The 144,179-nt window shown below is 41.8% G+C and overlaps 2 protein-coding genes across 5 annotated transcripts; one reads left to right on the top strand and one right to left on the bottom strand.

Annotated features, from left to right (window-relative positions):
- Positions 1-4,960: 4,960 nt before the first annotated feature.
- LOC124275702 (lactadherin-like) lies at positions 4,961-117,626 on the bottom strand. 4 transcript variants are annotated; one of them, XM_046711338.1, is made up of 13 exons: positions 117,436-117,626; positions 74,647-74,853; positions 49,540-49,745; positions 44,256-44,378; positions 41,183-41,321; positions 35,679-35,819; positions 29,341-29,513; positions 26,851-26,928; positions 25,075-25,219; positions 18,986-19,033; positions 17,888-18,130; positions 17,427-17,480; positions 4,961-8,477 (listed from the first exon to the last, which is right to left on the bottom strand). In XM_046711338.1, exons 2-13 carry the CDS (start codon positions 74,711-74,713, stop codon positions 8,197-8,199), a joined length of 1,698 nt encoding a protein of 565 aa, XP_046567294.1. In that variant the 5' UTR covers positions 74,714-74,853; positions 117,436-117,626; the 3' UTR covers positions 4,961-8,196. The 4 variants fall into 4 exon arrangements, with proteins under 4 accessions (XP_046567294.1, XP_046567295.1, XP_046567293.1 ...); XM_046711339.1 differs by lacking the exon at positions 117,436-117,626 and adding an exon at positions 81,224-81,286; XM_046711337.1 differs by lacking the exon at positions 117,436-117,626 and having other exon boundaries at positions 74,647-75,051.
- On the top strand, positions 77,920-90,191 carry LOC124275715. Its single transcript, XM_046711355.1, has 2 exons — positions 77,920-78,544; positions 90,010-90,191. The coding sequence occupies exons 1-2, from the start codon at positions 77,920-77,922 to the stop codon at positions 90,189-90,191; spliced, it is 807 nt and encodes a 268-aa protein (XP_046567311.1).
- Positions 117,627-144,179: the final 26,553 nt, after the last annotated feature.

Consider the following 144,179-nt stretch of genomic DNA (forward strand, 5'->3'; position numbering starts at 1 on the left):
CGACGTTAAACCTAATTTCACCTCACCTTGCGGTTAAGTCATCACAATACATTTGGGAAATAATATTTATTTTAAAAAATGCAGAAAATGAAAAACGATCTGTCATTTGGTACCTCTTAGATAATAAGTGACGCGCATGAATGGATTAACGAGATTCCCACTGTCCCTATCTACTATCTAGCGATAGTAGATAATATATAAAATATGTTCAGTATAGTATTGGATGACTTGCCGTCATAATCAACATTCAAAGACTTGGATTGCTTGATTTATATTTAGACGGGGAATGTTTTTTAAGGACACCCCCATTTTAATCTTTCAAAAACATTGTATCCAGATATTCAAGCTGGCACTGTTTAATATATATTGGGAGCTGCCACTTGTGTGACCATTAAATATTAATTTTGAACCCTTTGCATAATGCATGAACAAGTCACTGTGAAAACATTAGAATAAGTTATGCCCTTATGATTACGTCATCTTAAGGGGAAAATAAACTCTGTCAAAATTCCAGAAACGCAACCCACTGTCCTCAGATATGAAAAATTCGTTTGAATGAAGTTATTGCTTCAAACTAAATGTTATTCGAATGTATTGAAATTATACACGTAATTAATGAAGATTACCATCAAACAACTGCATTTGTACGCATAAGTGTATTTTATTGCTTATTCCGTCACAACGCATGAAATGACCCTCATGGTGACTTCGCACAAAAACACATGCAAATCATGAAAATGGCAGTTAATGTAGGGGTGTATAAAAGCCCATGTGCTTTCGTATTATATTCATTCATTTGTCGCATGAAAAGCTGTGTGAAAAATGCCACGATTGAGTGCTGCCGACCGAAATATCGCCATTGGTCGTGTTCAAGCCGGAGAAAGTTTTGGAACTGTTGCACGGCACCTAAATGTTCACAAAACAACGATATCCCGACTTTGGAGCCGCTACAACAACTTCAATTTGACCAACGATCGCCCGAGAAGTGGAAGGCCAAGAATCACGACCCCCCCTTCAAGATCGGTACATCCGGGTCCATCACCTGCGTAATCGGCATGCCCTACCAACCGTGACTGCCACACAAATACCAGGTTTGAGGAGAGTGTCAGCTCAAACGATTAGGAACCGTCTGAAAGAAGCGGGTTTACGTGCCTGTAGACCAGTTGTTGGACCTGTACTACGCCCCCTACATCTCCGCCGACGACTCAGGTGGTGCAACAACGTAAGGATATGGACTTTACAAAACTGGAGGCGCATCTGGTTTTCTGATGAATCCCGTTTTCTTTTGCAACATCACGACGGAAGAAAACGTGTGTATAGGAGACGTCATGAACGTTTTGCGCCCATCTGCGTCCGACAGGGGGACAGATTTGGCGGAGAAAGCGTTATGGTTTGGGGATCCATCTCATACAACCAGAAATCAGACTTGGTGATCGTTGAAGGGAACCTGACAGCCCAACGTTACATCAACCACGTATTACAGCCTCACCTTCTCCCGATTATTGACCAACAGACACAGATTTTTCAACCAGACAACGCCCGGCCTCATACTGCACGTGCAACAATGAACTTTCTGCAGAATTCCAACGTCAATGTCTTGCCATAGCCCTCTAAATCACCAGACCTCAACCCTATTGAACACCTGTGGGATACTCTGGGTCGACGCGTACGTCAACGTCAGCCGCCGCCACAGACGCTGCAACAGCTCGGCGTTGCACTGCAGGAGGAGTGGAGAGCCATTCCCCAGGAAAGAATCCGGCGTCTTATCCGTTCTTGTCCAAGGAGATGCCGTGCAGTGATTGCAGCTCGTGGTGCTCATACGAGATACTGAGAAAGACGCCCCCCTGGTGACAAACTGGTGTCTGTGAGATGACTTTTGAAATGACAATTTTAAACATGCCCATCTTGGTTATTATTCTGCCAAATTTCAGACTTCTGTCTTAAATAATAAAAATGCTGTGTCGTCTTAAAACTTCAGATCAAAATCTCTAAAGATTTACAGGGTTGCGTTTCTTTTTTCGACAGAGTTCGTATCCCAATATAATCCCAAATATGCGTTCTAACTAATAAAATTAATGAAAAACATTGATTGTACAGAACGCAACCATCATGTTTCATTTGCTAAAATGCAACCAAAAACATTTGTATGTGTTTTGCACGAATTTTTGCAAAATTGTGATTATTGTCACATGCACCAGCACTTTTCTGACAGAGAGTATAAAACCTGTTTGTTGTGAAGACTGAACAATCACTTGACAGAAATCTAACGAGGAAATCCAAGATTGACGTCGGCGCAACGAGAACGGGCCAAAGGAATGACACCAATGGGTGCTTTCAACAGCGATATTGCAAAGACATTGGGTTGCACAAGACAAACCATAATTCGGCTGTTTAACCGTACCGGTACGTCAGGCCAGACATGTGATCGACCCAGAAGTGGACGTTCCAGAGTCACAACACCCCAAGAGGATTGCTATCTGCGGGTTATTCACCTGCGCAACTGGATGTTGACGGTGACGTCATCAGCAGCCACATCATTGGGTCATCGCGTAAGCCGATTCACAGTGACAAGACGACTTCGTCCTGCTGGCATGTATGGGCCTACCGACCGCTGTGTGGAATGGCCTTGACCTTCCAGCATCGTAGGAACCGTCTGCAGTGGTCATCACTACATCGCTGTTTATTGTTACAATGTCATTTTGCTGATAAAACACGTGTATTGCAGTGTGCTTCAACATACATTTTCCATTTCATCAAAAGGTTTTGTTATTTTTATCTTATTGGAAGAAACACAACCTGTGTACTTTCTTTTGCACATCGGTTTATTACAGGGGACATTAACATCAGATATGACACCAGGTGTTCTAAAACAAGGGTTGGCTTGTCCTATCCGACCGTTGGCAGCCGCTGATGAGTAAGTGAAATTAATTTTACGTGGCACTCAGCAATATTCAAGCTGTAAGGTGGCGGGCTGCAAATAATTCAGTCTGGACCAGACAACCCAGTGATCTACACATGCGTGGGTAACTGAAGATCAATTCTAACCCGGATCTTCACAGATGGACCCGATAATGAATGCTGCCAGCTTCAATTCACGGGTTGACCTCAACCATTCCGAGGCGTAGCTTCCTGGGCCTAGATTTTCGAAGCTGTCTTAGCGCTAAGATAGTCGTAAGTACCATACATTAACAGTAACTTACGACTATCTTAGCGATAAGAGAGCTTCGAAAATCTAGGCCCAGATGTCCAGACACTGTTGGAAGTATTCACATAGCACAGACCCAGTAGTGATTTACACACAATGGATGTGGGGCGGTGGTGTAGCGTAGTGGTTAAAGCGTTCGCTCGTCACGCCGAAGACCCGTGTTCGTTTCCCCGCATAGGTACAATGTGTAAAGCCCATTTCTGGTATCCTCTGCCGTAATATTGCTAAAAGCCGTGTAAAACTCCACTCACTCACTCACTCCACGATATGGCTGAAATATTGCCGATGTGACGATACATTTTAACTCACTCACTCACTCAAGAGCGGAATGAGGGTAGCGATGTGAAGTGGACCTGAGCGGAGCGGAGTGAGTGAGTGAGTGTGTGAGTGAGTGAGTTGTGTTTTACGCGTTGCTTTCAGTAGTATTACCCTATTCCACGGGGGAGGGCAGCATGGAATGGCTGCACACATTGCATATAACCCGGGAGGTGAACTCGGTTACGGAGTGACGTACATGCACCTCAACCACAGGGCTACTTAAAATGAGATTTACAAGTTACCCGTGTCATTGCTTCCATCATCGTCTGATTTAGACTCGTAAAGGCTGCCGTGATATTACTGGAATATTGCTCATGGTCGCTGGCAAATCTAGCTCCAATGGGGAACACCAAACATGGTCTTCATAGGTTGTCCCCATGCTGGGAATCGTTATGGTCTTCGGCGTGACGAATGAGCCAATGCCTGATTTCAATTTACCGTTCCACCGATTTGGGAAGGCTTCCATGTGGAGGGCATTTCCGAATTTAACGTGTTATTGACGAAAATTATATCTGATGCAACTGCCCAAGCTGATGGTTACATATGTTCTCGTGTTGTTGTTTCATGTGAACAATTGACTTGCCTTTGTATGCGTTTTTGACAGGTGAATCTATCCCGCCCCACAGTCTCAACAATTCAATTGAGTGAGTGAGTGAGTTTGGTTTTATGCCGCTTTTAGCAATATTCCAGCAATATCACGGCGGGGGACACCAGAAATGGGCTTAACACATTGTAACCATGTGGGGGAATCGACCCCAGGTCTTCGGCGTGACGAGCGAACGCTTTAACCACTAGGCTACCAATCGCCCCAAGAATTCAATTGACTTGCCTTTGCATGTGTTTTTGTTTTTTGACAGATCACGACGACACGGCGCGGGGGGTAGGGGGGGTGGGGGTGGGGTTCGGCTGCCTGTCCGCGAGCACATGACAGCTGGTTATGATTCATAAACTCAAGCTTATGCCAAGGTCGGAAACTCACTAACGTAAGAGGCGACTAACGGGATCGGGTGGTCAGGCTCGCTGGCTTGGTTGACACATGTCATCGGTTCCCACTTGCGCAGATCGATGCACATGCTGTTGATCACTGGATTGTCTGGTCCAGACGCGATTATTTACAGACCGCCGCCATATAGCTTGAATATTGCTGAGTGCGGCGTAAAACTAAACTCACTCACTCACTAACGATTTACCCTTTTGTAAAAATGTCCATGCTTATGGAAAGGGCTTCACCTAATATGTTTTTTAGACTCTACATCACCTTGCGAACATCACATTATCAACAGGGGCGGTCACGCCGAAGACCCGGGTTCGATTCCCCACATGGGTACAATGTGTGAAACCCATTTTTGGTGTCCCCCGCCGCGATATTGCTGGAATATTGCTAAAAGCGGCGTAAAACCATACTCATTCACATTATCAACAATGACAACAAAAAACTGTAATTTAAAGTTTTATTTTGTAATGAAGTACAATTGTACAGGTGTTAGAGTTGTCATGGCAACGATATACAGAACGAGGTTGCCATCAAATTACCATAAGATCGTATATAAACATATATCTAGTAGCCCGGCGTCTCGTCTGTCAAGCTGCCGCCGACAAACATACACATAATAATAATAAATAAACCTGGTTTCGGCATTTACACCTCTCAAATATCTCAAATATCAAATATACGAAATGCTACAATTATAGCTTTCTTACAATCCATTATCGTATTTATTACACATGATTATAATTTGATGATGATTATGAATTCAGCTTAACCTCACAGTCTAATTATTATAAAAATATTTTAAATGATTCATACACGGGACAACCTAAGGTGCATGTACTCTTTGGCATTATTTCGTACTGATTTTAAATTATCTAAAAAAGCACGTCTGGATGATTATTCAGATCGTTTTGAAATGCCTATTCTTAGTCCTTTATCATTCTCTCTAGACTTGATTCTAATTCTAAACACGTACCGTGGACAATGTCAGGGTGTGTCTTTCTAAGCTACATGTCGTAAATGCCTGTGTTTTTGTCTACAAAGAATCTGAGCTAATTTATTACTGAACTGAAGTTTCTCGATTCAACGTCCGTCTTGAAGTCAGCATTTTCACAGAATATTTCTCCGAAGTATCTACCATTGATCACAAAATCTAAACAAGTTATCCAATCATATGACATGGTTGAATACATGCGCATCAAGGTACTTTAAATGGACAAATTGACATCTCATTGGATGCGTCCATTATTTAACGACCAGGGACCATTACGCCATCAAGACCTTTATATCGAAATCGGACTTCACATGTCTTTACATTTATTAAGACACTGGGTGGAGCAGAGAGTGGGAAACTCCTTTCCTGCCTTCCACATCTTACAGAAATTCCGAGGGCATCTAGAAATAAACCTATACCTTGAGATATGAACTTTGACCTTGAGACATGAACTTTGACCTTGAGATATGAACTTTGACCTTGAGGTATAGACACCAGTTTCCGGTATTGAAACTACTAAGCAATACTCCCAGTGTTTCTAAGGTAAGCCAAGACGGCTGAGGTAGAGAATTTGTCGAAGACTTAATGGAGTTTATTTCAAATATATCATCCCCACACGTCAAGAAGTTCGTAAGTAGTGAGGACGTGTTTTTTTTCAAAGTTCATTTTGGTATTTTCATGAATAACGAACACTTACAGAGTGTTGTAACAATAACAATGAAAACAACAACAGTCATTACACAACCTACCAAGGGAACTGTCTACCTCTATATCCGTACCAACTATACGTCATGGAAGGCTGTTGCTAGGCAATGCGTGGTCACGTGATTCCGTAATCACGTGATTCTTCAGCCATTGCATCAATGAGAAAATGGCTTCTCTTGAACACCGTTTCAACATATTGACACCATTAGATCTACTCCATGACCATTCTTGTTCCGTTGTGACGTCATAAATTTATGACGTCACTCGTTGCCAAGCAACATGAAAGTATCCCTGGTAACAATAACAATCGCGGGATGAATTGCATAGATACTATACACTCACTGAATACAGAGGTATGATTTATACAATATTGGGTCAGTCCGAGTGAGGGGAAGACCTCTATTTCAAGCTGTAATATTTACACTGAAAATAAATAACTGGTGTAGTCTGAACTGCCTGAGCTCATACAACCATACACCGAGAAAAGAATCAGTGAACCGGTTTTCTTGAAAATGTCACTATCAATAATTTCCCAGCACTGACTTGAAATTGGGACATTTGTCATTTGAAGAGCAGGATTTTCAGTCCGGAACTGGAGTGGGAAGATTCAGATAAACCGTTTTAGAAATTATTTCCAAATTTTGACATGTTTATGACTTCAGATACCATTTAATAACATCATTAAATAACATCAAGTGATATTTTCCGCCTGAAGACATCAAGAACCTTCGGAAAATTCAAATTTTAGCGGTCTATCTCCAATCGTCACCACTCGTCTCTTTCCGTAATGGCCATTCGGTTCGTTCCGGAAAAAAACGAGGGGGTTCAAATAACACCAGCCTCCCCGAAGCTCCTCCCATTACATTCGTTTCGTGACAGTTTTATCTTCTAACATGTCCCGAAAATAATTCTTTTTGTAAAACCGGTTCGGTGATAATTTTTCTGGGCGCCAAGTACTAGGGACACTTAAATCGTTATATACAAAGTCAAGATTACTGGCAGTGCTATGAAATTACAACAAAATGAGGTTCCTTCTAATTTTTCAATATGAAATGCGTTACTATGGAAACGATGGCACTGCTTTGGATGAACATACATGCCTGTACTTGTTTCATAATATCTTTAAGGGGTCGCAGAGGAGCAACAACATAACCTGGATGGGACGTTGTTTTAGGGGAAAGTCCAAAACGTGTAAAAATATTTCTTAAAGAGCCACAAAATTAACTTTTGATCATTGACAAATGTTATCATAAAATATTTATGATAATTAAAAACATTTCTCATCCCTTGTAATCAAGACTTATGAGAATGTTGGGACTGTCAAAGTTCTGATAATTTCTAGTAATGATTTTTGTTTTAGAAATTTTAAAATAAACTTCAATGATGTTGCTCCACTGAATCGAAACTGTAAGTAACATTGAATACGGTATCCACTCGTCGTAGACGACGTCGTAAATGTGTCCTCTGACATCATCATCCTGCCTTGCACAATATCACAAAAGTCGCGCTTCGCTTCTGTTTGTGCAACATCTTTTCAAGCAACGTCGACCTTACCCTTCCGTCAACTGTCTGCAGAGGGACAGGTTATTGTCAGTATGTGAAATATGTTTTTTTCCAACACGATACTTAATTAAGTGAATCTACGGTACGGCTGGTTTAGAAGCGTCTTGGAACAATCATCGCGATGTGATGCACTGGAGGAGACCTGCTTTCAGTCACTTGCGAGCTGATTTACAAACCATCACGGCTTGAGAAATAATGACGCCTCCCTTGTAGCAAGGGAGGTAAGCCAGCACTTCCGTTAAGCAACCTCCGCACAGAAATGTTTATGCCGGTCGCCTGATTTGAACACACTCACTATAAACATCACGATCCGTAGAGATCACAAAAGAACAGTCTTTACCCTCTTTCTTCGTCATAGAACGTCAGTCAGCATTATCACCATTGTCTCTGATGTCACGATGACGTCATAATGACGTCACATTAACTGAAAACTTGAACCTCGCACAGAACCGCACTGAAGAGTCTACTCCAAGAATTGGGGACCCCCCAAGCCTCGATCAGAACATAACGCCCAATATGGCGTCGGATGCACTGGAGAATGAGTTTCTTCTCGAACAGAGCGTTGTTGAGGCTGCTGACGTAGTTGCACATGTTGCCGGATGCGTAGGAGTCGTCTTCGTCTTTGAGTTTTTCGTCCACGTACACAACCAACTTGTCCAGATTCTTCATGTACTCTTGGAAGGACGTGCCTTCTTGTCTCTCTGCAACAAATAGGAGAAATCAGTAACCATGACAACACATATAGGCTATTAGATGTTATTTCACCCAGCACTCCTAGTTTCCAGAGAAGCAGTTTTCCGCGAAGTTTCAGACAGGGCTCCACCATCATACTGGATAGCCGCCACACATACATAAAAATGAACTGATGTCTACATAGAGCATCAGATTCATGCGAACGTGTAGTTCACGCAACTTATTTCACTTTGCAAACGATGGGCAACGTTTCCGAAATAAAAGGCCAGAGATCTTAATTGCTCAAAAATGAGCAATAAAGACGTTAATAACTGGACGTTAATAACTAGACGTTAATAACCCATGCAGTGTGCAAAATAGTATACATTCTAGCTATGTCTGAAAGCCCACAAAATAATTCACTAACCCGAAATTTGAATGTAGAAACTAAGTAAAAGATTACAAAAAGGTGAAATACCATAAAAAACCAATGACCCCATGAAAATTCACAAGCCAGTCGGGCCGGTGACTGGAGATTTACTGGTCCGAAATGATTTTTACTAGCCACGGTCTAGCGGGCCAGTGGCTATTTCGCACACTGAACCCATGGGGACATTACACGAAGCGACAATGGCGTTGATTCGATCGTACCGCTTATACTCATACAGTGTTTAGGGGGAAGGGGCACTGGTATTTTAAGGACATTTCTACATGACGATTCAGACCACACCCCTTCCAAATGACTGACTGACTGACTGAGTTTAGTTTTACGCCGCTTTTAGCAATATTCCAGCAATATCGCGGCGGGGGACACCAGAAATGGGCTTAACACATTGTGCCCATGTGGGGAATCGAACCCGGGTCTTCGGCGTGACGAGCCAACGCTTTAACCACTAGGCTACCCCACCGCCCCCCTTCCAAATGAAGCCAACAGGTGCACAATGTGTACTTTTACTACACATACAGTCAATTAATCAATAATGACTTCTTTAAGAGGCATTTTAGAAGTTGCAAATATGAAGGAAAACCAAGTTCTAAGGATAGTCAACTTCTTTATTGCAATGACTTCGGTGTATACTGATTGCTTGTTTGATAACGGTGTTAGTGCCTACGCCGAAACGTCGCACTCATTGCAATAAAGAAATTGACTATCCATACAACTTGGTCTTCCTTAATCAATTATGGACAAACAGATTAGTTTATGTATTAGCATAAAATGAGATTTAACCTTAATGGGTACCTCATCTTTATCTAGTAGATCTCGATCTCTTTTAACTAAAAAAAAGAGCACCTGATGAGACGTTTTCTTGTACGGAATGGCCTCAAGATCGGAATGAACTTTTCAACTCCCGGATAATTTCTGTCTCCATCTTAGACATAAACCAGCCTTTAAAATTGGTATGTGTTTGAAGATGTGATACATTGCCCCTTAAGTCAGTGAGCCGGATTAGAGTATGTGCTTTCTGTAGGGGGCAAACTCGCGTAAAATGTAATCCCGAGACGTTGGATAATATTAAGCAAACAAACGAAAAGTTAAACATAGTTTCATTTTCTAACGGGATATTTAAAATGGCTTTTATAAACAAGACTTCACTAGAGCGATCATCAATGTAGGTGTCGTACGGTAAAACGTCCGGTTTCAGGTAAAATAAGGAATGTTAAAATTGTTCGGATTTTAACTAGAGTTATCTTTCCTTGTCAGTATTGAAATGGCTATGGCGGCTTTAAATACTCGGGTCAAAAGGATCAAGGAACATATAAAATATTATTCAGTTTTTTTCCTTTGATTTTACACAGAATAATCGGGCGGTGGGGTGGGGGATTTGCGGTGGCACTGAAGAAGTGGTGCAACTTCTGAGATTTTGGCGAGGAACCTCTAGCAGGATTCATTCACGAGGAACATATTCAGGATCATAGGATAGAAATTAGTCTGTCTCACAGTCCCTGAACCACATTATTTTCTCTAATGTTAAGCCCTCTCTGCAGTGCTAAAGCCCTAAATAAAGCAAGTCTATATTTCCTCAGGTTCTGAATCTCTGGTCTCCCCGGGTCTCCTTTTCAATTTAAATGGGCTTGTTTGTTACTATCAAACTTATATATATATTCAGAGACTAAGCATTAGTCTAGATAGAAATATACTTATGTAGGATATAAACATAGACTAAGGCTTAGTCTCTGAATATATATAATTTTGATAGTAACAAACAAGCCCATTTATATTGAAAAGGAGCCCTATGGAGATCTAGACTTGCTTTATTTGGGGCTTTAGCACTGCAGAGAGGGCTTGGCAGTAGGGAAATTAATGTGGTTCTGGGACTGTGAGACAGACTAGATATAAACATTACTGATTGACATTTTAAGAGAAGTAATGAGAAGAAGAAATGTCTACATTACAGACAGGCTTTACTGAAGGCAGTCCCTATTGTTCAGACGACGTCATGCAATCAATGTGTGACGTCATCAACAATACATGACGTCATATCGTTTTGTATTTCTCAACAATGAAAGACTGTGACGAGTTATGGTATCAGTCGACGAATCAGCACTGAGATTCCCTATAACGCAAAAGTGCAAACATAGGAAGGTTATTACACGAGATATTTCAACACTTATATATAACAAAATCAGATTCAAAAGAACGCAGAAACATCAATAAACAGTTCACGTCACTGCGTGCAAATTAATCCTACCAGCACACTTATTTAACGACGTTAAAAAATCAAACCATTTATCAAGGCTCAGCTTCCTGACACGGATACGTCAGAAACAATTAAGGACATTAAGGTCCAAGATCTTTGATGCAATCTAGATGACCTGTGGGCAAGAACTAATGGACATTAACAGATCGCCGTGTTTACTAGTCTTTCGTCTCGTGGCAGTGACAAATTACATAAGCAGTTATTTCATCACCATGCTCGGGGGGCTCCGGCTACCAATGAAGTGATCACAGGATTAAACGGCCAAGACTGTCAGGTGTGCTAAAGTTTACTTAAGATCCATATCACGACAGGTAAACCGGTCACCGCTTGACCAGGCCGACAAATTACTAAATTGAACTGATCAGTCCGCGACATTAATCCGAAAACAATTAATTTGTCTGGGGATTGTTTCTTTCCCTTTTAAAATGTATTAATTTAATTCACTGACCCTTGTCTGACCCCTGTAACAAATGAAATGATCATCCACGTAAGTAGGCCCCCATGCCTAGAATCTCCACCCGCCATGCTACCGGCGCCATTGTACATCCAGGGGCGTGGTCACTTCATTAAGGTGGGGCTCAATACAGGTGGGTTTTCACCAAAAAAAATTATATTTTTTTTAAGATTGTGCTTCAAAACAGAGCAATATTTGTTCTTGTTTAGACTCACATAGCCTGTTCATTCAGCGTGTGCATAACCTTCCCGCTGATTAATCATTGTACGTATAACATGAACTTAGGTAGACAAGAGGTTAAAGCGTTCGATGCCCCACATAGGTTCAAAGTTTGAAGCCATTGTCACTCGATCACATGAAAAACACTGGGATAATTTGAGATTACCGCACATGAGTGCGGTGTCTATTGTCTGAACGGCCATAGACCCAAATATATAAAGCCCATACCATACAGTGTAGGGTAGTTTACAAATAGATTTACATGTTTCATTAGGCCATCCGTATTTACCATTCCGTGTCAACTCCACCCTTAACAGAAGAGAGCGGGCGGCGAAAAAATAATTAAAAATGAAATAAAATGTTCTTCGCTTTTTGCGTAAAGGAGAACATTTTACAATATACAAAATACTGAAGATAAAAAACAAGCTGATCTATCATTATTATGAGAGTGCTGGGGAAGAGTATTTTGTATTCACACTAGGACTTAAATGTCCGATAGCCTAGTAGTTAAAGCGTTCACACGTCACACTGACGGGTTCGATTCCCACATGGGTACAATGTGTGAAGCCCATTTCTGGTGTCCCCACCGTGACATCGTTGGAATATTGCTAAAAGTGGCGTAAAATTAAACTCACTCACTCACTTAAATGTCCACAGCAGGGAAAATTGAGGTAAGAAAACCTTTTATTGTTTCACGTCGGAATGAAACTTTAAGGCGGGCGGGAGATCGGAAACACAGAAAATACTGCGGACAGCCTTAAGTGCATTTCTCTTTTGAAGGCATACTTCAAATACAACGTAACAGATTTTACATCTTGATAAATTGTGTTTGCCGTAAGGCGAGTGAATTATTAGATGACAGTCGAATTACTTACAAGTCTGGTATGTATTTCTTCCAATTGTCTCCAAGGGATGGCAATATATATAGAGAAATTATACAGATCTTTGATATCGTTTAGAGTACAATATGTAAATATTTTCTCACTTTTGGAATTCGGGGGTGTCTCCAGTATCAAGATTATAAATCCATATCGAACACGTTACAAAATATATCCGCAAAACTATACAGATTTAAGAAACAGAAAACTTACAGATACTTTCACACTGACTTACGATAGTCGTAGCCTTAGACAAACAGCTAGTCTCTTACATATTTTAGAGGAAAAAAACCCAACAATTCCTAAATTATAATCATTAAATATAATAAAAAGGAAATTGTGGAAATCTAGACTTGCCACCTAATCTAGACTTGCAGGGGATTTCTTGGATATATTTGTTTCTACAAGTTACTACGAGTTCAACAAATCTCCGCTCTTACGAGGTACATTAACACGATAGTGCCAAGTTTCAAATTAACCCCGTGTGCCCACTCCTCGTGGCCCTCCTAATGTAGCCTAACTGCATGTATAATGTATCCATTACCGTTAGCCAATAAACCCCAGGTGGTTTCCACGCCCGGCTCCAGCAATATGGCTTGGAGTAATCGAAGAATGTATACACCCAATAGCTTTTACGTTATAGGGTGGCATTCGTGACGTTCCATTGGGTATTGAATCTTCCGAATTCATGTGGTCTCGGTGCCAAAGGCAAGACATTAAAATGGTAATAGGAGTCGGTCTCGGTTCTTTTGGATTCTGAGTTTTGTGGAATATTTTGTATGATCGGTTTGTTCGCACTAGCGATAAGGGCCACGGTGTACACGTGCGGGTGAATAGGCGAACGGGTTGATTGTAAGTGGCCTGAAAGGATATGTGTTAATGTACGAAAATGAAAAGTATATTGATATTTATTAGTTTTTGAAACGTTGCGAAAACATAAATCTTAGTATTAATGTGAAATCGACAGAACAAAATATCACAAATATTTATTGAACTTTCTTTGAGTTTGGGACAGTTGTTATATATGATCGACTTGTTTACACTAACGATATGTCCCACTGCGTGCACGTGTGGGTAAATAATGTTTGTTGTTCAATGTTGACCTGAAAAATATGTTAGCTTAATGGCCTTGGTCTGTGAATAAACAATCTGGACTAGATAGTCCAGTGACTGACGATATAGAAATAGGTAATTTGATTTAAATTAAATGAGTGAGTGAGTTTGTTTTTATGTCGCTTTTAGCAATATTCCATCATTATCACGGCGGGGGAGACCATCATGTGATCATGTGAACAATTGACTTGCCTTTGTATGCGTTTTTGACAGGTGAATCTATCCCGCCCCACAGTCTCAACAATTCCATTGAGTGAGTGAGTGAGTTTGGTTTTATGCCGCTTTTAGCAATATTCCAGCAATATCACGGCGGGGGAGACCAGAAGTGGGCTTCACACATTGTACCCATGTGGGGAATCGAACCCGGGTCTTCGGCGTGACGAGCGAACGTTTTAACCATTAGGCTACTCCACCGCCCGATTGAAATTAAAGATACCAGAAAGACTGCTTACATATAATGAAAATGAAATGTATATTGATACTTATTCTGAAAAGTTACTAAAACATTACATTTTGTAAACTCGAAAACCAAAAAAATATATAAACTTTCTTTCGATTCAACAGAAATTAAGTTGTAAATGATCTAAAACAATCATGATACGGTCCCTTACAGATGCCCGATCGACAGTCAGATAGTAGGATAAACCTCACACGCAACCATGACGACAGGAACGTCTGTATTTACAACATCGTCAACACACACAACCAGCGCACTCTGTTGGTTGTTTAAGTCTACGCTTTGAAGGCTGGGTCCCCGTTCAACAGCCGACCCCTGGCTAATGACAACAGGGATGAATTTTATTGCTGTGGGGTCGGGGTACTTGGCGAACGGGGTGCAGCGAGGAATGCAGTGTTTACACTGCATGCGGGCCGAATCAGGCAACTTGATTTAGCATGCAGCGTGTTTACCTACATCTGCATGTTTAGGACAACACCTAATGGAAAGCACTGTATCATTAGAAAATATACACAAACGTGATGTAAAGGGAGGGAGTCATTAGATGGGTTACGTCCGTCTTAAGCAAGAGATAACAAACACACGGAGAACTTCCTATATTATCTTCCTAGGTGCTATGTACACTACTGCACAGAATAACCTTCCCCTCAGCCGCGACGCGAATATTTCGCGTTAGCGTCGCGGTCGTTGGGAATGCGAACGCACTGTTAATAAAACAAATTCAGTTCGCGCTTCTGTTGCAATTTTATTTTATTTTATTTTATTTTTTTTGGGGTGTGTGTGGGGGGGGTGTTGTGTATTATTTTGGCTAGTGCTGCACCATGTGTTTTGAAGAGAGCGATGTTCAATGTTGAGGGGTCGGTTCTGTCAGCAGGAAAATATAAGTTTTTTTTGAGACCTATACCGCTTCAACATTCACAATATGGTTAAAGAGGCTACCGAAGCTGCAAAAGGCCACAGAGGCTGCAAATACCATTGTATATAACTACCAAAGCTTCAACTAAACCGTAGATGAAGAGTTTACCATATTCCTACAATAGTTCCAATGATGGCCGGTGATGACCCTACGATAGTGTTGATGACAGGATCTACGCACACTTGTTGATGATGGTGCGCTCGCAGTGTTCTGGACCAAGGCCTCCGTCGAAGGTTAGTTCTAATGACTCTACCATACTCTTACCTCTTTCTCAGACCACCCATCTCACCATCTGAACCGAATCAGGGTCTTAAGTGTCATTTTAAAACAGTTAATCTGTCCCGGTCTGTCTATGGTCCTACCTACTCCATAATGTATTTGCAATGCACGCCAGCACCAAAAACACACGCACGTGCAGAACCTCCTCGCCCACGACCACGCTCGTTCTTGTACACAAATCTGCCAGGAGTTATACAACATCACCTACGGTCTGGGGCCGTGTATCGTGCACCTGCATATACTGTCCCACCCTTATTTCAGGACTGAATCACGGAAATACGCTCAAACATTGCTGCCACCAAATAGCGCGTCTTTAACCCACGTGGACAAAATAGTAGGGCGATTGTTGCGCATGCTGTCGGACACCCAACCTTTCATAAAACATTGAGTGAGAGAGTGAGTGGAGTTGTACGCCGGACTTAACAATATTCCAGCTATATGGCGGCGGTCTGTAAATAGTCGAGTCTGGACCATACAATCCAGTGATTAACGCCATGAACATCGATCTACACAATTGGGATACGATGACATGTGCCAACCAAGTCAGCGAGCCCGACCACTCGATGCCGTTAGTCGCCTCTTACGACAAGCAGGGGTTACTGAAGATCAATTCTAACCCGGACCTCCACGGGCCTTTCATAAAATTCAGTAATAGGCATATGAATGGATCACTGAAAGATCAGTAATTACACCAGGTCTTCGCAAAAAGGATAAGCGTATCGTTTCCTACCAAAACACACCTATGCCCACCGAAATATTCCACACGTTGACCTAAAGCTGGGCCCTACAATTCAGAAAGTTCGGTTTAACAAAATCCTGTTTAACGAGTGTCCGTTCACGAAAACAGGAGCACAAGCACAGCACTAGGTCTCATCTGTAATGTTTGGACTGAAGTACAATTCGGATTAACGAGTGTCCGCTTAACAAAACATAAAATTACCAGGACTCATTTGTAATGGTTGAACTGTGAGGTGATCGTATTTAGGAGGTTCTCTTATACAAGTCGTAATGTCATGAACTCCCATATAACGTCACTCTGCTATTGGTCAAACATGTCGACATCCACGCACCTGCCACGCTTGCCACCGTATGTGTTGTCGTCCCCACCCACATCGGCTAAATGGGTTTACTATGAAAATACCCCCGCAATTGTCACTTAATGAGCACAGGCTGGCCATGGTACTTAAATCTGGCAGTATTTGAGCAGCTCGTTCTGTTTATTTTCCCGAGTAAGGCGATATGGAGACAGTTTTGGTGTTAAACACATAGATGACGTCTATACAATAAGACATGAATATCACAAGGTAGAATCATACAGGGCTCCCTGAAGATAGACGTAAAACCAACAGCATGTGTTGGAGAATACTCCTTATGAAAGCAATATATAGCAGCCAGATGGTAAGGAGTGTACGGAAGGAGTGTACGGAAGGGGTGGGGAGGGGGTTAGGGGGAGTGCGAGCGTGGGTGAGGGGTGGAGCATGTTGACTCTCGCTCTATCGGAATGTGTCAAGAGGTAAAGATACACATTTTGAAACTTGTCGCGAAAACAGACCTGTGTATGTAGCGTGACCCCTGACACTGTCACCGGGAGGGCGACATGGAGACATATGCACTTGACAATCCAAATTTGTTACAACAAACAGTTTGTTTTTCATGCCTTTAACTACCGTTTGTTTGTTTGTTTTTTGCATAACGCCGCCACGCTCACCAATATTCCAGCCATATGGCGGCGGTCTGTAAAAACCCCGGAGTTGATAATCCAGTGATCAACAGCATGAGCATTGATCTACGTAATTGAATTACGATGACATGTGTCAACCAAGTCCGTGAGCCTGACCACCTGATCCCGTTAGTCGTCGCTTACGAAAAGCATGGGTTTCTGAAGACCAATTCTAACCCGGATCTTCTCGGGTACCTATAACTACTACAGAAGTATCAAGTCTTAACTACGTGTCACTCTTACCTCCTTTATGGTTCGTAAACAGTGGATCCCCACTAGCTATCCGTTTTTCAAGTGCTGAAAATAAACAAATAAACACCATTACCAAAATTATTGACAATTAATAAAAATACGTGTCTTCTTGATAAATTCGTAATAAAATGGAAAATCAAGTCTTGATAGGGGATAAACGGTTTGTGCGTCATCGGTTTAGAAAAAAATCTTTATGGTGGCAGTCTGTAAATAATCGAATCTGGACCAGACAATCCAGTGATCAACATCATGAGCATCGATCAACGTAATTGATACGATGTGTCAACCAAGCCAACGAGCCTGACCACCCGATCCTGTTAGTCGCCTCTTACGACAAGCATGGATTACTGAAGATAAATTCTAACCCGGACCTTCACGGGTATCGAAATAAAAGACTCAGCAGGCATAAAGTCAGGGTAAGGTCACGGTGACGACACAATTTGGCAACTGACCTTTTCGTCCTTGCCACGTGTAGATAATGACTCCAGCCACCGCTTGTTTGTTTCCAAGGTCAACGGTCCACACGGGGTTGTCGCCATACAGGTTGTCAAGGATGGTGCAGCTCTGGAAGTTAATGTCAAGGTTACCGTCCACCGCACGTGACGCGTGACCTTCCGCGACCTGGTTCCGGATGTGACGTTTGTAATGACGTTTGCTGTTGATCCAGGATTCCTTCTTGAAGGCAAGGTTCTCAACTGAAAAAAAGGAATGTTCAGTTAAAGCTGGATTTTATTTTTCACATAAATGGCCAAAACAGTTTGCGAAGTGTTATCAGCGAACCCCAGATTCCTTTGCAAAAAATTACATCAACAAGTCTTTTGAATGAATACATGCACGGCAAACTATAATTTTGTTCTTGCAGCAAATCTTTGAACGCCTCTGATTTTATCCCAGTCAATAGATGAGGGCACCGAGAACAAAGAATGGGCGTGGTGTGTGAATGTGAATTTACGCGGCATTCCTTCTCGGTTTGTAATAATGGGTAGGGCAAACTCGTGGTTGATAGTATGAGCACAGCGCACGCCGTCAAACCACGAAGGACACATCACCAACAAGGCCACCGATCTTAGCACCCGATCTTCCAGTCACAAACGGGTTTAACATGGGGCGCTGGGTGCATGCTATGGGCCTTGCAAGAAGGGCGCTTTTCATATTGGTACGTGGGAGCCTGTTTTCTCCCTTATAACAAAGAGAGAGTGACTGAGTTTTGTTTTGCGCCGCACTCTGCAATATTCAAGCTATATGGATGCGGTCTGTAAATAATCGAGTCTGAGGGTGTTCATATGGGTGGTAGGGGGACTTTATTGTCCCCTATCATATAACAAAGAGGGTGTTCATAGGGTAGTGACGGGACATGATATGACCCCTACAACAATAAGGTATTCATTCATACGTGTGCTTGGGGAATATTTTGATCCAAGTTGAACGCGGTGAGACCATGTGGTACTAAACTCGGACTATCAGCGCGGCGGACGAACGCACGAACCACTGGGCTACTATGTATTGAATTATATACAGATATGTTTCTTTTGTCAAGACGTAATACTTACCGCAGGGTGTGTCGTCATTAATTCTCATAAAACCGCTGCTGCATACCCCTGTGATGAAAACAAACTCCATTAGAACGTTTTACGTCACGTCTACAGCCTATAAGACAATGTTATTCTATATAGAACAGTGAATGGTGAGTTATACAGTATCTAAAGTGTCGGTTCCTAAGTGATGTGTTAACTTTGTTGTAAACGTCACACTCGGAAATACAATCCTGCTACACGACGTCGGTCTGTAAATAATCAAGTCTGGGTCAGACAATCCAGTGATTGACATAATGAGCGTCGATCTACGCCGTTGGGAAACTATGACAAGCATCAAACAAGTCAGCCAGTCTGACCACCCGATCCCGTTAGTCGCTCTTACGACAATCAGTTATCTTACGACAATCAGAGTTATCTTACGACAATCAGAGTTATCTTACGATTATCAGAGTTATCTTACGACAATCAGAGTTATCTTACGACAATCAGAGTTATCTTACGACAATCAGAGTTATCTTACGACAATCAGAGTTATCTTACGACAATCAGAGTTATCTTACGACAATCAAATTATCTTACGACAATCAGAGTTATCTTACGACAATCAGAGTTATCTTACGACAATCAGAGTTATCTTACGACAATCAGAGTTATCTTACGACAATCAGTTATCTTACGACAATCAGAGTTATCTTACGACAATCAGTTATCTTACGACAATCAGAGTTATCTTACGACAATCAGGTAGTTAACCAGAATGTCGGTAATACCAGGCATATTTCACTCACACCTAAGTCATGAAACACTACTCAATTTGACAGTTTTGTAGCATATGTCAATTAAGCATTCGCCCACTGAAGCTGTTAAAAGCCATGTTTTTTTAGAAAGCGCTTGTAAAACACTTGAGATTATTACACAAGTGTAATAGGATTTCAAAGACAATGTTCATTTGCCATTTATTTAATTTTGAGAATTTGATTTTAAAGATAATAAATAAACAGGTGGCCACTTACTTTCCACGCTGAAGTAACCAGGACACCAACAGTTTTATTATACATGCTATACTGTATGCTTAAAATGGCAATTTAATCCTTCAAACGCTAAATCTGCTAACGCCTTCATGTGATTGACAGTCCGGTGTCGACACATATATCAAACTAGCAAATATCAGGATTACTTGTGATATCAAAGTAGGATCAGATTACGTAAATGTTTGAAATCTTAGAGCCAGTTCAAGTGCGTGAAATGCCCGGAGATTGGCGGGGATTACCGATGTTTGACGAATGTAAGTGGCAGTCTGACAATGATCGATTCCCAGTTGATATAGAACGCGCTGGAAGTTCTATCGCATGGCGGTTTAATACATGCTATTCAGCTCTCAGAACGGAATTTATTGAGGGTGGACCACCAAATATAACTAGAAAAACATGGTAGAAAGGTTTCGATATGAATACCACAGACGAAACGACAACACGGTTATGTTATGAAAATATTAAACATAATATTCATAAAATGCATAATCAAAATATTCAAGCTGAAAGATCAATATACGGCATTCCTTCATCAGACATACTTTCAATATAATTTCAGTGAAGTAACTTCAATTTTGAAATTTGAGCGGTATGATAATAAAGAATGCGAAATGAAAAAAATACCAAACGAACCTTAAGTACGTCAGCAGATACCTCTGATAACGCGATAGCGAGAAACGGGATATGCTATTCCCCTAAGACTTGTTTATATTGAGTAATCCAACTCTCAGTCGTACCCGGGACAACACAAACGAGAAGTAGTTCGAGGAAGGTAGTATCAGTCGGGAAAGATCGGATAATAACAACTTGTTGTAAGGAAAATATACTATTCACACTTTGCTAAAGATCAAATCATGGATTCAACAGAAAACTATTATGTGTGGTCAAATTTGGTTTAAATATATAAGCTTATTGTAAGCATGGACCCTAGGTTTCAGTATGTCATTGCATCTTGTGGATCCCATACCTGCTATTGACAGGTGTTGTGTACTTATCAATGACTCGTTCCATGATTTGCAAAATGGTTGATTGGTGTCATGAAAAAAAGATTCACGGTTACTCATGTATCAGGTGCATAAGGTTAGATTAAAATGACTGTTTGCCTAAAGAGATGTTACTATATTATTATTTATCCAGTTTTAAATGGATACAATTTCAAATTATAAATCTACGTTTAAGTAAAGTTGTGAATTTTTGTGATCCTTAGCAAAGTGTGAGTAGTAGTGAGTGAGTGAGTGAGTATGGTTTTACGCCGCTTTTAGCAATATTCCAGCAATATCACGGCGGGGGAGACCAGAAATGGGCTTCACACATTGTACCCATGTGGGGAATCGAACCCGGGTCTTCGGCGTGACGAGCAAACGCTTTAACCACTGAGCTACCCCACATCCCCTGTGAGTAGTATATTACAACTAGCGTGAGTATTCATAACGCGAGTATTCACCGTTTAAGTACTATATATTGTGAAATAGACAATAACGTAACAGTTACAAGAGGTGGTTGGTGAGATATTTGTATCACTATTGCTTCCACAGGTTGGTAAACTAAAAACCGACAATAACCGTTGGATAAAGCCAACGTTATGAAAACGTAACAAGGCTAAACACAGCCGTCTAAACACTTCAAAATGTTGCGATGACCGTACTCAAACATCCCTGTTGAATACCGGTGTAGCAATGTCTCGTTTGTTTCATTTTCAGCCCGTAAACATGAGTGTATACTTTCTTTTGAACGTCAGTTTAGTCTGTGAAATGTCCACACGTAACATTGCACCTTACATAATGACACGAAAAGTATTTAAAATGCTTTTTAAATTATTCTTTAACCTACACAGTTACATGTAGCAATATACTGAAATTTAAAAAAACTACAACACACAACAAAAATAAAAACAAACAAGAACAAACAATACCCCGTTGTTGGTTTTATCAAGTGTTTCATTTTCAATAGTAAATATCAACATTAGCAATGTTATATTACTTGAGGTGAATTGTACTGTCTCTAAGTCATTATCAAAAGCTCTAAGTCTTTTTTCTACCTGCTCTATTAAATATCCCTTTATTTAGAACATTTAAAATTTTAAAAAAAATCTTCTGACATGTGATTCTTTCAAATAAATAATTTGCATTCTTGGCCCAAAATTTCAAACATAGTAGGGGACATACGGTTGCAAAATCATTTCATATCCACGTTTTCTTATATATTTTACAAAAAGTACCAAGTCACAGTCTACTGTTCACAAACAAGAGCAGGGACGAGTGATTGTTTAGTCAAATCTATATTTCTTTAGAATTTCAGTTACCCAGAAAACCAAGCTCGTTATACTTTCTTTTTATTTACTCAGTTCGCTATGTAAATTTCATTAAGGAAATGATAAAAGGCAGGGTATTGCGCGCTATCGTTTCGCTGTAGTGTAATACCTTCCAAGGTTGATATTCTGATCAATTATACACAGGTATGGCTTTATAAGAACGTACATCTTCTTTTTTCCGTTTTGCTTTTAGCCCATTTCTCTTTGAGTGGGGAGGTGAAAGGAATGTCAGTGGGGAGGTGAAAGGAATGTCAGGCACATACAAAACACTCGAGCGACGTTCCTCAACAATCTGTTTCAGTAGACAATGAGTTAGCTTTACCCATTTATTACTGAAGCTTAGGGGCTATTATGAGGCTGATCGTTGTGTTTCTAACTCGCTAATCCCGCCAATTAAGGGATTAAGTTTGTCAAAAGGGCCTAGGTCTTGACATAACTCTCTGACAGGGGTCACGGTTCACATAAAATGTGTACTTGGCTTAAACTTTTTCAAAAATTTGAGATGATTTAGCAAAAATAAAATACACGTAAAATGACCGTTGACACAAAGACATCAGCAAGTGGGGTGTTTTGGCTTAGTTGAAGGGTGCTTGTATCAAATATGTGTAAAATTGGAACAATGGCTTTTGAACAAAGGGATGATTTAAGCGCATGACTTGAATGTTTTTTGTTAATATTTTTTGCAACGTTTGTGTGTTTCATTGCGACGTCTTAATGTAGTTGACACGCTTGGCGTGGTGTTGAATGTATACGAGAAAACTCATGACAGCATGTGTCTGACACTCTCCTTAATATGATGGGTAAATATGTCGACCAACCCGAGTCCACCCTTCCCACAAGCGTCGGCCATCTTGGATCTGACCCGGCAAGGTCGGCCATTTTGTACGGATGAAAGGCCTACGTGTGTCAAAATATAGACCCTAGGAGAGTTTGGTGTCAAATAAAAACATATCAAACCAAAAGCTTGTATAGTTTATGATGTCTTTATTTAGATCTGATATTAAATTGATTTATATTTTGGTCATTCAAAGTTAATTATGGAGGTTCGCGAAGTTTAAATGTTTTTGGCCCTGATTGTGGTTGTTTTGAAACTTGTGAAAAAACCGTCAGGGACAATGATGTCTTGTGACATTTTATTTGTCTCGTGTAGGTTTAATCCTGGCAATACTCTCAGGTTCTTGGCTACGTCGGATATGATTGTGTGTTTGCCGTTTAACGCCGCACTCAGCAATGTTCCAGCTATATGGCGGCGGTCTGTAGATAATCGAGTCTGGACCAGACAATCCAGTGAACAAGAGCATGAGCATCGATCTACGCAACTGGGATACAGTGACATGTGTATATAGCGTGACCCGTGACACTGGCACCGGGTGAGTGACATGGAGACATATGCACTTGACAATCCATATTTCTTACAACAAAACAGTTTGTTTTTCATGCCTTTAACTACTTTTTGTTTCGTCTGGGTTTTTGCTTAACGCCGCCGCGCTCACCAATATTCCAGCCATATGGCGGCGGTCTGTAAAAAAATCCCGGAGTTGATAATCCAGTAATCAACAGCATGAGCATCGATCTACGCAATTTGGATACAGTGACATGTGTCAACCAAGTCAATGAGCCTGACCACCCGATTCCGCTAATCGCCCCTTACGACAAGCATTGGTTGCTGAAGATTTTAACCCGGATATTCACGGGTGTATCGGATATGAACGCAGAGATGTAGGTTCAACGCTACGGAGACGGGCACCAGACTCCAGATGGTATTTGTTAACTGGTAGTAACTGTTCATTGATAATGTGCGGCGTTTTGTTTGGATTTAACGTCAATAACGTTGATAACTGATATTCCCGCTTATGATCGATTCNGGGTGACAGGCAGGGTCTGAACTGATACTGGATTTGTAATGTCTGATAATGATCAGATTCTGGACTCCTCAAATTGTTGTCTGATACGAATCTGTTACTGGACTAATCGTGTCTGATACGAATCTGTTGTTGGATTGTCTGAAACTAATCTGATCTGTAACTGGACGTCATGTGTCTGATTTGTTATTGGTCTTGACGTGTCTGATACCGACTTGCCATGCCTTACAAGAATCTGGAAACTTTTGTTTCGATCTTGTAGGGCTGCGCAATATAACCGGCTTACCGGTATTTACCGGTTCAGACATGAAAACGATACGTATTGCGATACGCTGATCGAAAACCGGTATTTTGACTTGCATTCGGAAAACTTCGTAGCACACAGAAATCTTCGGATATGTCCTTGTTTCATTTGTGCCAAATATTATTCATATTTTTATTTTATCAGGATTAAATGTTGTTATTAAAGCTTAATCAAACCTAGTGATTTGGTTGTGTGTTTGCTCTATAAATCAAGAATTAACTCGATTATAAGTAGTTTCTTGTTTAAAAATACTTCATACAATATATTGCAATACATATCGCAATACATGATTTCGCATCGCAATATATCGCAATATAAAACTTCTCTGCAATACCAACCCCTACGATCTGGCCATATCAGACATCAGTCTGGTACTTATCGATACTGACCAGGCAACCTTTCAAATTTTGTTCATATTTGATCTGAATCAGGTAATACATTTTAGACATCATTTCAGGCGTTGAGTTTAATCGATTGAGTAAAAACAAATTGCAACAAGACTACTAACCACAAAGAAATGTTTTCATCACTTAGATTCGCAGACACCGCCATCTGACCCTTGATAACCAATCGGGATCCCCCAAGGGACAACTCACCTGTGTATGGGCAGCCAAGGAGGCCAACTCTCATACTGATCTTCCCGTGCCATTCCATTGGATGGAACCTCACAAACCGGGACACGAACGGCGAGTTGAGGAAGTGAGTCCTGTCTGTGTTTTTGTCAGAGTTGCCCCCAAACAGCTGTTTAAAAGCAAAACAGATCAACTTTTATGACAAGCTTCGAGGCTACTACACATGAAATGGTGACGTCACTACGTGACCTACGCTGTCGTGAAGGTGCGCCATCTACATCCTGGCTAGCCATGCCTACGGGTGACATCACCACATGCCGCGGACACCGACCCACGACTCATGACGATGGTGCCAGGGGGGTGACAAACGTGTGGTGGTGGGGGGAACAGGAAGAGCAGGAAATCACGTGGACAGTCACGTGCCGCAGGGGGTTGTGGGTTGTGATGTGTGCTGGGATGGAGGCTTGCAGTCAGTCCGATCTGTTGTGTTGTGTTGAGTACAGAGGTGTTAATTCAAATAAGTGGGCTGCATGCATGCATTTTACAAGTGAGTGAAAACGTTAGCTCGTTAATGTGAAAGTGTTTCGTGAGTGATCAGTGGAAGTGATAGAGTCTGAAGAATAAGAGTCAGACGCATTGTTAGAGTTATCTCCCTTGATAAACTGAACAGTTATAAAAATGAACTTTTTGCACATTTTTGCATTTAAAATGAAGCACATCTTCCTGAATTGCCCACTAACCTGTATCAAAGCTTGTTTGATATAGGCCAGTGAACATTATAAATAAACTTCTTGTTTTGATGTAAATATCACACGCTTAAAAGGGAGATAACTCTGTTCAAACATCTGAAAGCGCTCTTCAGGGTGGAGAGAACAACATGCAATGAGTATTCAGATGAAATCAACTCATGCTATTAAATCAAGGCACACATGCATAACATCAAACTATTAAAAGTGAAGATGGTGCTGTTTGCAATACAACATGCATATTTTATGTCAAATGGCATTGACGTAGAAAGACTCAATGCAGAAAACAAGCAGATTATAATAAAAGGTATTTCATTCAAAGTAATTAATATCTTAATGCATAACTCAATTAAGAAAGCTCGTTACATCAGAAAGAGCAGGCTTTTAGATCAACAACATCAAGAGTACGTTAAGCGTAACACAGGCCACCCACGTCACATCCTGGCTTCGTTCTCTGTACGACCTACGAATTTGTAAAACAGTAAACAAATGAAAAATATAAGTGAAAAAAAAATAGTTAAACACTCCTTATCCTCGTTCCAAATACACAGAATCCTGATCATGCACTTGTTAAAGAGATCGTGAAGATAAAACGAAAATGGACACTTTTTGAAATTTTGGCCGAAGTGTGTTGCCATACACGATGCATATCTAAAAATAGATTGGAGTTCACTACAAGACATATAAACCATGCCACGAACATGCCCACGAGATACCATTCCACGGAAAACACGACTAGCTATCGCTATAACTATTGTCAAAAAAAGGAATATTTTTAGCTTTAAAAATGTCGCAAAGTATCCTACGCTTGTCATAAAGAATGAAGTATAAAACGTACAAAGAACAACATGGCTTTGCCATTTATTTACAAGACCTGCATGATCTTCTGTTACTCAAGTTACGCCTCTTGATGCATTTGATTTATAACAGTGTTACAGTTAATGTAAACAAGTTTGTTACTGTTGAAATCATTGTACGGAAGCCCGTTTTAGCCACAACGAGAGGCCAGGATGTCGGGTATCGGTTCACACCGGGCCCCTTAGTTAGTGCTTACCAGGCCTTCCTCCGAGTATTTGTCAGGGATTAAATGCGAAGTAGATGTATTAGACGGTGGACTCCACAACCATCGACTCTACAAAATGAAGGTTGAGAGCGGTTAATCACGGAAGAAGTAGTAGTAGTTGCATAATCCTCCTCGACGGCACGTACACTGGTACTTCCGGTGGGACGTACTCAGTACTTCCGGTAGACGTACACAGTACTTCCGGTGGCACACCAATTGTCGGGAACCTGGACACTACGAAAAGGGAGGTAATCCTAGCTGGAAGAGTACATCCGGGCGATGGTGAACAAAACTGTTTGTGTTGAAGTAAGTTTGGTTAAAAACCTGGAAAAGCATTGGGACGCTACATTCTTAACTTGGTTCAGGCATGCGCAGTCACACACTTTCAAACACTAGTCTTGAGTGTTTTAGAAAATGGAGGAGCGCCTACAGGCTTTAGTGGATTCCAAGATGGCAAATTGGGTTAATAATCTACCTAATAAGGCATGTAGAAGAATTCGATGACGTCGTGATGATAATGATGATGGATGATGGTGACTAAGATTAAAATAATGTCTACATAATGTAACTTCATCACACGTTTTCTCGCACATTCACGCACTTCCATCACGTGACCCCACCCACCCAATGGACTCTGAAAGAAATAGATTATTGGTTTATTTAAGCAGTGGCAAGTATTCTATGTGGCGATAGGTATGACTCCTACAGAATTTGTTCAGGTTAAGCTCGTGCTGTCTACATAATGCGTGTCGTCATCAGAAGCTCTACTCTTAAAGTAACCTGTGTTTAGTCGTCAGTGGATAGTATACTGAATTGGCTCGCTATAGCTGCACAACGCTGTAATGGAACTGAAACGGAGGTTAGAGAATGGAAAGAAAAGAATATATGACATGGAATATATTTGTGGCGGTCTGTCGGGGAATGTCATGTTAATAACAAACATATAGACAGATGAATAATATAAACACATTCTGTAAAGAAAGTGACAACTTTGTTGTATTCGCAGTCACAAAGCATGACATACGCTATTGCGTCTAGGGCTTAAGTGAAATTGTCGAGTTTGCAAATAACCTCTTGATAAAAACACATTATATCTCAGTGACATTACAAAAATTCTGAAATATTTTTTTTAAATTTCATCTTGCTAATTCAATATTTGCTTTAACAAATAGGTAAAGAAGTGTTTCACTTAGCTCAAACATGTCATGAGGTGCAAGAAGAACGCCTCTTTTGAAAGGAGCAGGTAGCCTTAGAGGCGTAGCACAATGAACTGAAGCATATGTTTTAACCGCGATCGGTGGTATTTGCCTAACGGCATATCATAGTAATATAGTGGCGTCCGTATACGTTGTACCAAAGACATACAAACATATGATTTTGATGGAAAACCGGCCTGTTACAGCATTGCGTGAGTTATCAATGCCACGAATCGCCGTACACAGAAATTAGTGCCTTGTGTTCAAGCTAGGAACTCCCATTGGATCTAATGAATAGTATCTATCACCTTGGGGAAATTCAACCTCAGGAATAAGTTCAGTTAATTGGCTCTAAGGACATGGCTATTGTCGTTATTGGCGAAATGAGGGTCAGTATAGTGGACTGATCACGTCGTATGACCCGTTGTATTGACCTGGGTCTATGGCCATGTGTACGTCTCTATACGTACAGTGTAAACAGCGAGTACTCGGAAAGAAACACGACTGTGTGTACATGGATCAGGTTTCCATACAGTTTAACAGGAGGGCTGGGTGGCGGGGCGGGGTCTCTGACACCAACACTAATACCTTGAATCGGTGACCACTTGTACTGGTGCATGTTCTCGAGAACCACTATGATATGACGATACTGGGGATGAACTTATTGCTGGACACACGACGGTGCAAAATAGCCGTTCAGTGGCTAAATATGAAATCTACTTCGCCAGTATTTAAATTTAAAATTACATTTATTTCAGTTTGATTCATCAGTATGTCAATATTTCTTTTTCATTACCATGACAAATTTGTTGAGCAAGCTGATTCTGAAATGTCAACATAGAAAAGCAGCTGTCTGCATATTTTAAAGTGGTCTTCGCGAGACGTCCCAAAAGTTAATCTTCATTGTAAACCAACATAATAACTTAAATCTGGCAATGAGGTGACGGTTCAACTCCTGGGAAGAATAAACTTGCCTGACTTAGAAAGATGGCTTGTGTTGGGCAATGATATGGTATTGCAATGACGTCATTATTGAAGAGTCTAAGTAAAAGAACTAGTTCAAGTTTTGACCTTGAGAAACAGAAGGATCAGATCGAAAATATCTGCTAATTGAAACGTTAACAGGACAGAATAGATGTCTTTTCAAAAGGATCACACATAAGGGTTATAAAGAAACACTACATCCGTATGATAGTTGAGTAGAAAACACAATCATTTCACTTTTTCATACCGTGGATCACTCAACACTCAAAGTCTCAGTTCAAATTCACGTAATTCCTCCTACCTTAGGGTCGAGGTGGTCAGCGTCTTTGTAGAAGTACCACACCGTTGTGTCGTTGCTGTAGGAGACCTTAAACCTTTCTACCCAGTGACTCCTCTTCGTGTCTCCCCTTCCCTTGGTGATGACCCCTGTTACCAAGGTCGGAGGACCGACGTCCAGTTGAATCCATTGTTTGTCTGAAACGAACAAGACGCGTGTGATTAGGTTGATGATGTGTTCGGTTCTGATGCAACCATGGAAGCAATTGTGTTGGATGAATGCTACTTGATGTTTCAGTGAGTTTAATGTGGATATGTACTCATGCTATCCACCATTGGTGCACCAACTTGCACCAGACAACAGATAGGACGTTGTGATAGAAAATGTACTCAGGGCATAGCGTAACTCCACTCATTTAATTCTTCGTGAGTGCAATATGGTGCCTGTAAACATCCGGGTTAGAAATGGTCTTCATCAACCCATGCTTATCGTGAAAGGGGATCGGGTGGTCATGTTCGCTGACATGGTTGATGCCAATCAACCCCCATTGTAGGATCGATGCTCATGATGTCAGTCACTAGGTTGTCTAGTCCAGATCATTTACAGGCTGCCGTCATATAGCTGTAACATTATTGCAACCGAAGTATAGTCTATGAGTTGTGTAACTCACTCACTCAAAACGAATATACCCGAGTGATTTTTTGACTTTGTAAAGCAGTGGTTTAAAATACAAGTGATCAACTGTTCAACCAAGACAATTTAGAGCGTTATAGATGGGAAACGTATGCAAGCGGCAGGGTGTGTGTGTGTGTGTGTGTGTGTGTGTGTGTGTGTGTGTGTGTGTGTGTGTGTGTGTGTGTGTGTGTGTGTGTGGTGGTGGTGGTTTGTGTGTGTGTGGGATAGGAGCGGTCGAGCCCATGAAGGAAGCTCACGCATACATCTATCACCACGTCTCCGGGGACGGCGACTGGGTACACGACTCCTGACAGGCGTTGATGTCGTGTAGGGTTGTAGCCCATATCCTCTCAAGACACAGGGGTCATAAATGATGACTCTTGTCCCAATCTCGGAGCAATAAAATCACAGGAAGGACAGTCCCACCATTAAACGCTTAAAGCCCGGTGGCCATTTTAAATAATATTTTCGATACAACACATAGTTTTAAACTGATTAAATAAACAGTGTCAAAATAACACAAGCGTGTGCATATTGTGGTTACTGTAACATATTTCAACACTGAGAGCTCGCGGGTTAATCCAGGTTGGAAAATGCGAGATGTTTGGTATTCATGTTGTCAAGTTGCGATAAAAACACGCGTTGCAAACTCAGTCATGCGGGAAGTACGATGTAATAATGGCGGATCAACGTGGTTGAAGTGTGAGACCTGTCGGCGAGGAGACACGCCCAACATGCCACGGAGGACGAAGTTGGTGCCGCAGAGCATGATGGAACATGCAACAATGACGCTATTGTTCTTTGGTAGGTTGATGGAAGTCGCGGCCGACTAAAGACAACGAGATTGCTGCATTTACATTCATAGCGGACAAAAGGTTAAGCTCACCTAGGTGTGCTCGCTATCCACACATTTACATTGTTTGATGTGTTGCTCGGTGCTCATGCACTCTGCATTTCTGCATGCAGGGTCTGGCGTGCAACCTCGTTGACCTTCGCTAGCAACTATATCGGAGGGGTGGCCTAGAGGTCAAAGCGTTCGATCGTCACTAGTTCTATTCCGGGTTCTAGGACCGTGTATGATCTCTTCACATGATTGTATGAACAGTGCTAAACGGCGTAAAACAACGCTCACACGTGTTTCAAGGTTTACAAACTAAGCATTTTCTTTGGTATTTATAAAACGGCGGTTCTCAACACAACCAAACTCAGTCACAGTCCTCTTTCAATATCGGGAAGGTGGGGTGGCCTAGTGGTTAAATCGTTCACTCCTCACGTCGAAGACCCGGGTTTGATTCCCACCATGAGTACAATGTGTGAAGCCCATTTCTGGTGTCCCTCAACGTGATATTGCTGGAATATTGCTAAAAGCGGCCTAAAACTGAACTCACTCTTTCAATACCCCAACACATAACCCCTCCCCCGTTCTCTCCTAAACTCCCCCCTCCCCCCTTACACAGGTAGCGATTAGAATCTACGTTAAAATCCCCAGCATACCACAGACGGCTGAGACACACTTTCTTTCTGTAAACAACGGTGATGCATTGGTGGGCAGTAGAGCGGGACTCTACGGTGACTAAGGCCTACTCTCCAGATATCCCATCTATAGAAAAGCACTGGCAACAAGCTCTGAGAGGCCAATATATCAAAGTGGTTACAATGCCTATATAGGAGCTCGCGGATGATAGTGACATTGGAAGCTGACATCGCGCATAAAAGAGTTTTGACTTTTAATATGTCAGGCATTCGAAGCGAAGGGCGTGGGAGCTGTACTCGGCAGCGACTATCAGAGCTTTCAGCTCTTTAGTAGATGCCAGATTAGGGCGACAAAGACGGTCACAGGGGAATTGCGCATAATTAATCTGGATAAATGTCCCGAATGACTAGTCCAGGGATTTGATCATGTTCTGATCACTGCTGCGTGACCAAACAGCGTGTATTGTAAATAAATATCCAGGCATATTTGCAGTGCCGAGCCGTGTGTCGAATTAAATGAAGTGCTTCTGTTCATATTTATATACCTATGCTAAACCCGTGTAATTTATCAGTTGAAAGGCAAATGGATCATTTGTGGTAAATATGTGTTTGTGGGAGTAGGAAAACATTGGTATTGGCGGTTTGGTTATCGTTACCACCATGTATACCATGAGCCTTGACTTAACAATGGGCACCTCTCGTTGGGATTGTTCGGCTGTTTTCGCTGAATCATCCGTACAAGTCGCGGTCTCCACGACATATGAATACAAAGCATAGATATCAGTTTCGTGAAAGTATTTGTTTCTGTAGCTCTGGGTGGATCGAAGGTCTGTACCTGTCACTGATACCATGAGAACAAAGTGCTGGAGTTCGTGAGTGAGTTGAATTTTATTCTGCTTTTCATACCCTCTACACAAATTCAGGGATACTAAAAAGGGTTCAAAATTGAACTGATAATGGGAAATCGAACCCGGGTCTTTGGCGTGACGAACGAACACTTAGACCACTAGGCTCATCACTGGGTGGTGGATGAGACTGATTGAGAGTTGCTTTACGCGCAGCGACGCAGCTATGATTATTGGGGGTATTGAAAGACGGGGTTGGGGGGTGGGGGTGTGTGTGTCGAGCATAGGACTTCGACGTGGAGACTTAACGCTGAAACCCTCTGCGAAGATTGAACGAAGACACCTTACATCCATATATCTGCTTATTCTTATGAAATGTTATTTTAAAATGTCATTCTGACTACCAAACACATCTCTCTAGTTAAAGATATCAGCTGTGCTGTAGTACAGTTTAAAGGACATACAACTTCAACAACATCAGGCTTGCTGACTTGGTTGACACATGTCATCGGTTCCCCATTACGCAGATCGATGCTCATGCTGTTGATCACTGGATTGTCTGACCCAGTAGGCTGGAATATTGCTGAGTGAGGCGTAAAACTAAACTCACTCACTCATTGTTATAATCAGAACTTGATTCTCGTGTTAACACCTAACCCTAACGTGTTGATCTCGTGGACACAAATACAATACAATTAACAGCCTTGACACATCCAAACCTATATATTTCACTCAAACTACGTTAAACCACACCTGATTCTTGTCAAGGGATGACAAATTACCATAGTAACGTGAAGGAATCGGGCGTGTTCTTCAACCTCCTTTGAGATGTATACAATACAATACAATTTAGAACCTTGACACTTGAAACTTTGGCAAACACGTTCACACTGCAAGACTTTGGCATCACCCAGTGTTTACTCTAGTTCCAAGAACGTGCATCAGACCTCGTAGTAAATTCCACAACGTGGACGTCGACGGAGACCACGCGGCAGCCTTGGCCGACTCTCAGCAAGGTAACTGAGTACACCTTTACATTTAAACAGAAAACACGCGTTTGCCCCAGAACGCTGGCAACGCTGGTTTAACATGAAGATCCTGTCTGTTTATGATACCATATAACATTGGATTACGCTGTGACGGCGATGAAAGATGGGTACGTCGATGATGACGCCGCGACCTGGGAATACATCAACAGCACGCTGAAGCTAGATCTCGTCGGAGGCTTTGGAATTTGACAAAACACTACCGGTAAAACGTGTTGGTATTCCACATCAAGTAGACGTTAAACATGTTTGGATGTTATATTGCATTAAGTTAGTTTACACGGGATTGGTGGGTCCAATAAATATTAGCCCTAATCGCGGGGGTATCAGTGGAGTCAGAAGAAAGTGTCTGGAACAAGGCCCCTAAAGTAGAAATGTCAATACGAGGCGTTAAAGGTGTCGCAAAGTTACATCTCAAACAATCCCTGTAAACAAAGGAGGATTAAGAGGTGTGAGGGCGAGTCGTTTTATAACAGCTTTGATTCTTTCAGTCAGGTTTTTAATTCCGCAGTAAGCTTAATTGTTTCTATTTTTATTATTTATTTCGCCTGCTTTGAATATAAGATTACTGGGGATGATGCGCGTTTGCTACGTGGAGTATCTTCATGAAATATTTCGGGAATGATAGCAGAACTATTTCTGAACTAGGTGTACGTTGTCTCCCAACAAGTTTATTGGCGGGTTATTAACTCTTTGTATAGAAATAGCTTATATGAAAATACAGCATAATTCAAAATAGTTGGCTTCCGAGGAGGTTTATGATACAGTCAACACTCGGAGCCTGTTTAAGTAGTAATAACATTGGTCCAAGTAGATCTCCTTGTAGATTATACCAGTGATGTGGCAATACACCGTGTAGCTAGCATCGCGTAGCCTTTCACAATGTAATCCCTCTCAATTATTTACCCTCTGGAATGAGGTAGCGACAATGGTTCCCAACAGATGAATTTAGACTAAGGAGTGTCCACGAGAGGGCGCCATTGGGCAATTTTTCATCGCTCATTTTCGTCAATAGGTGACAAGGTGTCATTGTTCCCGTGACTCTTATTGGGGGTAACGTCTCGAGTTACGATCCCCTTTAGTCCTTACATCGTCATCTTTCAAATATCTCGTGAAGTGGAAATTGTCCAACCATTTAAATATATTTGGGGAATATAAGTGGGCATGCTAGGTAAATATATGAGATGCTGGACAATGATAGGCGGCCGCATTATTAGGTTTATGATCTAAACTGATACCTGATACCAGAACAGCTTCAAAATAGGAACGAATGACCCACATTGCTCATGGAAGATGTGGATTGTAGATGACAAATATACCTCGAAAAGATGTGATGAGTGAGTATGGTTTTACGCCGCTTTTAGCACTATTCCAGCAATATCACGACAGGGGACACCAGAAATGGGCTTCACACATTGTACCCAGGATTGTAGATGACAAACAGACCTCGTAAATATGTGATTATGGTATGGATGGGTATGACATGGACCCCAAATAAGACATGGATTCGTAAGATATGGAATCGAATCTACAAAATATATGGACCTTGATTAAGATATGGATAGGTAATTGGTGGGCGGTGATTAAGACTCAGTCTTCAAAAAATGAACTCCGAAAACAGTAAGGAGCCTACATGAGTAATAGTCAAATAATAGAAACATTACTTGTATTAGAAAGTAATAGAAAGATTTGGACCGGATTAGTGAATGGTCCCTACTAAGATATAGACCATGACCAACAAACGAGGATGAGTCATCCCGTGTGGAACATCCTCATCCAGGACGGTTCCATTCACCGACTGGGGGTGAAGGCAGTAGCATAAAAGCGAATGATAGCTTCATATTGTCTCCTTTGAGACGAAAACGACATCAGTTTGAAAGCATAAAATGGGTACAAAACCTATACAATTAACATTCTTGTCTGCTAAAGGCAGGTTAACAATGAACGTAATAAAGCAATGCCATGCTATATATGGATGCTATTTAAACAGTCATTATTTTCATTTCATTTTGACAGTACAATGTCCCCTTTGTTAAAACGCCATATAGTAGAAGAAACATCGTTTCGAGTTATTGCGGGGGCGGTTTGATATAATGTGAGTTTCTATTCATTTGATAAAAAATATTCTGGAAAATACCACATATTTATTTTATGATATAAAACTCTCTCGCGAGTTGATACTGCAAATATCATCGGGGCGGTGAAGGGTTACCGCGATTCCTGTCTTTATTTATTTGACTCTTCCAGAAACGTGGTATTTAAGCATTATGGGTTATTGGGTAGTGCATGTTTATCGTTAAAGAGTCTGTTGCCTCCAGCTTACCGTTCTGCTGCTTGGCGCACCACGCCTTCTTGCTGAATATATTCCCATCCTCAGGTTGGCAGGAGCTCTTCTTCCGAAACTTCCGGCTGGAGGATGAGGTTATCTTCCCGTAAGGTGGCAGACCGATTGATTCCTTGCACACTGTAACAGATCAAGCGTCAGAGTATACTGTCTGAATTTAGATCTGTCTATCTTACAGTCTATGATTTTACAATGGTCCAGTATTCTATAGCATTCTAGGATAGTGATACATACTGATTGGTAGGTTAGGGTTAAGGAAGTTGGTAGGTTGTTTGTTTGTCGCCGCACTCAGCAATATTCCAGGTATAAGGCGGCGGTCTGTAAATAATCGAGTCTGGGCCAGATAATCCAGTGATCAACAGCATGAGCATCGATCTACGTAATTAGGATACGATGTCATGCGTCAACCAATTCAGCGAGCCTGACCACCTGATCCCGTAAGTCGCCTCTTACGACAAGCATGGGTTGCTGAAGATCAGTTCTAAGCCGGATCTTCACGGGTGTTAAGGATGTCGATGACATTCACCCTTTTATGACCGATATATCGAATATCATCAAGGATGTCGATAATATTCGATATATTGGTCACAAAAAGGTGCAGTGAAGTGGGGTTTAACTATACGTTTCATATTGTTATAGGGTCGTGCATACACGTATGTGGTGCTGTTTTTACTCGTCCGGACTTCAATCTCCGGCCGTGTCATACGAAAACGTTTAAAGGTACTTGTTGTTGCCCTGCCTGGCGCTCTGCATTTAGGTGAGGTGAGGTGGGGTGGGGTGAGGTGGGGTGAGGTGTGATTGGGTGAGGTGTGGTGTGGTGAGGTGTGGTGAGGTGAAATTTGGTTTTACGTCGTGCATGAGAATATTTCGCTCATATGAAGACGTGCATGCGTGTGTGTGTGTGTATGTGCGGCTGCTTGTACTAGCCCAGACTTAAGCTGGTTTTATAGTGCTAGCCCACTGAGATACCATGCCGCAGTGAAGCATGAATACCCCACTCAGACACATTATACTGACTCCGAGCCGACCAGTCCTTGTTGTACCCATTAATGCCGAGCGCCAGGCAGGGACCAACAAGTACCATATTTTAACGTCTTTTGGTATGACGCGGTCGGGGATCGAACCCGCGACCTTCCGCTCTCCGGGCGGACGCTCTAACCACTACACCACGGAGGCGATCTCTGCATTCAGGCATCGAAGTTGGCTCTGTATTTGTGCATTGTGTCTGAGTGGGAGTCCTTGTTACACTGTGTGGAATGGTGTATCAAACCGAGCTAGTACAAGCAGACAGGCACACGCACACGCACACGCACGAACAGACACACGTTCATGCAGGTCCCAAAATCTTGAACACAACGTTTAACCCCATTTCACGTCACCCCACCCCCTCACCAACTTGGGATGGCCGCCATTTTAACTGGATCCGCTGATCTCTTTCACGAGAAATACTATTACCCTAAAAACAAATTGTTTTGAAACCTTGACAAATATTTCCATGTTACACTCTCCTTAACGACAAGGTCCAGGTTGTTCACCTCGCGGATACAACGACAACCCGCGAGATCCATCATCTCGCGAGAATGTCAACCTGCGCAGGAAGAATGAAGCACAGGTATAATTAACAACGATACACCTGTACGGCAGACAATGACGCATGGCCCCGCTTCGTCTACCTGGGAAAACATACAGGTAAGTATCCCCTATATACATCTTGACCACTGCTGCAGAGGCAGGGGGTATCTTGATGGAAGGCGTTCTTTATTATATCTAAATGGCCGCATTCTTGGAGTTACTGCTAGCGTGGGACCGTGAAAAAAGGGGAGATAACTCAGCTTGGGTATCAGCCGCCTGTTGACCGAATGCATCAGTTTAATAAGAGACATTTGCTTGAGTCGAACACTGGTATTCTGTGTCGACGAAAACAACAACAGAAGCCATTACCCTCAACCTGGGTGAGTGAGTGAGTTCAGTTTTGCGCAGCCTTTAGCAATATTCCAGCAATATCTTGGTGGGGAACACCAGACATGGGCTTCAAACATTGTACCCATGTGGGGAATCGAACCCGGGTCTACGGCGGGACTATTACTAGCCCTAGAACGCAACTATAATACAGTATCTAATATATCGCCATCGAATAACGTTGTTTGTTTCAATTTCGTACACCATTCGAGTAAAATGTTTCGTTTAGAAGATCAGTCCAAAAATATATAAAAAGCCAAGGGTCTTAAACATAAGTTTTCAAACATTCCTTTGGAACCGCAAGCTATTGTTGATATATAAATATGTTAAATCCCAGGCCGATATTGTACTGTTACTGTGGCATGCAAATAAAGTCGTCGTCTATAGTACATATAACACTTATCCATTTTTTCAAACTCATGCCAACACATTGTTTACCTATCTCATGAAAAAAATCCGCGTATGAGAAAATCTATGAGCACTTATGATATGGAGAATGATTTGCTAGCATTATGCCCTACAAGCGAGTCTATAGGCCCTATTTAACCCGCATGCCTCAACCATCAAACGGCGATATCAAAATAATGCGTCCCCACTTCCGCATACAGTGTGAGGGCTATGGAGTTTCAAGTATATTTATTTAAACCATTTAAGAAATGTCTGGGTATGCGATCATGTAGAAACTGCTAGAAACTCAATACCCTCTCCAAATACGTTCAAACTGTGGCCTTACCTTGTTCCAGAACGAGAGAACTTAAACTATTTAACCCCGTATCATGATGCTATCTCCAGCGACCATTAAACACCAATCACCGTGTTGGCCTTTCACTGACTAGACGGGCATATGGTCTCATGATCCCCTGGGTTTCAAATCCCACTTTTCAATTTCCACTCACTGCTCTTGAAATATGCCGCTGGAGTAGATTATGTGTTTACATAAACGAGTTGAGATATTCACATAACCTATTTTAGTTTTAACAAGTGCCGGGCGTAGCTTCGTCGAACGTTTATCGTCTTGAAATGTGTGTGTATCTGAAGTTTAATGTCGTTTGCATTTGTGGTTGAAGTGTTGAAACGTGGTTAAGGAAAGGCACTCGCAAGAGGTGGGTAATTAAACAGCAGTCCCGTCATATGGAAGTGAAATTGAAAATGTATACAATCATATAAGAGCATAGCTGAGTTGGACAGTTCTTAGAGGCGAGGGGGCATTTAGTATACACTACTGCTCGAAACAAACGTCCCGTCGATAGCGAATGAGACGCGAACGTTTCGCGACGCTGTCGCGGTGGTGCGGATATTTTACGCTATTAGTCAAGCGATCAGATCGCGGCCATTACGCGAAATGTTCGCGAATGGACAGAATTGTATCTGCATTGTACCTACTCACAGCTTATATGGTCAATGCATGGTTTGTCATGTGCATAATTCTATTAATATATTTTATTCCTGACAAATGAGCACAAGGCTTTGCATAGGCGGATCCAGGAGATGTGTGTGTGTGTGTGTGTGTGTGTGTGTGTGTGTGTGTGTGTGTGTGTGTGTGTGTGTGTGTGTGTGTGTGTGTGTGTTTCCCTGAAAGATAATTACTGACCACTGACACTCTCGTGAAAACGGGTGAAAATGAACTGTGCACCCCTCTGCCCTTTCTCAATTAGCTGTGTCCCCTTCTTTGATTTTAAACCATTAGTATTAGAGTTGTGTCAATTTATACATTTATACAAACTCTACTCTATGATATGACTTTTCCTATAATTTCCAACATTTCCTGCTAAATAACCTTCGGTCCCAATCTCTGAATATTTAACACATTTCGGATAAGCCAAAATGATATTTTCACGTGGCTGGGATTATCCACAGTTCAGCGGAACTGACACCCCCACGAACAGTCCAGATATCACGTAGTTCCGGGTGTGATTAACGACGTAAGGTTTATATTACATACTCTCATGTTGATACACTGCATACACAATAGTTCAGAGGTCACCTTAAGGTGAGAAAGGTCATGAATCAACTTCACTGAAAGAAAGTGTCCAAAATGACAAAAAAGGGGAAGGTTGGCACTGCTACGACCATTCTTGGTCGGTGTCTATCCCTAGAATGTACGAGACACACAATACCGTAATAGAACCTGCGTATTCCAAATATGTAAATTCGGAATGAAAACCTACCCTCACAATGGCCAAAAACATTTGTTGTCTTCCCCGGGGGGTCGGGCCAGCGTAAAAGATACATACCTGCGGTAACATCTTTAATCATGGCTATTATTCAAGGGATTATCACTCCAAATTAACATTGTGTTTTGTTCAGGCTGAGCGATGAGATAGATCAAGAAGGTCCGAGATAAAACATTGGCTGAAGCCGCCCGCCACCAGATGTTGGCTGAAGAATCATTCTGTGAGCAGGCATGCTACTTGTAAAGCTTTCAGGATCAAACACCCATATATACTACGAGTCCGCGTCAACACGAGAGATTGCACTTGGTATATACTAGTAAAGCTCTTTCAGCCTACGCAGTACGTTCTACTGTTGTATAAGTAGGGTCGCGTTGTGAAGGTATGGCATTTGACAATACTCGATTTTCAACTTGTGCACACATTCGTAAATTAAAACACGTTTTATAGTAACAATAAGTGCATTCATAATGCGCAAAATTCTAGGTGAATGCTCATAGCGCTAACTAAAGACCACTGGTATTTAGAAAGTTTGTAATTGGGGGCAAGGTTAGGCTGTGGTTAAGAGTGGATAAACAGGTAGGTTTCAAAGTCCTTTTGAAAGTTCAGAGATATTCACATTTTTTCAAGTCAGCAGGCAGTTTATTCCACAATGTTCCTGCATTGAAGGAAATGGATCGTTTCATTCATTTTTGTTCTTAGATGCATTTTGTATTAGTTGGTCAATTTAAATTTTTGTGTGTGATAATTTTCAGATGGTCTAATGGTCAAAAGTAAGTAAGTATACACCATATGTTTGATAGTTGCTCCAGCTGAAACAAACACATTAATTCAGTGGTGGTGTTATTGATACTATTGGGTGTAAGCTTCAGATTTGCTGCCTAGTAACGTTATGATAACGACTGTAATTTTTGGTCGACTCATGATTTAATAGTGAGTACTTTCATTTGCCCGGTAGTGTATTATTCTGACAGAATTAGGGTAGTGACTAGTAAGGTCACTTTTATCGACAACCCGTGGCTCTGGTCTTAGATATACAAAGTATAAACAGGGCAATCTTTCATACCTATCTCCAATATACTATTCATGTTTATTGGAATCTGTTAAAACGGACTCTGACTAATCCGGATTTCTTTCAACACCGGACCACTTTTACGGTGCCGAATTAAAAACGATAAAAGGTTTCTTTTAGCTCTGTGTGTGTGCGTGCGTGCGTGTGTGTGTGTGAAATGATTTTCTATTCCTTTATTCAGTGTAATAAGTCACTTCGACAAAAGTTCGGTTTAGACAGATTCCACTGTATTTGGTGACGGTGTGACATGTATATTATTACGAGTATGAGAATATACTTACATTGACATCCCATTATCTCCACTCTCATGCTAGGGTGCCTGTGCCAATGAACTGTATGGAATTTAACGAAGCGAGCGATGATTGGCTTATCCAGGTAGGAATGCTTCACAGAAAAGGAATCAGTGTTTCCCTCAAAGATCTGGAAAAAAGTCGTACATACGAAAATAAACAAACAGTAAATTTTCCTGGTTGATAATAAACACAACGATATTCTGCGAGCGAGTAATCGTAAACATAAGACTGGTTTTTAACGCCAGGGCCCACATGCACAAAGCGATCTTAACTCTAAAGAAGATTGCAACTCTCACACTGTATCATAGACTTAAGGCGGCTGTAGCGCTGAGACTTCTTTGTGCGACTGAGCCCAGTTTAATAATGGAAGGGAGACAAGATGGAGATCAGACAATGAGATGTCTGAGAGTTTGGGACATCACTGGATCGTGCCAATAACAAGGGGGACAACTCCACACACCGGGAGACACCAGAATTTAGCTCTATTGTACCCATGTCGGGAATCGAACCCGGACCGGCGAGAAGTAAACTCATTAACAAGTAGGCTACCCACCGCAGCAATTTGTCTCAAACACATTTCTATTGCAGTGAGTCTGTATCTCCACATGTGCGTCATTCTATCTATTACATAATATTCACAAAATGCGAGTGCTTGTGTGTACAGGGGGTGCGTTCCTGATTCTAGTTCCGGTCTTAAACGCTGCCGAATTTAGAAAAGGAAACGGGGGTGTAGAGAACTTTGATCTTTCTACATAACACAGCACAATTCCTGTTATGTAATACTATAATTATGACTTCTGTGATATTTTCGAGTGTTGATAAGATCTGTCAAGTGTACTAAGTGCATAAGCGTGCCAAGCTTCCTGCCTTGAATACACGTCCATTGAAGCTTTGCCCGTTAAAAACAACTGTTGTGAATAAAAAAACAGGAAACTAGTCAAAACGGAATTTTATTGACGCCGGTGGGAAACAAAAAGACTCTACATCCGGACAAAAAATATATTTAACTTGAATTACATTTTTTAGTTGATTTTTAAAAATAATTTAAACGTTAAACTTTCGATTTTCTGTGAATTTGTACTCAAAGCACAGCCGATTGTATAAGATTGGCTTTGGTCAGGAGCCTCAGTGAATGACTGCCGTCACTGCCTGAGATCACACACAACCAGGATGTTGGGTAGCCTTGTGGTTAAAGTGTTCGCTCGTCACGCTGAAGATCCGGGTTCGATTTCCCACTTGGGTACAATGTATGAAGCCCATTTCTGGTGTCTGCGTCGTGATATTGCTGAAATATTGCTCAGAGCGGCGTAAAACTAAACTCATTACTCTCATGTTTGTGCATGTCCTGAAACTTTAAACCCCAATCAAACCTCTTCTCTAACCTCTTCTCTTACGACATTCGGACAAGCATGGCGTACGCTGTGTATATGGCGGAATCCCCATGAATCCCCGCCGTTAAAAAATATCTAGGTCATTTCAACAAACGTAAAATCGAATGAAAAACAGGCAGTCCTTTTTCCCAGTGAATGTTCTGTGAAACATATCGCCATAAGAATATACGGGTTCATTACGGATGCAGCTATTCCGGGTATGTCTCAAGGCATAACGCTCGACCGGCCTCCACACAGAGACGATCAAGCTTGTATCGCATACACCCGCTACCCGTTCTAAGGATACCATTCTTTGGGTCTCACAAACCTTGCAAATTGGCTTACAGTCCTATTTCAAAGGTGCTTTTCCAGCACTGCTAATGATTGGCAAGTCTTGGAGGGCTTATATCCAGAGCTTTTATGATTAGAGAGCGATGACCTATGAAACTAGACGATCTATATGAAAACAAGTAATCTACAACCCTTTATAAAAACTCACCAGTGCTTATGCACAAATCATATTCATCAAAATATTTCAATACATTTTAATAACGTCATTGTTGGATTGGCACATTAGGTTTTTAAGGGTTACTCTTATTTTGATCTGTATTGCTTTCGGCGGTACGTTACTTACAGTGAATTAAAGTTTACGACATAATTCGCCATGGTATCTTGGAGGCGTTTTATTTCTTGTAATAAAGGTACTTACTGCTGTTTTGCCAAAACGCCTCCTACTTTGAAGAACACAAATTAACACAAGCGAGGCTATTTCGGAATTGTGTTTCTGAAGTATTTCCTATATATCGACCCACACAAGCGTTAAACTAAGTCATGTTTTCTTATTGCTTTCAAAGGGAGGGGTGTAAAGTGATGATAGCGTTCTTATGGAAGACTAGTCGTAGGTATGATAGTATTCTGTACAAAGAGGGTGGATACGGTGTTGCTAGGTTGTCGTTAAAGACGTTATGATCGGGATCAAGAGTGGGGACAAATGCTCCTGTTGAAGAACATTCTACAGCGTTAAGCTCTCACGATCATTTCTATGTCTGTTGTGTATATTCGTGGGTAGTTGTGGCTGACAGATTTACCGTCATTGACAACCGTGGGATTAATATCATAATAGTGAGTATATATATCATTGCAGTTTGTATATATATATATACATACATACATACATGCAGTTTGGTCAAATATGTGGAAACAAATGGGGTGTTGCCGTACGTGTTTTGTAATGAATGTCAGTTTGTGATCGATCTTCGTTAATATTTGTTTGTTTGTTTGTTTTAACGCCGCACTCAGAAATATTCCAGCTATATGGTAGCGGTCTGTAAATAATCGAGTGTGGACCAGTCAACACAGTGATCAAATTCATGAGCGATCACTGGGATACAAAGACATGAGAAGCCAGCGAGTCTGACCATCCGATCCCGTTAGCCGTCTCTTACGACAAGCATGGGTTGCTGAAGACCAATTCTAACCCTAACCTCCTAGTTGATAAGTTATCCCCCCTGTTCTGATATATACTGCTTAAAAGATGCGACAAATTCTTTCGTCTCATTAAAGGGCGATTGGGAAGTTTAATGGTGTTTTTCGTCCGATCGTTACTAGGACGGCCCAAGTTCGATTTTCGAAATGGGTACAACCAAAATCAATGAGAAGGATTAATATGTGTTATGGTATAAATGTCTTACCCTTTGGTTGCCATAGTTATCTGTGACGTAGTTCCAATGGAAGGCGTCCATGCTGAATGACACCATGAATGACGTCACCCATTCCAGACCATCACCACGTCCTTGGGTCATCACTCCCGTTACCTAGCAACGGAAAAATTGCGTTAAGTATTGAACTTCAAAATCAATAACAACAAAAGGCATACGTGTATTTTAACGAAGTTTATCAAAGAATTTTAAATGAACAATCTCACAGTCGTTGCCGAAAAGAGTATAAGATAAAAAACCCAAAGAGTTTTTTTAGCTGATGCAAAACAAATTGTGCTGAGTGTTCGTTAACTGTCGACATGTGCTAACATAAAACATATTAAACGTCTTGAAGAGATTAAAACAAAGTGTCAAAAAGTGTTTAAAATTCCAGACACCTTTCACGAGTTTCCGCGCACGCTTACATTTAAATTTAACCTACATTAACGCGAGACATTGTACACGGAAAGCCAACATGTAACACAACTTAAACTCCTGCTTTGAAAAATGATCCTTCTATAATGTCGTACAAGATGCCAGAGAACGTGTCTCCGCCCATTTAATATATGGCCTGTCTCTCCTAAGCACAACACACAGAGACGAAACAACATGCATCGTGGCCGTCGGGGGCGGTGGTGTAGCCTTGTGGTTAAAGTGTACGCTTGTCACGCCGAAGACCCAGGTTCGATTCCCCACATGGGTACGATGTGTGAAGCCCATTTCTGGTGCCCCCCGCCGAGATATTGCTGGAATATTGCTAAAAGCGGCGTAAAACAAAACTCACTCACTCCAAGCACAACATACACTATACACACACTTATTTCTTAGTGTCAATTCTTGAATGTTCACAAATTATTATTTTTGTTTCAAGTTCTCGAAAATGTGTGTGCTTTTACATTAAAATTAGTTACTGTACACATGCAAAGGTTAAGGAGTTTGAAAAACCAATATATGTCCAAACATCTAGTGAGTGGGATAGAATGTGAATGAGTGTGGTGGTGGTATTTTTGGCTGTTTAAAGAGGCACTAAGCATTATTTCGAGTATATGATCGCGTTCTGTAAATAACCGAGTCTGGACCAGACAGCCCAGTGACTGATATTCTGAACATTATTCTATACAACCGGGAATTAACCAGTCTGATCTCCCGACTCTACTGGTCGCCTTTTGAAATTAAGCAGTGCCTGGTGACATTAGAGAAATCAATCTGAACAGCCGACCCAATAGACAAATACAAATTTGAACGTTTTCAATCCTTTTTGCTGGGAAGGCAATTAAAAGGTTCACCTTGAAATTGTTAATTTGGCAAACTCGTAAAACTGAAGAACTAAAAACTCATTAACTATTTAGATTAGGACTTTAATCTTAAAGGCATACATTAAACGACAGTACATCAGTGAACACGGACGAGAAATTAAATTTCCCTTTGTGTGAGAATGTAGCATTGTGTTGGTACTGAACTTCGCCTCGTCGTCCGAATACATATCTGCACCGTCAGCATGAAGCGACTGAAACGTGGCACCAATGGTGGATTAGAAAACCATGACCACTTGCTAACATCTGTCTCCTTCTACACATCGCACGTCTGAAAGATTAATTCCCTTCCCTTTTGAGAAATCGGTCTGGTCTTAATTATGGGTTTCAATTACGCCCGACAACTCAACAATATGCCAACCATTTGAGAAGTTGTCAGGAAAGTATGACTCTTAACTCGTATACTATTTCCGTATTCGCGAACGACTACTTATCATCAATCTTGTTCTCTATTGTTCGGATGTTAGTAAAATATTCTGAATCTGGACATTTGACCCTTCATGGTATGGCGACGACAAACCTTTGATTTATAGTTTTTCATGTTATTGTCATCAACAAAAGGAATGCAGGTTGTGTCACAATAACCCAAGCATTTAATTGTGTACATTATACCTATTAACAAGAAAACATGAACAATGGAGTGATAGGAACAATGTCATGTGTATTAGTATGGAATGCGTCAAATTTCTATCCTGAAACTCAAAATATACTGTAGAAAAAAGGAACTGTCGTTTTCACGGAAACACTCGATATGTTATGAATGTAACCCGATCACTCCCGAAGTGAATTCAGTGATATCGATGTCACTGTTTCGCTGACTAATGGCAAAAGTGCAATCCCTATAATCTTCGTGTTTCTGTAGAGAGAACACAATATACATGTAGCCAGTTTGGGTTTTTAAGCACGAAGCGACGACCAAGCAGCCAACGGGTCACGTGACAATGCGTCAGTTTAGGGGGTATGAGGACCACTTTCGTGAGAACAGGTTTGTAATTTACCTGAGAAATATAGTAATACAGAAGGGAATAAACTCGAGCAAGGCGCTACCTATCCTCGAAGTACTATCGCTTCAAGAAGGGACGATGTTGAGGCGAATGAGATCATTGCTCAACAGTTTTTCTCTTCCATGCACCAAATGATGTCACTTGCGTTAATGGCTGCCTTGAAGGCCACTGCTCCCGTCAGGGGAGATAACCCACAATCACCGCAAGGCCACATGGCTTGTCTCTGTGTATTCTGAAGTATTCCTGCATATTCTTTCTGTTAATCTTCATCAACGAAATCGGATTCTGAGATTAACACAAACGTTTATATCGATACGTTACCATGCCAATCAGTCGTAACACTCTGGTCTGTTAAGAATTTACCGAAAGGCGATTCGCTAACAACTTGAACATTTGGTTCGTGTCTTTCCGTAGCCAATAAGAAGGGTCATTTGACTTGTTCCGGAATGACACGAATTAGCCAGAAATGCACTCACTCTACACGTTGTTGTATTCGGACTTTAGCTAGGTATCTCTATGACGTTCGTTCCTTACACGGAAATATTTGCAATGCTTCATCTCGTTAGTTAAAAACCTCTTGATAATTTTTACATTTCGCACATAAAACCTCAGTGGTCAAACTCTGACACAGGGTGTGCATCACTCAATGTATTGTTCAACACTAAAATGTGTTCTGAGCTTGTATAACCTTTAAAATGCACAGTTTACGTAAGATTTAAAAATACAAGGGGGTGTTTACTCCAAGTATCCAATAACAAGACAACATTCACCAAAAGCCATGTGACCTTGTTCTGAGCAGCCAATGCAATTATAACGCACAACTTCTAATAAACAAGCCATTTAAGAGCAATCCAAAAGAAGCCTTCAAAAATACGAAATTGCCCGGATAGTTATTTATGCATGTCACATGAAGTGTTAAAAGAGCATTCCGTCGTCTTGAAGCCGAGTTATTCGTGAGCGTACTTTGATGTTAAAGCTGAAATCATTTGACCTAAACGTTAAAAGTTTAAAAAATAATAAACATACAAACAATTTTCAAACATTAATTCTGCAGCTTAGTTGTAGTTTTGTATTGCGGGAACTTTTTAGTCAGATATATTTCTGCATACAAGCCATTTGACTGATATTACGCTTTTGAGTGTTTACAAAATTATACAAGCATATTCAGCACCGCATTCTATATTTACCTGACCTTCGTGTTACGGTGGGCGTAAGGTGATACACGGGCATTAGGAAACTGGGGCCGACAGATTAATGTGGAACTCAGGGGCTTTGAAAATATTCAACGAGGCAGGTAAAATTAAACAAGCATGTGTTAATCCGCACAGCAGCACTATGTTGTACAACGAACGCGCGGATGGATATGTAAAATTTTGGCAGCGATATGGGACAAAAAAGAAGATCAGGTGACCACTTCAAAGAAACCGCATTGCAGGCGGTTATCCAAGTATATAGCACTTAAACTTGTCTAGAAAGCATCAGGTGCACTTTGCGTTGTATTTCTTTATGTAAACTTCTCGAAATGAAGCCAAATGCAGGCTAAGTTACCGACGGTCTTTTTTTCTCAAAAACAAGGGTTTTGAAACAAAAGTCAGCCAAAATGTATTTTAAAACGGCTGTATTGTACTTTTTAAGAAAATATAAAACTTTATGGATAAGCTTGGTTAATTGCATTTAACTGCGTTTCGAAGAAGATCGATAATGGTGTGAGCCAAAAGCCATACGCTCAAGGTGTTATATATGTAGCTGTCTGTTTTCCTGTCTCCTCAAACAAAGCTTCAACTCCGTCTATGATATTACTTCAGGCTGTGGTAAATGACACGTTCTTGATCGTGTTGTATTTAAACTGCGGGCCCTAAACTGCTCTAATTGACTGTTCGTCATTTGTGAGGGGACGGTATTTAGCCAGGTGTCAAACCAATCAGACCTGCCACGACCGATGTAAACGAACCCTTTGCGCAGCGCCATTGAGAATCTTGCTCGTGCGACATATCATTAAATGTACCTAACTCTGGGGTAAACAAACGCATTGACAAAGACGGCTTGTCAGGAATGTGAGGCTGAGGTTAAAAGAAAAAACACATTTTACAGCCCCACATCAACGCGTACGACAACAACATGGTACAGTTTGGACCAAACTGACTCGTTTATGAACCTAGGATGGTTATGATGGTCAAACTGACAAGGAACGCAGACAACTGAGTTTGGTTTTACGCCGCTTTTAGCAATATTCCAGCAATATCACGGCGGGGGACACCAGAAATGGGCTTCACACATTATGCCCATGTGGGGAATCGAACCCGGGTCTTCGGCGTGACGAGCCAACGCTTTAACCACTAGGCTACCCACCGCCTCGTATATCTACCACATGTTTGAGTAGACCGTCTGTCGTATTTACACAGAATCAATAGACAGCATTTCTTGAGTTAAAATACCCTCCTACCTGCACTCGACCCTGCTTGAGGAAAAGACCAAACCCTTTCAACTCATAGAGCAACCATTACAAATTTGATTTAGCCCTTTAAACTGGCAAACATTTACTATCTAGAAAGAAGTCTTTTTGCCAACTGTAGCGAGTTTAGATTTACGCCGCTTTTAGAAATATCCCTGCAATGTCATGACGGGGGACACCAGAAATATGATTCACATATTGTAGCCATGTTGGAATCGAACCCTTGGCTACGGCGTGAAGAGCGAACGCTTTAACCACTAGGCTACACCACCGCCCTTGCCAACTGTAAGGTTCCCCCAAAATATGAATGCTTAAAAACCGCAATATTCTATGTTATTCATGACTAGAATGTTGATTTAATTATTATCATCATCATCATCATCATCACCACTGATTACACCAGGATTCTTATTTTTTAACACACCCTACATCACGAGACAAGTGATTTTATCATTATTATTATTATTGTTGTTTATAGATTATACAACGATTCCTAATTTTGAACTCACCCTTGCCGCTACTCCCATGTCGACTTGCAGCCATTCCGATGATGACTTGTATTTGGCGCACCACCCGAGTTTGTTGGGAAGGTACACCCGTGCGTATTTCTCGTTACACCCTCGGTCCCACTCCTGCGGGTAGACGGAGGACGCGGATATCTGCCAGTCCTTGATGGTCCCCGTGATCATACCAAGTGGGCCATTAGTCGTGCACACTGAAACAAAAACATTCATGGTCAGCACTTAAACACCGAGAGTTTTGTATCATAATAAAATGCAAGGTCGGTGAATGTCAATTCCTCTTCCAGTTTCCACGCCATATTTTCCCACACCCATATCAGTGTTTCCGGATTTTAATTCCCAAGGGCAGGTAACTCTAAACATGTTGACACCGCTTTGCGACATGTTTTTGTAAGTACCCATGAACACCGATCTGCGCTCTGTGAGCGATGATTCCATAATTAATATATCTCAACGTTATGCTTATCTTTATCTGGTGCCCGAGAATGGTTATATATATTGTTGTACCTAACCCTTTCCGTCCCCGCCATTTTGTTACTGGACACCTGACATGGGTACAATGTGTGAAGCCCATTTCTGGTGTCCCCCGCCGTGATATTGCTGGAATATTGCTAAAAACGGCCTAAACTAAACTCACTCACTCACTGTTATAGTTACTCCGTTCCGTACCTAACAGTAACACTTTTACATTGAACTTTACAACACGTGGATTATAGTTTATGATACACTACCGGACAAAAACGTATACACCTGTGGTTGACGGTAGCTAAAATACAACCAATAGGAAATGGTTATTTCATAGTGATACAGATATCATAGTTATGTTTTGGCATTGCGCTTGCCGCTGATCCTTCAGTCTGGTTACGTTTCTTTTGCCCGTCAGTATATTACGATTCGGACCTTGACCAACATTTGACAGACATGAGTCCCAGACATCACAGGTCTTCATTCAACCATTGTTGACCCTCTAGCATCGTCTCAGCGGGTCTCAGTTATCAAAGGATCTCCCCAAGCCTTGGGTTTCCGAAATTTAGAGAAAAAAAATAATATAATAGCACTGTCCGTATTCTCAACTGAAATACAGTCAGCATTGCTTAATCCAAGTCACAACACTCTCGCTATCTGATTTCAGTGGTATTGTTATACATCGTAGAAGTAATGGCGGCAGTTAGAGCAAGGGGCTATAAATAGTATCAAGTTACAAGAATAATAGAACTGCCGATTCATGGACATCGAATGTTTGAATACATATGCGAATGTCGTAACGACTACTATTATTGAAATGAACACTTGGCGTTAAAGATCCACATGTCTTAAATAGAGATCTTTGTTACCATGGTTTATATGTTGATTAAGGTAGGACAATAAAACTGCAATTCATCTTCACATTGAGTTATTTTTACATCTTCTTGTTGTCGTAGACTATACGTAATACAAAGTCGCGTGATGTCTCGTTCCTTTTCGTGAATTCCTCGTGTGCATTTGTCCGACAACCGACAGCCAATATGATATGTTGATGGTGCGATATACGTCACGATCTGCCAGGTTTTAATCAATGTATTGTTTAAACGCGTAGGGCGAGAAGATTATCTGTTCTCTGATTCCGTAATCGCGATCTTCACTGCAGGAGGGATTAAAAACCCGAGAATTATGTCCCGTTTCTGACGGTGGTGATGTGAACGTCATCGCTGGTGTACATGTCGATGCGAGATTGAATTCGACGGGAAAATCAGATAGAGTTAAATAGCTGGTTTGAATGTCGACCTCATGGGTTGAAGTGATTGAAAATTATTTCAGTCGAGAAATGCTCACCTCCCTGTGGCGGCGCTGACACGGGAGACGTGGTGGTGAAATCATTGGATGCATAAGATAAATATGAACACAAGACCGGAACCGCCATGTCAGTAGGGACGTTGTTGTCCGTAATTGGATGTTTTGTCTACTTTGTGAAAACCCATACGACATTCAATAGCACTAGGACTTGAAAATATCCCAAAGTCCGAATTTCGACCCATTTCGCTGCGTACAATAGTCAACCAACGTAACCAAACTAACAAAGTCAAAATAACTGAAATATGTATTCAGCTCACGCAGACAACCCGATGACCGATCGCACTCCAATCCGATGGTGAATGAGTGAAGTTTTTCGCCGCCCTTAGGAGAGAATGAGTGAGTTTGGTTTTACGCCACCTTTAGCGATATTCCAGCAACATCAAAACGGAGGACACCAGAAATGGGCTTCACACACTGTACCCATGTGGGGAATCGAACCCGGGTCTTCGGCGTGGCGAGCGGAGGCTTTAACCACTAGGCTACCCCACCGCCACCGCCGTCTTTAGGAGTATTGATGGGACTATATACTCTCTCATACAGACACCAATGAACAAATATTTGACAAAATTCCAAAGCAGGAGCACAACGCTTTACCAATCCGGACTTCCTCGGTTCCAACAAATAAAAGATTCTCTGGGATTCTTTCTATAAAATGCAGACTCACTTACTAACTCCTACCAGACACCTTGTGATAAAACTGTGAAATATGACGAAATAGTGGCTAGAGAAGTGTAACGCGGTCTTAACCAACCCAACCGCGCGTTTACAGCAAACATAAGCACATCTTTACATTCTGCTAAGCCACTCCCCGAGAAAAGAGACCCAAACACGTGTTCAGAACGCAAACTAAGCAGGTATTGCTCCAGGACGAAGAGAAGCGTCTCTAGAAGATACCAGTGTCAGAGATTCTGTAAAATGTTCCTACCGATTTGAAGAGACTGTGTTCAAGGACAACGGAACAGCCAGTTAGTATGGTGTTAGTTATCGCCGCTTCGAAATGTATTCCCGTGTGTCAAGTAAAACGCCCATCATGAGGCAGGTTTTAGACCTTTACACTTCCACAACGAAGGTATGGAACCACGTATCATACTCAGGGCGGGTCTGGGATTCGAACCAAAGACCATAGGATCATTGCATGCTTAGGGAAAGCAAGTCTGCGAGGTGAATATGCGACGGCTTAGTCGACAAGCAGTCATCTTCCAGTGTGAATCAGTAGCAACAGACTGCTGTAGTCGAGTATAGTCGCCTGGCCTACGCGAGGTAAACACTAGGTGTTAGGCGAGGAACCTGACGTACATTTCTTACTTTGAAGGCTGTAACTAGTCACGGAAATCACACAAAACTTAATGAAATTTGTACACCTGGATTTCGGAGGTGTGATTGAGGAATCGTTAATTGTGCATGTAATGCCCGCACCTCTGAGTTCTACCCAGTCAACCCTCGCGAGCTGCACAAAGCGGGTCTATTCAACAACAGTAACCAATACATAAACGAGGGCCTTGTTTTCTCTTGAAACACGAGACAGATCCCAGCCAACCATCGTGATTCAGCAAGTAATAAAAGTCATTCGACTCCTCTTAAATTTTACGGGTACAAATTCTGCGAATTCTTTACAACATTTCAGTTCAGTCTTACAGAGGACTCTAATTTTGTCCAAGGACAGAACGAGATGGAGGTGTATGTGCAACAATCAGAGGTCACTAGTCAAATACACCTTCCAAGGGTATCGTGAGACTGGTGATGACCAACGCTGTGTACTTTGTAACCAGACATTAAAACACAAGTGGCTCATCTAGATACGGGTATCGAATTGTCTTATATTTGATACCGTGTGTTATCACTAAATACTCCCCTTGTATATTTTTTCACTATCTGCTAATCCTTCGGGATATTACCCGATGGTGAAATCGAGATGTACATACAAACCTATCGAAACCCATGACGGACACCTGATCATATAGGATAAATCCTACACAGAAATAGTTTCTTAGGTTACCTCTGTATTGTACTTCTCTGAAGGATGAATAAGATTTTACGCCGCTTTTAGCTATTATTTTGCAAAATCACGACGGGGGTTGGGGGTGAGGGGTTGACTCCAGACATGGAGGTGGGGGTCGATCCCGGGTCTTCGGCGTGACGGGTGAACGCTTTAACCACTAGCCTACTCCGCTGACCCTGCTCTGAAGAGACTTTGAGATTTTTGTGCTTATAAATACGAGATGACGTCTTGACGCAAGGGCATTCTGGTACCACATAGACTCTTCACAGATCAAACCACACAGGCATCATAAATACCATAAATAATAATAATAATCATCATAAATAATCTTGGTCAGCATTTTCAGCCATCACATCCCCATCCTCTAGAAGCACAATTGGCTCATCTTCCCCATGCTGGATTGTATAACTTGAGATCGGAGGGCTACAATGATGCTTGCTGAGAGCCTCACCCTTTCTGTTAGTGTTAAGTTGACACAGTCTATAGACCATTCCTTCTATATTCACCCTCGTCCTCTCATAAAATAGTTTCTAAAACTGGGCGCCATGTACAGTTTTGACTATATCATAAGCATGCAATTTTTGAATTACTATCCATAATATCAAGTGCGCTCGAAAAGATCAGTCACAAACACACGCAAAGGCAAATCAAGTGCCTGCTCAAACCCCATTATTAATAGGCAGCTGTGCGATAACTTGAATATTGACTGGTTATCTTTTACTGATCATGGGTAGAGGGGTAACCTAGTGGTTAAAGCATTCGCTCGTCACGCCGAAGATACGGGTTCGATTACCCACAAGGGTACATTTGTGAATTTCTGGTGTCCCCGCCGTGATGTTGCTGGAATATTGTAAAAAGCGGATAAAACCAAACTCACTTATCAAACCCACGCCTTTTTCAGCTCAGTAACAAACGGTAGACAAATGCCGGGCGAAATTAACCGGGAATCGAACTCGGCAGGTCATTTTGGTTGTCCAGCACCCTGCCCGAAGAGCTGCTACACAAGAAGTACATCATGAAATATAACTCCGCATCACTGAGGTCTTTGCGGACTCCAGGAGATACTTCACAAGCCACAAGTGACTTAATACACTTTCGTAAACACGACACCTTGGGTCATCCCTACCATCTTCAACCGACATCCCATCGTCACACAAAACACCGTGCACGGTGTCACTGCTGATGTGCCTACCCAACCGGTAAATACCTTCCTCAGAACTCGAAACTACGAAATACCAACCGTCACTTAATGGACGCGGGCATCTAGGTCCCATATCTTCGTCTTTGTTGTCGAACGCTGCACCCTAAATATAACGTCTCATTTTCTGTACTGTTTGACATTCCTACATAAAGCATGCATCGCCATAAAATAGATAGTGTATTGAAACTATGCGACCATCTCTGTGTTTAAAAGATAAATAATATGTTGGTTAAGACGTTGAATTTGACAAGGATGGATCTTTCGATTCGGACCACTAACTTTTATTCAGCTGTTATTGTTGCGCCGGCTTTCAATATAGTAATATATCATTATATATATAACCGCGCCTTCTCGAGTGCTGACAGAATGTATGCAAACGGTATATATGGTGCACGATTGTTGTCGGTGAAAATTTTCAATCGCATATTTTGACGTAATTTGGGGCTACAGCCGTGATTATCACCACAGTAGAAGCTTGCATGTGTTCCCTATTTTGCACAAACGAGGCAGGTGTTCCTAGAAAAAAATGAATTTATCTAGCTATGTACATGTGGTGTCATAATCCCAGTATAAACAAGCTTAAATAGACGGGTTATTAAAGTAACAGTTTAACACTATGTTACATGCGGTATTAGATGTGATACTATGAAAACAGAAGATCACTCGGCACAATATAACAGCATATACATGGCTGGTTTCTTGTCTATTCAAACGCCACGTGCACCAACATAGCCTAAATATGGATCAACATTAGATCCTATTTAAAATATTTACAGATGAACAAAAAAACAGTCGGCGTCACAAAAAGGGTAACACGCTGTGAAGAAATACTGGCTCTCCTGTATGACCACGGGTTTAGGTAAAACGGAGAGGGGTGAATCTACAATGGCTGTGGGTGAATTGTGGAGTTGTGTCTAGTGCCAGTTAGCACATTACGAGTGAGTGAGTGAGTTTAGTTTTACGTCGCACTCAGCAATATTCCAGCTATATGGCGACTAGCACATTAGGAATGGTCTTGGATGGTGTCAATGGATTTAGGGTTGACAAACTATAAATGTGATAGGAATCGAACTTGAATTAGGACCGTAAAGTCGAAAGCAATTACCATCGAGCTACCCAACCGTTTGAACAACTGAAATAAAACGTCAAAACCCTTTCAATAGTCACAGGAACATTCTCCTAAAGGCAGAGTGGATTGTACGATTTCTACAACATCATGATTATTTACTTATGAAATAAAGACGACACCAGGTTTTCGCGAAAAGGTGAGAGCATCCTGCTCTCAGTCGCGGTCGTCACAAACACAGGCAAAGGCAAGTGAAGTTTTCACATGATAAAAACAGTTCGAGGAAGCATATAGGAGAACAGAGTATGTTTCGGAGATTAAATAGCATCTTCGATATATCACAGCGAATCAAGGATCCTAAAAATAACAGTATGACGCATTTGTATAACTTCTGTCTACTGTATCACCCTCTGATATAACCCCCACGAACATATGTCCGGTGATTCGTGAGTGAGGATACCTGGGGATAGCAAACAAGTTCAAACTGACGTTACTTTTATACATACTCGTGTTATTGTTCCCTATGGGTTAGTGACATATATCCTTCCTTCATAAAAGTGACAACCCCACATCGAATATGCTAAGCACTACAAAAAGTACGGAGCACACTACAATATGTTCATTAGATATCCACGGTTAATACACCCGTGTCTATTGCTACATGTATGGTCAACAGTATGTTGTTCGTGCTGTAGGTGATTTGTTTCGCCGTGACGCTGTCGTGGCTTACCGTGTGAACAAGGGCGTCAGACAGGGCGATCTATTCCTCCCCTTATTATTCCTGTCACGAGCAGTTAATAAAGCAAGACCTCTGTCCACCCAAACACTAGACAGCGGATGACCCCGACGGAATTCCATACTCATCATTCAGCAGATTATGCTTTTTAATCATAATATCGATGTGTCTTGTATATGGGTAAAGTCACTGAATCCGATTACATTCCCGCTCAACTCAGATCGAGGCGATCCCTATAAACCCCTCGTGCCAATAACTATGGATTGTATTTTGTTGTCATTGTTATACGTTGGGGTGATTTCAGCCAAAGAATATATTTGACCACAAAACGTCAGAATATAACAAATATTACCACTGACGTCCACCCAACTCGTGACAGGAGATGGCCCGTGTAATGCACCTTACTAAATGTTAAATAGGCATCTGCTTTGTACCTGTGTTGACGCTGCTCGTTGATTCCATGTGGAGGGTCATATTTCGCCACACAAATAGGAAAAACACATCCAGCCTTCCACGTGTCATGTGTTTACCCCACCGGCATTCCATAATCGGTATTCACGACACAATGGGTATTATCTACGGTTGTCAGTTCATGTAATAATTCTGCATGAGTGCTTCCAGCTTAAGCGGCCATTACACGAAGCCAGACATTCAATCAAGCAGTGAATTGTTTTGATATGCAATAAAAGGGACAAATCCCTTTCTTGGATCATAAGAAATCTCTAAAAGTGGAGTCAGTTGTACTACTCATGCTATAACCTAATCATGTGTTTATGAATCACTACGAAATAGTTACATTACCAGGTATTCTCGTAAAGTTTACACATCAGTCCGACTTTAACGTTAAGCCAGATATAGAGTGAGTGAGTTTAGTTTTACGCCGCTTTTATCAATATTGCAGCAATATCACTGCGGGGTACACCAGAAATGGGCTTCACACATTGTAACCATGTTGGGAATCGAGCTCGGGTCTGCGGCGTGACGAGCGAACGCTTTAACCACTAGGCTACCCCACCGCCCCTAGATATGGAGAAATATCGATTAGGCAAAGAGGCAAGATTTGTGTTAATAGCGAATTTCAAACGAACAGATTAATAAAACCCACAATGGCATGGATACTTTAATCCATATCCTTAGAATGGGTCAGTAAGAATGAAAAGGGTCTTTCCTTGATCATAAAAAGTATCTGCCCAAAAAAGATTTAATGTCACCTGTCAATGTAAAACAGGAAGAACTCCTGACCTATCTCTATAATTAATCCATCAAACAATCACTGCCAGCGTATCTGGCGAGACAAAAATCACCAGAACATATGTTTTCAGAAATGCCATCAATCTTCGACGCAAGATGCTACTTGTCTGGGGCAGGGTTGTGACAGAAAACAGATAGGTTATAATTCTGGATCATCAGCTATTGACAAGATGACAGCATCACTGGGCGTCTCCGGCTGTACACGTCAGTAGTCCTATGACCATTGAACTATGACCTTCGACCTGGAAGACCTTGCCTTAAATCTTGAAGATGGAACTGTCACATGAACCTATTTATCATTACAGCTGTAATCATCCTTAAAATATTATTATTATTATTATCCCATACAGTATCTGACATTCACGTGAGGCACGTGATCGTAATCCCATCTCAATGAGGTTCCTTTTCAATATGATTCTTTACGTCTATCAAAATTTACCCGTGAAGGTCCGGGTTAGAATGAACCTTCAGCAACCCATGCTTGTCGTAAGAGGCGACTAACAGGATCAGGTGGTCAGGCTCACTGGCTTGGTTGCCACATGTCACCGGTTCCCAGTTCCGCAGATTGATGCTCATGCTTTAGATAACTGGATTGTCTGGTCCAGACTCGATTACATACAGACCGCCGCCATATAGCTGGAATATTGCTGAGTGCCACGTAAAACTAAACTCACTAACGCACTCACTCTATCAAAATTATATATTTTAGAGACTAAGCTTTATCCTTAGTACACAGACTTGCACAAGTCTCTAAGGTAAAATTCATAGTTTAAATGATAATTTCTAAAACATAATAAATAAACAGACTGGGGTCCTTAAACTGTCCCCTTATCTAGACTTGCCTCTTCTACACATCCATGGGCTCAGCAGTCAGTACAGCGTTGAAGCAAGGCTACTTGGTGCCCAAGTCAGTAATATATATTCCCAATAGGTCGAATCTTAGTGTTGTAAATGTATCCCGGCGTGTCTGCTTAATGTGGGAAGAAAACCCGAAGTAATACAGGTGTTTTTACACGTTGGTGAGACCAGCGTGAGACTATGGTACTGAGAAACCTACAACACTCTACTCAGGATTCTGGCAAGCCAAGGGGACACATCTCAACATTGCGAGCGGGTGAGTGAGTTTAGTTTTTCGCCCCTTTGAGCAATATATCAGCAGTATCACGGCGGGGACACCAGAAATGGGCTTCACACATTGCACTCTCTCAACATTGAGTTGCCTTTGATGACGACGAGGCTATTGCACCCAGCTGCACCCTGGACCAACATGAGCTGAAGTTTGTGGTTCAAACCTCTTGAAACGCAGTGACAAAAAGTTTTATTTCTTTAAAGTCTTAACCTTCAACGAGTGTTACATAACATCGACCTTCTTCTGAATTTCGTACATATTTTCCTGAAAACTAATTATAAATTGTTTATAGCTTTCTCATGTTGGACATGCACGTGGCAATTTCATGTTTACACCACTTGGCCTCAACACGATGCACGGGGCACTTCTGATGCATTCTAGCCTCGTTATCAGTTTAATATTACCTCCCTTGTTTAAACAGCGACGTAAGTGTCACCGTGTGTAACCATCACTTCCGCTCCCATCTGCATGTGTAAATGTTTACAATTTCACCCACTGACGGAGACGGGTTGGTGAAGAGAGCTATAAGAATCTTAAACACTGTTATTGAAGTGCAACTTTGACCCCTATAGAGTTAAATCGACACACAGGAGCAATTTTTACCCATAGAGCCTCGTTTTCGATTGCGTGCTGTTGGCGTCACGCGATACCCACATTCCCGAGATTCACGCTTTTTACGAAGCTAATTTACATATCATGTCTATGTATTTGCTAGTGGGGGTAATTTTATTCAGAACCGTTTAAAAAAATAAAACTAGATCCCAGTTCTGCAACCTTGCAGTATAGCAAGATGTGATAAAACAAATAAAAAATAAATTTATTCAGTTTATTTTTAGTTTAATCACGTACGAAGTCAAGGAAGTCCCATGTGATGTTCAGTGCTTCTTTCTACGAAGGATCATGCAGTGTTACACACCAAATGTATGTTCACAGAGTAGGATTGAAATTCTTAACCCCATAACACCTCACTTTAGCAAATACGACGACGAATCTACCCCGATATACCGCGGCTGTGGCTCTTCGTGTCCCAAATGTCACGCTTTTCAAATCATGTTCTGTACGCTTTGAAAGCTGAATACCTGTGCGGATTCAAATAAACTTTGAATTAAGTTGAATGCAAGATCATAATAACCCTCTACAACACAAATTGTCAGTTATCAATAGTGACTGTGCACTTTTCGCTACAAAGATATTTTAACACAACAATTACGCACAACAGGCGTTAACGTCAAGTATGTCGAAAGCCAACGCTTCGCGATAATTACGTTGCCAATTTCCCTTACATACATACGTACGATTGGCACGTAACTGCAAGCAGACAACGGTACGTGTACAACTTGTAAAACCAAAAAATACCCTTCAGCAGGACTCTTTTGGAGGGTCGCTGAGCGTCGACCGAACTGTTTATTTGATTAGACAGGCTCTGTTTGAAGTGACGAACGCGTACTTGAGAAACGCTGCCATCAATGCAATGTTATACTCTTTGCATTCAAAGGGCTATGCATAGCAAAACATTTCAGATGGAATTTCGGTATGCATGTTAAGAGATACAGCAAGGGTGTAAAAGATGTGCTGTGATTTCAAGAGATTAGAGGATAAGGGAAATATTTGATACCAGGCAAAGGATTGATAATTTAAGACCTGCATAACCTGTTCATATAGACATGTGTATTAGAAGCTATGCTTGCTTTTCCCACATGGGAACCTTTGTTTTGAATTTGGGACAAAGGAACAGGTTGTTTTCAATGTTCTGTGGTCAGACAGTTGCCATACGCATGTATCGTTTTATAGTTGTCGTTTTTGCAAATATCCCTGGCCTTTTGCTGGACACTTGACTTAACTTCGAATATTGTGAACATTTTTTGAATATTATGAACATTGACGAATTCAGACCCTATTCTAAACAATTTGAATTGGCATTATTGTATCTTTGAACAACGTTGATATGGCGATCGTAGACTCCAGGAATATGACAACTGTCTGTACATAATCGCGGTGAGGAATGATGGGAGGGGTTGCCTAATGAATCGATCATGAGGATCGAGTCGGTATAATGTGTGCCCTGCTATTTTAATGTTCGTGCTATCACCCACTAGTCTATCAGGTTCAGATTCGATTATTTACATGCGGAAGTGATAAAATTGGAATATTTCTAGATATTACGTCACAGAAGATTGTTATTCCCTCTCACTTTCGTTCATGATTAACGATTGTCAAAACAGAAAGAGAGAGAGAACAGAAACGTCTTTCAGAGAGAGAGAGAGAGAGAGAGAGAGAGAGAGAGAGAGAGAGAGAAGAGAGAGAGAGAGAAAGAGAGAGAGAGAGAGAGAGAGAGAGAGAGAGAGAGAGCGAGAGAGAGAGAGAGAGAGAGAGAGAGAGAGAGAGCGAGAGAGAGAGAGAGAGAGAGAGAGAGAGAGAGAGAGAGAGAGAGAGAGAGAGAGAGAGAGAGAGCAAAAATGAATCACAAGTACCAACTGACGTACAGATTCGAACCCAAGTCTCCGCCAAGACAAGGAAACCCTTTCACCATTGGGCTACCCTTATCAAGCCTTAATACCAACCTCCTCTACCTAAATGTGGATCGTAGTGTCCAAACTTACGCAAATTTGTCCATTTCAAACTAATGCTACAGAATCAGTTATCAGATTCGAACCCAAATGTTCCATAAGACAAAGAAACCCTTTCACCACTGCACTACCCTAATCAAGCCTTAAAACTCTCATCTACCTAAGGGGCGGTGGGGTAGCCTAATGGTTAAAGCGTTGGCTCGTCACGCCGAAGACCCGGGTTCGAATCCCCACATGGGTACAATGTGTGAAGCCCATTTCTGGTGTCCCCCGCCGTGATGTTGCTGGAATATTGCTAAAAAAGCGGCGTAAAACCAAACTCAGTCAGTCAGTCAGTCATCTACCTAAATGTGGATCATGTTAGATATGTTTGTCCACCACACACAACATAATCAGACATCACAAATTCAGATTCGAACCCAAGCCTTCGATAAGACAAAGAAACCCTTTCACCACTGCGTACCCTGACCCTGCATTAAAAATCCCATCTCACTCAGTAAATCGTCGTGTCCTATCTCAGGGACGTCTTTTCAGCATAAGCAACAGTTACAGTATCGAGGACGGGAAATGCTTTGATAGTCATGAACCTACGAAACCCAAGGCTGTGAAGCTCTGATCCGAAGTGTTTACAATAATGACTTGAATGTGCGAACAAGTATAACCCTCAAGCTCGGAACTCGACGGTTTGATCTGGGATCGCTGTGTCAACATTGACATAAGTGGATTACTCCTTATGAGCATTCATAACCTTTTAAGTTGTTACAATATCGTGGATAAGCTTCGCACGCAAAAAAACCATCTACTTGTTGCAGGGTCTAGCTGCCCGTGAATAAACTGCTGTCTGATAAAATCTACAGTTTGCTCGAGTTAGGAGATGGTCATCCGATCGGCATCAACAGTAAGCTTGAAACAAAAACCACACGAATCTGCACCCACTTGATTCAAGCATGATGAGTGGTATGCGTGGATCGACGGTCGTGTGTGGTTCATGCGAAGCGCACACAGCAACTAGAGAGTTCGGATAGCGAAGGAGAAACATCTCAACATGACATCCGTGCTATCCTATAAGATGGACAATACACACGCAAACTACAAACAGTCTGTCTCACAGTCCCTGCACCATATAATGTTCCCTACAGTCTACCTCCCTGCAATACTAAAAGCCCTAAACGAAGAAAGTCTAGATTTCCCCAGGTTCAGAATCTCTGTTCTCCCTGGGGCTCCTTTTCAGGTTAAATGGGTTTATTTGTCACAATCAAAATTAAATATATTTAGGGACTACCGTTAGTCTAACTACAGACACAGCAGCGGTTAAGAAATATCACGAGCGTCGCCTATTAAATATCGTCTGCTCTAACGGTTCGTCTGCCCCCTTAACGCAATCCAACAGGAAGTGTTGATCACGCCTGCGCATTCTTCAACCTGTTTGCAACATGTAACAAAGCAGCGGTTTATCCATTCTCGTTCTGTACGTACATGCTTCAACCTATTGTTCCTTGACAGCTGTGTTGCTGACAACGTTCCCATATTTTCTCGATTGTAGAGACTCACTTCTTCCGTGCTTTGTTGGAACAATACGTCAAGATGTTCGGTGAATCCCCGCTATTTCTGTACTCGTGTTTACCCTCGAAGGTTCTCATCTCCTCACATCGCTGCGCTGCAAGGAGATTATCGTCCTCAATAGTTCCGAGCTGGTGGACCTTTGCTTCTCATGCCGTCATTGCGGAGTGCATAACCATCCGCCGCCTTTATCTACCTATACATACAGCAGCCCTCGACATCATTTCTCACGACCAGGCCTATAGAAATTGCTTGTCATTTGGGGTGTTTTTCGTTCTAACAATTTTGACATATTTTACATTTTACACCCCTACTGACAACACACGGAGGATGGCGTTGAAAGGCGCTCGAGACGAGGTTTAAAGGAACGGGGCATGTTTACAGAATTCATTTTCAACAGCCTGTTTAAAATGTAAAATGTCATTTCCACAATGTGACATCTTCATTTTTCAGTTGTGTTGATGTTACTCCTTAGATACTTTCCTTTTGAAAACTGCTTTGACAACGATCTGTTATTAATCTAGCATATGCTTTCAAGATTGTAAAATGTTTTTCAAAACCTTTCGGGGAGACGTATGGATTGGAAGAGTGAGACGAAGACGTGCCCGAGGGGAGGTATTCAATACACTGCCGTACTATTCAGAAATAGCATTTCGTTTCGACATCTTTTAAAAAGCTTTTTCATCTCTTCAGACTTAAAGAAAACACTTGCCTAATTTAAAGACACAAGAATCCGACTTCAGCCGAAAAAATACACCGAAAAAATGGGTGTAGCCCTTCCAATATAAACAAGCGTGCTCCATCTTCCCCCGAGATATACGGAGCAAGAAAGTTTGGGTGGATTGTTGACTCAAATGTTTCGTTCAGTCTTGAAGTTGCTTGTAAGGTGACGTTAAGTTTCAGAGTAAGAATTGCGCGGTTTCTCTTTAGAAAAGGGGCGAGATAAATATTGGCTACTGCTGCCGTTAGAGACAGACGCAAATCGATTTCCGAAATTTTTCATGTTGTTTTGAGTGAGTGAGTTTAAACACAAACTTCAGCGACATATTTAAATGTGTTTGATGGTTTGGGTGACTGAGTAAGTAAAAGGCTGTTTTCACATTATATCAAACCTTGCATTTAATTATGGATGGGGTGTGTGTATGTGTGTGTGTGTGTGCCCAGTGGTTAAAGCGTTCGTTCGTCACGCCGAAGACCCGGGTTCGATTCCCCACATGTGTGACGCCCTTTTCTGGTGTCCCTCTCCGTATATTGCTGGACAATTGCTAACAGCGGCGTAAAACTAAACTCATTCAATTATGAATGTGTTTGACTGATCTTATGGGTGAGTGAGTGAGCCAACATGGGGATTCGAACCCGCATTTCCTTCTTGCGATCCTTATCACCAACCTCAAGAAAAGACAGTTTATCAACACACAGTAGAAGGGTAAAGAGTGTGCGCATACCAGATTCAGTCAGATGTAACTAAATTTTACATAACATTTCCCTCCCTTAACAAAAATATCTGCTAAATGTATCTTTTTATGATGTCTGTTTCGATGATTCGTCGACTGTTCATTAACAGCTGCTACACAACCCTGAGCATCCAAAGAACACCTGTTGCTGAATCTTCCAAAGGCATCCGTGTGTTTTCATGCCCTATGATTTTAATATTTAATGCGTAGTAATTACTTGGTAAACTAGAAACATCACTAGTTTCGCCAAGAACCATTTGATCTCGAACGCCAGTGCGAATCTGTGAACCATAAAGGGCCATCTATCGATATACTAGAACTCAGCAAGCTCCCTGGGGTCATCCTGCCACGCAAGTGCAGATATAACCTCGTATCAGCATGATAAGTGTCCCTCCCTCTCTCCCCCTACGTTACCCTCACCTCGTAGTACGGATAACAAGGTGAATACGACGAGGCTGCTAGGTTTACAACGAGGCCAGCCCAGCTCACGTTATCAGCAACGAGATAACGACATGTTCTCGCGTGAAAGTGCGAGATTTTACACCTTCTGTATCAACCGCCATTAGTCGCATAAGCTTTTTGATAGAACCGCTTTAAATCGATTCAAAGGGACTGGATTTGATTGTCAGAGATTTATATGCATGCTGTCTTTGTTATGTCCAGGTGGGAGTGGACATAAAAGTTGCGTCCAGCTGACTGCTTGTCGTATCTAGGTAAAAGATACCGTATTAAACCCCATGCAAAAGGGTTGATAAAGTTTGTTTGTTCGAGTGTCTGCTTGGAGACGGTGCTTGGTATGCCCTTTCGATTCTGTGCCGTGCTTTTATTGATATTTTCTCGACCGTGAAAGAACATCAAGATCGCTGCATGAAAATGGCTCTCGTTGTGTTTGTGTTTATCAAGCAATATTATGTTGTCCATGTTTGTGTGTTAGATTGTCCATATAAAAGTGTTTTATTGCCGATTTATGTGTAAAATAAAGAAACGTTGCGTACGTCTATGTCTTGCTGTCACGTGATGTCATAAAATATCGACGATAAACACTCTTTACAATGTCTCTCTTCGGAGGTCAGTTGTTCGTTTTCAATCTGGTTTGCTGTGTTTTACGCCGCACCCAGCAATATTCCAGTCATGTGAAGGCACTGTCAATACTTCAGTCAGGACCTGAGTGAGTGAGTTTAGTTTTACACTATTCAAGCAATATTACGGCGGGGGGCACCAGAAATGGGCTTCACGCATTGTGCCCATGTGGGGAATCGAACCCGGGTCTTCGGCGTGACGAGCGATCGCTTTAACCACAAGGCTACCCTACCGCCCCATCAGGGCCAGACAATCCTGTGATTGATATGATGAGCATCGACCTACGCAATTGGGGTACGATTTAAAGGGGTTCGAGTAAAGGAGGATTTACTATTTGTCATTTTCACAGTGTTTGTTTCTCCTGGCAACGTAGTATCGGGAACTTTCAATCGAGTTAGAAAACCAGATCGCTGCTTATTTCCATACCGAGGCGACATACGTTGCCCGTGCTACGATGCTATGTCTCTCTTACCCAGTGTTGTTTACCGTAGGGCAATAGCCCCGAGCGGTCGCTAACATTATCTTGTATGGCTACATACAACCCAAGAAATCTCCCACCTCAAACACCTGGCAAGTGATTTTCTCATACCTATATATAGTAAGGGTTATATTTTTTAACCAAACTTAATATTTGCTTATAATGTGTCATGGCATTTTTATCTGCTTATGTGTAAGGGACCGCATACATGGTGTAATGGATAAAGCGCCTGCTTGAGCGGGAGGTCGGTGGTCGATTCCCGCCGCGTCATGTCAAACGATTAAAAAATGGTACTTGTTGTTGCCCTGCCTGGTGCTTATTATAATAAGTATAATAATAATATGGCCACTTATACAGCGCTGAACTCCACCCTGCACGGCCATGCTCTAAGCGCATACAGCATCATGGACATTATTACCCCGGATAACCCAAGCTGCCTGTGAGGCGCTAGAAGGTTAATTGTCATATGACGTATCCCACCGGGTACCCATTTTCTGCTGGGTGAACAGCATTACGGGCATGATAAAAGAACTGATTGGTATACTTTATCTGAACGGGTATCCGTGTTAATCTGAGACATGGTATGTCACTGGCATAGCAGTTAAAAACCGGCATTGATTCGGAATGGTACAATCATATACGGGCTTCTGTCATTTTGGTAGCATTCGCGCAAGTGCGTCCATGTACAAACAAAACTAAGCAGTATCGCAGCCGAATGAAAACGAGTGGATCTCTTTAAAACCACAATAAGAAAAAAATTTCACGGCGACCTGTCAACACTCTGATATAGACAAACCAGTGACTGACATCATGAACAACACCGAACGTGACCACCCGATCCCCTATAGTTCTCAGGACAAGAGGGGCGACGGAACAAAGAGGGATCTAGTGGTTAAAGTGTTCGCTCGTCACGCCGAAAACCCGGGTTCGATTTCCCACAAGGGTACAAAGTGTGAAGCTCATTTCTGGTGTCCTCCGCCGTGATAGTGCAGGAATGTTGCCAAAAGCGGCGTAAAACTCAACTCACTCACTCACTCACTCTTAGGACAAGAATAGGGCAATCGCTTTAAGCCTTTACAGCTAAGGTCGGACATAATGAAACAAAGCTAACTGAATGATCCCGCTTCATATAACACAATATCATGTCACAGTTTGAAACCAAAACATCCCCGGGTTCAACGATGTCAAACACACGCCAGTTCATCTGTTCAACCAGTGCAGGGCGCCAAATGTCACAGCCCTGGCAGAACGAATACTCAACTGATTAGCTCACCAATCCTGCCAGTTAATGAGACTTGACACTACTGGTGTAAAAAGGCGACTCTTTATTACCCAAATTCAGAAATAAATGCAGTATTTACCGACTCAATACCAGTGTGGTCCGATAAAGACTGCTATTTAACCAGCAGTCGGCACATACACACTACTCATCCTAAGCAAGGCCCTTGGAAAATCTCCCCTTGCGTAACCCCACAAGTCGGAAATTAAGGCGGAGAATGACACTTGTTCCTACTTCTACACATCGCGCGGAGTTTTGTGGCTCAGAACCCCCTGGGAAATGTAAATATGTGAACGCCTTTATATACACTGAATTGTCGAAATTCATAGGAAATAATACAAAAATTTAGCACGACCTTTAAAAAAGTTGTTTTATTATTTTCGCGGTGTGATATCACGGGGCGCGGGTTATCTTCCCACTGCTTAATGTGTTAAGATTCAATAGGCTCAGTCGGTTGACAGAGCTTATAGGGAGTTGCAGCAAGCATTTGGGTTCTCAAGTAGGTTGTACCTGTGTGTTATCTCATTAAAGGTAAGACTCAGAGTATATGATTTTACATCTCTGAAAATTGTAAAATAAATATTGAATGTCAACAGTATGGTGCTGCAAATCAAATGCATGCGTCATTTTTTGTGATGAGTTTATGTAAGGTGTTTACTTGTGGGTGGGAAATGTCACTGTGCTCAATCGTGAGATACCCGTTTATCATTATTGTGGTGAGACTATCGGTCAGAGAGGGTGTGGAATTATAGAGGCGTCGATGTAAAGAGGTGTCAGTGTAGAGAGGTGACTGATATACAGAGGTGTCGGTGTAGAGAGGTGTCTGGTATAAAAAGGTGAGGGTGTAGAGAGTATGTCTGAGTTGTCAGTGTAGTGAAAGGGTCAGTTTATGTAGATGTCGGTGTGGAGAGAGTGTTGGACAGTAGAGGTGTCGGTGTAGGGAGAGTGTTGGATAGTAGATGTTTCGGTGTAGGGAGAGTGTTGGATAGTAGAGGTGTCGGTGCAGGGAGGGTGTTGGATAGTGGAGGTGTCGGTGTAGGGGAAGTGTCGGATTATAGAGATGTCGGTGTAGGGAGAGTGTTGGGTAGTAGAGGTGTAGTTGTGGAGTGAGCGTTGCATAGTAGATGTGTCAGTGTTATGACAGTGTCTCAGATAATAGAGATGTCAGTGTGGAGAGAGTGTTGTAGTAGAGGTTTCGCTGTAGGGAGAGTGTTGGATGGTAGAGGTTTCGGTGTAGGGAGAGTGTTTGATAGTAGAGGTTTCGCTGTAGGGTAGGGAAAGTGTTGGAGAGAGGTGTTTGGATGGTAGAGGTTTCGGTGTAGGGAGAGTGTTTGATTGTAGAGGTTTCGGTGTAGGGAGAGTGTTGGATAGTAGAGGTTTCGGTGTAGGGAGAGTGTTGGATAGTAGAGGTTTCATGTAGGGAGAGTGTTTGATTGTAGAGGTTTCGGTGTAGGGAGAGTGTTGTATAGTAGAGGTTTCGGTGTAGGGAGAGTGTTTGATAGTAGAGGTTTCGGTGTAGGGAGAGTGTCGGATTATAGAGATGTTGGTGTGGAGACAGTCGGGCAGTAGAGATGTCGGTATACAGACCGTATCCAGATTAACAGATGTCGATATATAGAGAGTGTCGATTACAGAGATGTCAGTGAAGACAGAAGGTGGATTGTAGACATGACGATGTAGAGAGAGTGTTGGAGCGAATTATATCTATAAAGTGAGAGTACCTCATCATGAATATGTAAAGTTTGAAGTTCTAGAGATTTAAAACGATTTTTGCGTCGCATAAAGCATTATGAACTATACTGATTCAGAGAGATCAGTGGATTAACTTGACGCAGAGTTTTGAATTATAAAACCAGAGAGGACACTGACATTTTCAGTACATAAACTTAAACAAAGGCCCGTATTCAACATTTAGACTCCACGCAGCCCCTGCAGATCTGCATTACCATGGTCACCCGTAGTACACGCGCTGTCTCGAGTCACTACAGAGCAGGGGCCCGTTCTTTCATCACCCGTCTCACGTGCAGAAAACATAAACAGAGGATGAGGCGGTCATCAAAATGTCCAGATCAGACATGAAAGAGTCTCAAGCAAGGGAAATCAATCATATTGGCTTTGTCTTGCTTTTTGCGTGGAGAAAAAGCTCATGAAATATGGAAAGAATATGAATGGAATATGAATGGAACAAGAAAGTGTTAAGGATGTTAAGATTTTCGACTCAAGTTGGCCTTAACAACCGTTAGACCACTAAGGTTCATCTACGTTGTTCCGACTCGGGGTCATAGACTGAAGCACCAAGGGCAGAGTCGTTAATAATTTTTATATTTTCGCCAGAAAGTCATTAATATTTTTTATACTTTCATCCGAAAGGAAAAACGACCCGCCATTATGTTCTCATCTTCAGCCTCATCGTGCTTCACAGACCAGCAAGGTAGCCTCGGCTTCAGAGGACACACAGAAGAAAGGCTTATATCTCTGCCTGGTAGTTGTGCTCACCAACCCAAGCAACCCCGCTTATCCCTGGTTAGTGTCAAACAACGTGGTTCAGGCAGTTTCCCCTCAATTTCCCTTTTAATGTAAGGTGACGTGCTCTAAATATCTTGAATATATAAGTAAATAGCCTATAGAAAGGTAGATGGAGAGTTTCAGTATGCCGTAGTGTTGTTGCAGGTTAGGCAAAACGAAGGTTGCCGACTTGAAGAATCATTTGGATACACAAGTTTAAGATTTTGAAAGCGCAAGGGATTGTAGGTATTCTGAAGGAAGTCTGCGTGGAAATGTGAGGAATTTCGGGAATGGGCGTCGGGAATTGTAGGTAGGAAGAGGGGAATTGTGGGGGAGAGATGGGGTGTGGTTGTGGTAGGCACGTGGGAAATTGTGGGTAAGGACGGGCGGAATTGGGGTGTGGGGTGCGGAATTGTGGGTAGGGGCGGACGGAATTGTGGGTAGGAAGAGGGGAATTGTGGGTAGGGGCGGACGGAATTGTGGGTAGGAAGAGGGGAATTGTGGGTAGGGGCGGACGGAATTGTGGGTAGGAAGAGGGGAATTGTGGGTAAAGCAGTGACGTTATGTCACAATTACTGCACCAACGCTAACGGGAATCATTAGCCCTAACTGTATTCTGATTCTGATAACACACAAGGAAACTCCTGGACACCAAAGTTCACAACAAGCGGTCAGCACTGAAGAGTCTGAAAAATGGTAAATGGAAATTACAACCTACTCATTTGATTTCGTTCTTTACTTCAAGTAGAAGCGTTGTTGAACAGCCATTAACGTCATCGGCATGGCTAAACGTAGAATCTTTCTACATTTATCGCAAAATACATCCTTAATATCAAATACAAATACCTTCCGTCGATGATGTAACATCGGAAAGGCAACATTTTCTTATACCTTGAATATAACCTGTTTCCAACTGAACAAACACTGTAATCTCAGTCCAAGCATATGTTGGTTCATATCAACCGCCACCCAAACGCCCAAACTCATAAAACAGCCAAAGTATATCAATCTAAATACCAAAAACACCCTTCCAGAGTCATCACCATCAAACACTTCAGTCCATCTATGTAAACTATCTACATCAACTCGGCCGCGTTTTCGAGATTTATCGCAACTGCTCGTTTTATCCTTCTCATCTCACTGCGCATGTCACGTTCGAGGCATTGTGGGTAGAAAACAAGGCAGGTTTTCTATGTTTCTTGATTATGCCAGGTGCGAAGCTAATCAGCTATGGTTGAGGAGATTCCACAGTCTTCCTTTCTTTCCATGCTATTCACACGACACACTTTCAAACCGTTTCTTTTCACTTGTTGTGGACGCTAAACGTTCCTTCTTCTCATTAGTATATGAAAAATTCGCTGAAAAGGTGCATTAAGAAAATGAATATAGAACAACATCCTGTTCAACTCAGGCAAGGGGGTGGGGTTCTGCTGGAGGCTAAATACGTACAAATTCGGATTTCTAATCTGTTAACTACAATTCAGTATTCAAGTACATGTACAGCCAAACACCGCTGTGTCGAAGTTAAGGGACTTCCGTAAATACTTCGAGTTATCCGTAGTTCGACACAACCGAACAAACTTAATAAAGAACTAATTTGAAGGACCAAGATTAAGTTCGAGAAAACCGGAAGTTCGACACATCAGAGGTCGACCCAACGGTGTTTGTACATGGTTTAACGACAATCTTTCCTCCAAAAGGGGAGGAAAGGCAAACATATTTCGAGTTATACTAGGCTGGGGATTAGTCGAGAAGGAAGTAATATGAACAACAGGATCACTTCGAGGTATTTAGGTATTCAGATAAAAAAAACACGTTCAGGGCAAGATATAGGTCTGGCATATTTCGAGTTACCCAGGGTTTCAAGATCAACAGCACCACTTCGAGATAAGCAACGGTTCGAGATAAAGATACTTAAACAATTCCATAACTGGAATACAAGTACTGTCTACTATCATCCGTTCAAGGACGACTGGGGCGGTGGGGTAGCCTAGTGGTTAAAGCGTTGGCTCGTCACGCCGAAGACGTGGGGTTCGAATCCCGACATGGGTACAATGTGTGAAGTCCATTTCTGGTGTCCCCCGCCGTGATGTTGCTGGAATATTGCTAAAAGCGGCGTAAAACCATACTCAGTCAGTCAGTCAAGGACGACTGATAGGCCAACAATATATCGAGTTATCCAAGATTTCGGCATAGATCTGGTATCAGTCGAGGAGCTTACAGTGTGGGTAACAGGACCGCTTCCAGATATGTAATAAATTGAGATGAAGAAGCTCTTTCGAACCGTATTTCCACATTCCAAGTATTGTCCATCCCCGACCTTCAAGAAGGATGAGACGCAAACGCGATAAATCGCAATATGCAAGGCTTTAACTACAGCGAGGAAGTGATTTCGAAATAGAGTGAAGGCAATGTTTGAAGCGGGCGGTCTCTGAGAAAAAAGTAGTTGCTAGTGGTTGGTAGTGATTTGAACTAACATGTGAGTTCGACGATTCTCAATCCTCAGTCATGGCATTTATGTGGAAAATTTGAGGTTAGCGTTGAGCTGCATGCTGTGTAACGCGGTCATTTTCTCTGATTGACAATCCAGTACGGTCTCCAATAAAATACCAATAACAATCCCATCGCCGCTAAAGTGATAAAATTCAAATATACAAGTTATGCTATCACAGATGACTCACACATGAGGTGTGATATCTAGAGTGAGTGAGTGAGTGAGTATGGTTTTACGCCGCTTTTAGCAATATTCCAGCAACATCACGGCGGGGGACACCAGAAATGGGCTTCACACAATGTGCCCATGTGGGGATTCGAACCCGGGTCTTCGGCGTGACGAGCCAACGCTTTAACCACTAGGCTACCCCACCGCCCCTGTGATATCTGGAAGGGTATGAATACTAAACAGAATTTAATCATAAACTACACCCTCAAAACACCACCCACCCCCACCCCCATTTCACATCTACCACCTCCCACCTCCCCTCACTTACAGCCTTGATTTGTTCTAATGCCAACAGCATACGAGAGTCTACCTTTAGCGTCTAGACTCATTAAGGTTAATAAAACAAATTGGGATTGTTTGTCTCATTTCAATTCAAAATAGATTCGCACGATCGCGGCAAATATGTTTGTTTTCCTGATGATAGAGAAAAAATAAACGCTTAACCTGATTCACCTTCAGCGCACATCCCCGAAACACCTAGATTTTACCCGTTCCATTAAAATATGCGAAAACAAACAAAACCCGACCGCGCGACCGGGAAAAATTAGTGTCAGGTGCGGGAAAGTACATTATCTTAATCCAAATTCCGCCTCCATCCACGTAAAACAACCCTTATTAACCCCAGCCCCTTAACAAACCATCATGTCTTCATTCCCCTTACCCCTTAACAAGGCCCCAGCGTACCCAAGTTTCCCTCTGATCTGAACAGGCCTCTTCGAAGGCTGTGTCAATAACTTAGTGGTTGAAGCACTCGTGAGTAGTTTCAACCGATCTCTCTGAGCCAACCAACCACCACACACACACACATACACACTCACACACACACATACAATTCGCAAACTAATCTGTAGAGAAAAGAGAAGGAGAAAACGAGAAATAAAAGACGCGAGAAGAATATGCTGGATCTAAGCCTCCATACAAAACGAAACGTTGAGGGTAGTCACAAAAGCGAGCAGCTGCTGGGCGCCTTTAACGACGGTTGGGGTGGATCGTCGCAGCTAGAGAAACTCAGGGTACAGGCGCGTACGGAGAATAAACCAGTTTACCCATCGCTATACTGAGAGATGAGTAAGAGATGGCTCAACACTAACATGGCCTGAATTACGACGGATCTTTGCCAGATTAATGTATTTATTCTTGTACAGACTGTTTAGTCTAGGTAAATATACAAGCCAGATACAGTAGACGAGCCACCAGTGACACAATCCTAAGATTACACTTAATCAGTTTTTTGATATCATTACAACTAACCGCTAAATAATTGTCTATGTCTCAACAGATGTAGTGAAAAAACGACATCAATAAACGTTCTTAGTCAGTGATGATAAATCGGGCAGGGATTTATATTATATCGGTTTAAAATAAAATAGGTTTAATTTTTATGCGAAATACTTCCTCAAATCTGTTAAATTTGTTGTGTTATTGTCGAATTCCTGTTGTACGACCTCCATACAACCACACTCTCCTTCAACACTTCAAAACCGCATAACGCGCTCGCGGTCTACTTCGATAAAACAGGCACACGTGATCGTGATGGCGTTTTTAAACGCCTTCAGCGTTCACGAAGTACTCAATACTATTCCAGTTTCACCGCTCCTAATGTAACGATTATAACCCCGAGTTAGAGATAACAAGTGCCGAATCACCTGCTCTACAACTGGTTCAGATTCGCCGTGTACAGGTACACACGTAACGAAAACCACGCGACCACATCACTGGAATAAACTCCAGCACAAGCTCACGACAACGTGTGCAGCATGATAATAATTAAAATCCATCTGTGACTAGGTTTCTGATGTGATATGTTAGAATAACACACTTGCAAATTATTGAAACAATTCGTTTCGAATTTATCATTCTAATCATAAACAAAGAGAAAGCTACGTAAACAATCACGTTACCGTGATGACAAAGTGGATCTCATTTCGTAATTCAGGGAATGTGTTTCAAACCGCAGACATTGCACTTTGACTCGCTGTCACAAATAGCCATACACATTCATACATAGCTCTACACGAATTTATAATCACCCGCTAAATTTGTGTATTAGTTAACATATCCCTTGCTATTCACAAACATCATACTTTAAACACGGTTTTCAGCTAACGAACTCTCCCAAATATCCTTCAACAAGAATGTTCCTTTCTGTTGGTAAATATGCAAATAAACATTGAGATTCAAAATAACAAAGATAATTCTAAACAGAAACGAAATTGAAAATCACAATGTACTCACCACTTGCAAGAGCAATCCCACAGAATATTGTCAATAACCAAAACACGTACAAGCTGGTGTTGTTCATGATGCTGCGATTAGCTGAGGTATCCAATTACAGGTATATACAAATCCAGGTAAACGGGTGTTAATCACTTCCAATATCTTCACTATCTCTCGAACACCCAAACACTCCGGCTACTGTTTCCGCTGTATCCAAACTTGCATCTGGAAGTCAAATTGAAGATATTCACAAAACAGCCACAATTAGAGTAAATAAATCCTTGGCTACCTGTCCAAAACACAATTAGCAATTAAGCACACTTTGGTAGTACTTGAGAGAGAGTTAAGGTAAGTGTCGTCCTCTTTCCGAGCCGAGCCTGAGCAAGCAGCCCGCATGTTTCACGGCACACTGAGTTTGTGGGCATGTTGAAGCGAGCGAGTGGCTTTGTATAGCTGACTATTGGGCGAGGGCCGACCTCACTGGTTGAAGCCCGACGCTTCACGGAGACTAGAGTTAGGGGTGAGCATTCCCAACCATGGAACATATATGTTACCTTAAGATCAACCGATATTCGCATGTTTCAAATACTTTGAATTTAACACCTGTTTTCCAGACCACGAGATTCAGCGGGTTTTGAATCAGCATGTTGTTGGGTACAGGTTGGTGATAATTTCTCAACAATGAAAATGTAGAGAACGTTGTTAGTTGTGTGAAAACTCGAGGAATTTGTTGTTTATTTGTTGTTTAGATTGTGGAACATCTGTTCTGATCATTTTGTTTGACATGGAAAATATTAATTCTCATTTCAGATAATACATAAAGCTACTGGGGGTCGTATTTCAGATATTCATCAACCCTTTCCTGTAGCTACTGACAATGGTTCATCAAGGCTTCACGTTACGATATATATTTACCAACAAGTTCATGTCGTGTTAGGTCACAAGCATCTCTCTTTGCGGGATGTTAAACAATCATTTGAAATAACATAACTTGTTCAGCATTTCGTAATGTATTCAAGTCATCGGTCGTATTGTAAATCTAGTCGATATCAAAGAGAGACGGTACATACTTGGCGCCTTGTATTACACCTGCGGACATAATATACATAATCTTCACACCCTGTCGTACATGGAGTCGACGTGCAGGTTTTAGTGTAAATACAATATCAGTTATCTAACCCTGCCTCAACAGTTGGACAAAATCGTGACAAAACTCCGGAGACAAAATTGTGTTCGTTGTATATATGACGCATTTTCCCTGAACGTGGAATTAAAACTTACATAATTGTAATTTGGGTCAGAAATAATAACTTGGAAACCATGATAGTGTTATACAGTCTTAGTTAATAGTGGCATAAAATGGCAACGAATCAGAAAATAGGATGTCTCGGATGACACAGATGTGTCCGACCCAGCTTCCAAGGAGAGATTACTCTCTTTTCCTGCTAACTGAAATGGTGAGCGAGTGATTCTGGTTGTACGCCGCTTCAGACAGTATTTCATCCAAATCGCGGCTGTCAGCTTGGCGTGGGAGGAAAGCCCGAAATGATGCAGGTCTCGGGCGTTTACCATTTCAAAAATCTTATGAAAAACTTTAATTAAAAACTTGAAATTTAATCAGGGGGAATGTAAGAATCGAATCTACGATCGTTTCTGGCAAAACAAGGGGACGCAACTCTGCAAATGCATTTGACGGCGCTGTGTTCCGTGCAATCTGAACTATTATACAGTTATGTCTAATGAATGCACGAATGAATTTCAATCTTCAATATGGTTTTTGTTGTTGTTTTTTTACTTTATACAAAAAATACAATTACAGTGAGTGAGTTTAGTTTTACGCCGCTTTTAGCAATATTCCAGCAATATCACGCCGGGGGACACCAGAAATGGGCTTCACACATTGTACCCATGTAGGGAATCGAACCCGGATCTTCGGCGTGACGAGCGAACGTTTTGTAACTACTAGGCTACCCCACCGCCCCTTCAACAATTACAACCCATGAAGCAAAAGTGTAAATTCAGACTAAGAATACGTGTGAGCACAAATAGGTCTTCTGTGGTCAGAGAGCGCCCTTCACACTTACCTCAACAATACATTCGCAACCAAGAGGACACCCGAATGACGTTACAGAGAGGAGAGACTTATGCCGAATGAATAGAGACGGTTGTTCGAAAATTTTTCAGCTTATCTTAAAGCACTTTATATTAAAGATGCATATAAGTGATTTAAGCAGCTATGTGTAATGAGTTAGAATTGTCAAAGTGTCATAGTTTTTCACGTCAATAAAATCTTAACTCTTCTCGTTTTGACATGGGTGTTTAGACACAGTTATGGAGATAAAGGGAGACAACCAGGCGCTAATATGGCTCTAATTCTCGAGCTCTGTGCGAGAAGTTGACGTGTTTTGGATGTAAGTGTTTAACTACACTGTCTGTAACAATGCGGTCAGGTTGGTTGCGTGTAACATGACACTCTGCTACTTTGTATCGGGTAGATGACATTTACACACCCTGGAGTAGAGCCGGAGTGATAGATTGGATCTGTGCGGTGATGTACAGGATGTTATTCAAGTACACAATATCTCGTTTCTTTCAGATTCACAGAAAAGCTAAAAAATCTAGCATTATCTTCATAATTAAGTGAAAATCAGGACCAAGAAAGTATGATTATTCATAACTATGTACTCTCGGGTTCAAAATGTTTTCACGGTTGAGTCCGCGTGGATCTTATTACATTGGCTGGCGTCGAAAACCCGCCATAGCGAAAAATAACGTTTTATAGCGAACTAACTTTGACCGATCTTTTGAAAAATAAAAATAATTGTAATTTTATATGTGACAGTTACAGTGCACAAGCACCTTTATATGTCCTAGTGTTTCAAGAACCTTCTGCCATGTCTGGGGTACAAGGGAGGGCTGCATGCTATTTATGTTTCCAAACTTCCGATACGGTACTATTCAAAATATATATTCATTAGATTGTAACCGAGGAGCGAACCTGAAGGATAATGGTCATGAATACTGATTCAAATACAGTGCTGGGCAAAACAAAGAGCACTCCCATCTATGGGTAATGAAACAAACAGGAATTAATCAGTCGATGGTGATGTATCTGATGCAGGCATGACGAGGCATCGTCGTTGTGGACCCCAAGGATGGGTAACCTTTAAATGACTTTTGTAAATAATTAGTAAAATCAAATTAATATTTTTCATGCAAATGTCGATACTGATGTTTTTAATTTTTATCAGCAGTCTAAATCGTATGGTGTAAGTATGACATGAGATATACATGACGGAACTAGAAGACAAAGCCCTGCTGACATCACCAATCGCACCAATATGCTGGTATAGAGAAGCAGACGACACCTTTGTAGTTCTCAAACCAAACGACAACCCTGAACACCTCCTCAACCACCTGAATTCCCAACATCCCCGTATGCAGTTCACAATGGAAGAAGAATCTGACAACAAGCTCCCTTTCCTCGACGTCCTAGTAAAGAAAGAAGACAACAAGCTCTCCACTACTGTCTACAGGAAACCCACCCATACCGACCAATACCGTCACTTTACCTCCAACCACGCTCTAGAGGTTAAGAAAGGCATCATATCCACTCTCACCCGAAGAGCCAAAAACATCTGCTCGACAACAGAAGCCCTAGAAACCGAACTAAACCACCTCCGCCATGTCTTCGTCCCTTATAACCAGTACCCCCAGAAGTTAGTCAACAATGTCATCACAATCACCCTCAAACCAAGAGATAAACCACCCCGCCGGCAATCAGCACCCTTTGTAATAAGTATCCCATATGTCCCAGCAGTCAGCCACCAGATAAGACGACTCCTTCAGCAGCAAGCAGGCATAGACGTCCTGTTTCAGAAAGGCAAGTCCATCCAGAACCTCCTCCAAGCCACAGGCAAACCACCGTCAAGAACAAAAAATGACCTCTCGGGAGTAGTCTACCAGATTCGTTGTCAATGTGGAGTCTTCTATATTGGTGAAACATCCCGCCCGCTCCCACTACGAATCAAAGAACATAAAGCGTCAGTCCAGAAAAACGACTCCAAATCCGCCATAGCCGACCACACCCAAGCCAACCCTGACATGCCATCCTATGGAACAACATCGATATCCTGGAAATCAACCGACAAGACTACAAAATTAGGAAACTCCTTGAAGCCATAAACATCCAACGCCACAACCCCACCATGAATCGTGATCAAGGTTATTTCATCTCCTCGGCCTATCACCACCTAATCAAAGACCACCACCAGTAATGTGCTTGCAATCACAACTAGTGTACTTCAACCTACTTACTTATCATCATGCCATTGTACGTCAAACTCATCAATTGTATAAACTCAACTCTAATCACAATCAATCCTCTGTACATCAACATCCTCTGCTCAAATCAATCTACATCAACCTTGTTAATTGTATATACTCACTATGCAGCAATGTATATATTCTCCTTGTTTCAAATTGTTGTATCCTTGCTTGATAACGGTGTTAGTACCTACACCGAAACGTCGCACTCATTGCAATAAAGAAGTTGACTATCCATGGAACTTAGTTTTCCTTCATCTTCACAACTTCTAAAATGCCTCTCAAAGAAAGTGTGCATTGTGTCTTCAAGGGGCGGTGGCATAGCTTAATGATTAAAGCGTTTGCTCGTCACGCTGGAGACCCGGGTTCGATTCCCCACATGCGTACAACGTCTGAAGCCGATTTCTGGTGCCCCGCCGTGATATTGCTGGAATATTGCTAAAAGCGGCGTAAAACTATACTCACTCACTCTTGTCTTCAAATATGAGCGAACGTCTAAACACTATAACCCGGATGTAGTCACACAGTATCGCCTGTGAAGACTTTTTAATCTCTGACCATTGGTTATTATTCTGTTGGAATGGCGATTAACATATCACCAAAAACGAAACATCTTATCTAAAAGTCAAATTTAGCTGTTATATCCGGAGACTTAAGACGGTAAGGCGGACATGTTAAATAATCGAACAAATAAATGTTTATCCAGACTACTGTTATTGACCTGTTCGGATTATCGAGGTATTCTTTCTCCGTACTCACTGCACTAACCCGGATTTTACTTGAAAATAAATTCTCGGAGAGACTCTGAAAGTAACTACAGTTTTTTGTTTTGCCATGCATGGCTTACCACGCGAAACGCAAATTGTAAATTCTAAAACTCCAGCCTTGATGTTACAAATGCAGGAGAATTTTGACTAGATTTATTTATGAGCGCGACCGCACTGACAGAAACTAACGACGATGAAATCCTATTGCATAAACACGCGTAACACCGCGCCAGGCAGTACGCTTCCCAGTCTGAAGCCATTGTCCACGGTTTGACTGGGGACAGTCTGTATAACGTATGTACCTATATCTCCTCCTTGAGAACGCGTAACTGTCTGTCTCGCCCATCCATTGTGCTACCTTACTGACGACATATCATACTTGAATTTCATGCGCACTCACGCGAAGCGGAATTATCTTCTGAATTAGTCCTTGTAGCTTTGGAAGCGCCCTTAATGCCATCTGGAGTGAGCTATAAGTATTTGACGTTAAGGTATACACGTCAACAAACATGTTTTGGTGACGGTCTGCCCTACCAAAACTAAAATTAGTCTCTCTTTTCATAACGCCCTTCACAAACGGCGATAGTACTTCGCGCTCTGGGAGTAATTATTCGGAAATTATTCACCCCGTGAAAGTACAGCCTTACTATGCGATTCGATCAGCGAGCTTTGTGTGACGCGCTTTATGTGAAGAGACCTGGAATTTTATTCGACAAGTTAGATTGCGTGTTCCTTTGTATTGCATAATGCAAAGTCCAAACACAGGCGAGCTTGTAAAATAGCGTGAATGCCTTGGGTTTTTGTCTCGCTCGGCTGAATATCATATCATGGTGGTAATATAGAAAGGCATATTCAGCACACGTCTGTGTATGAATATATCGGCTAATATAACGCCACAATCTGCGTATATTCCTCTCCGCCCGCATGATTGAGTGATACAGGCCCACCAGACAGCTAAACATATGTACAGTATACAGCGCCTTTAGCTATAGTTTAACATACGTATACACCTAGAAATATGTTAAATACCATTTTGAATAATTCCTCAGTGACAGACTGGCGTGTTCCTCACGGTGATCACGTCATTGTGTGGCGTTCATGATGTGGTTTGACGTGACGTTCCATTACGCTCTGAATGACATTTCTTGTCGACAAGGTGACTTTTAAGTCCCCGAAACGTTTATTAATCTGATTAAAATGTAAAAAGATATTTTTCTTCGTGTGATGCAAATCCGGACAACGATTTTACGTCAGGGATAAAACAAACGCGGTAACAACCAACATTGTTAACGTCGTCGACAACAACAGCAACAACAACGACGACAACAATAACAACAGCAACAACAACGACACTTTTAAAGTTTGTACCTGAAACCTTTTCTTCTCATCTTATTATATATGGTTATAAGCAGCACTTGTTTACTGTCAAGTGTGACGACAATGATAATAATTATAATTTTCGAAAATATTATTATTACCAATAATATTAATAATTAACTCACGTGCTTACTGTCACTGCTAGTATCCTTATGCTGGGTATTTCGTTTGATTTCGCAACAAAGATCACGTGCCCATAAGTAACAACACAAACGCCAACTATAGACGGCCAGCCAAGCGACGTCCTCACGAAGTACTGTGTCGTCCTATATTTAGAACAAACTAATAATGGAGATTCTAGACATACTCAACACGTCCTCCAAGTTTTGCCTAGCCGTAATTTTTCAAATCCTAAACTAAAATCTTGATACTTTTGAGATAATAACACAGTTGGACTGTAGTGTTTCAGTATTTGACTTCTGTCATCTTAAACCTTTTGTCTCGAAACAGTTTTGTTGAAGCTTACGCAACTTAATCGTGCCTCTAACATTGGCAAAGGTTCGGCCTTTCTCGGGTAATCTCGGTATCGGGTAATCTAGCAGTATTTTTTCAAATCCTAAAATAAAACGTTGACAGCTTTTTATATAATAACACAGTTGGACTGTAGTGTTTCAGTATTTGACTTCTGTCATCTTTAACCTTTTGTCTCGAAACATTTTTATTGAAGTTTACGCAACTTAATCGTGCCTCTGACATTGGCATAGGTTCGGGCATTCTCGGGAAGTCTCTGTTACCCTCGGGTATTTTCGAAAACATTCGTGAATCTTCGTCCTTCTTCTAAATCCACTCTCAAACATGTCCAGTGTTTCAGAACTATGACACCCGATGGATTATATTTAGTTTCAAGTTTATAGTTATGTGGTCTAGTTATGATGATAGATCGGTTGTGCCATTAATAACTACTTTGTAGAGTTACATTAACATACCCTTTGAAGTTAAAGTTTTATATTATTCACCTTATATATTATTCAAGTTATATAAAAGCAACAGGCACATACATTTCAATATCAAAACAGAATCCAACAAAACCCAGTTTTAACAAGCAACGATTTTGTAACCTTAAGAAATATTGGGCATTGTTACATTACAAAACATGAATATAATTGGAGAGTGGTATGACAAAGTTTATTAAAATATTTTAACTATTTTCCATATGGCTTTATGAAGCGCATGAATTATGAAAGAATACAGTGCCGCGCGGTTCCTGTAAGGGAGGGCTGACAAAGAGGCTTGTTCTATTGAACTCGACGTCAATGACGCCCGCCCCTCTTGTTAAGGTCGCTCACACGTCAAATTTAAATACCTTGAGGTATAGATATTGTACATGACTTTACACATTCCATTAACATTCCCGCCATTCCTATAATATAATTAATACTGGAAAATACTACACTGGGTACAAAGAAGTATCTTTGTTGCGGTTTCATCGAGTTTGTATACAGTGGCAATGTGGTGGAAACGGCTAGCCGAGCGTAAAATTCAGATCTTTTCATGTAGCAACGTTGATGGTTGAGAGAGGATGGTTGATAATGAGAGCCAGTGTGTCGCTCATCATGACATTAGACAAGATATAACCAACGGGCACCTGTCAGCATCACCCGCACACGTGACACACGTTGTTTGGGCCAACACAACAACTATTACTTATGTTGTAGAAATAGCTGACCTACCCTTGGCAGAACTCCGAGGCAGTCGAGCGAGACGTAGCGAATGTACTTCTGTGTTTTGAATATTATTTTGCGTCGTTCAGTGAACATGTACAGCTGTGATCGTTATGTAATGTTACGTGGCACCTATGTGTTTTTTTTAATATATGTGAACATTATTTGGTTGTACGAATCGTGTCAGTTTTTTTCTCTGAGCATCTACAACTAAACATTACACGATAGTGACAAACCAAATGACCCATCAATATTCGTAGCTGAACTAAGTAAGAGAGTGTATTACTATATATTCCTGAATACTGAATACCATTGAAATGTTTGGTTGGTTTGTTGTTTAACGCGGCACTCAGCAGTTTTCCAGCCATATGGCGGCGGTCTGTAAATAATCGAGTCTGGACCAGACATGAGCATCGATCTACGCAATTGGGATACGATGACGTGTCCACCAAGTCAGCGAGCCTGACCACCTGATCCTCTTAGGCGCCTCTTACGACAAGCATGGTTACTGAAGACCAATTCTAACCCAGATCTTAACGGGTAACCACTGAAAGGTACCCGATGATGTCAGACAAATTGACGCATCACAATTTCTAACAGAATACCACTGAAATGTACCCGATGGTATCGGACAAATTGACGCATCACTATTCCTAACAGAATACCACTGAAAGGTACCCGATGGTGTCAGACGATTTGACGTATCACCATTTCTAACAAAATATCACTGAAAGGTACCTGGTGGTGTTCCACAAAATGACGCATCACTATTCCTAACAGAATACCACTGAAAGGTACCCGATGGTGTCAGACAGTTTGACGCATCACCATTTCTAACAAAATACCACTGAAAGGTACCCGATGATGTCAGACAAATTGACGCATCACAATTTCTAACAGAATACCACTGAAATGTACCCGATGGTATCGGACAAATTGACGCATCACTATTCCTAACAGAATACCACTGAAAGGTACCCGATGGTGTCAGACGATTTGACGTATCACCATTTCTAACAAAATATCACTGAAAGGTACCTGGTGTTGTTCCACAAAATGACGCATCACTATTCCTAACAGAATACAACTGAAAGGTACCCGATGGTGTCAGACAATTTGACGCATCACCATTTCTAACAAAATACCACTGAAAGGTACCTGATGGTATCGGACAAAATGACGCATTAATATTCCTAACAGAATAACACTGAAAGTTACCCGATGGTATAAGACAAAATGATGCATTGTCATTCCTAATCGTACACCACTGATAGTTTCTGTAAAATATGATCTATCTCTGACAGTGGGTATGCTGGGAAATAACACAATATTGCAGAGCAACTCGATTATATTCCTGCAGTTTCTGAATCAAGTTCGCCGCTCGATCAATGCCACACATCGGGGACATGACTCAGCAAAATATGAACACCCAAATCTTACTTTTTGTATCACAGATTTTCCGATAAAGACCCATTGGCTACAAGAATGTCCCACATGTGTGCCAACAACTTTATAGCGCACTTAAACTTACAACGTTTCAATCCTGATTGTCAAACCAGAACTTCCCCGTCTATGGACTTCCCCTGAAACCAAAGACCTCAATAGACCATCATGGTCGTCTCACGTCGCCCTCAGCAGCTCTAGTAGATAGCTATCAGGACACATACGTGAAGAAAACATGAATACAATAATGATGAAGAGGCTGCCAAGGAATTACTACCGTACCATACGTATTGTGAAGCATATCGTTTTTGGGACTACTAGTATTCAGATTGGATATGAATGTATTTTCAAAGATGACTCAGACCTCGTTAAAAGCATTACCCCGTACCTTGAATTTTTAACGTTGCGGTTTCTCGAACTTGTCATTTCTCTAATTTTGTAAAACGACTGGAACATCGCGAGTCTAGCATTCGTTCCTCAAGCGGATGTCCTGGTTCGAATCTCTGACAATGTGTGAAACCCACTGATAGAGATATTACTTGGCATATTGGAGTTGGAATACGCGGCGTAAAGCTCACTCACTCGTTCACTCACCAACAAAGACACACAATTTCGGCCCCTCACACTATAACCTGGACAGTAGTGACCCTACCGACCAATTAAACAACACTTAACAGACTTCTAACAAAACTGCAACAAAAATAAACATTAATTTCAAATACACAGATAATCATCTAATTACTATACACACCATGCTTAACCTCTTATCGTTCATTCAAGGAATGAACCAGGTGACCTTTCATTTCTTAAAACAGCGTCTAATGAACCGAGTTGACCTCGTGGACCCAGTATTACAAGACCCTGGCTCTCTAACACGTCTCCATCAATCAGTACGATCAGAGATACGGAGACCAAATCTCCCCACAGGCTACTGCTGATCTGTCAGCGGTGGGTGTCGCGCTAATCACTTAACAACTGACGTTCGCTTTATTTTAAACTACATCACTGCAAGTGCAGGATGAGCAGCACCTCAAGAGGGTTCGCAGTTTGGTTGATAGCAGTGAGTAAACAGGTAGCAAGATCCGAGTAATAATTTGGTTGAGTGGCATTCTAGAAGTTGGTGGTATAGAGATGACAAGACTATGATAAAGAAGTTGAACATCCATAAAGTCTTGTCATCTCTATCCATGTAATATTGCGGTGGGCGAAACAAAGAAAATGGATTGTGTTATTGTGCCCATTTTCGGAATCGAACCGGCTTTTCGTTGAGGCGAGCGAACGCGTAAACCCCTATGTCTTGGAAGTAAGGCGACGTATTTGATGTTTTAGGTGAGCAGGAGCGGACTAGGTGTAATGCGGTCATATTACAATGTGGAACTTCAAGAATAGGCCTCGCGCAGTATACCCACATGGGAATCGACCAAAGTATGTATCGTGATGAGCGACCGCCTTAACCACAAAGCTATCCAATCACCAAACAAAGGATACCACGTATATTTGGCGTGATGAGAGACTGCCTTAACCATACCACAAACAAAGGATAACAGGTATATTTGGCGTGATGGGAGACTGCCTTAACCATACCACCAAACAAAGGATAACAGGTATCTTTGGTGTGATGAGAGACTGCCTTAACCATACCACCAACAAAGGATAACAGGTATATTTGGCGTGATGGCAGACTGCCTTAACCATACCACCAAACAAAGGATAACAGGTATATTTGGCGTGATGGCAGACTGCCTTAACCATACCATAACCATGGCAGACTGCCTTAACCATACCACCAAACAAAGGATAACAGGTATATTTGGCGTGATGGCAGACTGCCTTAACCATACCACCAAACAAAGGATAACAGGTATATTTGGCGTGATGGCAGACTGCCTTAACCATACCACCAAACAAAGGATAACAGGTATATTTGGTGTGATGGCAGACTGCCTTAACCATACCACCAAACAAAGGATAACAGGTATATTTGGTGTGATGGCAGACTGCCTTAACCATACCACCAAACAAAGGATAACAGGTATATTTGGTGTGATGGCAGACTGCCTTAACCACACCACCAAACAAAGGATAACAGGTATATTTGGCGTGATGGGAGACTGCCTTAACCATACCACCAAACAAAGGATAACAGGTATATTTGGTGTGATGGCAGACTGCCTTAACCACACCACCAAACAAAGGATAACAGGTATATATTTGGTGTGATGAGAAACACAATGCTGTTCAGGAAATGAAGATTGACAAGCACTACGATTTCATAAATCTGAATTTAAAAGAAAATTCTTTCATTGATAGAAAGACCATTGTATTTCAGAAAGGAAAATAGCTAATGCAAAATAAATGAGTTCAAGATTGTGCATGGCTGCAAGCAAATCCTTAGATGTTAAACCGGAACCGGAAGCATGCCGACAGGAATAGATTCAATTCCGGTCACCTAATGCATCCGGGGTGACAAGATCATGCGAATACGGTCCATTGTCTCAGAATCTGAACATCTAGAAATTCGTCGTAAATCAGACGCTGACACAATTATGTTGCATAGTTCGCTGAATTTACGCTTTAAAGTACCGTTACTCGTCAGACAATAATGCCATAATACATAGATATTTCCCCGTGTTTGTCCTAAGAAACTCGAAACCGAAAATCAGCTGAATCTTATGTGCTTTTAATTCGATGTAAGTCGCTGTGTGTTCGGTCACAGCTCCCCCAAATGCCGAAACGCGACGCATGTAACTCAACCCACCAATTCCTTGGAATGGGGTTATAAAATTAGGAATTGGTTGCTGAAGCGGAATTCGGATTCGGTGTAAAATGAAGGGGTTTACAATACGCCTTCAGCGAAGTATTATGAGGGCTAATGAAGTGTTAAAGAGGGGGCTTACTTACCACATACCCGCGTTCTCATAACACACGGAATACCCAAGCTAATTCTCCCCCAATTCCGGCCGGGTAGGTTCGCGACATTGCATGTTACGGAGGAATAAGGAGACCCATCTTTAGAATTACCGCCCTCGTCCCTCACTGAAGCTTGTCGTGAGACTGATAAGTCTACGGGTGTCTGTGTCGCAACAGGGGGGTATGTGTCTGTCACACACCCGGGAATAACGGGGTAGATTCAGGGAAAGGTGACAGATCTGTTTGAGTAGATGTAGGGGTTAAATGTGGTCAGATCAACACATCTAAAACCGATATATAGGGAGGATACCTGTTATGATGATATGTACGTTAACAACACAATCCCTTGACTTCGGTTAGCATTTCGTGTAGCATTCAGTCTGTATTTGACCGTTTTACTTGTTCACGTGACGATCAAATTACGCAAAACAATCTAGCGGAAGTCGTTACATAAATGTTGCTCGATATCAAATTGTATAATTTTTATTACCTTAAGTTCGAAGATGGGTATGTAAAGAGGATGTACAATGTATGGAGAGTGTACAGAGTGTACGAAGAATGTGTATACACTGTACGAAGACTAATGTAGTTTACGAAGAGCACGTATAGTGTACGAAGAGCGTACATGTTGTGTACGAAGAATGTGTATAGTGTACAAAGAGTATGTTGATTATATGAGGTGAGGTGAGGTGAGGTGAGGTGAGGTGAGGTGAGGTGAGGTGAAATTGGGTTTTCCGTTGTGCTTGAGAATATTTCGCTCATATGACGACGTGCATGCGTATGTGCGGCTGCTTGTACTAGCCCAGACTGAAGCTGGTTTTATAGTGCTAGCTCACTGAGATACCATCCCGCAGTGAAGCATGAATACCCCACCCAGACACATTATACTGACTCCGAGCCGACCAGTCCTTGTTGTTCCCATTAATGCCGAGACCCAGGCAGGGACCAACAAGTACCATATTTTAACGTCTTTTGGTATGACGCGGTCGGGGATCGAACCCGCGACCTTCCACTCTCCGGGCGGACGCTCTAAACACTACACCACGGAGGCGGTCGCAGAGTATGAGTATTGTATACGAGGTGGTGTATGACATGCATACGCAATATGCAATTATAGATGTACTATACGAAGGGTGGTGCACGAAGAGTGTTAAGCAGTATATAAGGAGTGCTGAACGAAGCGTATGTGTTGCACACAAAGCATACATGTGTACACAAAGTGGATTACGAAGAGTATACGTCTTGTGCGAAGAATAGTGTGCAGTATATGAAAAGTGATGCACAAAGTGTATGCGTAGTGTATGAAGAGAATATGGAGCGCACGGAGCTGGTTGTGTAGTGTACGTAGATGAAGAGGTATACAAAGTATATGCGTAGCGTACGAAGATAATATGGAGCGTACGACTGGTTGTGTAGTGTACGTGGATGAAGAGGTATACAAAGTATATGCGTAGCGTACGAAGATAATATGGAGCGTACGACTGGTTGTGTAGTGTACGTAGATGAAGAGGTATACAAAGTATATGCGTAGCGTACGAAGATATATGCGTAGCGAAGTGTACGTGGATGAAGAATATGGTACGACTGGTTGTGAGTGTACGTAGATGCGTACGACTGGTTGTGTAGTGTACGTAGATGGAGAGGCTTATACAAAGTGCGTATGCGTAGTGTAGAAGAGAACATGAAGCGTACGACGAGTTGTGTAGAGTACGTAGATTGGAGTATGAGCGGTTGTAGCGATGTCCCAAGGAGTTATGTATTGAGGTTAGGGCCGCCACTACAGACAGGGAAACACACAACTTGAGGTATGGAGGGAGATGTCAGGTGATATCATGCATGCAGTTCTGTATCAAAGCTGAAGAGACTGTTGTGGGTACTCGGCTGTAAGGCAGTGTGGGGCTAGATCCACAGTGAGGAGTACCTACTGATCCAGTCGTAGAGAAAGGGAGTACATGTGACACAGCACCCAGTGGTAGGAGTGAGTTGATGTGGTTTTTACTCGGAAATAACGCTGGTATGACGGGATTTGTGTGACTGTGTGGTTGTTTAGTGAATGAGTGAGTGAATTTGTGATGTAGTGACAGAGTGATTCAATGTCTGACTGTGTGGATGTTTAATGACTGAGTGAGTGAGTGAGTGAATTTGTGACGGAGTGACGTAGTGACTGAGTGATTCAATGTGTGACTGTGTGATTGTTTCGTGAATGAGTGAGTGAATTTGTGACGTTGTGATTCAATGTGTGACTGTGTGATTGTTTCGTGAATGAGTGAGTGAATTTGTGACGTAGTGATTCAATGTGTGACTGTGTGATTGTTTCGTGAATGAGTGAGTGAATTTGTGAGCTGACTGTGTGAGTGAGTGAGTAGCTGACTGAGTGCATGTGTGACTGGTCCTGTAAACGTGTGACTGACTGGCTGACTGGAACAGCAGAAACAGGCTTCATACATTGTACCTTTGTGGTGACGGCTACCCAGTTTAAACAAGGATCCTCCAGTTTATATAAAGTATCGTATTATAGAGGTCTGTGAAAATAAAGCGCCGTATCATATATCGTTTCCCTCAATGCTGTGTGCACTGTATAGAATACCTTTGTTAAAAACACAAGATCTTCATGGCGAAATACAGAAACACTCACATGTATCTACACGCAATTGAATGATAATGTCAATCCTAACACCAAGCTAAACCGCGGTCAAACTGCCCCACATCACACTGCACCCGCTCCCTCCCTACAAATCAACCCGGTTTCCGCTGCTGCACGGGCGATATACGTCGCCCTCACCTACACGCTCCCCACCGTCTGCCCTAAACAACATACCTATAGTTTCGGCTAAGGGTCGCACGCGTGATTTCGCGGGTCCAAACACAATGTTGTCTCAGGTATTTTTTGCCTCCAGGTAAAATATGGCCACCTCTTGGCCCGCCAGTCGCTCTTGCATACCATGGCCTGACATTGAATAGGTTCCCGAGTCAGACGACCCCCTTCCCCACTCCCAAATTACATATCAGGGGCCGCATCTCGCCCCGGATCTCCTCTAACCCCTTTCTACACAAATACAAGAAACTGAGCTACCAGTAGCGCATTGGATTGATCTCAGATCTTTAAACCGACACTTTGTCTTGAAATGAGAGGAACGGCTGGAGTAGGAGAGGCGGCCATCTTGGATTATTGGTGCTTTACAATAATCATATGAACTGGGTCCTCTTACAGGAATATTACAAACCTCAAGCTGTTCAAAAGCCAATGTTACGGTCTAAAGAGGTAGATATGTTACGTTATCTCGGATATCCCTTATTCATTCCCGTATAGATAATGTAGGGCATTTTATTTTAACATGCTAACTCTTTAATCTGATTCTTAAATTTTATCGGCAATATTTGAAGGACCCCTTCGTCATATCATATTTAAACAAATTGATAGTCGTGACCGATTGCTGAAGAGGCATGACAATGCCATTCCTATCTGATCAGTAGATAGAAAACAAGGCGTTACTTGTTGACGGCAGGATCACCCCCGCCAACGACTGCTGACACGACCACAGAGATCTTCACAGATGAACGGCGTGCTCCCCCACGGTGATATTAACTACTGGGCTTCCATACCTTTTTTTATTGAGTAGGTCACGGTTAGCTAAATTACGAATTTCCAGACGTGTCTCTATTATTAAAAATATGCTGATTTATATTTTTGTAATTATGCTTTCATTTATTATTTTATATTCATGACTATTGTATTTCCTATTTGGGGAGGTGGTGGGTGAAGCTGGTGAGTTGTTCTGCCAGAAGCAAAGGTATCGACTGAAATTTGGATAACAAGGTTTATAACCGTTCATATGACGTTTCGGACCGTACAGGTGATGTTTCTGTCTGTACAGATGACGTTCCTGAACAATCTGGATAACAAGGTTGTTACCGTAAGATGACGTTTCTGAACCATCTGGATAACAAGGTTGTTATCGTAAGATGACGTTTCTGAACCATCTGGATAACAAGGTTGTTATCGTACAGATGACGTTTCTGAACAATCTGGATAACAAGGTTGTTATCGTACTGATGACGTATCTGAGCAATCTGGATAACAAGGTTGTTATCGTACAGATGACGTTTCTGAGCAATCTGGATAACAAGGTTGTTATCGTACTGATGACGTTTCTGAGCCATCTGGTTAACAAGGTTGTTATCGTACTGATGACGTTTCTGAACCATCTGGATAACAAGGTTGTTATCGTACAGATGACGTTTCTGAACCATCTGAACCGTATGACGTTTCTGAACAATCTGATAACAAGGTTGTTATCGTACATATGACGTACAGATGATCTTGTTATCGTACAGATGACGTATCTGATCAATCTGGATAACAAGGTTGTTATCGTACAGATGACGTTTCTGAACAAGGTTGTTATCGTAACAAGGTTGATGACGTTCTGAACCATCTGGATAACAAGGTTGTTATCGTACTGATGACGTTCTGAACCATCTGGATAACAAGGTTGTTATCGTACTGATGACGTTTCTGAACCATCTTGATAACAAGGTTGTTATCGTACGTGATGACGTTTCTGAACCATCTTGATAACAAGGTTGTTATCGTAAGATGACGTATCTGAGCTCTGAAACCATCTTTCTGAGCAATCTGGAAACAAGGTTGTTATCGTACAGATGACGTTTCTGAGCAATCTGGATAACAAGGTTGTTGTTTGTTATCGTACTGATGACGTATCTGAGCCATCTGGTTAACAAGGTTGTTATCGTACAGATGACGTTTCTGAATCTGGATAACAAGGTTGTTATCGTACTGATGACGTATCTGAGCCATCTGGTTTCTGAACCGTTTCTGAGCCATCTGGATAACAAGGTTGTTATCGTACTGATGACGTTTCTGAACCATCTTGATAACAAGGTTGTTATCGTACTGATGACGTTTCTGAACCATCTGGATAACAAGGTTGTTATCGTAAGATGACGTTTCTGAACCATCTGGATAACAAGGTTGTTATCGTACAGATGACGTTTCTGAACCATCTGGATAACAAGGTTGTTATCGTACTGATGACGTATCTGAGCAATCTGGATAACAAGGTTGTTATCGTACAGATGACGTTTCTGAACAATCTGGATAACAAGATTGGTACCACAGAACACAATCTGATGAAGATCACACACCAGCAACACTCATCAAGTGATCAATATGATATTTGTGAAACAATATCTGTACTATTGATTAAGTATTTTCGTACTGATTTTCACAATCTTACCCCTAAAACCTTGTATAAATATTTGGTGGTGGGGTAGCCTAGTGGTTAAAGCGTTGGTTCGTAACGCCATATACCAGGGTTCGATTCCCCACATGGGTATACGGTGTCAAGCCCATGTCTGGTGTTTAATATGCCTTAACTAGCGTATTAGTAAAACCATACTCACTCATATTGTAAACGAGGCAGGATGAAAGTTACGGCATATTGTTATTTTGTGAAATATCAATTCTCTTTTTATATAATTACTGTTTTTCAGCACTAAACACATCATAAACAAAACTATATTCCATCTGAAATGATTTTGTTAAAAATCACCTACCTTCTACCGGAAGTAGATTAACAATTAAAAGAATGAAAAGAAAACGTTCAAGAGAAGAAAGTTAAATTATTCAATAACACGTAAAGGATCCCCAAACTCTCTCAAAGCAGTAGTGAGTGAGTGAGTTTAGTTTTACGCCTCTTTTAGCAATATTCCAGCAATACCGAAGCGGGGGCACCTGAAATCGGCTTCACACATTGTATCCATGTGGGGAATCGAACCCGGGTCTTCGGCGTGACGAGCGCATGCTTTAACCACTAGGCTACCCCTCCGCCCCCTCAAAGCAGTAACTATTTTAGACATCCTTGGGCTATACTGGACATATACTGTGAGAAACAAATAAAGGATGACAGGAAAATTCAAGCGTTCGTTTAATATTTTCCAGTTTTCATCACCAGCTTTTTTCCTGTGATCCTTTATTTGTTTCTCTCAGTATATTTGTTTCAGGGTCTGTAGGACAGACTTTACTGGGACGTGTACGTCAGTCAACGTTGGATTGACGATCTGACAAATAATGCTCTCTCAAGATCAGCATCAAACGCGAAAGGTGAAATGATTATATGCTTGTAAAAGATAAGATCAAAACCAATCTGGCCATCCCGAAAAATGATTATCTTTCAGATCTACCTTTTTGTAAATCGACCTAGCGTTAACCGACTCACAGGTTATACTAGAAGGTGTTAAGTCTTGCCGTCATTGGTTGACAACCCATGGTGTCAAAGGTCACTTGTCAGGGGGAGGTAACTTGTGTTTCATTGGGAAAGGAATACGACACGTCAAGTAAGGTGAACTTTCGGACTGAGGGCTAAGGGTTGGTTTGACGTGATCTACTGGCGACCATGACATGCTACTTGACCCTTCCTGGCCAGACGCAGTGGCTTTCTGATTATGGCGTTAAACTGACCATCCCATTTACAGGTAAAAAGCTGCTATTATGGGAGCTTTGGGCTTTTTTGATCCGCTTTCGGAAATATTCCAACTAGATGAAAACATCCGAATCTGTAAATAATTGAGCCTGCATTAAGAGGTGAGGTGAGGTGAAATTGGGTTTTACGTCGTGCTTGAGAATATTTCGCTCATATGACGACGTGCATGCGTGTGTATGTGTATGTGCGGCTGCTTGTACTAGCCCAGACTGAAGCTGGTTTTATAGTACTAGCCCACTGAGATACCATGCCGCAGTGAAGCATGAATACCCCACTCAGACACATTATACTGACTCCGGGCCGACCAGTCCTTGTTGTACCCATTAATGCCGAGCGCCAGACAGGGACCAACGAGTACCATATTTTAACGTCTTTTGGTATGACGCGGTCGGGGATCGAAGGCGCTACCTTCGGCTCTCCGGGCGGACGCTCTAACCACTACACCATGGAGGCGGTCGCATGTTTTAAGAACCAGTGGTTGACGTCATGAGCACCGATCAACGCAATTAGGATACGATGCATCAACCAAGTCCGCCTTCCTGACCACGCGATCCCGTTAGTTGCTTCTCAGGACAAGCATGGTTGCTGAACAAATAGGAATTGGTAATGTGTCTTTTGTTCTCAGTAGTCTACCCTCTGCTAAAAATGAACTCTTCCATGCACTAAGTCATACCATGACCCATATTTTTACAACAAAAAGGATTCTAACCAAAGTAGATATGATGTTGGTTCTTCCTTATTTCTTCAATTTACATAATTACCTTCTACTTAAAAACTTATGATTTTTTCTTCGAGATGGACTTGTAAATTAGTCGGGTTACCAGGCGGTTTTGACATCCACCATGTCGCACTAGTTGTGTTGCCAATAGCATCATTATTAGGCGAATGCTTGCGACGTGCTACAATAGCGCCACCCATGAAACCCATTTGTAAATGATAACACTGTTTGCTGGAAAACTAATCACAGTTCTTACATCTTCATAGCAAACCGAAGCTGATAATACAGGCCGGTAGGGGGCGTGCACCGACTCCTAGGGGGCGCTCAGGGCGTGGCAAGGAGGTGTTAATAGATCATAGGTCTCGCTCGCGTCTTTGAAGTTCATACCCATTTAGCGCGACCTTTCTCTTTAATTTACTCCACGCGTAATAGGCCTATTGCGATCTTTGACGGGGGTCGTGTCAAAAGTCGTTCGTTGTTTAAATGTTCAGATTTCAACAAAAGAAACAACGACAAAGAAACGCTCATTTGGAATGTTATCATTGTGTTGGTAATGTGCATTCAAATATAACACGTACATTCAAATATCACATGATGGTTATCTAACTTTCAGAACTTAAAAAATGACGCAAGAAGCAACTGAGAAAAAATGATCGTTTTAAAGGGACACTGCTCCGCTGTTGAGGTCATGTTTGTATTTTGTCAAACTGTATGAAATGGTAACGTGAACCAGTGGCAGTGACTCTCGAGTCTGGACCAGACAATCCAATGATCAACAGCATGAGCATCGATCTACGCAATTGGGATACGATGACATGTGTCAACCAAGTCAGCGAGCTTGACCACCCCATACGACAAGCATGAGTTACTGAAAATAATTCTAACCCGGATCTTCACGGGTCCAACTATAATTAAAACATCCAGATTGAAATAACCACAAGTCAGTAATACAAACTCGATCTTTAACAACGGCACGGGCCTACACAATTACGACAGTAGTAGAAAGGATGGTGTCCCTTATCACGTCATATAGAAGTAAGTAATAATTTTGTGCTTAGATTGATACCAGAATGAATATCCATTACGTGACTGGCATAAACTGATATATCTTGGAATAACTATGTCCGTTCTTGTATTTTCACCAAATTAAGTTAGTGACTGAGTTAGCTGGGTTTTACGCCGCCTTTAGCAATATTCAAGAAATATCACCACGGAGGACACCAGAAATTGGCTTCACACATTGTACCCATGTGGGGAATCAAACCCGGGCCTTCAGCGTGACGAGCGAACGCTTTAACCACAAAGCTACCCCACCGCCAAAATTAAAACGAAAATTGTATATATTTTTAGACTTTACTTTTTCGACACATCCCCTTGAGGCATTCAGCTCACGAGCAGTTTCCCGTATGTGACATCATCGTGTGCATGGGGTCAGGACGGGTCGCTCCCCCCGGCTTACCACACATTACACGATAATGGCCCATTCAGCTAAACACGCGGAAGAAAGTAAATATTTGTGGAAAGTATTTTTGAAGACTCGATTGTAAAGGATTCTTGTGACTATCAACACGAGGCGACACGGTCGACTGACCGATGGTGTTGCTCACACAGTGGCAGACTATTGTCATGGCTAATTATGTTTCTGTTGGGTAATTGTGTGGAAGTTGTTCCAATTATTGGTAAATACTCCTTGAAACTCGAAAACCTATTGAGCAGTTTATTTTGTAAATACGTTTACTTTTGTTGATATTACCTGCGTGCCAACCTACTCCAGTGTAATGAGGGTCATAACAGTCGTTTTTACCTTGTCATTTACCATGTTATAGAGCATGTTATTAACTGTTATTGCCATATTATTATGCATCTTATTTACCATGTTATTGCCTTAGAATTGGCCATATTATTTAATGTTATTGTCATGTTTTTTAGCATCTTATTTGCCATGCTATTGCTATGTTTTTTACCATGTTATTTACCATGCTATTATTATTAGCGGAGAATCAGCGTGTGTTATTTGTTGCGCCTGAGAATCTTAAGTTATTAATTCGGGAATAGGTAAACAATTGACTTCACCCCTTGTGCCCATTTCAAAATTCGAAAGGTGAGCTTCAGAGTGACGACTCACGTCTTTAACCACTATGTCCCTCCGTCACATTACAATTTATTTTAAATCACACACAGTACTGAATTTTCATTTTGTGTGAATTCTTTTCCAGTGAGTATTTTAAGTCATACAATATCGTTCACCCGAATGAGGTGCTAAGATGCCCACGCCATGTTTAGAACATCGAGAACATTCAGGGTTGCCAATGAGTGATTTGGCGTTCTCGTCATTCTCAGGAACGGATTATTGTTTAAAACATCCCAGCATGTTCCTAGAATATCAATGATCGCACAGAAAATGACAATAGAATAATAATTAGGTTAGTTGGTTTATCGAGTGTGGGTCAAATTCCAATACATTAGCATCCAGTAGCTGATGACGTCGCGGCGTTCCCTCTGTGGACTGACGCTGCAGACGTCATCCAACGTGTAGTTGCTAATCTGTTGGCACGCGAACACTTAACACGTACGCCGAACTATTTCGTGTCGCGCATGTCTCAAACAACCGTTTGAGTAACAGGTTCATACGCCGTGCCGAGTTTCCTAATTGAAAGATAATAGACATTGTTGACCTCGCCAAAGTGCAGTGAAGCAACCATTAATGTCGATTGACGACTCAAATAAATGACGTTTAGAGAAACATCTGCCCCTTTCGACTGATGTTACATTTAAAACGTAATGGTACTGGTGTCATATTTACGACATACGCGTTAACTCTTTCGGAGGCGATCAAGAAAGCAAAGAATTTTTATAACACTTTGAAGCCATTGATGTGGTTTGAAAGTGTATTGTTGAACGTAAATCTGAAACATATATAGAAAACATATGTGTTTTGATTAATTCACAACCTACCAGAATACCATAATGATGTATATTCGCGTGCGAACACGTTACAATCCGACTCTTTGAGAATCGGCAAGAAATAACACAACAATGGTGTTGTGTTATTTAACACAACATAAATATGATTTATTTGGCGTGCTCTTTTCAGCATGCACCACAATTTCTCACAGGCGCCTGTTATTTTAGTCTCAGTAACAAATCACTCGTGAAATTTCGCACAGGAGGCTCCAGACGTCGTTTTTCGTTTTGAAGGTCAAGGCTGCAAATGAACACGTGTTTTCACTCCGAAGCATCCCTGGCTACGCGTTTCAAATAATTCTTTCAACAAAAATTTGGACCAGCTCTTACGCGCCTATACCTTTATTACAAACAGAAAAATCTGCTGAAATAATTAAATCATAAACCTTTTTCCTTCACGGCTCCGCCCCACGTCGCGAACAGCGTAAGAATCTCAAATTTGCAGGGTTGTGCTGAGGATTTGTACCCGATAATTCCTACGCCACTTCCTGTCAGCCATCACTTTACAGCCTGGCTGTAAAACGCCAACTCTCCTCAACTATCATAACACAAGTCATGGAGGTAAAGATAGACATAACGAGGCTCTAGCGTTGCTTATGTTCTACCTGGATCTGTCTGGTGGCCTTCTTGATCTCCCGTGACCCATATGCAGATCTCTGTTATTGCTCATGGGGGGTGAGAGCGATAGTTCAGCCGATGTTTACGCGACCTATTATCAGTATCTGTCTCTCAAGCGTGGAGCCAGCTCGTAGAGCACGTCAATGATATCACCATTAGCAATAATAGCATCTCAATACAGCGTAGAAACCTTTGTAAGCTGACACACACTGTGTTCAATTTTCCTCGTAGGTTATGCTGAGACGGTAATGAGACCGTTGCTGTGAAATATATTGACAATGTCGAAAAGTGAGTGAGCGAGTTTAGTTTTACGCCGTTTTTGACAATATTCCAGGAACATCACGGCGGGGGACACCAGAAATGGGCTTCACACATTGTACCCATGTGGGGAATCGAACCCGGGTCTTCGGCGTGACGAGCGAATTCTTTAACCACTAGGCTACCCCACCGCCCCAAGTGTTAAAACGAATTTGTAGATGCTAACAAAACCGTAATAATTTTGTTTTAATTCTATATAATTTATATAGAATATATAATATATTATTATTATAAATAATATATTTTATATAAAATATATACTCTTCCGCAAAATAATGGTATAAACAATAGTCAGTATCAGGAAAATAATATATTCGTCCCGAGTGAGTGAGTGAATTGGATTTAAAGGCGTCTTGAACAATATTCCATTTACATCAGCTTGATGCAGAGTGAGTGAGTTTAGTTTTACACCGCACTCAGCATTATTCCAGCTATATGGCGGCGGTCTGTAAATAATCGAGTCTGGACCAGACAATCCAGTGATCAACACCATGAGCATCGATCTGCGCAATTGGGAACCGATGACAAGTGTCAACCAAGTCAGTGTCAACCACCCGATCCCGTTAGTCGCCTCTTACGACAAGCATGGGTTACTGAAGATCAATTCTAACCCGGACCTTCACGGGTTGCTTGATGCATGAAACCCGATGGGCACAGGAATGATGCCCATGGGCACAGGAAAACCTAAAACATATATATTCTTGCTGAATGTACATCTCATAAATGTCAGGATGTGTAGACGGGGATTGTTGCCGTTTCCTCTGTATATTCCTCATATCAAGAGGCGAAAAACATCCATCGGGACCGCCCCGCAACAAAAAGCGCCCCCTAGCGACCGATTCCGTTGCCTGCTTGTTAATGTTTTCAACAGACATCGGTATGTATTAAGCATCAAGGAAACTATTAGGACATAGCTGGGCTTTTCTCTGAAGTAAACCCACGTCATTACAAATGACAATATAATCCTAACATCATTAGGCTTCTGGTGATCTCCCACGGTTCCCAGTCGGTACTCCTCCTGCCCTGATACTTGGCTGTCTTGGAATGCCCGGTGTATTATGGGTAAAAGACAGGTGCTTGTGGGGGATATCTGGCGTACCTGAAAACGTCATGGTAATAGGAAGAGAACTCACTGTCAGTTAGAGCATCAGCATCATGGTGTAGAAACCGTTATATTGCACAGCATCATTTCGTGTAAGCATCCTGCAACCTAACTGGCCGCAAGGTTTAATTTTGTCTCTATAAATACTCTGAACTATGTGTGCAACGAACCCAGCTGAAATTTGGGAATTCCGAACACAATGAACTCGTTGATTCAGGAGTTGCCATAGAGAAGTTTTCAGAAGCCCCCTTCAGTCGTAACTAACCACAAGGTTTGAGTTTGTCTCTAAAAATACTCTTAACTATGTATGTAACAAATTATACTGAGAATAGTTAATTCCGGACACAATATAATATTAATTAACTCGTTTAGGGGTCATACAGTGATTTCAGAAGAAACCTTACTTCAGTCTTAATTAAACACAAGGTTAAATTTGTTTGTATAATTACATTCAACTATGCATGTAACAGGCCCAGAAGATTGGGAACAACGGATAAAAGTGACTCGATATCTGTCATTCATAAATTCAAGAGAGCATCCTTCAGTAAAATGGGATTCGTTTTAAAGAATATAGTTTGACGAGGTAACCATAGCGTACATACTGTGGTTCATTTCTAGTTTTAAAACTTCCAAAACGAAAAATCGCAGAACCGATTACTCGATGGTACTCGAGACATCCAGTATTCCGAACTGTTCAGGGAAGGGGGCGTTGGGGTAGCCCAGTGGTTACAACGTTCGCCAATCACACCTAAGCCCCAGGTTCGACTCCCAGTACAATATGTGAAGCTGCTTCTAGTGTTCCTCACCTAAGTACTGTTGCAATGCTGGTACCATACGTAATCTATGTTACTGAACGCCCTGTTTCAATTTAAATATATTTTTAAACCATCCACCGTGGTAGGTAATCATGTGGAGGAATCATGAACACTGAGCCTCCAATAGGCTTGTGTTCAGCGAAGCGTGTCCTCTATGATCACAAAGAAGGACGTTCAGAAAACCTCTCTAAAACTCCTATTGTTTATTATAATACAATAATACGTTGCTTCATGTCGTATTCACATTTATCTGTTGTTTTAAATGATATATTTTACATAATTTTGACATACCTGAAAACCCTGTTACTTTGCGTTACACTTACTGACTGACTGAGTTTAGTTTTACGCCGTTTTTAGCAATATTCCAGCAATATCACGGCGGCGAACACCAGAAATGGGCTTAACACATTGTGCCCATGTTGGGATTCGAACCCGGGTCTTCGGCGTGACGAGCCAACGCTTTAACCACTAGGCTACCCCACCGCCCCGCTTTGCGTTACAAATACATGACCTTGCATGTGCAGTTAAAGGCATTTATTAACACACGGAAATCATGCACTGTGGGCTACTTTCACACAGTCTGTCGCAAGTACGAAAGTAAACACATCATTTAGTAGCTTCACAACTTGCAGTTGTATCACGAGTCCACCTGTCTGTAAAAGAACACCCCCCACAGCAAGATATTAAATACTGTTCTTTGCACCTGAAAATTCGGGCCACCTAAGACAAAACTGTATAACGGCCCAGCGTCCATGAACATGTTAAAGACAATTATCACATAGGTGGAAATTTCGTAATGCTTCAAGGTCCGTTTATACGAGACACGAATATTTACATCGGACATAAATATGCAAAATAAGCATCTTAAAAGAGGCAGTTTGATTGGTCGGTTAGTTTACACTGGAGATAAGATAACCATTGTTTAGCTATAACAGGATAACGACGCGATAAACACATTTGAACTTGAAAGGACCCCTCTTAAAACAATAAAGTCTGCTACAAAGATGTACACTTCATGGCCTTGGAGCAGATACTACTGCCTTGGCAACTGGTTATAGTCACAGTAAAGAACACAAATGAATATGCAAATACAATAAACGTCACGAATGGTATTTTCCTTCCACTATTAATAACCTCACAGTTGGGTTATTGTTCTTGAATAAGTGTTCAACCTCCGGAGTGGTCTTCTACCTCATTGAAAGATATAGATATTCTGTTGTTTTTTCTCCGACACTTCATCAAGTATATACTACCGAGTGTACTATATATCTCGCGAGAGCTTCCGGACGAGTTACATTCCTCGATTAGGGCTTGTGTCTTATTTCGATTGGGTCAAAAAGGGGATTCTTACACATTCCACTTCGTGCTGAGTACCAGAGCACCTGGCTTGTTCCTCCAGGTTTTGAACTCAGACAAACCCGGACCATCTGGCATTGCACGCGCGATGTGCCGAGGGGAACGGTCGCCAATGGTAGGATTTATGGCGTGTATCCCGCCATCTTGCACTTGCTGCACAGCCATGCGATCCATCCGGGCATTCTGTAGGGTTAGGAGCGTGTAGACAAACCGGAAGTGTCAGGCTGCCACTGAGATGAAAGAGAGGTCCGAGTTCGTAGATTTAGACGTGCGGTGTTTTAAAGCCAGGATGGGGAATAAAACGGGTTCTAGAGGGTCTTCATCTGACCGTGTAGGTATGTTAAGTGTGCTTCTATTTGATTAGGAAAAGGTATGCACGTAAATAGCTATGGAATGCAGGCTGGTGTTCGGAGATTAATATCTAAATGAAAACGTCCACCACAGAGAAACCAAGAGGCTAGCCTTACCATTCCGTCAACTGGACTCCGATTTGGGCTATATATTATATTATAGTCTGCCAGGGGGGTAGCTACCTTTGTAAAGAAAAGCCCGGGTTTACACGCGAATATTGCTAGAAAGGTTGGGCAAGGCCTCAATACGATCTGAATATGAAGCTTTGCAACCTATCGGGCTTACACGAAAAAAATTGGCTTGCTACGCACCTGTCTACTGAAAAGAAATTAACGTACATCCGAAGTTTTCTTATGGTGATCGTTAATCTGTCATGGCATGACCTGTTTACTATAGGCATGTAATATAAAAGTGCTTTTTACTTGTATTAGATGGTATATATTATTTAACCTTTACGGATAAGTCTATGTACATTACGTTTTTTTGCAATATGACTTTTCTCAGGTATTTACTAACACCTCTCAGGACAGAACTGATTAATACTTGATTGTCACCTTGTTAAATAACTATGACACCCTTTATGTTTTTTTTCTTTGTGAGGTTAAACCAATTCTTAATGTTCACAACACCCAGCAAGATTTTGCATAAATATGTAAATTTATTAAAAATATGTTTTCTAACAGCATGTGTTGTATGTTACATGGAAACAAATATTATATAAACGTTGTCAAGGAAAATGAACCAAAATCAGCCCTGGACATGTTCGACTTAACAGCAACAGCAGCAACAACAACAGCAGCAGCAATAATGGAATGTAAGCAGTGTTGAATTATGATTACCCCGGTTAACTTACAATACGCACTCAATCATTCGTTCTCAACTCCCTGTGGAGTATGCAATCCTATCAGAACAACTCCGAAGGCCATGCTTTAGAACTGAGTGTGCACAAAACGCCTAACGGGACAATAAATACGTTTAAGCAATTATTATTTCCGGCAAGAGGTATAAATCTCCAGCGGACGGACGTGAATCAGATGACGTGCTAGGTTGGGATGGAGGAAGGGCTACTCATGAAATAAATACTCCTCACTGTCACTTAACAAAAGCAGAGTCACCTCAGATAAGAGGTGTTGGCGGATAGATCAGTCACAGTCGAATATCCCTTTCACACATAAATGATAAGTGACCGTGTCCGTTCACATGTCCATTAAGTCCTGACCCATGGGGTGCGTCCCCATTCTTGAGCTAATAATAAACCGACCAGCAGCAATGACATGATTACATTTTCAAGAAACATGTTTAATATATTCAATAGTATCTCATCACACTTAAGTTCCTCTTTCAAACAAGGTGACATTCCCCATGGCCATTTCCACGGTATTTGAGGTGAGAAATGCGTTTCAGATTCGTAAAAGGTTAACAGATGCCATGGACAGGTATCCCTTTTTGTATACATTACAGGCCATTTGTGGACATTACGGCGGGCAGTGGACGACAGTAACAGCTGACCGGTCACAACAGCGTAGCGAACATATACATCATGGGACTGTGTTCCACTCACCTGAGACATCCAGCAGGTAGGCACCTGTCGACAGGTATGTGACAAGTTCACGCCGCGGCTACCTGTGGTGGTGTGGGTAGGGCAGCGGGGTAAGGGTGCTATTGATGGCTCGTTTCATCATCCACTTACCAGGCGTCAAGGTGATGGCGAGGAACGACGGGCGATTACACGGACATGCAGAGTAAAACATGGCGGCATGTGCGGTCCATGTTGCGATATTGTTGTAACCTTCCTTGGGGGGATCTGATGCTGCGGGGGCTGGGAGATAGATGATAATTGGGGGGGGAGAATCAATGGGTGGCCGGTACCTTCCACAAACTAACGCTGGGTGAAACTATGTATTGATCGGTAGAGGGAGTAAAGCGATGGGTGGATTGATAGAGAGTGTAAAGCGATGGATGGATTGATAGAGAGTAAAGGGATTGATGGATAGATAGAGAGTGTAAAGCGATGGATGGATTGATAGAGAGGGTAAAGCGATTGATGGATTGATAGAGAGGGTAAAGCGTTTGATGGAGTTTGATAGGAGGGTAAAGCGATTGATGGAGTTGATAGAGTAAAAGCGATTGATGGATTGATATTATAGCAAAAGCGATTGATGGAGGGAAAGAGTTAAAGGGATTGATGGATTGATAGAGAGTGTAAAGCGATTGATAGAGAGGAAAGCGATATGGATTGATAGGGGAGGGTAAAAGATTGATGATAGAGAGTAAAGGGATGGACTGATAGAGGGTAAAGATAGGATTGATATAGAGAGTGTAAAGCGATGCGGATTGATGGATTGATGGATTGATAGAGAGGGTAAAGCGATTGATGGAGTGATAGAGAGTAAAGCGATTGATGGATTGATATTATAGCAAGGAATGGACTGATAGAGGGGGTAAAGCGATTGATGGATTGATTGAGAGTAAAGTGATTGATGGACTGATAGAGAGTAAAGCTATTGGTGGATTATATTAAAAGCAAGGAATGGACTGATAGAGGGGGTAAAGCGATTGATGGATTGATTGAGAGTAAAGTGATTGATGGACTGATAGAGAGTAAAGCTATTGGTGGATTGATATTAAAGCAAGGAATGGATTGATAGGGAGGGTAAAGCGATGGATGGATTGATAGAGTGTAAAGCGATTGATGGATTGATATTAAAGCAAGGAATGGATTGTTAGAGAGTGTAAAGCGATGGAAGGATGGATAGAGAGTAAAGAGATCGAATAATTTATAGAGAGGGTAAAGCAAGGGATGGATTGATAGGGAGGGTAAAGCGATTGATGGACTGATAGAGAAGGTAAAGCTAGGAATGGATTGACAGAGTGAGTAAAGCAAGGTATGGACTGATATAGTCAAGCGCGACATTGATTGATAGAATAAAGCGATGGATGGATTGATAGAATAAAGTGTAATTGTAGTTGCTAAATAGAGTAAAACGATGGATGGATTGTTACAGCGAGCGAGTCAGTGGGCTGATGGGTAGAAGCAGGGTGTGTTTCATACAATAGAATGGCGCAGAGAATCAGAAGGGTGGATAGAAAGAATAGCATGGGTGGATGGAGTGATGGAGGGTCAATTGATAGAAAAGCCAGTTGATGGAGGGATGGATAGAGAGAATCAGATGATGACTAAATCACAGTATAGTACGGACTCGGGCGGTTGGTGGATATTTGAGTCACATGGTGGACGAATGCACAGTATCGATGCAGTGTGATCTGGAGGCTGATTACTTGGATGATTGGTCAAATTGGTCAAACAAAATAGCCAGCCCAGATATTGGTGTAAAGGATAGTCGGATAGTAAAACCCTACGCCAATTTGCAACCTTTTTCACATCACTCCAACCAATCATCATTCTGCCTCAAACCAAAATATAAATTAAATTAAGTTTAAATAAAACTGATACAAAATTTATGTCTTCTGAAAACTGTCAGGCCCTGAGGTACTGTCCACTGTGAACTCTATGAAAGTACCCAGAGAGCCAAATACGAGTGATCCAATCACATGTCCCCATTGATATTGTGTACAATAACTTGTATTGATACAACCCATCAAAACCATATCTTATCCATCAATACCCTCGTTCTGACATTGTGTACAATAACTTGTATCAGAGACCATAAAATAGATATTATATCTATTATATGGTCTCTGCTTGTATTGATACAACCCATCAAAACCACAGCTTATCCATCAATACCCTCGTTCTGACATTGTGTGCAATAACTTGTATTGATACAACCCATCAAAACCACATCTTTTCCATCAATACCCTCGTTCTGACATTGTATACAATAACTTGTATTGATACAACCCATCAAAACCACATCTTATCCATCATCAATACCCTCGTTCTGACATTGTGTACAATAACTTGTATTGATACAACCCATCAAAACCACATCTTATCCATCAATACCCTCGTTCTGACATTGTATACAATAACTTGTATTGATACAACCCATCAAAACCATATCTTATCCATCAATACCCTCGTTCTGACATTGTATACAATATCTTGTATTGATACAACCCATCAAAACCATATCTTATCCATCAATACCCTCGTTCTGACATTGTGTACAATACCTTGTATTGATACAACCCATCAAAACCACATCTAATCCACCAATACCCTCGTTCTGACATTGTATACAATAACTTGTATTGATACAACCAATCAAAATAACATCTTATCCATCAATACCCTCGTTCTGACATTGTGTACAATAACTTGAATTGATACAACCCATCAAAACCACATCTTATCCATCAATACCCTCGTTCTCCACTATTGCACATTTTCCTTAAACACATCCTGCACGTGCTCAATACAAATACCAAGCAAGATTCCAAAGTATCATCCTAAACCTTCACTTCCCAACTATGCAATAAAAACATTAAAAAGCACTAAACATACCCTCGTTACTGGCTAACCCAAGTCTGGTGGAAACCTGGTTGACAATATGTCAACAGATCTATCCAACAGCATAGTGACAAGGTTTGCTGGGGTATAAATAGTAAATATCAGTTGGTGCACACATATCTGCAACATTGTGCAACACACGCCGTGCCACGATGCAGGTGCACTTCGTGTTGTACGTGCATTGTGAAGCAATAGTCCGACATATGGCGGACGGACGTTCGGATAGAAAATGGCGAAAACTAAGCAGATGCTGTGTGTATTCAAGAAGAATACTCAATTATAATAAAGCTTATTTCTTAGGACGATGGCATTTTTTCCATTCACAAAGACCACGTATGTCAGTAATTCGAGTTATCTGAGCCGTGAGCAATAAAACTTTAATGAGAAGACTCCCCGCTTCACTGCAGATGTGACTTAAGTCGGCCATTTCTATTGTCACGAACTGCATTCTGGGACATGCGAAAAAATGTGAGCTACTCACAACAAACTTCTTAACATCGAGGTAAAAACAAGCTGCTTTTCTAGACCTTGAACAAACACGCTCGCGGTGTACAAAACCCCGTATGATCAAATACACAACTACAAGCAAAAGGACGGAATCCACATTCAAACCCGCAAACAATTCCCAGCCGCAAAAAAATAGTATTGTGCAAAAGCTCTTGGGACGAACTTGCAAACGATCGGTTGGATACCAAACAAAAGTTTCAAGAATTAACATTTGATAAACATAGTTCTTAAGCGTTCCTTAAACACAAGTCCACAAGGTATATAATATCTTTCGTCTGTTCCCACTGCCTGGTTGTTTGAAGACAATATGTTGCATGTTTGGTTCCCGTGTAGCGCAGTAGCCCACCCACTTGTTACATCCACGCGTGTTGTAAGCCCATAAGTATCCTTCATAATTTGTCTGACAAAGCGCATTCTTTTAATACCGTCTGTATTCCCTGTCTTTTAATTCGTTGTACGTTACGAGTCTGACATTTGGCTTGATTTTCGCAACTGAGAGTGATCGCGAAAATAAAGGGATGCGAGTGGGCTGGCGCCTTTTTATCTGCTTTGCCATTTGAATGACATCTCTGCTGGCCACGTGTGCATCGATCACGTGAACAACAAAACAAGTGATTCTCATTGGCTGTTTTGTTATGACGTCATTGTCATGTCCGACAGCAGTATGAAATAGTATGTATTTTCCGGGCATCCCGACGCGACTAAAAACACATTAGAAAATTGATAAGACTATAATTTAACCGTTTCGACGTTAACCAAAGATGGCATCTAACATTGCTTTCCTGTCTCAAAAAATGGTTATGGTTTGTAGAATATTGCCGAAAAGAAGAAGATATATACTGGTTTTAATTATTTAAGGCTTGTTGCCTATTATATTGGATACAAGCAAACATGTATACATATTTATGGCGTTCAGTATATCACTGTATAGCACTAGTTTATACGTTCCTTTGTTACTCGTGGAGTACGCACGTCAGAATAGCTTCGTAGCAACTTCAGCTGGGCCCTTATTCTCGAAATGTGCGTAGCCCAAAGAATTCTTAACTTTGATCGTATTCAATGTGTTGAGAATGAGCTTAAGAAGTTCGTAGGGCTACGAACGGTTGAGAATAGCTAGCAGGGCACTTATTCTCGAAACGTTCGTAGCCCAAAGAATTCTTAACTTTGATCGTAGCCAATGTGTTAAGAATGGGCGTAAGAAGTTCGTAGGGCTACGAACGGTTGAGAATAGCTACCCTGGGCCCTTATTCTCGAAACGTTCGTAGCCCTAAGAATTCTTAACTTTGATCGTAGCCACGGTGTTAAGAATGGGCTTAAGAAGTTCGTAGGGCTACGAACGTTTCGAGAATAGCTAGCCTGGTCGTCAGAGATGACCAAGTGGATCGAGTGTTTAACGCAATATCAATCACGGGATTATCTAGTCCAGTTTCGATTATTTACAAGCTGCGTCATACAGCGGAGAAAAAGCTGAAATTTTGCTGAGTTCGGCGTTAAAAACGCAAAAAAGCAGATTGGATCAAACGATATTGGACTATATACAATGTAACAAGCGACAACCACGCGCCAAAATGCCAAGTTGCCATAAATCCGTTTTCGACGGAATCTTACCATGACGCCATAATTTCCACGTCGTCGACTTTGCGAGCTCATTGTTTTCGACGCCACATTTTCCATAGCGATAAGTTTGTCATTGTTTTTTGTGCCTCAGCGGTAAAATACATACTCGGAACGTTACCGCATAATTAGACGACAAACTGATGTGTGGTTCTGTGATTACCAGAATGACGTTTACGTGTTGGCTTAGCGTTGTTTTGACTGTAGCGGATCCAGTAATTCATCTGCCCTCGTGTTAAGAAATATGCTCCGTTACCATGGCATCATACAGCCCCAACTGCAATAACATACCCAGCGTTCCCTAGGGCCCGGAAGTGCAAGGCTAGACTGGTAACTGCAGATAAACTTGCAACAAATTCCATACACGTTACGTATTAATTCCTCCTCCTAGACTCCTTGTGACAGGGACGCCATTCAGAGTCTGACAGCAATATGTGTTGTGGGGGTATAGACGTCTATATCACGCACTGTTCCAACTGTGGGGGTGGGGAAGGGGGAACTGAGAGGAGGGAACAAGGCGAGGCTGGGTATTATGAAATATCACCGTGTCATATATGCAAATACAGAGGCGAGATGATTGTTTTTCGCAGATATTTCTTGTGTGGGGCGGGGTCGGATTTGGCAGGTTATGAAAAGTTTTCGGATACAGTTTTGTGTATCTTCTATTGCTTATTAATTTATCCAGCTGTATTTCACATATGGATATGATCATTTATAACGCTGTGTATTTCTATTTTAAATGTTATTATTTTAAATATTAATCCTTGTTATTTTTATCGTTTCTTTTTTGTAATGATGCCTTTTGTTTGTAAGTTTTTTGGTTGGTTTTTATTCGGGGTGGGGAAGGCTGGGGTGCCCTGGGTGGGGAGAGCGGATATTGATATTATCGTATGAGCTGTAGTGGTTTTGAAGTGGTTTGTTTTAGGTAGTGACCAGGACGAATTTCAAACGCATACATGTATTTACGTAACGGTTTTCTATTTCACAAGGGGGATGCTTGTCGTAAGAGGCGACTAGTAACGGAATCGGGTGGTCAGACTCGCTGACCTGGTTGACGCATGTCATCGTATCCCAGTTGCGTAGATTGATGCTCATACTGTTGACCACTGGATTGTCTAGTCCAGACTCGATTATTTACAGACCGCCGCCATACAGCTGGAATATTGCTGAGCGCAGCGTTAAATACCAAACCAAACAAAAACCTGCTGATGAAGGGGCGTGTTGATTATGAAGATCAAATCTGTTGCACTATGAACAGTCTCTCCGACATGGTTACACAGAAATGTCCAGTAAGACAGAACACGTTGGTCATCCTCACTGGAGATGACGGGTCAACGTAACGCCATCTCGGTGACGTCACAGACTGTCACGGCGTGACATTTACATCTTCACGGCGAGGATGGGGATATTTAAACTTATCAAATATCTTACTCCATAGTGTGATTTAACAGCAGTATTACACGTGATTAACAGCCACGCTCCACAACAAGCTTACAGCTGGCCGTGAAAATGTCACAGACGTCGACAGACAGCGTGACTTAACAACAAAACATCGCACACGCCGTCTCTACAACAATGCAAGGTCGAACTCCACGACTCAAAGTCGCCTGCAGTATCTGCGGTATTCGCCGCCTAGGGATATAAACGCATGTTGTATATATAGTAAGACTGCGACCAAACAAATTATTGATAGTTTATTTTGACAGATACGAGAGTGACGAGGTGACTAGGTGACGGAGGCCAATGTCCGGGGTTACCGAGTGTCTTATAACGCAAATCCCCCATACCTTTCGCGTCAAAACAAATGTCTGAAAACACAGGTAGTTGATTTTAATAGTTCACGTTGAATTCATTCGGCTATTGTCCTCGATATTGGCACAGCAGTTATGATAATTACGGAATACCAAAATGGATGTCACCCCAGGCGATATCAAACTATATTTGATATTTGATACTCGCAATAAAGCCTGGGGCGCATTCAGTTAGCATGCTTCGTCGCAATAATAAAAGATTTTGGCACCTGGGGATGTCTTGCATGTGCAATTACTTAGAAAATACATACTTTTTCTGGCATACGGTCTATTTTCTTGTGAAAAAACGTATCGTCACAAGGCCTCGTACGATGGAAAATTTTCAAATCGTCCATGTCACCTGATTACGGGGTAAACATAAACACGATATAATCTTATAACAACAAAAACATGTTTTAGAATGCTGTAGCATCTTTTTTTTGCTATTTTCATTCTCCCTTTCTATTATAAACCTGATCTCACAACAAAGGTGCTTATTTGTGATACAGAGGAATGCCTCATGTCCATTAATCTTCCGCGATTCAAATATCAGGTTCGTGGCCAAACCCTACATCTTGTTGACGAAACTACCCAGGCATGTTAAAGTCAACAAATGTTGATAGAAATTACCCCCAGGCCCCAAACCGGTATAATCATGTTGATAGAGATCACCAAAAGGTCCTAAAGCTGTATAATCAACTTGTAGATCAAGTCTATGCTAATTTAACTTTGATGAACATCACACGACGGAACGCACTCTCGGATCTCGCGTGGAAATGCGTGATTTCACGTCGTTTTAACTGGTTTTACCTTTGCTACACGCAGCTCCACATACGTTATAAGCAGTAGACAAGGAGGATCAAGAAAGGTTCGCACAAAACGAGTCCGTTTGTTTTCGGATTCATGGTTTGAACCTTATGAACATGACTGAGTTAGAATCTGGAAAACAAACCGACTGCGAATTGGGATAAAGAAGTTGATTAGAAGTGTAATTAATAATTGTATATATATACAATTATTAATTCCGCTACTGCCTTAGAAAGATATAGTCATTTGACACGGGCGGTGGGGTGGTCTAGTGATTAAAGCGTTGGCTCGTCACCCCGAAGACCCGGGTTCGAATCTCCACATGGGTACAACGTATGAAGCCCATTTCTGGTGTCCCCCACCGTGATGTTGCTGAAATATTGCTAAAAGCGGCGTAAAGCCAAACTCAGTCAGTCAGTCAGTACGCATTTCACTAATAAAACTATGATAATGACAACGAAGATGATTGGGGATGATGGAGATGATGATGATTATGATGGTGAAGATACTATGATGTTTGTTGGTGGTCTGCTACTGCTGCTGCTGCTGATGAATGTTGGTGTTGGCGATGACGATGATGATGGTAGTGATGATTGTGGTGACAATGATGATAATGATGATGAGTGGTGAATATATAATGATGTTTGATAGTAGTTATTGCTGCTGCTGATTGTTATTGTTGGCAGTGATGATGATGATGATGATGATGATGATGATGATGATGATGATGATGATTACTATTATTTATCATTTTCTGCCTCTGGATTTGTTTGCGACACCCTATGTTCCATCCATGACGTTCGTTACTTTAACCAACAGGCCCGACCACCACGACCCAGTTCGACTGCTAGAGGTCTCGTGGATGAACTGGTTGCCTGTGATTAGCATGACACCTATGTAGGTGTATAACCCGGTCTGGCGTCTCATCAATGGCGGGGTCGACAAGTTTGTCTCAAGTGTCTGGGCTCGGAGGTAGAGTTTGACTTTTGAAGTATGTCTTCAATTCTTAAAAACATTTACACACTCTTGTCAGGGGAACACATTCGTATTTTGACGTTCACATGTCAAGATGATCATTTTCCAGATTTTCTCGAAACTTACTTTATTAAGCAATAGTCCAACAAGTCCGCCCTCCGAAATACAAATGGTTGGTTTCTTAGGGGTGTCGAAAGGCTTTTGTGTTTATGTATTATAAAAGACTGTTTAATTAAACAAATGGCCCCTTACATTTTCGTGTTTTTTCACCGGTCTCTTTCTCTTTTTAGATTGTCTAAACCCACAGTCATTATTTCAGGCACATGGCGGCGCTCTGTAAATAATCCAGTCAATTCCAGACAATTCCCTACATTATGAAGTCAAATCAAGTTGGTCACCTCTTTTAATAGGGAACATTTTCTGGAGATACCTCTCAAAAAGTTTGTAGGGGACAACGTTTAACAGGGTCTTCACCTACTTTACTAAAATTATGTATGATTTGGTAGGCAGTTTACGTCGTTTTAACTGGTTTTACCTATGGTACACGCAGCGCCACATACGCTATAAGCAGTCAACAAGGAGGATTAACAAAGGTTCGCACAAAACGAGTCCGTTTGTTTTCGGATACATAGTTTGGACTTCATAAATATGCCTGAGCTAGAATTGTATTATACTATAATTATGTATGATTTGGTAGCCAGTTCGCACATAACTCCTGGTTTGATTCTTCATATGATTCAAATTCGACCGTTAATCGCCCCAAATCTTGCCTTATTTATTTTGTACGAGACAGGTTGTGATTATCTAACGAAACAGAGTCCCTTGGGCGGCCAAAATAGCAGACTGAGTGAAACTTGTATGAATGAAGACCTGAAAACCTGTGATGACATCAGTTGTTGGCGAAAAGGATAAATATATCTACGAAAATTTTGCGCGTTTTCGGAAGGAATGAGTGAGTGAGTGAGTATAGTTTTAGCAATATTCCAGCAATATCACGGCGGGGAACACCAGAAATAGGCATCACTCATTGTGCCCATGTTGGGAATCGAACCCAGGTCTTCGGCATGACGAGCGAACGCTTTAACCACTAGGCTACCCCACAGCCCCGTTTTTGGACGGTTCGAGTATAAACGTTTCATATCTCTTACAATGAAACGGTCAACGCGAGTTGCCAAGTGCACCTAGAAGAGTGTTCTGTGTGGCGCCTGCTAACAAATGAACGCCCTCTGCCAAAAATCTGCTCAATGTCTGTTTTTGACCCTGTGTAGAAACGTGGCCTCCTCAACGACTCCAAAACACAATAGTAGATTCCTCTTGATGAACGTGCTGTAAGGAGTTTACTTAATGTTACGTGCATGTTTCCCTTGTGCAGATCAAGGGTGAGGGTCGAAGGGGACCGTCTCAAAATCTGTTTATCGTTAAATATGTTATCAAGAACATAGAACTTGTTTGTTAATGAACATAGAACTCGTTTGTTGATCTACATAGTTATAGTTTAGTTTGTTGATTAACAAATAACAAATACAAGATACGATGGCATGAGCGTCTACTAAAAGGCCAGTACGTTAACACTGGCTTACGACAGAAAACTGTTTCACTGTATTGTCCCTGCCAGGAATAATGTAAACTTTAACTAACGCTGTCTTCAGTAGCAGTAGAACAACGTCAACGGTTCCGTTTACGTCAACTTCCCCCGCCAACACCCGCCGGGATGTTCTTGTTACTGATAAATCATTCTTGTGGATCGTGTTTTCATTGGCTCGTTAATTGATTAAATTAATTGCGAGGGGAAAAAATCACATGCCTCCGGATTAGCCAATAACAAACCGACACTATCACGTGCGCACGTGCTGTATGTACATAATCACGCACATGTTTTGATGCACGTGGGCCGTAGATTCGTGATAAGCTCACCTGTGTCGCACTCTAATGGAAAACTGTTAAACCGATGATGCCAATAAGCGCTCTAGCCGGGGAGGCCCGGATGTTTTCAAATTGGGGGAAAATAACGGCAGGTAAAGATGGTCGGGGGGCGTTAACGCTGCAAGATGTTTCCAACAGATGCCCAATCCCGACATGAGGCCTAGAATATGTGCCATATGGTAGAATTCTATTAACTATAACTTTTAATTAGAAGCAGAAGCCTATGGATCTCACTTAAAACAGAAGCACCAAACATGAGCATAGACGTGCAAACCAGTTAAAGGATAATTATGCGTTAAACTACGTATAAGTCGAACATGCGTATAACGAACTACTTCGCGAATTGACGGATATGACGAACTGATTTTGTACAGGTGGCTTGCCGGTATTATAGCCGAAATGAGTCAAACAAGCTACGGTTAAAACGAACTAAAATTAGTTGTCCCTTTCAGTTCGGTATAACCGTAGTTTCATGTACAGTTAAACCTTGCAAAACAAAGCATATCATACGATTTACGTCTGCTAATCCTTGCTAATTACTATAGGTAACCAATTTTCCGACAAAACATATCATAACATTTACGTTTGTAAACAGCATCACTCAAAACACCCATGAGTGATCGGGACACTTCTTAATCCCGACGTTGGTAGCCTAGTGGTTAAAGCGTTCGCTCGTCACGCCGAAGGCCCGGGTTCGATTCCCAACATGGGTACAATGTGTGGAGCACATTTCTGGTGTCCCCCGTTGTGATATTGCTGGAATATTGCTAAAAGCGGCGTAAAACTAAATTCAGTCACTCGCTTTTCATGATGTGGGACGTTGCCTACAACATAAATCCCGACGATTTCATTTTAACCGGTACCGGAATATTAAGGTATATTATAACACAAGTTCTGAAGGCGACGAAACATGAAGTGATTATAATTTTGGAAAAAACCATTATTATTATTATTACTATTAATATTTAGCCAATTTGAAGGCAAACCAGGACAGTCGTATCTTGTCAATTAAAACACCGTGAAGCTATGTTGATAAGATGGATTGTGAATAAAAGCTTATGACATTAATATCCAGCCAGTGTTAAACAACACAGAGTGCAGTCTCGCAATGGTGTCAGAAAGCATAAAAACCTCGACGACATTTCATAACAATTCATCAAGCACGCCCAATATACACGGAATGTCAGCTACAGGTGTATGAAGCACTGACATATATTGCTTTCGTGAAACACGCTATTTAGCAAAAAATATATAAAAACAAAATTGAAATGACATTTATTAGAATGTTTCCACTGAAAAGGGGTCATTAATAACAGTTGGAGAAATATGGTCTAATTTGACACCTGTTTATATGCGTGTATATGGTTTTGCTTGGAGTGATGTTTTACGGCGCATTCAGCAGTTTTTTGTTTTTGTTTTGTTTATTAATTGTTTATAAGCCACATTAAGCAATATTCAAGCTATATGGCGGCGGTCTGTAAATACTCGAGTCTGGACCAGACAATCCAGTGATCAACAGCATGATGAGCATTGATCTACTCCGGAGTATTCAAGCTTAATGACTGCGGTCTTATACACATGTCCAGTGAGTGATATTATGAGCAGCGATATTAACGTTGTCGGGTGACAGTGAAACGCAATCAACTAGGTGCAATATCATGAGCTCTCTGTTGTTATTTTACGCCGCACTCAGCATAATTCAGGCTATCTACCAGCTATAAGACGGTGGTATGTTACTCGAGTCTAGCTAATCTCGTTGTTAATGTAGTAGGCATTGTCCCACACCATGAAGAGTGAGTGAGTTTAGTTTTACGCCGCGTTCAGCAATATTCCAGCAATATCACGGCGGGGGGACACCGGAAATGGGCTTCACACTTTGTACCCATGTGGGGAATCGAACACGGGTCTTTGGCGCGACTAGCGAATGCTGTTACCACTGGGCTACCCCACCGTCCCACATCACGAGGACATATAAACTCCCCGAGTCAAACCCTCCCACCCTTTAAGAGCGGGTAGTGGCCTAGTGGTTACAGCGTTCGAAGTCCCGGGTTTGATTCCCCATTTGGACACATGTCTATTTCTGGTGTCCCCCGCAGTGATATTGCTGGAATATTGATAAAAGCGGCGTAAAACTAAATTCACTCACTCACATTCATTTAATTGCTTCGTACGACTGGCATGGAAAGTGTTGAATTCATGTAGGATGCATAACCGATGCGTACAAACGTGTATGCATAACAGTACTGTAGGGAATGTCAGAAATACAATTCGGGTTACTAGGATCAAATTCTAATCCACGTCCTGAATATGTTAGTGAGTTTAGTTTTACGCCGCACTCAGCAATATTTCAGCTTCATGGCGGCGGTCTGTAAATATTCGAGTCTGGACCAGGAAATCCAGTGAGCAACAGCATGAGCATCGATCTGCGCAATTGGGAACCGATGACATGTGTCAACCAAGTCAGCGAGCCTGACCACCCGATCCCGTTAGTCGCCTCTTACGACAAGCATGGATTACTGAAGATCAATATTCTAACCCGGACCATCACGGGTCCCGAATATATGGGTATGAAGCTATTTCACATCAGTTTAGTACTTGGTTTGAGCAAATTTCACAAAGAAAACCACCGTAATTATCGTTGACCATACTGTTTAAAAAGCATTTCCAATGTGAGCTAAATTTATTGTATATCATACCATATTGTGAAGTCTCATGCAAAACGTTTCGCTGAATTAAATTTAAAATTATAAATTAAGAATCATAACTAAAAAATTCAAAGGAACATTAAAATTTACAGTTATGTGATCTATTTGAACTGACAATTTTATTCATGTAACTGACGAATATGCCCTTTAAATTTTCTTCCATTGACACGTTTTCCCTTTTCATGAGTAATGAGTTACAACTTTGGACAAGTTCTATTTGTTCAAGAAAATGTGAGCTCTTACAAAAAAAGTCAAGCATCATAATAAACACAGCAACACGTGAACACTCGAGTGGGTAACTTCCTCGGCGTTACCGACAGCAGCAGGGACGTGTCCCACCGCAACCTCGTCTATCAACAATCAGTTTATACCTATCTGTACACACGCCGGGAAAGTAATGTAACGAGAACAAAAACTCCCTTTAAGAGCTGTACCGTGTGATATATCACTACGCGTCTGGTGTTTTTACACTCTTTGGTGTTTTTTTTATGATCGGGAGCCGTTATTTCTCAGTAACCGGGTTCGATTTGGAAGAACCGCGAGCTGTGGTATGGAAATAATATGAATACTGTTCCATGTATAATAGTTTGGTTAAAACGTACAAAAAATGAAAACGTGGGATTTTGTTGTAAGTGCATAACGTTTTCTATAGACAATTAGAAACAAATTGACATGAAAGCTAATTGTACGTTAAATTAGTTTAAAAACTCTCATGGACTACGAATTGTCACGAAAGAAAAACAAACATTTTTTTCAGGACAAACCCTATTAATCTTAACTTACCTTAAACCATCGTCTCCGCTCTAGAAAGTTTTAGTCCGTGCGCTTGTAAACGTATAGCCATCCACAGCTAAGTTGCTTCATTGGAGCAAGTAGTTTAAGGTCCAGTTAATTCACAAAACAAACCGGGACAGTTTTATTTCGTTACTCAGAAGCGAGTCCGCTCACGGTTGCAGATGCAAGTGTTTGGTCTGTGTACGTCAACCATGCGTGAAGGCAAGAGTGCTGACATCTGGCGGCGATTGGGAGATTCCAACTCAGGTTCCGTAACCCTTCCCGCACTCGCTTACAATAGAAAGTTTTCTTAGGGTCCGATTGAAGGAGCGGGGCGTTAGATCTAAGTTCGGGCTGGAGAAGTTAGCGATACTGTACAGGTGGTTTGGGTTTATTCGCGTGCTGCTTTCGGGTTCCGACTTTTACTACTTTGTGATTGTTGGAACTTGGCGTTTGCGGGGCGACTTCATTGAGGTGGAGGTTCGGTGATGAGTGTGTTCTGATGAGACCTGGGGTTGATTATGAAATAGTGAGTGAGTCTAATTTTACGCCGCTTACAGCAATATTCCAGCAACATCACGACGGGGCCACCTGAAATGGGCTTCACACATTGTACCCATGTGGTGAATCGAACCTGGGTCTTAGGCGTGATGAGCGAACGCTTAAACCACTAGGCTACCCCCACCGCCCCGATGATGAAATAGACATTCCAGGGAAATAATTGTTTTGCCTCCTCAAATTGTTTAGTTAATCCTCATTTTGTTCGTGGTCATATTATGTGAAGGTAGTTACGTCAGGGCAAAGGTGTATTCGAGGTATTGGGTATGCTGCTTTCTAGTTGTAATGAGGAATATTGAAAAAATGGAACTGTGAGTGAGTTTCGTTTAACGCCGCACTCAGCAATATTCCAGCTAAATCTGGACCAGACAATCCAGAAATCAACAGCATGAGCATCGGTCTACGCAATTGGGATACAATGACATACATGTGGCAACCAAGTCAGCGAGCCTGACCATCCGATCCCGTAGGTTGCCTCTTACGACAAGCATGGGTTACTGAAGATCAATTCTAATCTGGATCTTCACGGGTCAGAAATAATAAACGAGAGACTGGAAGTAATTAAAACACATACGAAACGAATCCGCTTTCAGCGCTCAAATATAAAAGCGTGAACTATCAACGCATTTTTTAAATACTCTTAACTATAAGACTTTTACAATTCAAAATGCAATTTCCTACCCCAAATACGATATTCGGTTATAAGAGGTGATGCTAATAAGATTGTATATGAAGGACAGAGCTTGTGTAAATGCCGGTAGAAAGAAAATAGGCAAAAACAAATACTGGTAAACTGGCATCCACTGTTAGAAATGAAGAGAATGCTACTGTGTCTTTTTGTGATACTGAATAAGCGACATATTCATAATATACAATTCATAGGATTATTAGTGAGCTGTGACACGCGCCAAGTGACTCACCCTGTCACTCACTTACTCACCCGCAAGTTAACTCGCTCACTCTCTCACCAACACATTCACTCACCTATTCACTCTCGAAACAACTCATTCGCCTATTCGCTCACTGACCGCAACACAGGTAAAGCTCTAAAGTCTCCGGAAGTGGTCGAACTGAAAGGAATGTAGACATGTAGCTCTGTGTTCTGATTGAAGTTCAGTTAACTCCGACCTCACCACAACTCACTCACTCACCCACCACAACACAGGTAAGACTATCAAGTCCCCGGAAGTGGTCAAACTGACAAGGAACACAGACAACCTCCATGTAGCTCTATGTACTGATTGAACAGAAGCGGCAAAACCCTTTCCACATCCAGAAGAAAACTCTGCCAAAAGAGTGAGTGAGTTTAGTTTCACACCGCACTAAAAAATATTGCAGATGTATGGCCGTGGTTAGTCTGTCTCACAGTCCCTGAACCACATTATTTTCCCTGCTGCCAAGCCCTCTCTGCACTGCTAAAGCCCTAAATAAAGCAAGTCTAGATTTCCTCAGGTTCTGAATCTCCTGTCTCTCTGGGGCTTCTTTTCATATAAAAGGGCTTGTTTGTTATTAATATAAAAGGGCTTGTTTGTTATTATGCAAAATTATATATTTTCAGAGACTAAGCATTAGTCTAGGCCGTGGTCGGTAAATAATCGAGCCTCTGCTAAAAGAAGAGTCGATCTGTACAATTGGGAACCGTGACTATATCAGGAGCATATATCTGTTTCAGCGGCATTACAGGTGTACGACGTTGTTTGTAAACAAATTGAGTCTGAGTTAATGCCAACAGCATCCCTACAACTCCCTCACCCACTACATCACAACCCAGTTAAGACCCTCAAATGTCCGGAAGTGGTCAAACTGACAAGGAATGTAGACAGTCTCCAGGTCGTTCTATGTCCTGATTGAAGTACAGTTAATAACAACACCCTCGTGTCTCCGGGAACAGGTTGCACGAGGCCCAAACACACTCTTGTCTAATGACCACCGACACTCACAATGTTTTCATGCTTCTATGAAATCCTGTCCTACCAGAAGCGTCATCCACGTGGTCTAGGTCAACGAGTCCAAGAAACTTGCTCCACTTGTGTCAAGACCAAACGAACGATATGTCAGATTTCGAAGAAAAACATCGTTGTACCCTCTGATGCAACAAATAGCAATCAACCGCTCCTCCAAAACATATATCGTGCGATAAGGTCAGTATTAACTATAGTTTTATAAATGTATTATAAGATATGGATTTAATTGCTAATCCGGAAAGTGATAATGTCATTCCACTCTTGCTAGCTAAATTATGTACCTGATAATTTCAACTGCTGGCATACTCAGAATACCGATCTCCCGTCGTGCAACGTCAAACAGTCGGCGATGTGCAATAAAACCTTGAAATACGCAGTAATGGTTCATTAAATATGTCTCGAAACCGAATTATTCGTAATATTAGATAATGCTATCAAACACCTGATTTGTATGTATGAAACTGGGTGCGTTTCGTAATAAAACTAATCGGAGTTTTGTCAGAACCTGCAGACTGGGTCTATATCTGTGTAGCCGGGCCGCAGAATAATGATCCCAGTTACACAATGGAACGGTTTTATTATCGGTTATCTGTATGTCAGTTTGAAGGTACTTTGATATTTCAAATAAATGAAAATATTGATTGTTTGTCAATGGTCATGAAATCAAGTGCCCTGCTTCAGAAAAACTAAATGAATATAAAAGTTAGATCGGCGGAACGAACCTTTGACGAACCTTTGACTTTGGTGGCGAGCTTACATGAGACGGTCTGTCTCACAGTCCCTGAATCACATAATTTTCCCTTTTATCTCGCCTGTCTGTAATGCAAAATCCTTAAATAAAGTCTAGATTTTCCTCAGCTTGGAGTCATTCTCCCGTCTCACTGTGGCTCATTTTAATTTTAGATTAAGTTGTATGTTTCTAAAATGTATCCACAAAATGATATAGTTTCCAAGACTAGTTTGTGGAAGAGTTTAGTATAGATTTTTGTATTTCTTAAGGCCGCATTCAGAAATATTCCAGCTATAGTGACGTCGGTCTGTATGTTTATTAATTGTTTATATAAGCCAATAATCGAGTCTGGACCAGACAATCCAGTCGTTGGCATCCTGACCATCGATCTATGCAATTGGGATACGATGACATGTGTCAACCAAGTCAGCGAGCCTGACCACCTGATCCCTTTTGTCGCCTCTTACGACAAGAATGGGTCGCTGAAGACCAATTCTTACCCTGATCTTTACGGTGTGAAGTCAACTGACACTGTGACATTCAGTGAAGTGAGTGAGTGCGTGCGTGCGTGTGTGCGTGAGTGAGTGAGTGAGTGAGTGAGTGAGTGAGTGAGTGCGTGAGTGAGTGAGTGAGTGAGTGAGTGAGTGTTATATTATTACGTTCTGCAAGTAATCGAGTTTGGAACGGCAACCTAACGAAGGAAACCATGCGCCTCGACCCCGTCATCGGACCACGATTCTTCCAAAGCCCACATCCGGGTTAATGGCATCGCCAGCAAAGATGCATCAACCCCGCACCTCCAGAATAAAAAGATAATCAAACATTCACCCCAATTCCACCTCAGCCCCAGCAAGCTATACCCACCCCTTCAGCCCAGTAGAACCGAGGTTCTATAATAATCATGAGTTCAATAGTAGAATGGCCTCTTAAACCTTCTACATTGAACTAAAAAGGAATCATTAATGTTTTTCCGAATGTTTTGTGTTTAGTTTTCACTACAAAACATATCCGAAATATTCATGACCCGTAAATTGTTTTGTTCAGTATACATATTTTAGGGACCATATGTTTATCTAAAAGTGGGTAGTACTAAATTAATAATCCTAATCCTTAATATGAAGTTATATATGTTCCTGGAAAGGAATGCAACATATCATCTTATCTGTCTGAATAACAAACAAAATTTCATCGGATTCACAACGCTAAAAATACCTGCTAAAATATACTGACGTACAAAAGTAAGTACACACCCGGTGCTTTTGGAGTACTTTCCAAAAAGCGACGTAAATGTTTTGAAAAGAGTTTTTACAGTGATATATAAGTCACAGACTTTCCTAATATGTTGCCAAAACACCATATCGTGCCCAATTGCGAAGTTGCCAGTCAAAATCACAACACTTTTCCAATAATCCCAAAACACCAGGTGTGTACTTTCTTTTGTACGCCAGTTTACATAAACTCAGTTGAGTCTTTGAATGGCATTTAGAAGCGATACAAATAAAGGCAAGAACTTTATGGATGTCAATTTCTTTATTGTAATGGACACGACGTTTCGGAGTATATCCTTAGTGAAGGGAGTAAGAATATACATGTACTCCGAAACGTCGTGTATATCACAATCAAGAGGGCGGTGGGGTAGCCTAGTGGTTAAAGCGTTGGCTCGTCACGCCGAAGACCCGGGTTCGAATCCACACATGGGTACAATGTGTGAAGCCCATTTCTGGTGTCCCCCGCCGTGATGTTGCTGGAATATTGCTAAAAGCGGCGTAAAACCAAACTCAGTCAGTCAGTCAGTCAGTCAGTCACAATAGAGAAGCTGACATCCATACAATTCTTGCCTTTATATACTCAATAGCTATTAGAGTGATCTTATCGGTTTTATGACAGATCAGTTCCTGATAAAAATCAATTTAATATAATTAGATGCCTGCATAATTGAATTTCTTTACCTGCACATGTAATTATGAAGCACACCTGTCAATCTACCTGTCTGTGTGAACGACGGCCGGCCTTGCTTCTCGTCAGGTGAGGCTATTGATTAATGAATACCTGCACCATGCGTCGTTCAGGTGGGTCGTGATTCAAGCGACCTATTGAGATCGTGAGTTCCTTCTTGAAGCAATGGGTGTGATACACTTCTTAAAGTATTTAATTGCTGTCACCCGTATTGAACATATATACCTATCAATGTGATTCATAATATACCCGGTTGTGATCCAGCATTCCCACGGTAGTGTATTATGTCACTTTGTTTTGAAATAATACATTGCCACTAAATACCATTGTGAAATATATCTATGACATAAATTTACATTTTTGAGTATTAAATGTCCGCAAAACACAAGCAAATATTTCTCGTCAGCTAATAATTATTGAGTACTTTTATGTTTCATCAGAAAACTGATTCATCTCGTAAGAATGAGGAAGTGAGTATAATTTTACGCCGCTTTTAGCAATATTCCAGCAATATCACCACACTGTACCCATGTGGGGAATCGAACCCGGGTCTTCGGCGTGACGAGCGTATGCTTTAACCACTCGGCTATCCCACCGCCCTCATTTGGTAAGAAAGTTATCCTGGTTTAGAAAGGAAAGATAATCCTGTAATGCTGAACAAACTTTATGGATAACAACTTTTTCTTATTTCGTGAGTGTTCGATAGATTCGATAGGGAAAACAAGAAAAAGAAGTTGTTATCCATCAAGTTTTTCATTATTGTACGTTCAAACTTCTAAAGTGACACCCAAATAAGGTAATCCTGTTTTTTTTACATCCGAACATTTTAATAAACACCGAACCGGATTTATGATCGGATAAACAGGGAAGAAAATCGTTTACCAATGAATACATACCTCTGGTTCCGTTTATTTCTGAATGCAACAGACGTCGTTTCCGTGTGAGTATTACCGTGAAGTCAACTGAGTGAGGGCGGTTGGGTAGCCTAGTGGTTAAAGCGTTGGCTCGTGACGCCGAAGACCCGGGTTCGAATCCCCACATGGGTACAATGTGTGAAGCCCATTTCTGGTGTCCCCCGCCGTGATGTTGCTGGAATATTGCTAAAGCGGCGTAAAACCAAACTCAGTCAGTCAGTCAGTCAGTCAGTCACAATAGAAGCTGACATCCATACAATTCTTGCCTTTATATACTCAATAGCTATTAGAGTGATCTTATCGGTTTTATGACAGATCAGTTCCTGATAAAAATCAATTTAATATAATTAGATGCCTGCATAATTGAATTTCTTTACCTGCACATGTAATTATGAAGCACACCTGTCAATCTACCTGTCTGTGTGAACGACGGCCGGCCTTGCTTCTCGTCAGGTGAGGCTATTGATTAATGAATACCTGCACCATGCGTCGTTCAGGTGGGTCGTGATTCAAGCGACCTATTGAGATCGTGAGTTCCTTCTTGAAGCAATGGGTGTGATACACTTCTTAAAGTATTTAATTGCTGTCACCCGTATTGAACATATATACCTATCAATGTGATTCATAATATACCCGGTTGTGATCCAGCATTCCCACGGTAGTGTATTATGTCACTTTGTTTTGAAATAATACATTGCCACTAAATACCATTGTGAAATATATCTATGACATAAATTTACATTTTTGAGTATTAAATGTCCGCAAAACACAAGCAAATATTTCTCGTCAGCTAATAATTATTGAGTACTTTTATGTTTCATCAGAAAACTGATTCATCTCGTAAGAATGAGGAAGTGAGTATAATTTTACGCCGCTTTTAGCAATATTCCAGCAATATCACCGACACCAGAAATAGGCTCCACACACTGTACCCATGTGGGGAATCGAACCCGGGTCTTCGGCGTGACGACCGTAATCGCTTTAACCACCTCGGCTATCCCACCGCCCTCATTTGGTAAGAAAGTTATCCTGGTTTAGAAAGGAAAGATAATCCTGTAATGCTGAACAAACTTTATGGATAACAACTTTTTCTTATTTCGTGAGTGTTCGATAGATTCGATAGGGAAAACAAGAAAGAGAAGTTGTTATCCATCAAGTTTTTCATTATTGTACGTTCAAACTTCTAAAGTGACACCCAAATAAGGTAATCCTGTTTTTTTTTACATCCGAACATTTTAATAAACACCGAACCGGATTTATGATCGGATAAAACAGGGAAGAAAATCGTTTACCAATGAATACATACCTCTGGTTCCGTTTATTTCTGAATGCAACAGACGTCGTTTCCGTGTGAGTATTACCGTGAAGTCAACTGAGTGAGGGCGGTTGGGTAGCCTAGTGGTTAAAGCGTTGGCTCGTGACGCCGAAGACCCGGGTTCGAATCCCCACATGGGTACAATGTGAAGCCCATTTCTGGTGTCCCCCGCCGTGATGTTGCTGGAATATTGCTAAAAGCGGCGTAAAACCAAACTCAGTCAGTCAGTCAGTCAACTGAGTGAGTTTAGTTTTACGCAGCACTCAGCAATATTCCAGCAATATGGCAACGGTCTGTAAATAATCAAGTCTGGATCAGACAATCCAGTGATCGACAGCATGAGCATCGATCTACGCAATTGGGATACGTGACAAGTGTCAACCAAGTCAGCGAGCCTGACCACCCGATCCCGTTAGTCGCCTCTTACGACAAGCATGGGTTGCTGAAGACCAATTCTAACCTGGATCTTCACGGTGTGAAGTCAGCTGAAGTCGACTTTCAGTTAAGTCAACTGTCACTGACTGTCGATTGGTTTCAACGGTGACGTTAAATATGAGATTGTATTTGCACACCTTGCAGATGTCATTCTTAAGTCATGCGATGGTTGAATATATTTGATATTGCCATGAAAGAATACCCTACGGTCCCAGATATTAAAGGTGCCCTCAGCACATGCCTTCTAAGTCGTTCCGAACAATCTCAGTGACGGAGAGCCTACTGGTGCTATTGTTCAAGTCACAGCTCCAAACTGCAGGTGTTTATTTAAGTCAAAGCGACTCTTAAAATGTGGCAATTTGAAAGTGTTTTTTCAAACACCCAGTACAAAAGAACTAAAAAAACAATCAAACAAACAGACTAGGATATGTTATGGCAAAATACCATTGCGCCGTCTCCACACAGAGCATCACGCCCGTCGGTGCAGTACGTTCCATTACCATGTAGGGGTCGCATAGGTTCAGGCAGTGTTGGAGAGTTTAAGGCCGGATACAAAGCTGTGAGAGCAAGTCGTTCAGTCAACAGACAAGGGTTGTATTTGACTCGTCCTACTTTCGTTGCCCGTACGTCAACGGCAGCCGCCATTTTACGACGGTGAAGCGGGTGCACACATGCGCAGTTGACATGTAGGTGTTATGTGGGTGATCAACGGTGAATGAACTGCCGAAATTGTGGAGCACCGACTTCAAGGATGTGGTTGCATTTTTTAAATTCAAAAACAAATTTCTTACACAGATGGGCTGAAAGCTGTGCAACACAGATGTGTTAAAGGGGACACACATTAAGGAAGTTAGCGGCATGTAGACTTTGACGGAAATAAATTGCCTTACCACGAGCCTTGAAAGCTGATTAAGATATTTTTTCACATTTTTCAAGTTAAAAAAACTGTTACAGCTGAACCTTTCTCAGTGTAAGATTTGTGGTCATTCATCAATGGAGGGTCGCAGAGTGTAACTAAAAATGGCGTTATCCTGTCCAAGGCGAACGTGATAATTACTTTTCTTCTGGTGCAAATGTCAGTCATACCTCAACTAAACGTTTAATACTTTTGCCTAAAAAACTGACGGTAATAATTAACATGTTAGGCTGCGGTGTTCCGGAGGCGAGTCTGGAGGTAATATTGAACAGTATACGAGTACCTACCGACTCCAAAATGTCTCCCTGTCACGTGACTTCCTGGAACGTCATGTGACACACTGCGTCACGTGACATCAAGATGTACCTTGAATAACTGATATGTCATTGCGTGTGTTTGTTCATTAATCTGCCTTAACAAACTAATTCGCTGCGGTTTGGGGCGGTGGTGTAGGGTTGTGGTTAAAGCGTTCGCTCGTCACGCTGAAGACCCGTGTTCGATCCCCGCATGGGTACAATGTGTGAAGTACATTTTTTGTGTTCTCCGCCGTAATATTGCTTGGATATTGCTAAAAGCGGCGTAAAACGTCTCTGACGGCCTCACTGAGGTTTTCCTATTGTCTTATTTAAGGCATTAACGTCGATTATTGCCTATCCTGGGTCAGTTTCGGTAGTGTTCAACACCGTCGGCGAGGATACAGCCACACCCTCTAATATTTCGTCACAATATAATTATACCGTTAGAAATACGCGCTTTGTAACTTAAATAAATACTATTTCGACATTTAAGTGTAAAACACGTAGCTGGTCGCCAACATTTGTACGTTTAAGTGCTATAATCAAAGGATTTGAAACATCTGGATTACAGAGTTTGCAAAGACGTCTTTTCGACCTGGAAATTGACGTAAATGTCGTTAGTTAGGACTCCGGTATAATTGCCTTGTACAACCGGGTTCTGAAACTGAATATTCTCTGCCGTTGGTGTTTTGTAGTATATATTATATATATTTATATATTATATCTTCATGGACACTCTGTATGCATTAGGTTTCAGCGTCAAAGGTTTGGTTGGGTTGTTTACGCCACACTGATTGACTATATGGCGGCGGTCTGTAAATAACGCAGACAATCCAGTGATCAACAGCATGCGCACCGATCTACCCAATGACATGTGTTAACCAGGTCAGCAAGCCTGACCACCCGATCCCGTTATTCGCCTCTTACGATAAGCATTAGACTAATGCTTAGTCTCTGAAGATATATCATTTTGATAGTAACAAACAAGCCCATTTAAATTGAAAAGGAGCCCCCGGGAGACCACAGATTCAGAACCTGAGGAAATCTAGACTTGCTTTATTTCGGGCTTTAGCAGTGCAGAGAGGGCTTGGCAGTAGGGAAAATAAAATGGTTCAGGGACTGTGAGACAGACTAGATAAGCATGGGTTGCTGAAGACCAGTCCTAACCCGGATTTTCACGGGTCAGCGTCAAAGGACAGTTTGGTAAGTATTAGTATGCATTGTATACACGTCATAAGAAATACGAACACATTAAACGAGTCTGATTTCATTTGAGCTGAGTCCACGACGTTTGCATGATCCATTCAACACGATGCCATCTATATTATTAAAGTGTGGTTCTATCTTTGATAGCAATAATCCAGAATTTTCACGGAGGACACCTAGGATTCACTTCTCACATACTGTGGGGAATCGAACATGAGATGAACAAAGGTTAAACTGACTGACTGACTGACTGACTGACTGACTGAGTTTGGTTTTACGCCGCTTTTAGCAATATTCCAGCAACATCACGGCGGGGAACACCAGAAATGGGCTTCACACATTGTACCCATGTGGGGATTCGAACCCGGGTCTTCGGCGTGACGAGCCAACGCTTTAACCACTAGGCTACCCAACTGCCCCACAAAGGTTAAACACTGGACCCCTTGGCAATCTTCCTGCTCCGCTAGGCCACCACACCTCCCGGCATGATCACCACGACCCGACTAGATCACCTCCCAGCCTTACTGGGAATCGAACCCGTCCCGAGTAGACGTTTTAATCACTCGACGGCTAGTCCTCTTGACACCTCCACCCACACCGACTTGACCATCCCGTCCCTACTACAGCACCTCCTACAACCAGTGGGAATCGAACCCGTGATGGGCTAACGCTTTAGCCACTGGGCTACCTCAGCCTACCAGAACCCCTACCATCCCTTCTGTGATTCAATTTTTTCAAAGTCGTGAGTTCTGATTAACACTTATATGCGTCTCTTACTGGCTCACTCACATATCTGGCTCACTCACTCATGCTTCTCACTCACTCATTCATCCTTCTCACTCACTCACTCACTCGTGCCTCTCATTCACTCAGATGCGACTATTACCTGACATGTTCTCATGATCTTACCATCTCTTAATAACGAAATCTCAAATTTTTACGCAAGCACTTGGCGGATTTAGGAGATTTGCAGGTCAAAGACAGAGCATCCTTAATCCCTTTGATGCTTATATTGTGTTAAAAATGCAGGTATCCATTTGCAAGGTTACGTTGCAAAACCGTCTCAGAAGCCGACGGAATGTAGACTTAGCAGCCATGATGGCAGCTCACGTTACTTGTGTCTGTGCAGCCGAAATACACTCTCCTCTTAGTGGGGCCGACTCTGTCACAATGCCATACAACGCCGGGGCACTTCTAAAACCTTATTACACTGAAAATCCCACTAAACGTTGAAAATTGCAGGTAACTGTATCGCCCGGATGTTCCGGCCATGACGTTTTGAAGCTGGGAGAAGAGATGTGGTTTTAACCCCTTCACCTCTGAGCTCGGCTGAAGTGTGAGTCGACATAATACGATATGTAACAAAGTGTTAAATTATAAACAGTGATTGTCATAGGGAGGAGCTATGGATTAACGTGGTTGTTTAAGGATTATTGGGATGTATATAATACAGAGTGTAGCAATGATGGGGCAAAAGTAGGTGGATCTGCACACATCGTTGTTGTCCAGGGCCCCGTTCCTCAAAGCGATCGTAACCGTAAGACGATCGTATCTCCCATACTTTCACATAGGCTTACGACAGTCGTAGCGCTACAATCGTTTTGAGGAACGGGGCCCTGGTTGTTCAACATATCGCTTTATTATCAGCGTTATAACGAGGGTTTATGGTCAAACTGCAACTATAAGATACTTGGGCATTGTGAAGCTGTAGTGCTTGGTATGTTTAGTGGTCTGTGCGTCGTTAACGAGACTGTGTAGTGGTCTGTGCGTCGTTAAGGAGACTGTTTTGTGGTCTGTGCGTCGTTAACGAGACTGTGTAGTGGTCTGTGCGTCGTTAAGGAGACTGTTTTGTGGTCTGTGCGTCGTTAACGAGACTGTGTAGTGGTCTGGTGCGTCGTTGTGAGACTGTTTAGTGGTCTGTGCGTCGTTAAGGAGACTGTGTAGTGGTCTGTGCGTCGTTAAGGAGACTGTTTTGTGGTCTGTGTGTCGTTAAGGAGACTGTTTAGTGGTCTGTGCGTCGTTAAGGAGACTGTTTTGTGGTCTGTGCGTCGTTAAGGAGACTGTTTAGTGGTCTGTGCGTCGTTAAGGAGACTGTTTCGTGGTTTGTGCGTCGTTGAAGAAACTGTTTTGTGGTCTGTGGTTAAGGAGACTGTGTCGTTAAGGAGACTGTTTAGAGACTGTTTAGGTTTGTGCGTCGTTGAGGAAACTGTTTTGTGGTCTGTGTGTCGTTAAGGAGACTGTTTCGTGGTTTGTGCGTCGTTGAGGAAACTGTTTTGTGGTCTGTGTGTCGTTAAGGAGACTGTTTAGTGGTTTGTGCGTCGTTGAGGAAACTGTTTTGTGGTCTGTGTGTCGTTAAGGAGACTGTTTAGTGGTTTGTGTGTCGTTGAGGAAACTGTTTCGTGGTTTGTGCGTCGTGTAGGAGACTGTTTAGTGGTCGGTGTGTCAGTTTGTGCGTCGTTAAGGAGACTGTTTAGTGGTCTGTGCGTCGTTAAGGACACTGTTTGTGGTCTGTGTGTCGTTAAGGAGACTGTTTAGTGTTCGTAGCGTCGCTGAGGAAACTATTTAGTGGTTTGTGCGTCGTTATGGAGACTGTTTTGTGGTCCGTGTGTCGTTAAGGAGACTGTTTAGTGTTCGGTGCGTCGCTGAGGAAACTGTTTAGTGGTCTGTGCGTCGTTATGGAGACTTAGTGGTCGATCAGTCATTAAGGAGACTGTTTAGTGGTCTGTGCGCCGTTATGGAGACTTACTTAGTGGTCGATCAGTCATTAAGGAGACTGTTAAGTGGTCTGTGCGTCGTTATGGAGACTTAGTGGTCGATCAGTCATTAAGGATGCTGTTTAGTGGTCTGTGTGTCGTTATGGAGACTTAGTGGTCGATCAGTCATAAAGGAAGCTGTTTGTGCGTCGTTTAAGTGAGTGAGTTGAGTTTTACGCCGCTTTTAGCAATATTCCAGCAACATCGCAGAGGATGACATCAAAAATCTGTTTGACACATTGTATCATGTTGGGAATCGAGACGAGAGGAGCGAACACTTTAGCCACTAGACTGCCTGACCGCCAAGTGCGCGTTCGGAGCGTGGGTAATGGTGAGTAATTACCGGAAGTAGTTCAGAAGGGTGGGTCAGTGGACAGTATGTCGTAAAGGACTGGGTTAAAGCTCAGTGTGGTTTTAGAGGACGTGTGGACCGTGGTGTGTACGAATATACTTGAATAAAACTGTGAAATAAATCTGATAGACGACAAGGAATTTCGACAAGACATCACTGAATTGTACAAGCTTGTCTACAGTTTCGTTTAGAAAACGACAACGACCGCTGTTTATCGTACATATATCCCAACATTCCGTGCAACTTCCGCGTTTAGTGAATGGTGGCACAAGGGAGGACGTTGCACACGGTCACATCGGCAACACCTGATGTCACAATGCGCATGTCCGCTGTTCCAAAGGGAAGTGGTTACAGACTGAAGCTGTCACGACAAGACGCCGGCTTCACAACTCCGTCACGTGATTGACAGGGGCGGAAACTCCAGCTCGTTTTATACACTGCTTCCGCCTCGCTATTTACGACTGTTGTTTTACGACGTGTATTACGTGCACGCCCAAACCATCAAATTCTGACTGGGACCTGGAGTCAATCACATAAATTTACATGTGGAGTCGAGGTATTTGGGCGGGAATCACTTCACGCTTTTCACACTTTCGCCGTATTCTCGTTTGTCAAATCACTGAAGCATATTAGAGTGGCATTTGGAGACGCTTCCTCTTGACAAAAGACAACAGGTGCGAGCAATTGGGATAATATCTCTCACCACCCAAGGGGCGGTGGGGTAGCCTAGTGGTTAAAGCTTTTTCACGTCACGCTGAAGACCCGGGTTCGATTTCCCACATGAGTACAATGAGTGAAGCCTATTGCTGTTATCCCCCGCCGTGATATTGCTGGAATATTGCTAAAAGCGACGTCAAACTAAACGCACTCACTCACTCTCAATACACAAGTGAAAGTGGCCCAGAAGGTATGTGCGTTTTGCCCTTGCCAACATGCCACAAGTTTGATACCAGCATGGGTACAATCTCATGGGATGGGTGGGGTATGGGTGGGTGGGGTATGTGTGGAGAGTGGAGATAAAGGATGTAAAAGCTGGGCCTTGGGCCCATCGTGAATATGAATCCCAGAGTAATCTTGAGTATGTGTCTTGGTTCTTTTTTAGTACGTTGCATGTGCCCAAAATGGAACACTTATTGAACTCGCACACCACAAAATGAACTTTGAACACAAACCTTAACCAAGTAGCTGACGTAGACCATTACCAGCGGGAAGCTCCGAGCCCAGCCCAACGCTCACCGTCAAATACTTTTTTTAGTATCATCACACATATTTTTCTCCTCACGTAGAGCTGTGAGTGACGCCCAAATCTTTGTCCCACTACCTTCAATATCGACACCCAAGTAACGTCTAATAGCTGACCTTCAACCCTGGGTCACGCTGTAATACCGAGTTACGACTCCCTGTCAACCCTACGCCGGTGACACCACTGCGCATGTTTACATACAAGATTATACACTGTATCCAATAGACGGGAACAATGGGAGCACGTGCTGCCCCGGCACGTGACGTCATCAACCGCCTGAGAACTACAATGAGTTACACGATCCGTTGGTAGGAAAATATAAAGTTATTTCCCTACAATCCAGGCCGGAGTGGCGACTCTGAAATCATTTAGGTAGTTTGGATTGAAAACAAGGATCTTACCATGTGCAGACCACCTGGCTGTCTGGAGCCTCCCCTTCCCTGTATCCGGTGCAAGTCAATGATGATATCTGAAAAACGCAAATATTATATTCGTGTAATGGTAAAGTAACTATGAGATCTATTTTTGTTTACGATGTAACACTAACAACTGCATGATCCAGCGTAAAGAACCCAAGATCACGCCCTTAGAACTCCTGTGCCGCATGATCCTGGAAGGGATATTTCTTTAAAAATTATTAGTTTACGAACCCATGACCCAAATAAGTTCCAAACAAGATACAATGTTTTAAATATATATTTGTCTTTAAACCAATTTCAGAAAGTAAAAAATATACTTTCAAAAGTTCCCATTACAATAAGGTTGTAATTCGTATCTTCACTCCATTGCAAAATGGCCGCCTCCGTGGTGTAGTGGTTAGAGCGTCCGCCCGGAGAGCGGAAGGTCGCGGGTTCGATCCCCGACCGCGTCATACTAAAAGACGTTAAAATATGGTACTTGTTGGTCCCTGCCTGGCGCTCGGCATTAATGGGTACAACAAGGACTGGTCGGCTCGGAGTCAGTATAATGTGTCTGAGTGGGGTATTCATGCTTCACTGCGGCATGGTATCTCAGTGGGCTAGCACTATAAAACCAGCTTCAGTCTGGGCTAGTGCAAGTAGCCGCACATACACATACACACGCATGCACGTCGTCATATGAGCGAAATATTCTCAAGCACGACGTAAAACCCAATTTCACCTCACCTCATTGAAAAATACTTAAAAGTGATTTTAAAGATTCATTTTTTTCCATCAATGTATACATGTACGTTTATACCCACGACCGACCCTTCACTCAGTCAAGACGTCATTAAAAAGCCAGTTTCTTTCATCTATGTGGTTGATGTTATGAGAAACTAAAGCCTGACTCGCCCTGACCCGCATTTTAGTTTCCGTCCAATCCCTTTTGTAATTCGAAAGCCCTAAGTAAAGCAAGTCTAGATTTCCTCAGGAAAGCTTTTCAGTGGAGCTATTTCTTCAAAATGAAAGGTTTGTATTTCGAGAGATTAGGCGTTAGTCTGGAGAATCGATACCGGGGTACGATACACGCATCAAGACAAGACTCCACATCCGATCTCCAGACCCAGTTAATCACCTTTCATGATCAGAAATGGAACTATTATTTCCCGAGTCATCTCAAAAAGCTTAAAAAGTACAATCTGTGTCGTGAGGTAACGCCCTCTCGGACCCTTTTATCTGGACGTCACTATTTAAGTGCTCACCGGTTACGCCACACTCGGTGATTATGCTGCATAAATAGTAAATAAAGAGAGAGTCTGGTATTCATTAATGTAAAGGAAATGTTTAGCATTCAAATACTCGTCACTATATGGCTGAAATATTGCCGGTGTGACGTTATATTTTAACTCACTCACTCAAATACAAAACGTACATAAATACCCCGGAAAGGGAGATAATTAAGTTTGGCGTCTCATACACATGTACAACTTTCTGCAATATTTTGCAGCATTTTAAACAACTAAATCAACGAATTCGTTGTTTAATAAATCCAAGGAACACCACGGTGTACACGTGTTTGTAATTAAACTATCAAACACGTGGCTGCACCTGGAACCCTGATTACGATAATTATTTGTTACTGGAGCTCAACCCCAGTTCCTGGAAGATACAAATCAGCATGTGATGATATTCTGCCATGAACTTTAAACGTATGTATTTTAACGAAAACGTTATACTGAATTAGAGTCACCGCAACGTATCTTTACGGGTGCCTGTAAGCATGAAACACGCCTATCAACGACCTTTTTGGTTAAAATTGTGTTTATGTACGACATCGTGGAATATCTTTGCGAACGCTTTAGCCACGCAATAAGCTACTTCTCTACAATTTGCCCGTATTTTCAGCTGCATCAATATTATTCGATTGGGAAGGAGCGTTAAGGGTTTAACGACTACAACACGTGGTCGAAGGTCTTGCAGCAATGAGGTTCCTGATGGAAGTGTGGAAACAGTTAAACAGATGCATCACACTTGCTGTATCTAGTTTGCTGAAGTTGCTGAGATTGCTGGGTTACAACGTCGCTAGATTGTGGTCCAAAATTATACGGGGGTGTAAGGATCTATTGTTGGCAAAGTAACTTTTGTGTGTTAGTATTTCCGAAGACTAACGCTCAGTCTCTGAATATATATAATTTTGATTGTAACAAAGCACATATAAATTGAAAAGGAGTCCCAGGGAGACCAGAGATAGACCTGGGGAAATCTGGACTTGCTTCATTTAGGGCTTTAGCATTGCATGGAGGGCTAGGAAGAGGGAAGATAGTGTGGTTCAGGGACTGTGAGACCTGAGGAAATCTAGACTTGCTTCATTTAGGGCTCTAGCATTGCATGGAGGGCAAGGAAGAGGGAAGATAGTGTGGTTCAGGGACTGTGAGACCTGAGGAAATCTAGACTTGCTTCATTTAGGGCTCTAGCATTGCATGGAGGGCAAGGAAGAGGGAAGATAGTGTGGTTCAGGGACTGTGAGACCTGCGGAAATCTAGACTTGCTTCATTTAGGGCTCTAGCATTGCATGGAGGGCAAGGAAGAGGGAAGATAGTGTGGTTCAGGGATTGTGAGACAGACTAGTATTCCTGGTACGTTACGTCAAATTTGGGCTGACCAGTGGAAAGGAGAAGGCTTTGACCACCCAATCCTTCGTTGTTGTTTTGGGTTGATATTTGTGTTTCTGTTAGCGCCGCATTCAGTAATAGTCCAGCTATATGACGGCGATCTGTAACTTATCATGTCTGAACCAGACAATCAAATGATTGACATCATGAGCTTCGATCTACGAAATTGGGATACGATGGCATGTGTCAACCAAGTCAGCGAGTCACACTTCCCAATCCCGTTAGTCGCCTCTTACGACAAGCACGGGTTGCTGAAGACCAATCTTAGCGTGGTTCATCCTGTGGTCACCGCCCAATCAGAATGGGTACCCAACATGTTGTTTGTTTGACGCGGCAAAGCATGAACGTAGCGGTTACAAAACCCCAAAAATTCTGACTCTCAATCATCGTGATGACTCCTAAATCATCTCAGGTTCGCATCACTGAATGTCACCGCTAATTTGACACCCAGTTTTTACGAAAAGGTGAAATATTCGACATTAGCCGTTCTCATGGCCCACAAACAGTTGAACATAACTAGCAGTCGACCTACACAGTCCGACCTTCACCTTCAGAAACAAAACCGTTCCCATCAGTCCATACCGGAAGTGAGCGAGTGTTTATCATAGCGATGTCCGCGAGAGATGCAAATTCTCACCACAGGTAGGAGAGGAAACAATAGCGTTGTTAATCAACACCCGCCAAACAATGTCCCTCCTCTGCTCCCAATAGAAAAACATGTCTGATATTTAGCGCACATGAACCAAACTCCTAACTGAATCCTGACTCTCAAACACCCACGAGTTCAAACGCTGGAGAAAACCGGATATTGAAGCCCTCTGTTTCCGGCATGCGCGTTTGTCAAAGTGTCAACAAACCGCCTGAAATATTCTTTAAATGAGGTTAATTGAACCTTTACATGCACACATTCTAACGCTGAAGCTTATTAAATATGAAGTTAAGCTGGCATGTGGCTTGAATAACGATGCAACATGATCTCGGATATTTCAGTCTGTTCTATTCTCGGTAAAGACCATTCTTACATTGTTGTTTGCATAAACTGCTCGACAGTTTCAAAGGAAAATTCTAGGAAAGTTTTAAGTCAGAATGCCGTCCTTGAATGACGTTGCATGTGTTTTTTACATTTAGTTGCCTATAGGGAATCCTGGGTCAAAATAGCTCCCCGATACTAATTGGGTAGATTTCAGCCGTTCCAACAAGTTTTCTCTGTGACCTACTTGTGCGCACGTTGTTGTCTTTCAAAGTGCATGTTGACTGATGAGAAATACTTTTCCCCGATCCAGATCCAAGCGTATTTGGATACAAGTTCGGCTGGGTGTGGGCGTGTTTGAACGAATAACCACTTTAAACCATTCTTCTGCAGAATAGATAGAGCACTGTTGTTTATTGTTAATCTGGAGCATCTACACTGACTGACTGACTGAGTTTAGTTTTACGCCGCTTTTAGCAATATTCCAGCAACATCACGGCGGGGGACACCTGAAATGGTCTTCACACATTGTACCCATGTGGGAATTCGAACCCGGGTCTTCAGCGTGACGAGCGGACGCTTTAACCACTAGGCTACCCCACCGCCCCGCATCTACACTGATCATTTCATTAATAAGAGGAGGTCTCTAGGCCGTTTGATATTTATGTTCCTGTTTCTCTTCGCAGTTTATCTAAATCACAAAATCATTGTCATTTTTATTATTTCAAACAACCAAGACAACCCCAAACAACAACAACAACACCAAGAACTAACACGTGATGATCCATGTTAGAATTAGTATTCAGTATATTTTTCGGCTACGCTTGTCGTAAGAGGCGACTAACGGGATCGGGTTGTCAGGCTCGCTCACTTGGTTGATGCATATCATCAGTGTTTGCCTTTAACCCTGAAAAGCTGCAGGCTCTAAGGACACAGAATCATAAAATGTTGTGGGTCCTGATCAGAATGTGTAGGCCCAAACAACAGCTGCTGATCGAGATAAAAACTAGAAATTACTGAATTATATTTTCTGAAAAATAATACTCTTATTTATTGGGAATGAAAACGCTGTCGGCCATAAGGACCTGCAGAAAACAAAAGCTGTTGGGCAGAGTGGTTTTCAGTCGGTTTTGAGCCTATAAAGGACATACGTTAATTTCGAACGCTGCATGCCATCGTGTCCAGACTGGTCCAGACTCGAATCATTTACAAACCTCCGCAACATAGCTGAAATATTGCTGAAATACAGCTGAAATATTGCTGAGTGCGGCGTTAAATGACAACAGAAGCAAACAATATCAAGAATTATGGGTAAGTGAAGTCATCATCCCAAGCATCACGAGACACCGTGAGGTGAGGTGAGGTGAAATTGGGATTAACGTCGTGCTTGAGAATATTTCGCTCATATGACGACGTGCATGCGTGTGTATGTGTATGTGCGGCTGCTTGTACTAGCCCAGACTGAAACTTTTGTTATAGTGCTAGCCCACTGAGATACCATGCCACAGTGAAGCATGAATACCCCACTAAGACACATTATACTGACTCCGAGCCGACCAGTCCTTGTTGTACCCATAATGCCGAGCGCCAGGCAGGGACCAACAAGTACCATATTTTAACGTCTTTTGGTATGACGCGGCGGACGCTCTAACCACTACACCACGGAGGCGGTCCGAGACACCGTGGGACACGTGGAAACCATGAATTATCTTCACGCATTATTAGGGGTATAACATTCACTTTTCATTCATATTTGCCCACATGGGTATTCGGAAGCGAATGTGAGTTCTTTTTCGGTACCTGTTTTTGATGACTGGATGGTTACATCGTGTACAACTTCCACACCATCATGGATTGTTACTGATCGTAAGACACCCGTTTTTTGCAAACGTGATAAAGAATGATATTCCTGGCGGTGCCATTAAACAACATTCATTTCATCCTTTCACTTTAAATATTTAACCAACAATATATTTGGTCATCACAAAACACTATTTGTTTGACCAACACTCGCCTATTTACAGACAAACATGATACAGGCTTATATTCCTGACTGTGCCGTTAAACAATAGTCATTTCAGCTTTTTATTTAAATATATTTCACAAAAATTATCTTTGGTCATCATAAAAACTGGTTTCTTAAAAGCTCACTCGTCATTTCACAGACAATAATGAGAAAGACTATATATTCCTGACTGCGCCGTTAAACAATATTCATTCATAGCATGACTTTAAACACCCGCTGTATCTTTGGTCATCATAAAACACTGGTTTGTTCAGGGGCGGTGGGGTAGCCTAGTGGTTAAGGCGTTCGCTCGTCACGCCAAGGGCCCGGGTTCTATTCCGCATAAGGGTACAATGTGTGATGCCCATTTCTGGTGTCCCCCGCAGTGATATTGCTGGAATATTGCTAAAACGGCGTAAAACTAAACTACTCACTCACTGGTTTGTTCAACGCACACTCGTCGACAAACATGATAAAGACTATATATTCCTGACTGCGGCGGTAAACAATATTCATTCACTTTAAATATTTAAAAATTGCAATGTTTTACACGTGTTTTTGCACGTGAAACCAGTGCGTCCACATGCGACTTCCATAGACTCCCTTGAGAAACCCGTGAAATAAGAAATCACGCTCTTACATGCCACACAAACGTTTCTCTTCTCTTTATATATTTAACCGACAATGTGTTAAACTGAGCGTTGCATGAATCACGACGTCACGTTGCCCTTACATGACACTGTAATTTCTCTACCTAATAACCTAAGCAGGGGTTAAGATGACTTTTTTGTTTGAAAATATAACACAAGTTATAGTCTTTCTCGCGGGAGAAGCGAATTAATGATACATGGTCACATTTAAATCATTTGAATAGCTTGGACTTGTCAGCCGTCGCTTAAGATGTTTGGGATTACGACAGGCCAGGGGTGGCAGCGAAATTCCAAACTAGAGTTGCGTCCCTTGATCTCAAGGATTCGCTGCGTATGCGTTCGAATCCTACATTAAACCGATAATGAGTGAGTGAATTTATTTAACGCCAATTTGGCAAAATTCCAGCAATAACACGACAAGGGACACCAGAAATGGGCTTCACACATTGTACCTATACTTGGAATCAAACCCGGGTCTTCGGCATGACGAGCGAACGCTGTAACCACTAGGCTACCCCACCACCCGAAAAAATCCGAAAATTACCCCTTTTGGTAGTGAAATGAACGGGGTTGACGTCGCGTTCAAAATTATTGCCCTTACAAATAGCGATGCGCATGCACATGTGTGTGTGTTAATATCGGCACACACCATACGCGTGTAATTTGAATATCACACAAAGACAGAGTATACTGAATCCAAGCTGACTAGTCCATATTTCCATCCTCTTAATTCCGGGGACCAGGTACGGTAACAAAAAGTACAAATTTTAGTATGGCCACTACTTGAATGGCATTAGATTAATGCTGCAAAAACTACGAAATCACGTAAGAATCAGCACAAGGTGGTAAACATCTACTGACCACCAGGCCCCGTTTCACAAAGCTATCGTAGCGCTACGACTGCCGTAGGTCTATGTACCCCGTGAAAATCCGGGTTAGAATTGATCTTCAGCAACCCATGCTTGTCGCAAGAAGCAACTAACGGGATCTGGGCCCAAAAGCTGTCGTAGCGCTACGACTGTCGTACCTCCTTTACTGTAACATAGACTTACGACAGTCGTAGCTACGATAGCTTTGTGAAACGGGTCCAGGGCCTATATTTTCGAAGCTCTCATAGCGCTAAGATAGTCGTAAGTGCCATACATTAACATTAACTAACGACTATCTTAGCGCTAAGAGAGCTTCGAAAATCTAGGCCCTGGACTACACTGTATGACTGCCATCAGACCTGAGCTTCAGGTATAAGCACCTATGTCAAAATACGCTATTTCCAAAATGGCTGACACGTGAATGATTTGTTTACTTCCCCACCCACAAGAAACGACCATTATTTCCTAATCATTTGAACACACTATACTACTGTATGGCTGCTGATGTCGCTCCTTTCAAACAATAGTGTTTATATTTTGTCTGCAGATCACCCATCTAACCACGTTTATAAATCGGAGTAACCTCCCCCTTGTTGGTCCCGGGCCCCGGAATTCACCCATCTACATAATTTGTCTAGCCTAACCACGATTTAGGGTAAAAAATGTATCGCGTTTTCCCTGACGTTCTGTGTATTTCTTCAATGTCGGCTTAATGGAGATTCAAGCTCCCTCGTCTTCCACAATGTAACAAGGTTGTTTACTCATACAACACATCCATCAACGGGAAGGCGCTCTCTACTCAAAAACGGCACATGATTTCATTCTACAAACATTCTACATGGTACAGAGGTATTGCAGCCATCAAGAAAATGAATGCGCAACATTCTACTCCAAACAGGTGTGTTGAAAGGTCAGTAGGGCAAGCGAGATGAATGAGCAGACGACATGTCCGCCATCTTGGATTACCGGATGTGACGTTGAGACAGAGTGACGTGACTACGTCATTCATTAGAGAAAGTGAATAACGACGTGTATCCCCGTCTTAATACACAAGCTGACGGGGCAGGTGTTATGGGGTGTATCGCTCACGTAACATGTTGAACGACGACGGTTTGTAACACACATGTTGTGCGAGAAGTTCCTGCGCGTCAGATGGCGTTGTCAAAGTTGCGTAATATCAAACAATGGCGGTAAATGGAACGCTGACAGGAATTCCGCTACGTGTATTCTAAGATATGAAACCTCTTTAATCAACAACTTTCTCAAAACGGGTTCTGGCATTGTTCGTCTGTAAGCATGCTTCTTGGTACTGAACAGATATGAGTATGCATTTGCGAAAAATGAAAATAGTTCTTGATATCTGACACCGGAATACCGCTTTTTATTATATCATTCAAACTGTTTAAGTCGTCTTAGACATAAAAGTATAAAAGTTTGAAAATGTTACAGAATCGAAAGTTGAAGCCAAATTCTTTTGTTTTTGATAGTAAAATGTGAAAGTCATTTTCAGTTTTGGTTCTAAAAGTGAAAATATTTCATTAATTTTTGCTCGAAAGAGTGCACCATTTTGTGTTTTTTTATCGAAAGTGAAAACCCTTATGTTATTTTTATCCGATAGTGTAAACCATGTTGATAGACTGAGTTTTCAAAATTTCTGTCATTTTGTCTCTCAGACATGTGTCACTTTATGCCTATTGACTCGAATTTTTTGTCCAAGGTATTAATTGACAACACAAGCCATTTTAGTGTTTTTTTCCATCATCGGTGTTTTACCAAACAAGTGATAGTTTGCCAACACAACATTAAAACATGACGAAAATGGAAATTCCAAGACCATCGTAATTTGACACTTCATCACGCTCTGGACATACTGGAGAATGTCCATGTGGTCAGTGTATGGACATTACACAAGATGGAGACACAAGGTGTCGATTGTATAGAGTGGTCAGCTGCATCGTTGTTCCGCTGGTCAACACTGACCCCAGCAACCAGTGTGACAGGTGCCCGTTTGATGACCAGGATGACAGCTTCAGCTTGACTTGTGTTGATGTCTGAAGGCTTTACACACAATCAGTTAGCTGTGAACGACAACTAGGGGTTACGACTGTGTAACGAATGTTTGACGCCATTGTCCGTAACAGTGATTGCCGCATCTTCAACATTGCGGGGGATTAGGGAGGATGGGGCGCGAGTCAACAACAGAAGGGATACAGCACTACAATGAAGGGGACAGATTGGGGGCTAACGTGTGGGAATCCATTGTCTGTCTCTCAGACCTAGTTATCTCCTGTGCACTAGCACCTAAGGAATGTTTTTAAAATAACATATGAATCAAAATCAAGGCTATATTTATTAGAAAATCTAGATTTCCTCAACTCAATTGTTCTTAGCTCCATTTTGATTTTTATAATATTTTGTAGATATATATTTTGAAATATCTTTAATTTCTAAATACTTAAAGATAACTATATTTATGAGACTATATATTAGTCTATCGAGTCTATTGTCCATACCCATATGTTGGTGTTCTTTCAATTGTAAAAACTGATAGTGTCTTATATACACGTACCTCGAATTCGAACTACTTCAGAGTGCGTTGAATTCGAACAAGTAGAAACCGCTACTTTTGGATTAAGTAGTTTTGTAAACCATAATATACTGAGGGAAACAAATAAGGGAACACCACCAATTCATGGCAGTGTTCCTATATTTATTCTCAAATTTCCCCCCACAGCGCTATTCAAAGCTGATAAATATAACTGGAAAATTTTAAAGGAACACTTGAATTTTCCTCTGTTCCTTTATTTGTTTCTCTCAGTATATTAGTTGCATTTACAACTTCAGATGAGAACGTACCTTTGAAAAGCATATTCTTACTCTAAAAATTTCATTTACATGAGCAATGACAGTTCTTAATGAAGCAAATCTAGATGTTCTACAGATTCATATATGTTTTCAGAGAGTAAGATAGTCAGTCTCGAGCCTCACTTCGGTTCCTTCCAATTTAGTTCTCTGTTTCTGTCAGAATTGTGTATTTTCATAGACTGCGTTTGTCATGGTCTTCACAAGCTTGTCCAATTAAGAATTGTATTCTTAACACACAGCCCCTCAACAATACATATTCCTTAACATACATGTTAATGATGATTCAATGTCAGTACTCCAGAGAAGAGCAAGGGCGTCTGCCAATGCGTCCGCAGCCTGGAAACAAGTGGACAATAGTATGAGCACTGATTCGCGGTGTTGGGGAACGATGACACACAAGCAATCACGTTACAATCCAAATGGAGCCCAAACTCAAAGGTAAATTTCGACTGAGGCAATCTGGGCTCCTCAAATCATTTTAAATGTTTGTTGGATATATTTTTAATATATACTCTATTATTATCTGGGGAATATATTATAAATAAAGGTCATTTGGATTTAGCGATGTGGCATTATTGACCATTTAAAACTATACATGTATACCACTTTAAAAAAACCGAAAGATATCGTAGGGGATATATTGTTTACAGTGGTGGTGTATGGTCCTGTGCATTGAGCTCAGATCACAAATCAGTTGAAGTTAGCAACGTTGGGCGCGGAGAGTCCTTGGATGGGTGACCGTACGCGTATTTGGCAGCTTGACTCCTGAGAGTTTATAGGACTTCAGTCTTGCAGTTCAACGAAGCACATATGATACATGCTGTCTAACCTAAGACAAATGTGTTTGTTCAAAATTGCCTCAGTTCATCCAGCAGAAAATGGGTACCCGGTGGCAAGCAGGGTTATCCGGGGTAAGATTGTTAAGGCTATGGGCATCCACCTACTCAGTGGAGTTAAGCGCAATATACATATAATTACGACTTCGATGAAACACGCGTCCATATACAGTTGTGACAGACACCACAGACCATACTGGGATTCAAACTCAAGACCAACGCAACTCTGATTCAAATACTGAACACCATAAAAAGGCCACTTATTAAAAAAATTAACACAAACAAAATGTTGATGTTTTGATAATTTCCACAAAAGAAACTATTCATGCAAACTATTAAGTTACCTGTTTCTGGACAAACTGACCATATGACCCAATCCCTCTTGCCCCGACGTCCGTGACAACACTATGACCCAATCCCTCTTGCCCCGACGTCCGTGACAAACACTATCGTCACCTCATGTAAAACGCCCGTCTCCTGTTAATGGTAACAGCTCTAAGGCGCTTAGAACAGACCAGCTATGGCATGTGGTTCAGGGTGAAGGAGTTACTTGTTCTAATAACTCATCGAGGTGAACAATGGATAATGTCATTTTGTACTGTCTGGGATGTTAATAGCAGATTAAGCTTTATATCCCTGTATTATTTGCTAAATGTAATTGTAATTCCTGAGTTTAAGACTGCATGCTTTTCGTATCTAACTAATAGTGTAGTTTGTTTGTTGTTTATCGCTGCACTCAGCACAATTCCAGCTACATGAGGGCGGTCTTGTCAATAATCCAGTCTAGACTAGTCGAAAACAGCATTAGAGGGGTCATTTTTCAGAAGGGCACACCTTTAAACTTCCA

Source organism: Haliotis rubra, unplaced genomic scaffold (genome assembly GCF_003918875.1).
Source record: "Haliotis rubra isolate DU_JTF1 unplaced genomic scaffold, ASM391887v1 Scf201, whole genome shotgun sequence".
NCBI classification, from domain to species: domain Eukaryota; kingdom Metazoa; phylum Mollusca; class Gastropoda; order Lepetellida; family Haliotidae; genus Haliotis; species Haliotis rubra.

What these genes read in the sequence shown, in the direction of transcription:
- LOC124275702 (XM_046711338.1), bottom strand. Translation starts at nt 74,713, where the DNA reads ATGAACAACACCAGCTTGTACGTGTTTTGGTTATTGACAATATTCTGT. An exon ending in ACATGGGAGTAGCGGCAAGG is followed by an intron (nt 44,379 to 49,539) that starts GTGAGTTCAAAA and finishes TTCCGTTGCTAG; the next exon opens with GTAACGGGAGTGATGACCCA. An exon ending in GGAGATAATGGGATGTCAAT is followed by an intron (nt 35,820 to 41,182) that starts GTAAGTATATTC and finishes GATCTGTTACAG; the next exon opens with TGTGCAAGGAATCAATCGGT.
- LOC124275715 (XM_046711355.1), top strand. Translation starts at nt 77,920, where the DNA reads ATGACGGAACTAGAAGACAAAGCCCTGCTGACATCACCAATCGCACCA. An exon ending in GAACCTCCTCCAAGCCACAG is followed by an intron (nt 78,545 to 90,009) that starts GCAAACCACCGT and finishes TTTTGCCTCCAG; the next exon opens with GTAAAATATGGCCACCTCTT.